The sequence below is a fragment of the Trichomycterus rosablanca genome, chromosome 1 (assembly GCF_030014385.1).
Source record: "Trichomycterus rosablanca isolate fTriRos1 chromosome 1, fTriRos1.hap1, whole genome shotgun sequence".
Taxonomy (NCBI): Eukaryota; Metazoa; Chordata; class Actinopteri; order Siluriformes; family Trichomycteridae; genus Trichomycterus; species Trichomycterus rosablanca.
The window spans coordinates 26,491,619-26,635,797 of record NC_085988.1 but is presented as its reverse complement, the minus strand read 5'-3'; the positions used below and the strand labels follow the sequence as shown (position 1 = coordinate 26,635,797).

Genomic DNA, 144,179 nt, shown 5'->3' with positions numbered 1-144,179 from the left:
TTCGCCCTCATGTTGCCTAGCAATACGGCACACCGTTAACGCTCGTGGCTTTGTCTCGCGAGAGGTAAACAAGAGTAGCGTGCGGTGTCGTGACTCATTTTGACCCGTACAAGTTCTAGCACGCAAGTCGTATTCCAAACAAAGGTCATATACCAAGTAAAATTGTTCGCGTCCAAACAGGACAATAATTCCTGAATCTGCATGTAGTTAAGAGCATTAGTTTTAATGAAATCAACACAGGACACAACGATTTTCATAATGAAATTCCATTTAACTGCTTTGCAACACAGTGCAGTGGCTGTGGTCAGTCATCTCTCTATTGATTTGCACAATCACTCCTCTCGCCGAACCCACCATGCTTGGAGCGCCACCCGTTGGATCGCTGCCGTATAATCTACGGAGACTCCAGGTGGCCAATTTTTGTTTTTTCTGTTATTTTTTTCCCGCTATAATACTGTGAGTTTAAAGATGAACAGGGGCCAGACAACATGTATTGCTACTGTGGTTAAAGGGGCCAGTCAAATGAAAGCATCGGGCCGTAGTTTGATGACCCCTGCTCATGCACTTAGGAGGAGTTTTCAAGGTTATTACTACACTGCCTGGCCAAAAAAAAGGTCACCACCTGGATTTAACTAAGCAAATAGGTAAGAGCCTCCCATTGGATAATTACTGCATGGGTGATTATGTTTCAGCTGGCAACAAGTTATTTAACCCTAACTGATGCAGTGAGTAGCTTCTCATTTGTTAAACAACCATGTCGAAAGACACATCCTGTGGTCATGGAAAATATGTTAATCTGTTTCAGAAGGGTCAAATTATTGGCATGCAGGGAAAACATCTAAGGAGATTGCTGAAATGACTAAAATCTAAAATCGGGTTAAGAACTGTCCAACACATTATTAAAAAGTGGAAGGACAGTGGGGAAACATCATCTTTGAGGAAGGAATGTGGTCGGAAAAAAATCTTGAATGATCGGTGATCACTTAAACGTTTGGTGAAATCAAATGGTAGAAAAACTACAGTAGAACTCAGGGATATGTTTAATAGTGAAAGTAAGAGCATTTCCACATGCACAATGCAAAGGGAACTTAGGGGATTGGGACTAAACAGCTGTGTAGCCTTAAGAAAACCACTTGTCAGTGAGGCTAACCAGCAAAAACGGCTTCAATTTTCTAGGGAGCATAAAGATTGGACTCTGGAGCAATGGAAGAAGGTCATGTGGTCTGATGAGTTCAGATGTACCCTGTTCCAGAATGATGGGCGCATCAGGGTAAGAAGAGAGGCGGCTGAAGTGATGCACCCATCATGCCTAGTGCCTACCGTACAAGCCTGTGGGGGCAGTGCTATGATCTGGGGTTGCTGCAGTTGGTCAGGTCTAGGCTTAGCAACGTTATGTGCCCAAAGAATGAGGTCAGCTGACTACCTGAATATACTGAACTACCAGGTTATTCCATAAATGGATTTTTTCTTCCCTGATGGCACGGGCATATTCCAAGATGACAATGCCAGGATTCATCAGGCTCAAATTGTGAAAGAGTGGTTCAGGGAGCATGAGACATCATTTTCACACATGGATTGGCCACCACAAAGAAAATAAATTTTGTGACATTGCAGAAGCTTGTGGAAACGATGCCACAGCGAACGCATGCCGTAATCAAAGCTAAAGGCGGTCCAACGAAATATTAGAGTGTGTGACCCTTTTTTTGGCCAGGCAGTGTATATTAAAGCAATAAGCCACGAGAGGCCGTGCGTTACTGTGATTTTAGCACGGGGATGACGTTTTTGGCACGACTCGAAGCGGAGTGCCTAAAACTTCTTTCCCCGTGCTAAAATCATAGCAGTAACGCACGGTCTCGAGTGGCTTATTGCTTTTATAAAACGGCGGTCAACATAAAATATAATAAATACAACAATGTTTAATTCATAAATGTATTTATTGTGTATAAACTTACAATAAAGCATTCTTCCACGATGCCAGGTAGTTCAATTAACAGTGTTGCTAGGCAACATGGGGGCGAACATAACATTCACTTTTTCTTTTCAGTGGCGTATTAATATGGAATGATGTGAGGTGGTCATAGGTGTGCGTTTATCGGGGATTTTACAGCGGCTTCAAAAGCGGCTCAGCCAATCAGATTTTAGGACCGGAACTATCCGTTTTATAATTGGCTGCATTTATCCCTATCGTAATCCTTAGCAGAACATCTAACGCATAATGCTGACCCAACCATGTTTCATGTCAAAATGGTATTGGTCCTGTGCAGTGAGGTGTTTGTTTTTCACCAGGCGCAGTGCTTGCTGTTCTGCCAGAGTCTTTTAGATTCATTTTACAAACTATTATATGCGCTGACAGGGGCCCACTCTTCCAACTCTGTCGAAATGGCCTGATTTATAAAGTTGCAGAGATGGTTGTCTGTTTAACAGGTTCTCCCATCTCTGCACAGGAATTTTGTAACTCTTTTATTGTGACTGTTCTTTCTTACCTCCATGACCAAATGGATTTCAGTTGGTTCAAGTTTCATGGATTGCAGTTGAGTTCTAGACCCACTCAAAAATAATTAAAGCAAACATAACGATCTTAATGTAATGCACTCAATTTGGCATGCACAGATCAATATCTCAATATTTTTTTTATACATTTTTTAAAGAATTTTCAAATTCCTGCACATTCAGTCAAAAGAGCATTTGTCAGGTTTAAAAGGCCTGGCATGCAGTAAACATTTCAACATTTAGTTAATTCCAAAACAACAGGGTTGAGGTCTGGGCTCTGTGCAGGCCGCTGTATACATAAAACCTTTCAAACTATTTTGTTTATATTCAAAAACATTCCTTAATTAACTTTATTCATTTGCATTTTAATATATATGCCAGGTTCCACCCAATTTACCTTCATTTCACCATTTTTCACAATTTAGGACAAAACCCAGAGTCCTTTAACAGGGAAATAAACCTTACGCTTTATGCTACAACAACTCCTTTAGGACACCAAATTTGCTTGGGAGCGTAAGCCTTTAAAAAATATAAAAATTTCTTTTGTAGTCATTAAATGGAATGTGGGATTGACATTTTGAAATATGCTCACATAAGGAATACAAGCATGTTACAAAGATCAAAGTAAACTTACATTTCTGCAGTGAAAATACAGAAATCCAAACAAGTTCTAACACCTTGTTAAAATTTGCATGCTGTAAAGACCAGCAAATCAGAGACTGCCGAGTTTTGTTTGTTTCCTTTTGAATGACAGTGTCCTTTGTCTTTGCCCTTCACAGCCTTCATGCATAAAACCCAATGTCCATTCATAGTATTAGTAAGAACTAATACTAAATTAGCACTGATTTTTTTTCTTTAGGATTTTAACATCATGTTTTACATTAATAACAGAACAGGTAGTTACTCGTTACACAAGATTCATCAGGTCAAGTTCAATATCAAACACAGTCATGGATTATATTGTATCTCCAATTCACCTCACTTGCATTTCTTTGGACTGTGGGAAGAAACCCACGTAGACAAAGGGAGAACATGCAAACACCACAAAGAAAGGACCCAAACTGCTCCACCTGGGAATTTAACCCAGGGCCTTCTTTCTGTGAGGCAACAGTGCTACCCATGTAGCCACCATTCCGCCCGTTTTTCTTTATTATCCTATCACTAATCCTACTAACAGGGTGGCTTGGTGGCTCAGTGGGTAGCACTGGTGCCTTATAGCAAGAAGGTCCTGGTTTCAATTCCCAGGTGGAGCGGTCCGGGTTCTTTCTGTATGGAGTTTGCATGTTCTCCCTGTGTCTGCATGGGTTTCTTCCCACAGTCCAAAGACATGCAAGTGAGGTGAATTGGAGATACAAAATAATCCATGACTGTGTAACCATGCTGGTTCTGATAGTAAGGTGTCAGACTCCATGCCTCGATGGGTCAGGGCTGTTTTGGCAGTAAAAGGGGGACACACAAAATTAGGAAGGTGGTCATAATGTTATGTCTGATTGGTGTGTGTGTATATATATATATATATATATATATACAGTGGGGCCAAAAAGTATTTAGTCAGCCACTGATTGTGCAAGTTCTCCTACTTAGAAAGATGAGAGAGGTCTGTAATTTTCATCATAGGTACACTTCAACTATGAGAGACAAAATGAGAAAAAAAAAATGCAGGAAATCACATTGTAGGATTTTTAAAGAAATTTTTTGTAAATTATGGTGGAAAATAAGTATTTGGTGAATAACAAAAGTTAAACTCAATACTTTGTAACATAACCTTTGTTGGCAATGACAGAGGTCAAACGTTTCCTGTAAGTCTTCACCAGGTTTGCACACACTGTAGCTGGAATTTTGGCCCATTCCTCCATGCAGATCTCCTCTAGAGCAGTGATGTTTTGGGGCTGTCACTGGGCAACACGAACTCCACAAATTTTCTATGGGGTTGAGGTCTGAGACTGGCTAGGCCACTCCAGGACCTTGAAATGCTTTTTACGGAGCCACTCCTTCGTTGCCCGAGCGGTGTGTTTGGGATCATTGTCATGCTGGAAGACCCAGCCACGTTCCATCTTCAATGCTCTCACTGATGGAAGGAGGTTTTGGCTTAAAATCTCACGATACCTGGCCCCGTTCATTCTTCCCTTAACACGGATCAGTCGTCCTGTCCCCTTTGCAGAAAAATTCTCCCAATCTTCTTCTGGATCATCCATATGCTCTCTGGCAAACTTCAGACGGGCCTGGACATGTACTGGCTTATGCAGGGGGACACGCCTGGCACTGCAGGATTTGAGTCCCTCTTGGCGTAGTGTGTTACTGATGGTAGCCTTTGTTACTTTGGTCCCAGATGTCTGCAGGTCATTCATCAGGTCCCTCCGTGTAGTTCTGGGATTTTTGCTTACCGTTCTCATGATCATTTTGACCCCACGGGATGAGATCTTGACCCCAAGGGAGATTATCAATGGTCTTGTATGTCTTCCATTTTCTTACAATTGCTCCCACAGTTGATTTATTCACACCAACCTGCTTGCCTATTGTAGATTCACTCTTCCCAGCCTGGTGCAGGTCTACAATTTTATTCCTGGTGTCCTTCGACAGCTCTTTGGTCTTGGCCATGGTTGACTGTTTGAGGCTGTGGACAGGTGTCTTTTATACAGATAACGAGGTCAAATAGGTGCCATTAATACCGGTAACGAGTGGAGGACAGAAGAGCTTCTTAAAGAAGAAGTTACAGGTCTGTGAGAGCCAGAAATCTTGCTTGTTTGTTATTGACCAAATACTTATTTTCCACCATCATTTACAAATAAATTCTTTAAAAATCCTACAATGTGATTTCCTGGATTTTTTTTTCTCATTTTGTCTCTCATAGTTGAAGTGTACCTATGATGAAAATTACAGACCTCTCTCATCTTTCTAAGTAGGAGAACCTGCACAATCAGTGGCTGACTAAATACTTTTTGACCCCACTGTATATATATATATATATATATATATATATATATATATATATATATATACACACCATATATATATATATATATATATATATATATATATATATATACAGTGTATCACAAAAGTGAGTACACCCCTCACATTTCTGCAAATATTTCATTATATCTTTTCATGGGACAACACTATAGACATGAAACTTGGATATAACTTAGAGTAGTCAGTGTACAGCTTGTATAGCAGTGTAGATTTACTGTCTTCTGAAAATAACTCAACACACAGCCATTAATGTCTAAATAGCTGGCAACATAAGTGAGTACACTCCACAGTGAACATGTCCAAATTGTGCCCAAAGTGTCAATATTTTGTGTGACCACCATTATTATCCAGCACTGCCTTAACCCTCCTGGGCATGGAATTCACCAGAGCTGCACAGGTTGCTACTGGAATCCTCTTCCACTCCTCCATGATGACATCACGGAGCTGGTGCATGTTAGACACCTTGAACTCCTCCACCTTCCACTTGAGGATGCGCCACAGGTGCTCAATTGGGTTTAGTCCATCACCTTTACCTTCAGCTTCCTCAGCAAGGCAGTTGTCATCTTGGAGGTTGTGTTTGGGGTCGTTATCCTGTTGGAAAACTGCCATGAGGCCCACTTTTCGAAGGGAGGGGATCATGCTCTGTTTCAGAATGTCACAGTACATGTTGGAATTCATGTTTCCCTCAATGAACTGCAGCTCCCCAGTGCCAGCAGCACTCATGCAGCCCAAGACCATGATGCTACCACCACCATGCTTGACTGTAGGCAAGATACAGTTGTCTTGGTACTTCTCACCAGGGCACCGCCGCACATGCTGGACACCATCTGAGCCAAACAAGTTTATCTTGGTCTCGTCAGACCACAGGGCATTCCAGTAATCCATGTTCTTGGACTGCTTGTTTTCAGCAAACTGTTTGCGGGCTTTCTTGTGCGTCAGCTTCTTTCTGGGATGACGACCATGCAGACCGAGTTGATGCAGTGAGCGCCGTATGGTCTGAGCACTGACAGGCTGACCTCCCACGTCTTCAACCTCTACAGCAATGCCGGCAGCACTCATGTGTCTATTTTTTAAAGCCAACCTCTGGATATGACGCTGAACACGTGGACTCAACTTCTTTTTTCGACCCTGGCGAAGCCTGTTCCCGAGTGGAACCTGTCCTGGAAAACCGCTGTATGACCTTGGCCACCATGCTGTAGCTCAGTTTCAGGGTGTCAGCAATCTTCTTATAGCCCAGGCCATCTTTGTGGAGAGCAACAATTCTATTTCTCACATCCTCAGAGAGTTCTTTGCCATGAGGTGCCATGTTGAATATCCAGTGGCCAGTATGAGAGAATTGTACCCAAAACACCAAATTTAACAGCCCTGCTCCCCATTTACACCTGGGACCTTGACACATGACACCAGGGAGGGACAACGACACATTTGGGCACAATTTGGACATGTTCACTGTGGGGTGTACTCACTTATGTTGCCAGCTATTTAGACATTAATGGCTGTGTGTTGAGTTATTTTCAGAAGACAGTAAATCTACACTGCTATACAAGCTGTACACTGACTACTCTAAGTTATATCCAAGTTTCATGTCTATAGTGTTGTCCCATGAAAAGATATAATGAAATATTTGCAGAAATGTGAGGGGTGTACTCACTTTTGTGATACACTGTATATATATAAAAATATACACCATACAAATTTACTTAACTTAAGGAATTAAAAGGGGGACATGAAATGACAAGAATAAATAAATATATGCACAAATAAACAGAAGTGACACAAATATATATATATATATATATATATATATATATATATATATATATATATATATATACACATATATACTGTATATGTACATATATATATATACACACACATATGTATTGTCCGTTTGTCAAACCGCTGGCTAGTTCATCCTGTAGAGCTCTTGTCATCAATGATCTACAGCTCAGTACTGAATCCTGCCTTGGGTAGTGATATAATCAACCCCCCCCCCTTTTGTCATCCATTTTTGTGTGACCGTTCTTTGGTTTTCCCAGCCTTTCTGATTCTATTCTAATCAGCTCAGTGGTACGTATTTCTGTTTGCAGTCCTTACCATAAAGCCTTAGTTAGTTTTAAGTTTTGTCCTTTGATTCTTTGAATCTTTAAATAATGTTATGAGAGGTAAACTTCGACTCATCCCCAATCCAGCCTTTCATTAATGCTCCTTTTATATGCAATCATGATAGTATCACCTTTTACCCATTCACATATTTAATTGTGAAAAGATCTAATACAGTTGTTTTAGATTATTTCACACATTCCATTTCTACACTGCCCCTTGCTTAGATTTATTGGAATGTGTTGCAGGCTAGTACTAGTAGAACTAGTATATATTTATAAAAATGATTAAAGTTGATAATGCAAAACTTTAAACATTTCTTCATTGTGATTTTTTCAGTTCAGATATAAAAAAAAAAAACACTAAGTATTTTCCTTTTATTCCAATCATTTTCTAAAATGGGCTTGTACAATAGAAATAAGACATTTTTAAAATGCTTATAGATCCTGTGACACAAAAGTTCCCATGATCTTCTCCATCTGTTCTCTCTCATTTGACTCTGATGTATCTCTGAGTCTCAGTGTGTGTTTTTCTTTGTGTGGCAACCCAGTCCTGTGTGGCACAACACAATAGAGATAAGTAATCTCATTGCCACTACAAGAATGTCAGATTTGTCTTCTTTTCTTCCTGGAGGTCCTTGACCAGATGCCACTGTGGCGGATTACAGATGAGGTTGAAAAAGGAGCACAGTGTGAGAACTGAACAAGGTAGCTATGTATTGTACTTAGTCTAAAACCTGACAGAACATGAATGAAGAAACTTCCTTATTATAATAGTTTGTCTTACCAATAACTGTCAATTTGGTGACATCCAGTCAGTGATCAATCAGATCAGATGTAGAACTTTTAACATTTAATTGAAAATACCTTGTTTGGAATTCCCACCCATGGTGAACAGACCATGTGTGTTGTTATTATTTAGGGTGAGATGTGAAAAGTAATGCACAATACAGTTAGTTACCTTAAGGAATGATACAGTGCCTTAAAAAAGTTAGATTTTTAATGATTGTCACAACCTGGGATCTGTTCAAATTTCACTGTTTTTGATTATTAAAAACTCTTTCAAAATCCCCCGTCTCATTTAAAACTCTTTTAAACCACTTTCTCAGCTTTTACAGCTAGATTTTTTTTGTATATACCTCAAAACATTTAATGCAACAAGATAAACAATCCAGGCCCCCTCCTCTATTAGTTAGGACGCTCTACCAGATCAATTGGAGAGCAGTGTGTTTGCTTTGTGTTATTGTACGTAGTACTTAAAGACAACTGAACTTTTCAGTTCAAGTTTTCGAAAAGAAAAGGAAAAAGGATTTATTCCATTGGTCCTGACTAGAATAAGAAGCTCTGTTGCCTTCCTAGTCTATGATACAGTGGACAGTGGTAGCTCAGTGGTTAAGGTACTTGATTAGTAATCAGAAAGTTGCTGGTTCAAGCGCCACCACTGCCAAATTGCCACTGTTGGGTTCCTCAATTGCTCAAATTGTATTCAGTGATAATTGTAAGTTGCTTTGCATAAAATTGTCTGTTTCAATGACTGTTTCATTTTTGGCAGTGACTACGAATAGTATAAATTGACAAAAGTACCCCTGAGCCCATGTGGTGATATCCATAGATTCATACCATTTTTTATGCAGTACTGTCTGAGAGAAAAGGCATTTAGAAGTTTTTGTCCTTTAAATACTGAGACTTTTTGGATTCCTTGATTTCCTAAAATTGTTAATGAACTGTGGAGGGGGGTGCACATAAACATTTTGCAATTGAACATTAAAGAACATTGTCCCATACAGTTCACTACTGCGTTTGGTGAGGTAACTCATCCTTGTTTATAAAGCACTATGCCTTTCCTAGTATTAACATAATATAATACAGTATTAATACAATATAATACAGTTTCTTTACATATAATACAGTTTGATTACATCCCTCTACCTAATAATAACATATTTTACTGAGGTGTTGTATTTAAGTTATTTTATTTGAGGAAACAGTACTTTTGCTTTAGTATTCTTTAATTGCCATCCATCTTTCTATGAAGTGCCACCATCTTCTGCATGTGTGAATTAGATAGACAGAATGCTGATAAAGAAGAACAGGTGAGATAAAACTGACCCACTCTGGGTGTATTTAGTAGTCAGTGGGAAGCGGGTGCATGCTGGACAACGTTGCGAACGCTTGTTATCTGTGCTCTGATTTTCAGTTAGATAAGGTGCCGTGTACCTGGGGAAGTGTTTGCTGATATTGTTTCAGCCTATCTGTAAGCCAATAGCAGGGCCTTTTATAATGTATGTGTATTTGTTTACTGACATTCAGGCCATTCTTTTCTATAGCTCATGAAATAACAACATCTTGTTTGTCATTGTTATCATGTAGCAAATCACATGATAACTAACATGCTGTGTGTGGCCATGAGTACATACTATGCTACCACTATTAATACTAATAAATATTCTATTTAATATATACAGCTTATTTCATAAACTTAAGGTTTCTTATATAACCACCAACAGCAACAAAAACAACATGTTTCTACTAATATTACTGCTAATAATAATATTAAAGAAGCTGTAACACTGTTTTAAAAATCAACAATCATAGTTGTGCCAGCTAGCTGTCTATTAGCATCTATTTTGCTAGCTAATGCTAAGGTGTGTGAACAATAAATAAGATTACAGATGATATGAAATGTCACTATCCAATTAAATGGTACTGGTTTTCTGGTCCATAAATCCCCCACTGATGCATTTTGTGTTACATTTTTGCTGGGCTCTTTTTTTGTGTGGCAACCTTAAAGCCCATGGCAATGCAAAACATGTTTATCTATAGGCAGTGTCACCCATATTTCCCATATTAGCTTGACTTGTTTTTAATTTTATTTGAAAATTCCTATTAGCATGGAGTGGCAGCTTGCATTTTTTCTTGACCAAGGTATAAGACTGCCTCATGTGTATTGTAATGAGTAAAATCCAACTTTTTAAAACAGTTAACATGGACACTGAGAAGTCAGCAGCTGGGCTTTAGTCAATCATGATCATTAACAAGGAAATAGGAGACCATGGTACAAAAGTAATATTACAGGAGTTTCTATACTGTCTATAAACTGCTGTGTATATACACTGATCAGCCATAACATTAAAACACCTCATTGTTTCTACACACAGTCCATGTTATCAGCTCCACTTACCATATAGGAGCAATTTGTAGTTCCACAATTACTGACTGTAGTCCATCTGTTTCTCTGCATGCCTTGTTAGCCCCCTTTCATGTTCTTCAATGGCCAGGACCACCACAGAGCAGGTATTATTTGGGTAGTGGATCATTCTCAGCACAGCAGTGGCACTAACATGGTGGTGGTGTGTTAGTGTGTGTTGTGCTGGTATGAGTGGATAAGACACAGCAATGCTGATGGAGGATGGACAGTGAGTGTAGAAACAAGGAGGTGGTTTTAATGTTATGGCTGATCAGTGTATACAGTAAACATATAAAAATGCTGGCAACATTATGGTATGGGCATGTTTCTCTTCAGCAAGAACTGGGCAATTGTCTGCTACACAGCTTCCAGCATAACAAAAAGCCTAAACGTAGCAACAAGTGATACCTTGCGTACCTGTTTGGAAAAAAGAAAACTAAATCAGCTTAGGCAAATATTTATTCTTAATTAATTTGCAATTTAAAATGTGTGGTTCAAAATGTTTTACCTAGACATTAATTTATGTAGAAATTATTTTTTTCCGCAAATATGAGTTATCTATTTGATTAGAGAGAATTAATTCAAGAGAACTGGCCAATCCTATTATCTTTATTTAAGCCAATTTTGATGTGCCGCAATCTGCAGTTATTCATAATTGAACAAATGCAGCATGGAGAGTTACGTTTGTTTACAGAGACAATCATAAACTGGCAAACAGAAAGATCTTGTGTTTATCCCATCAACATTTTAATCACTTGGTGTTTAGTTAGTTTAAATTAAGTTTGTTCAAATCTCCATTTCATTTCTTCAGTAATGTACACCAATTCACTGAAAGGGGAATGTGATCCAGATTTCAATGGCTAATGGCTGGTTAGAGATTATTTTTACATTTCTTTTGTATTTAAAAATATTTGTTAATACTGTGTCTGCATTTATTGTCATAGAAAGTGTGTGTTTAGCTTTTAGGTGTGTGACTGTTATGTGTTAAGTTACATTTAGCTTACATATTTGTTGTTATGGTGAAATGTTGAGTCTAAGGCATCCACAATTGTGGATTAAAATTATATGAAATATAGTGATATTTTATGTGTAAGAGACATAATACTAACTGTAATGCCTCAAAATCAGTATCAATAAATCTGTTCTTAATGACAAGTAGAAAAAGGCTAAGTTCATTAATTATTAACACAATGTACATGTAAACCTTATAATTATTTTTAGGTTACAGTAAGCCTAACCATTTTAAGGTTTAACTATCGAAAGAGGTCAAGCATCACAAAAAAATTCAATTTGTTAAGCTTGTGTCTTCTCTCAATGGACATAAACACAAACTTTTTAATTTGTTTTAATTCTGACTTTAATTTGATAGTGGTTTGGGTATTTTAAATATAAATTTGATTTTGATTGTAGGTTATTGTTATATTAAATTTAATATTCAATATAATATTTGTAGTATTTATATATCTAGTAATATCTTTGTAATGTTATAAAAAGTGTATGCTGTTAACGTGTATGGTGGTTGACCCTTGTGACTAAGTAAGGTATTCACTTAAACCAAGCTCATATATTTGCAGTCATAATGAAAACATAAATAGATAATAGTTTTGTTACAAGTAAGAAAATGATTTACATTAGAAATGTGATTCTGTGAAATAATGCAAATTAGTCATCGTACCAACAAGCACATAATGCACACAATTGTTAAAGCTCATCAACCTGTTAGTTCTGACAAGCAGAAAACAGCTAAATTCAATACTTAATACAGCATTTACATGGTCTCACTGTAAATTATATAACATTACTGAGACAATCACTCTATAAACCAGCTGTGATTGTGCGGTAAACAGCAGATAACTCACATAAATATTATAGAAATAGTATCACACACACACAGACACACACACACACACAGACACACACACACACACACACACACACACACACACACATTCCTTTACCCTCATGCTAGATGTCATGACTGAATATAGCATTTGATGTTAGGTGCTAAATTTTTTTAATGCTACCAGTTATAGCAATTGTCAAGAAAGATCTTGTGAAGTCATGAAAGTCTGGTATGGTCATGGAGTTAAAAAATAGGCATATGATGTTTATGATAATTATGTAAGAACATGGCTGAAGTAAATTATGTTTTGTTGGAAAACCACCCAGAAAGAGGTCTTGCTTACATAGAAAACATGAGTATGAAAACTTTTCTCTTCTGTAATGTGTGTAAGTGTGTGTGTGTGTGTGTGTGTGTGTGTGTGCGTGCATCTGTGAAAGGCACCATCTGCTTGGTGTGACAGTAATGAAGTGAGGGGAATTGTGGGACAAAAAGCCAGTCTTATTGAGTGCAGCAGTAGGTGGCTCTAGCATATTTTCTCCTACCCTGCTTAGGATACTTTAATTGCTGAACACTGTAATGGCATCCTGACTCTGCAGTGTATAGGTATGGCTACACTCTATTAGAAATTAAAGATACAGTGCCTTAAAAACATATTCATCTGCCAATCTATTTTTAATGTAAATGATTGCCAAAACCTGGAATGTGTATCCATTTGACTAGGAACTTTATTAGGTTAAAAATAAACATTACAAATGTTGGTTGATGTTAAAAAAGTCGACCATTCACAAACACTTGGGTATCACTTGGCTAAGCCACAAGAGCCAGACAAAAAGGCTTTGAATGGTCAGGTAAAGTACGCTGGCCCCCGGTCTCCAAATAATGTAAAATCCGCTGTGGCATCAGAAAATCTTTTTTTATAGACTTAAAAAACCCCTGCAGTGTTTCTGTGTAGAATACTTATTATTCTACTGATTGTCTTTGGGTAGGCATCATGACAGCACTTTTTTGTTGTCACATACAGTAGTGCTCCTGGCTTAATATATCACAGCTCTTGTGTTCTAAACCAGTGTTTATGCAGAAAATATGTAAATACAAATGCAATAAAAACAAGCATCTATGATTTGTTAATTGTCTTGAATTTTTTATTTAACTAACAAAAGTACAAAGAAATGTTTTCACTGACAATTGAATGTACTAAATGTATGCAAATTTAGAGTTTAATGCATGCAACATTCAACAAAATTAGTACTGAGGCATGTTTATACTGTTATTACACTTTTTAATTGTTTAGGGACTGCGGATACTAACTGTTGCAGTAATGCAGGTGGAATTTTTGCATTTTTAAAAAGCCACTAACAACAAAGAAGCTGTCAATACTTAGAAAGAGAAACCATGGCGTTTCTCCTTTCACCTGAAGCAAATTAACGCTAACGAGGTGCACGTGATTGTCAATTAACAACAATCATCTGCTTCTCCATGCCCCCCCTACCAGCCAAAAATGGCAATGCAGAAGAACTCTTAACCTGGCTTATTTCTGACCTAATTCAGCAGCTGACATGTTATGCTTAAATTGGGTTGATCTATGAAAATCACCTTCAGTCACTGCTACTGACTAATCAAACTTAGTCAGAGTAACAGTAACAGTGTTCCAATAGCCAATCAAATCATTACCCCATTAACATTACCCAGTTTCTTATCTAAATTGGGTAAGGGACAGTGTGACTATTAATTTGTGTTTACTTTACTTAAGCTGAACTTAAGGGTTGAAGTCAAATAAAATGTTTAATTTAAAGTTTTTGTATGTTATGTTGGTTTTGGAATATATTTTTCCTCATTCCATTGTCCTAGTTTGGATATTTCTAATTCATTATGTGTTCCGCATGTAGTTCTGTAATCACTAAAAACAGATCTATCATAAATTAGAATCTACTGGAACATGGATTCACAAGTAAGTTTGGCTTTGAGGCTGGCGTGCAAGAAAATTTGCATCAGTAAAACTAAATGAAACATTTAAAAACTTAATAATTGAGGAACTGATATTATTTCTAAAGGGCCCTCATTATTTGTCAACTAAGCCTGAGGCCTGTGTAGGCAAAATGTGTTGTTGAAACGACAGATGACATAACCTAGAGTGTAGTGTAGGCAGACAAACAGCTTTCTTGTTTTCTTAAACATAATGCAGCTAGTTTGCATACTTTATCTGCTCAGTGTGATGTGCTGCTGTTACATGTAAAATAAAAAGGAAAATTCAAGTTTACTGAAGTGGTTTATGGTTATACATAAATGTTAGCAACTATAAAAAAGCAAAAAGTGCATAAAGTGTGTACATAAAGTGCTGTAAAAAAGTTATTGGCCTTTTTCTGGTTGCCTGATATTGTATCATTAAAATCAATCATCATCAATGTAAATGATTTCTAATCAGTAAACAAAACAAATTACACTAAGAAAATGTAGTGAAAGAGAACTTGGTAAAGAAAAAAATTAAAGAACATTTAATTTAATTTCATTCAGTGGACCACTTATTTAACATATCAATCTTAAAAGGTATTTCCCTCTTTATAACTGGTTTAAGCTATTTACTTACAGCAATAACTGTAAGTAAAAGGTTTGTTTTTGCATTGCTGTTAAGAAATGCTGGCCTAATTGTCTTTGCAGAACTGCTTTAAATTTAAATGTTGATAAGCTAGATCATCTAGTCCCAACCTTACAAATTCTTTTTGACTAAATGAACAGAAAGCTTACCCAGAAGAGAGGAGACTGTTATAGCTGCAAATTGGGTAGGGGGCAATTTTATATTATAGTTCATGGTTTTGGAACGTAAAATAAGCTCATGGTCCAGTATTTGTTTTCTCAAGTAGTTTATTGCAACAGTTACTTATCTAAGCTCCACTGGAATTTCTTGAAATGTAATGAAACTACTTGACTAGAACTGGCTTACTTGACTAGAACAGGTATCGGTATTTGTTTACCTGGATGATAAAATTACTGAAGGGGGTCAGATAACTATGTAAATAAATGAAATTATGTTTTCACACATAGTATTGTGCACTATGAAACAAATTAAGACAGGGCCAAAATGAGAGTAAAATGTTTATAGAAAACATTCCACAATAAGCAGGTGAATTGTTAACAGATGAGGGTTGATGCCTGCAACACACTCAAAGATGGGACTGGGGAAAATTAGGAGTAAAAATTTTATAGAACATTTTTTAAACATAACACAATAAGCAGGTAACCAGGTAACATGTGAAGGTATTGTGATTGGGTATAAAAGGAAGACACACTAAAGGCCCAGACCTTGCAAGCACAGGTGAATCTTTCCTTACCACTTTTGTGCCAAGAGATGAGTTCAAATAGATTTCCTAACACAAGCTTTCTAATTATTTAGGTCTTTCATCATCTAAATTAATATTGTGAAATAATATAGGTAATCCAGAGAAAAACGCTGTTGAATGTGCCTCACATCCAAACCCTCAGGTGATACTGCATGAGAACCTGCCATGGATTGTAATAATATAGCCACATGAGCTTTACCTCGGAAAACCGTCGTCACATAACACAGTCCACTTCTGCATCAAGAAATGTAACCTGGGCACTTTGCTGCCGCCGAGTTCTCTATATTTCAGCTCATCTTAGATGGACCTAAAGACAGTAGAAATCTGAGCTGTGGTCGAGTCTACATTTTTAGCTTGATTTTGTGGAAATGTAGAATGTAGAGTTCTCCATGGCAAAGACAAAGACCATTCAGACCATTATCAGCAAAATGTGCAAAAGCCAACATCACAGGGGTGCATCAGTGCCAACAGCATGTATGTAATTGTACCATTGACGCAGAGGTGTATGTTGGAATTTTAGAGACCTATGTTGCCATCAGGTACAAGGAGGACAAGCTTTTGTGCTTGTGCCCTGTTTAAAATGTATGCTAGATCATTAGCTTGTAGTATTAAGATTAGTATTAATTACAAAGTAAGACTGGTGCTTAGCTGGCACAGCGATCTAATGCGCTAGCCCATTATTGCTGAGTTTGAATCATAGCTATACTATTGACTGGTCAGGTACCAACACAGACCAGCTGGCTTTGTCTGCAGGGGTTGGTAACCTCAATAAATAAGTCATGAAACTGTGCATATTAAACATTTTTATATCTCTTTTACTGGTATGATTAAATAGTTTTCGTATCTTACTTTTCAACAATTTGATTTGAAAGGTACAAGCACTAGACACCTGTGTTTGGGATAATAGCCTCAATATTTCCAAAAATACTACTGTCCAACACTGTAAATTGCTGTGTTTATGTACCTGTGGTATATAGAAGTAGACATTTCCTGTGTTGGTGATTAATGGAGGTATTTTTGGAAAATTACTTCCAGCTCAGCTTGATTATGACTACTTGATAAAAACAATCTTGTTATCTATGCATGTCAAAATTTATTTAACAATTCTTTAACATGAAATAAAAGTTCTATTAACAAGTTTGTGACCAAGTAGGACAAACACAGACTGCTTATAAATAGTAGAGCTTAGGCATGCACTGTCAATGCTTAACAATCTCATGCATCTAGATCTCATGCTTTCAGCTGCCGTTGGACAGAGGGCTTTGTCTTGCTGGGTTTGTCTCTCTCCTGCCCATCACGCCTCATATACGCCGACAGGCACTGCTGCCTGTTGGAAGCCCTAAAGAATTCTAGTTTGCATATTTTCCTCCTCATGCTTCTAGAGACTCTGTGCTGCTTATTAGACCTCTTCTGTTCCAAAGAGCCCTTTCTCGCTGAGACTCGAGACGGCGTCCTTCTCTTATAAGCTCAAGGATAAGGCTACTATTATGTAAATCACCAGCCCTACTACTAATAGGGTCTTTACACCAAAGGTTTTAATTCTTTTCTTTTCTCTCCAATAAATGGGTAAAAGTTTTTTTTGTTTTTTTTTTGTGCCCAAATAGGATACATACATCAGTGATTTGCTCTGAGGGAAAAGTTTTTTTCTAGTTGGTTGAGCCTGCGTACTGTATAGAGCGTTGAATGTGAAATCTTTTTGGTTTGTTTAGGGGACATTTAGGGGGGCATTGCTTTGTTGCAACAAAGACTCAATGGCCTCTTTTATTTAATGTTGTTTTGCAACTAATCAGACAGAAAAGGGACCTAACGTGATACAAGCAGCGTCTTGAAGGTTAAGCTGTTCATACATGTTAGCCACAATAACTTGTCTCTGTATGTTTTATTTCAGTGTATTAATATATGCTTTTTCATTTTTTTCCATTCTAGTTTTATGCAAATCTCTGTCTTTGATGCTAGAAAGTTACAATGGAGAGTTAGCATATTTTCCACACATCTGTATTTACAGAACTTATCTACAGTTGAAGTCAACGGTTTATATAGTCTTGTGAAATATATATCATAGCAATGGTGGTATTTCAGTGACATCTGCAATATTTAGTGACATATGGAATATGTACTTATTTTTTTGAAAAAAGAAAAAGTTCAATAAGTTGCAGGTAGGTTTTCTAAAAATAGCTAGGGCTAAAATAATTGAGTTTAAACCTAGTGTTACATTCATTAATTAATTCATTTATTCATTCATTCATTTATTGTATGTTTTACCACCGCTTCAACCTAATCAGGATCACGGTGGGTAAAATTTACGATGCGAAGGGTAGGAAACACCCTGGACAGGTCACCAGTCATCACAAGGCAAACACACACACACACACATGCAGGGAGAACATGAAAACTCCACCTGGCCGTTGACCATCTTCAGAATCTTCTTTGTGTAAGGTGACAATGCTACTGATCGAACCACCATGCTGCCCTGTCTTACAATTACAAGACTATGTATCACACTTTAGAATTAATCTACATGCACAGTGTACTGCTACATATTGTGTCATGATTGCAGAGATGGCGTGGCAAGGCAATGGGGACGTGCCAGGCAGGTTTGCTCATGTTTTTTCTTTTTATCTGATTTATTATGGAGTGAAGTAGGATTCTCCTGACTGTGTTTAGTAGAGCCATTTCTCAATTACATACTTTATATAGTGTATAGCTGCAGGGGAGACTCCTGCCTAACAGTCACTATCTTATTACACCACTGATTAACATTTCAAATGATATGTGTGCCTTGCAGAAACTTTAGCCTCATGATTACATATACTGTTTAAGTCCAAAGTTTACATACATTTATATAAGGGACATACGCAGTATGCCATGGCTTTATATTCCTTTTCATTTTGAATAATTAAAAAACACATACTTTAAGTCCAAAAAACTTTCAAATTGAGATAAGGCATAGATCACTATCTAAGGCTTTACGTGTTTCCAGGAACACAGGAGCCTCAGTTATTGTAAAATGAAAAAAGCTTTGCCCAACTGTAAACCTGCTAAATGTTAGCAGCTCATACAAATTGTGCATCTGGCCAAATAGATAAGAAACAACCCAGCATTTATTCAAAAAGAGTTACAGAACATTTGTTTAGAAATTGGAGAACTTGATAGACAAACAATCATCTCTGCAACACTGCAACATAAATCAGGCATTTATGACTGAGTGGCAAGACAAATGCTGTAGTTGAATAAAACATTCTCTGGTCTGATAAGATGAAAACTGAACTCTTTGGGTAGAACAGTAAGCACTGTGTCTGGTAAAAAGGCACTACAAATCACCTGCCTAATACCATCCATACGATGAAACATGGTGGTGGCATCATTGCTGCCACCTGTTAGTTGCTCAAGACAAGGAGACTGGTAGCCAAATAGAGGAAGACCCTTGAAGAAAATATTGAAGTGCTCACACACTTAGATTAGGGTGACCGTTAACCCTTAACAGCCAAAACAACACTGGAGTGGCTTTGGGCAAAACTCTAAATGTTCTTGAGTGGCCCAGCTAAAGTTAAGACTTAAACTCTATCGAACATTTGTGGAGAGACCTGAAGATCACAGTTTTTTATCATAGTTGGTTGCTCTGCATCCAATCTGCTGCAAAGAATAATTAACTGTCCAAATCCAAGTGTTCTATCTATCCAAAAATTCAAAAGTCAATCTACAAACAGGCTGTGGTAGGAAGAATACAAAAATGAAAAAGGGAAAGGGGTCGTGATCAAAGCAGTTCAAGGAAACGCTCAGTACAGGCTATGGATAATGCTGATACCTCACACTGGTCTGTGGAAACAGACAGGCTTAAGTACATGAATGAAAACAAGACACAGGTGAAACGTAATTGGGAGAACTGAAAACGGGTGCAAAGATTAGATCAGGTGAAAAGAACTGTAAACAGGTGTACATACGTAAACGGGTGGAAAACACAAAAACAGGGCAGAGTCCTGAGGTATTACGAGGGATCTTCAAAAAGTTTCCACACTTTTATATATTTTCTTTGGAAGCAGTCAGGGTGGGAGGAATAATAATTGGTCGTCTATGAGAAACTGAGAGAGAGCTTATAGTCCAGATTTAGTGCCATCTGATTTCCACCTTTTTGGACCACTCACAGAAGCTTTAAGGGGAAGAAGATTTTTATGTGATGATGATGTGAAAGCAGCAGTGCATCAGTGGCTACGTGCTTAATCAAAATCATTTTTTGCTGATGGCATTAAACAAATTGGTACGGCGCTGGGAAAAGGCGGATCGGAAGGTGATTATGTAGAAAAGTGATGTAATTTGTTTTTAAAATTCTTATTAAATAGAGTTTAACAAAGTGCAGAAACTTTCTGAAGAACCCGCATTACAATGATAAGCAATTAAGTCTAGATTAATAAGTAAAATGATAATTATATGCATTCAGAATCAAATCCTCAATATTATACAATGTGCAAAAAGTCAATGAACATTTTCTGAATACACTTATTACCTTATAAGATTTAAAGATGCAGAAAGTTCAATAAGTCATTTAATTTCTAGTAGTTGTTATGTAGACTTGTTATGTAAGCCATGTATGCATTAAAATGTCCAGAACTCACTACTGACTTTGTCACAGACTGGACTGAATAATAAAGAACTCATTTTTTTCTTTTTACTATTAAATGTTTGTTTAAATTATTTTTGTATACGTTTGCTTTAATTAAACATAATTCATTCAAATTATTCTTCAGGCCACCCAAGGAGGATGGGTCCCTGTTGAGTCTGATTCTTCTAAAGGTTTCTTTCTGCATTTCCTTGCCACAGTCACCCTCGGCTTGCCCAACAGGGTTTTTTTCGGTCCTGGATGTGTAAAGCTGCTTTGACACAGTGTCTATTGAAAAAGTAACAAAACAAAAAATTGACTCAACTTAATAAAGTTGCTATATGTAATTTGATACAACATGGTTTTATATTTTATAAAATTCACATAATCCACAAAAAATTAATTATTCAAATCATTTAGTCTCAGAAAAAAAAATCCTTTAATTTCTTAAGTGTTTCTTAGATTTAGGAGTGATATGGCATTTTGTGAGTGGATCAGTGTGGCTTTTGTAACAAGAGGCTTTACATAAGCATGACTAATAAAAACTAAACTGCACCCTAAATGTAAAGCCTTTACTGCTTTTCTTTGTGGCTTACACCTTATCCATCTGTTATCCGCCCGTCCTTTCATGAAGCACCTTAGAGAGCGGCTTTACTCTTGTTCTTTATATTTTCCACAGAAAGTTCTCCTGTATGATGCATTCTGACAGCTTTGTCAAGCGGGAGACAGAGCTCCTGGCTAGCCCTGATACCTATGCTTTTTATCTGCTCTTACCCCAAATCGGTGTGACAAGAGCCAGGGGAGTGCAACTCTCCCAGTTTATCGTAGTTCTCTTGTCTGTTAGTCCTTCATCATGTCTTTCTCTCTTTGTCAGGATGTTCACTCGTGTTAAAGAGGAGGGTGCAGCAGTGTTACCCTTTGATGCTGTGTGTTTTGGTTTGTTCCGCCCCTTCAGGCCCTCACCTCCTAATGCCACCCTGTGTAGAGTTCTTTGTGTGATGCACACACACTACTACTACTACTATTATTATTAATAACATTATTATTATTTAAAACATCATACTGCATCAAGACTTAGATATACAAAATTACAGAAATTGCTATTCGACTAAAAAGTTGTTAATTATTTGTCTATCATTATCAACAATTATTTTTAATTTAAATATTACTAGCTTAAGTGGTGCAGAGGTCTTCTTGCCTTGCACCCAGTGTTTCCTAGTAAAACAAGACCATGACCAGTATAAAGTAGTTAATAAAAATGAAAAGTAAAAATATCGCTATTACTACTTTTACTACTATTAATACAACTACTATTGATCCTACATATACAATAATAATAATCATCATCATAATAACAATAATAATAATAATAATAATCAGAATAATAATAAAAATAATAAGGTGACACTGAATGTTGGTACTTCAGGATCCTTGAATTAATCCCACACTGTTTGGCATATTTTACCTGTTTTTATTTTCTGGGTGATCTAGTTTTTTTCACCTCCCCAAAACATGCCACTGGGTGGATTGGCATAAACCAATAATGCTAGATGTCATATTCTGTCATAAGTGGTCATTATTACATTGTTATTAATTGTCATGGCAGTTACATTATGTAATGTCATGGCAGCCTATTAGCATGTGATAAAACATTAATTATGCTGTCATAAATTACTGTAATGACAATTACAAATAATGTTTACATGACATATGGTTATAATACCTTATATCATAATCAACTGTCATGACCACTCATTTCAGGGGTGGCACGGTGGCTAAGTGGGTAGCACTGTCGCCTCACAGCAAGAAGGTCCTGGGTTTGATCCCCAGGTAGGGTGGTCTGGGTCCTTTTTGTGTGGAGTTTGCATGTTCTCCCCATGTTGCCTCCGGGAGCTCCGGTTTCCTCCCACAGTCCAAAGACATGCAAGTAAAGTGAATTGGAGATACAAAATTGTCCATGACTGTGTTTGACATTAACTTGTGAACTGATGAATCTTGTGTAACAAACCACTCATTTTATCATATACCAGTTTTGTTTGTCTAATGATATTCATTATATGTTATGATGGATGGTTAATATATTGTTAATATCATTTGTATCTAATTATGTATACAATTAATACATTTTAAATTTTATATTTAATTATATCTATTAAATTTATATTTCCAACATTTACTAAACATTATTCCTGATCTGTTTGCAATCCAATGTTTTGGAAGACAGTTAAAACAGTTACTACGTTATGTAGCAATTGAGAAAATCCAAGGCTATTGTGAAGTTCAAAGTTCACTTCAGAATGATTGATTTATGTTACGCTATAACACATAGGACCTTTTCTCAATAAATGTTTTTTGAAAAGAGCTTTGCCAGAACCTGCCTTTTCATGCTGACACTAGCCAAGGTCGTTGAAAAAGAAGCCATTAAATATTTTTTGCTAACAAACAAAGACAGTAAAATGTGCTTGCTGTAACTTATCTTAAGTGTTTTTTGTGGCTTTATGGATATGTACACCAGTGTGATTTGCTGTCAGTTGTTACATATGAACAAAAAGAGAAAACATAAGGCCAGAAAATGACAGGGGTATAGTATGTTGTGTTTAAACAAGTGCCTGCGTCCAGTAGTATATTTTTTCTTTACCATTTTAAAATTAAAAGCAAACTTTACAGTATTTATGAAAGACAATGTACAGCCTTAATACATAGACTCATATATTGTTGTCAGAAGTATTTTCTAAAGAAAACTTTTACTTGTATTATTGTAAGAACAAATAAATAGATAAACTGCAGCTAAAACTTTATTCTACTGTATAGTTACAACAACTACCAGTACAACTGACTCTCTTTTTTAATTTTTAATTCCTTTAAAAAGCAGTATTCATTAAAGGCTGTGTCTTTGAAGAGCAAATGACAGAAGATCTCCAGTTTGTCAACAAATGCATGACAAAATGATTAAAATCTTTAAAAACAATGTTTCTTAAAAATGATTGGAAGGTATTTGCATATTCCCCCCTACAGTGCAGAATATCAACAAACAATTTAAGGAATCTGTGGGAGGAGCCAGGGCAAGCCTAAGCTGAACACATGTGATCTCCGATCTCTCAGATGGCACTGCATCAAAAACCGTCATTTATTAATAGCTGATGTAATGACGTGGGTAAGGAATTACTTTGACAAACTTTTGTCAAGCACTATGGCCAGAAGTGGTGTCAAGTTCTCTGGGCTCGGAGGCATATGGGATGGACCATCACACAGTTGAAAAAAGTATGGTGGTCAGACAAAACATCGCTTGGTATCCTAAAATGCAGAAATTGATACCTAATTATAAGAGTTTGTCTTACACACTGTTGAAAATCTGTACTCCTTATATTCAAAGTGTGTCAGTGTGTATATCGCTGGGTATCCTAAAATGCAAAAATTGATACCTACATAACATTTACAGTTAATACTAAAGGGTTAGAATTTTTTTTTTTTTTAAACATCTAGTTTTACAACTACCTCTTTTAAAAAATGTGACTCTTAAGTTGTATTTGCACTAAGCAAAGTTGATAGGAAAATGCCTCGGTGCAGAGACAGAAAGGGTCATAAAAAGCATTCATGAGAAAAATGGCATGAAATTCTATTCATCATAAATAGTGTCAAATTCTTGGATAATTACTTTTAGAAAATAGCAATGGCAAAAAGAATTTGAGTCAGAATAAACACAAAAAGTTTAATTTGCTTTAAATATATCTTATTATTGCAATTATTGAAAAAGTGCTTGACACTGTACTTGACAGCAGCTGATACTTGAGGCCACACAGTTGTGCTCACCTATCTGAGGGCTGTTAGAAGGATGTAATATGCTCTGATTGACAGGTACCTGTAGGGCGATGGGACTCAGGTATGCTCTGTCTAGGCGGGTGTGAGTGCCTGATTGGCCTTGACAGCTAAAGACACATGACCCCAAGTATCCTCAGGAAAAATACACTCACCACATGTCAAAGGCAAAGGGGGAGAGGTTAAAAAAAGTTCTTTACATCTGAACTCTTTTGATCAGGACTTTGTATGTTTTCAGGAGCTTGACAGAACCTAGATAAAGCTGTTATTATCTTTTCAAAATGGCTTTTATGTACAGTGCTACAATGAGGTACAATGAGGTTTTTTTTCCCTTCTTGTGTCACAAAAGCAAAGCACACAAGTGTACAATCAACACATGACTAATTCACTAAGTTTATAGTGTAATGAAGGTATTTTAAAACCCCTGAGAATAATGTGTAGAAGTCATACATCAATTTAAGAGGTGCTCTAGGCCTTCACCATAAAGACAGGAATTAGTAATAATACCTCTGGATAAGTGTTGTTTTCAATAGAAATCTCCAGAATCCTCACTACTTAGGTCTTGGCATAGAAGGAAGGGTGATGACTGACATCTGTCTCATAATTCAAATACATCATTCAATTACTCATTCAAACAGATTTGCTAACAACCTAAAGTAATTCAGCGGTTAGGCAGACATGATACAACACTATATTTAATAGACATTTGTCTAAGGGTTTGTCTCACACACTGTAAAAATACCTGTACCCCTTATATTCAAATATTGTCAGTGTGGTACTTTGTATATGTAATTTATACACCAACCAGGCATAACATTATGACCATTGACAGGTGAAGTGAATAACACTGATTATCTCTTCATCACGGCACCTGTTAGTGGGTGGGATATATTAGGCAGCAAGAGAACATTTTATCCTCAAAGTTGATGTGTTAGAAGCAGGAAAAATGAGCAAGCATAAGGATTTGAGCAAGGTTGACAAGGGCCAAACTGTGATAGCTATAGACTACTGGGTCAAAGCATCTCCAAAACTGGGGTGTTTCCAGTCTGCAGTGGTCAGTATCTATCAAAAACACAATATTAGGACGATGTACAGTGTATCACAAAAGTGAGTACACCCCTCACATTTCTGCAGATATTTAAGTATATCTTTTCATGGGACAACACTGACAAAATGACACTTTGACACAATGAAAAGTAGTCTGTGTGCAGCTTATATAACAGTGTAAATTTATTCTTCCCTCAAAATAACTCAATATACAGCCATTAATGTCTAAACCACCGACAACAAAAGTGAGTACACCCCTTAGTGAAAGTTCCTGAAGTGTCAATATTTTGTGTGGCCACCATTATTTCCCAGAACTGCCTTAACTCTCCTGGGCATGGAGTTTACCAGAGCTTCACAGGTTGCCACTGAAATGCTTTTCCACTCCTCCATGACGACATCACGGAGCTGGCGGATATTCGAGACTTTGCGCTCCTCCACCTTCCGTTTGAGGATGCCCCAAAGATGTTCTATTGGGTTTAGGTCTGGAGACATGCTTGGCCAGTCCATCACCTTTACCCTCAGCCTCTTCAATAAAGCAGTGGTCGTCTTAGAGGTGTGTTTGGGGTCATTATCATGCTGGAACACTGCCCTGCGACCCAGTTTCCGGAGGGAGGGGATCATGCTCTGCTTCAGTATTTCACAGTACATATTGGAGTTCATGTGTCCCTCAATGAAATGTAACTCCCCAACACCTGCTGCACTCATGCAGCCCCAGACCATGGCATTCCCATCACCATGCTTGACTGTAGGCATGACACACTTATCTTTGTACTCCTCACCTGATTGCCGCCACACATGCTTGAGACCATCTGAACCAAACAAATTAATCTTGGTCTCATCAGACCATAGGACATGGTTCCAGTAATCCATGTCCTTTGTTGACATGTCTTCAGCAAACTGTTTGCGGGCTTTCTTGTGTAGAGACTTCAGAAGAGGCTTCCTTCTGGGGTGACAGCCATGCAGACCAATTTGATGTAGTGTGCGGCGTATGGTCTGAGCACTGACAGGCTGACCCCCCACCTTTTCAATCTCTGCAGCAATGCTGACAGCACTCCTGCGCCTATCTTTCAAAGACAGCAGTTGGATGTGACGCTGAGCACGTGCACTCAGCTTCTTTGGACGACCAACGCGAGGTCTTTTCTGAGTGGACCCTGCTCTTTTAAAACGCTGGATGATCTTGGCCACTGTGCTACAGCTCAGTTTCAGGGTGTTGGCAATCTTCTTGTAGCCTTGGCCATCTTCATGTAGCGCAACAATTCGTCTTTTAAGATCCTCAGAGAGTTCTTTGCCATGAGGTGCCATGTTGGAACTTTCAGTGACCAGTATGAGAGAGTTTGAGAGCTGTACTACTAAATTGAACACACCTGCTCCCTATGCACACCTGAGACCTAGTAACACTAACAAATCACATGACATTTTGGAGGGAAAATGACAAGCAGTGCTCAATTTGGACATTTAGGGGTGTAGTCTCTTAGGGGTGTACTCACTTTTGTTGCCGGTGGTTTAGACATTAATGGCTGTATATTGAGTTATTTTGAGGGAAGAATAAATTTACACTGTTATATAAGCTGCACACAGACTACTTTTCATTGTGTCAAAGTGTCATTTTGTCAGTGTTGTCCCATGAAAAGATATACTTAAATATCTGCAGAAATGTGAGGGGTGTACTCACTTTTGTGATACACTGTATATACTGAATTGGTGTATATACTGAACATTTTAAACAGAAAAGTGAAAGTAGCCTTCATATCCCCCTTACTTTTTTCACCTAACCAAAACAAGTTCAGAAACAGGTTCAAAAAGTGTATTTGAGGTCCGTATGTACTGAGAGGTTTTATAATGTTAAGTTACAATAATATATAGTAAGAAATGTATTTAGAGATCCTGCAAGTTATTTAGAATGCTTAAATAAGTAGACTAGTGCATTAAGACAGTTACACTGTACAATGAAATACTTTACTAGTCCTAAGTAAAAAACTATATGATATAAGTTAAAAGCTATAAGCACAATAAATTTATTTATTAGCATTTTATTGTCATGTTTTAACACACTTTGGTTACATTCATGACAGAACAGGTATCGTTACACAAGATTCATCAGTTCACAAGTTTGTCAAACACAGTAATGGGCAATTTTGTATCTCCAATTCACCTCACTTTTTTGTTTTTGGACTGTGGGATGAAACCGAGAACATGCAAACTTCCACCTGGGGATCGAACCCAGGACCTTTTATAAGCACATTAAACCAGACATGAGTAAAAAACTAAAGACATAGGTAAAAGACACAAAGAGCCAAATATAATATATAGCTTGTATTGCGTTTGTTCATTGTAAAATTGTAAAATGTGCCAATTGCAGTTTGATTTCTCAGACTTGTCAAACAAAACATCATGGCACCCAGGTGGCGCAGCTGGATGAATATTCCGCTTGCGCACCAGCGCCGAGATTCTGAACTCCTTAGTTCGAAACTCGGCGTTGCCACTGGTCGGCTGGGCGCCATCTAGTGGGCATAATTGGCAGTGCCTGCAGCAGACACGTTTCTGCTAGGGCGGGATCACTGGACTATGTGGGTGGGGTCTTCAAACGCTGTGTAAGGACCCTGATTGGCAGATAAAGACGCCTGTGCAGAGTGCATAGGTGAAAAAGGGTTCTGCTAAGGGCTGCGCACGGATAGGAGGAGGCATGAGCAGCAATATACCCACCTCGACTGCGCTAAATTGGGAGAAAATGGGAGAAAAATGCATAAAAAATATGCATATATCGTATGTGCTTTCCATTTTTTTAAAACTTCACTGTAAGCTTCACTGTATAATCATGTAACCATCCTCCTTTCATTGAATGCCAAGCAAGCAGCTTGTTTTATTACATTCCTCCTCGTGTGAATGTGAAATTTATCTGTATTTATTTGCTTGAAAAATTTATCGTATAAAACTTGCTTTAAAAAGTGTTTAGATCTGTAGGCTATAGGGGTGTAACGATGCAAAAATGTAGCGATGTGCATCGTGGACATCTGCGCGATTGCACGTGCGTTCTGTAATTTATTAGTGATGGGTCGGTCGCGAACAATCCGGCTATAAGAGTCGGCTCTTTAAAATGAATGACAGAATCCTGAGCCGATTCGTTTTTTTCCGGGTTTTTTTCCGTTTCCGTGGTGGCGTTAGCAGGAGGGGCGGGGTTACAGACGCACACACACACACACACACAGTGCGCACACGAACAGGAGGGAGAGAGAGAGAGAGCGCGAGAGAAAACTTGATGGAGTTTTACACAGCGCTCAGTGTTCGGTCTACCCACATCTTATACAGGTCCTTCTCAAAAAATTAGCATATTGTGATAAAGTTCATTATTTTCCATAATGTAATGATAAAAATTAAACTTTCATATATTTTAGATTCATTGCACACCAACTGAAATATTTCAGGTCTTTTATTGTTTTAATACTGATGATTTTGGCATACAGCTCATGAAAACCCAAAATTCCTATCTCAAAAAATTAGCATATTTCATCCGACCAATAAAAGAAAAGTGTTTTTAATACAAAAAAAGTCAACCTTCAAATAATTATGTTCAGTTATGCACTCAATACTTGGTCGGGAATCCTTTTGCAGAAATGACTGCTTCAATGCGGCGTGGCATGGAGGCAATCAGCCTGTGGCACTGCTGAGGTGTTATGGAGGCCCAGGATGCTTCGATAGCGGCCTTAAGCTCATCCAGAGTGTTGGGTCTTGTGTCTCTCAACTTTCTCTTCACAATATCCCACAGATTCTCTATGGGGTTCAGGTCAGGAGAGTTGGCAGGCCAATTGAGCACAGTAATACCATGGTCAGTAAACCATTCACCAGTGGTTTTGGCACTGTGAGCAGGTGCCAGGTCGTGCTGAAAAATGAAATCTTCATCTCCATAAAGCTTTTCAGCAGATGGAAGCATGAAGTGCTCCAAAATCTCCTGATAGCTAGCTGCATTGACCCTGCCCTTGATAAAACACAGTGGACCAACACCAGCAGCTGACATGGCACCCCAGACCATCACTGACTGTGGGTACTTGACACTGGACTTCAGGCATTTTGGCATTTCCTTCTCCCCAGTCTTCCTCCAGACTCTGGCACCTTGATTTCCGAAAACCGGACCACTGAGCAACAGTCCAGTGCTGCTTCTCTGTAGCCCAGGTCAGGCGCTTCTGCCGCTGTTTCTGGTTCAAAAGTGGCTTGACCTGGGGAATGCGGCACCTGTAGCCCATTTCCTGCACACGCCTGTGCACGGTGGCTCTGGATGTTTCTACTCCAGACTCAGTCCACTGCTTCCGCAGGTCCCCCAAGGTCTGGAATCGGCCCTTCTCCACAATCTTCCTCAGGGTCCGGTCACCTCTTCTCGTTGTGCAGCGTTTTCTGCCGCACTTTTTCCTTCCCACAGACTTCCCACTGAGGTGCCTTGATACAGCACTCTGGGAACAGCCTATTCGTTCAGAAATTTCTTTCTGTGTCTTACCCTCTTGCTTGAGGGTGTCAATGATGGCCTTCTGGACAGCAGTCAGGTCGGCAGTCTTACCCATGATTGCAGTTTTGAGTAATGAACCAGGCTGGGAGTTTTTAAAAGCCTCAGGAATCTTTTGCAGGTGTTTAGAGTTAATTCGTTGATTCAGATGATTAGGTTAATAGCTCGTTTAGAGAACCTTTTCATGATATGCTAATTTTTTGAGATAGGAATTTTGGGTTTTCATGAGCTGTATGCCAAAATCATCAGTATTAAAACAATAAAAGACCTGAAATATTTCAGTTGGTGTGCAATGAATCTAAAATATAAGAAAGTTTAATTTTTATCATTACATTATGGAAAATAATGAACTTTATCACAATATGCTAATTTTTTGAGAAGGACCTGTACATGTCACTGTGTATTGTAGCAACATCTGTCCCCTCAGAGAGAATCTTTTCTAAAAGAGGGCAGATCATAACAGAAAGGAGAAACAGGATCAACCCCTCAGAGATGAGCTCCTTGGTTTTTCTGAATGCCAATCTTCACTAAATACTTACAAATACTGTCACCTGGATGCTGCTTTTTCTTTTGCACATTTTCATTTATATTTTGTTGAGTGATACTTTGTTGATGTTGTGTTGTTCCATTGTAGATGCAAATTTACAAATAATATACAGAATCAGACCTTTTTGTCTAATTAAGGTGGGTCTTTGTTTTTGTATTTTATAATTTATTGTTGTGGCACTCTGTTCCACATTGAGTATATAAATAAAGCCATTTAAATAAACATTTAATACAATGTTTTTTTTTTACATTAGTAATTCATTTTACATGTAATTTGTTAATAAATTAGTTCAAGCAACAAAAAAATCTGTTTAAGGACTCAGCTCAGCTCAATGAGCTTGTTTGATGACTTTGATTTTCAATTTAAGATGGCAATAAGTAACTTAAATTTGGTAAACCTGTTAGGTTACAGTAAAGTACTCTGTTCTTGGTAATTACCTTTAATTGCAGGGGACTGAAGTTTTTTTTTGTTTAAAAATTGTACAAGAAATGTGAATTGTTTTGCACTGTTTACGCTTAAAAAAAATCGTGAGAAAATCGAATCGTGAGCACAGAATCGTGAATCGAATCAAATCGTGAGCAGAGTGTATCGTTACACCCCTAGTAGGCTACCATTTCTTATAGTTTAATTAAAGAAAATAATTGTATTTTTTATAAATATATATTTTATGTGTTTTTCTCCCATTTTCTCCCAATTTAGTGTAGTTAATTTGTCTTCTGCTGCTGGGGGATCCCCGATTTCTTGCAGTCGAGGTGAGTATATTGCTGCTCACGCCTCCTCCGACCCGCTTGCAGCCCTTAATGGAACCCTTTTCCACCCATGCACTCTGCACAGGCGCCAATCAGGGTCCTTACACAGCGTTTGAAGACCCCGCCAACATATTCCGATCATCCCTCACAGCAGGCACTGCCAATTATGCCCGTTAGATGGTGCCCAGCAGTGGCAACGAGTTTCGAACCGGAATATCCCGCTGCGCCACCTGGGCGCAATAATTGTATTTTTAAGAACCCATTTTCATTGTTTTATTTTCAACTGCTGATTTTTTCAAATAAAACATCCTTTTACAACGATGGTTTACAGGAGTTGCAAAGGCTAGAATAAGCTGTGAGGAGAAAGTTTACCTCTCATAAAACTTTGGGAAGTGTAAGTGACTCTTAAGTTGTTTTTGCACTGAGTGAAGTTGATAGGAAAATGCCTGGGTGCAGAGTGAGGCAGAAAGGGTCATAGAAAGCATTCATGAGAAAAATCTCATGAAAGGGTGAGGAGAGCAAGAGAGAAAGAAAAAGAGAAAGGTTTAAGGCTATGTTTATGCTTCAGTGATAACACTCATAACATTCATCCCTCTGGCCATTATCTGACAAACAGGCAGAAGGGTGTGGAATTTATTTGTGTGCGTGTAGCATGTTGGGAGGAACCACTGATTATACTGAGTACAATTTTTGACACTGTGGGGAATTTAATACATTTTGTAAATGAAACTCTTGTTTATAAGTTTCTTTCAGGGTACTCAGATTTAAAGGTTAGGATAAGGTTAGGTGACAGCATAGCATGAGCACTACATAACATACAGTATGTGACAAGTAGTCAGATCAACTGTGGATTTACTTGACTTGAAATGAATATTATGGGGTGAAATAGTTTTTGTTAAGTATAGATTTGTTTCCGGAGAGAAAAGACCTTATGTAACATTCATCCCTAAGGTGGTATCTATTAACAGTCACAGGTTAATAAAAAGTTTAATCATTTTCTTGTGTTTACTTATTTTAATATTATCTTACCACTAGTATAGACTTTATAGAAGCATTCTTGAATTGCTAAGATATGAATTGCACGCACACACACACACACACACACACACACACACACACACACACACACACACAAACACACACACACACACCGATCAGCCATAACATTAAAACCATCTCCTTGTTTCTACACACACTGTCCATGTTATCAGCTCCACATACCATATAGAAGCACTTTGTAGTTCTACAATTACTGACTGTAGTCATCTGTTTCTCTGCATGCTTTGTTAGCCTGCTTTCATGCTGTTCTTCAATGGTCAGGACCACCACAGAGCAGGTATTATTTAGTTGGTGGATGATTCTCAGCACTGCAGTGACACTGACATGGTGGTGGTGTGTTAGTGTGTGTTGTGCTGGTATGAGTGGATCAGACACAGAAGCGCTGCTGAAGTTTTTAAACACCTCACTGTCACTGCTGGACTGAGAATAGTCCACCAACCAAAAACATCCAGCCAACAGTGCCCCTTGGGCAGCATCCTGTAACCACTGATGAAGGTCTAGAAGATGACCAACTCAAACAGCAGCAATAGATGAGCGATCGTCTCTGACTTTACATCTACAAGGTGGACCAACTAGGTAGGAGTGTCTTATAGAGTGGACACGGTATTTGTTTATTGTTTGTTTATTAGGATTTTAACGACATGTTTTACAGTCTTTGGTTACATTCATGACAGAAACGGTAGTTTATCTTCACACAAGGTTAATCAGTTCACAAGGTTATATCGAACACAGTCATGGACAATTTAGTATCTCCAATTCACCTCACTTGCATGTCTTTGGACTGTGGGAGGAAACCGGAGCTCCCGGAACTCCACACAGAAAGGACCCAGACCACCCCACCTGGGGATTGAACCCAGGACCTTCTTGTTTTGAGGCGACAGTGCTACCCACTGAGCCACCGTGCCGCCCTGGACATGGTATTTAAAAACTCCAGCAGCGCTGCTGTGTCTGATCCACTCATACCAGCACAACACACACTAACACACCATCACTATGTCATTGTCACTGCAATGCTGAGAATAATCCACCACCTAATACCTGCTCTGTGGTCCTGTGGGGGTCCTGACCATTGAAGAACAAGGTGAAAGCAGGCTAAAAAGATATGTAGAGAAACAGATGGACTACAGTCAGTAATTGTAGAACCACAAAGTGCTTCTATATGGTAAGTGGAGATGATAAAGTGAACAGTGAGTGTAGAAACAAGGAGGTGGTTTTAATGTTATGGCTGATCAGTGTATGTATATATTTATAAAGCAAATATGCTCAATGTTTTATGTAACAGTTACAAAATACAGTGTTTTCTCAAAGTTCAGGAGCACATTTTGTAGGTATGACCTCAGCAGTGTCTATTCTGTTAATTATGGAGGCCAATCAGATGTTTGGTCAGTGTCTTGACATCTCAGGATTGGACTACTACAATACAAGAGCGGCCAAAAGTCTTTCCACTGACTTATACAACATCATGATGTCCACATCATATATAAAATGATAAATATTCAAATAAATAAAATAATGCTGGCCAGCAAAGCCATGAATGTGCAAGCCTCCACCAGCTGCACTGTTTAGGACTCAAGACAGATCAGCAGGCATCACAGTGATGTAGCAGGTAGTGTGCTGCACAGCAAAATTATGCATAAGTATTTCATCATTGTATTTCAGGAGTTTTGAATGTTCTGCCATTGTCCTTGTGGGTTTCCTCACACCTTCCAAAAAAACATGGAGAACGCTGTTTGACTAAGTTTCCTTTAGATGTGTATAGGTGAGTGAATGTACCAGTGTGTGATACAAGTGTGTATTTCTGCCTTGTACACAGAGCTTAAAGATTAAGATGAACCCAAGTTAATGAGTATGATTCTTGTCTTGCACTTATTGTTTCTAAGTGAGCTCCAGACCCTTGTGGGAGAAAACTGAAGCACCCGGGGGAAACATGCAAACTCCACACAGAAAGGACCCAGACCACTTGACCTGGGAAGCGATAGTGATACCCAACGAGCCAATATTCTGCCCTGTATGTCAGGAGGTTGTCAAACTAATCACATATAAGTCATATAAGTTCCAAATATTTACTGTATACTTGAACAAAAGAAGTGATAACTTTCTTACATGACTTAAAGTACAAGTTAATAATTTATTAATGTGTCTATAGAAAATAAAGAAAATGATCATTTTTCAATAAATTTGCAGTGAGGTAAAATGAAAATGACCAAAAATACAAACCCTTTTTCGGGAGGGTACATGCAGTAAAACAAGAATTTGTGATTTGGTAATTTTCTTCAATTTTAATGTAACTATCAAAAGTAAAAAGAAAAGATCTTGCATAAATTGCTGTTTACATACAACGATGAGGCATAACATTATGACCACCTTCCTAATATTGTGAGGATCCCCCTTTTGTCTCCCCATATGCAACAAACTGTGATGCACTGTGTATTTTGACACCTTTCTATCAGAACCAGCATTAACTTCTTCAGCAATTTAAGCTACAGTATCGGACAACACGGGCCAGCCTTCGCTCCCCATGTGCATCAATGAGCCTTGGTCACCCATGACCCTGTCGCCGGTTTACCACTGTTCCTTCCTTGGACCATTTTTTATAGACACTGACCAATGCAGACCAGGAACACCCCACAAGAGCTGCAGTTTTGGAGATGCTTTGACCCAGTCATCTAGCCAACACAATTTGGCCCTTGTCCAACTCACTCAAATCCTTACACTTGCCCATTTTTTCTGCTTCTAACACATCAACTTTAAGGATAAAATGTTCACTTGCTGCCTAATATATCCCAGCCACTAATAGGTGCCGTGATAAAGAGATAATCAGTGTTATTCACTTCACCCGTCAGTGGTCATAATGTTATGTCTGGTCGATGTATGACACACAATGTAAAAAAATGACACCATGGTAAGAAAAAAAAATGGCTTGTGTTTATAAGCACACATAATTTCTGCTGCATCACAAACTACGGTGGCTGAGAAGTGCAAAACAAATTTACATTTCAGAAAACAAAATTACAAAAAAACAAAAACAAATTTACAACGAAAGCAAAAACAAATTTACAAGTGCTTGGGTACCCAGTGTTTGTAAATTTGTTTTGGCATATTTAAAAGTGTTTCAGCACTTGTAAATTTGTTTTGGCATATGTAAAAGTGTTTCAGCACTTGTAAATTTGTTTTGGCATATGTAAAAGTGTTTCAGCACTTGTAAATTTGTTTTCGGCATATGTAATTTTGTTTTCTAAAATGTAAATTTGTTTTGCACTTCTGGGCCGCACATTTCTGACGGAAAAGGCAGGGACAATAAACCGGAAGTGCGTGTTGCTTACCAGCTGTCAATCAAACTGTTTCTCAGCGGTAAAGTGAACGGAGTTTGTGATGGTGACGATAAACAAGGTTTTGTCTAGTTTGTGGAAATCATTTTATCCAGTTGATCCGCTATTGTTTTTCTTGTGGAAAGTTATTAGATTGTTTGTGCAGACGGTTAGACGTGGCATGTGCATCTCTATTTACCGTCCGCTCTTCTAAACATCTAAGGAATTCCCACAAGAACAACAAAAGCGAAATAATGAAAATAATTAACACAAAATGGACAAAACATTGTTTATTAGAGACGGAACATTTGATACCGAGGCTTTAAAGCTTGTTTCACTTTTGTAACACTGGACTCAGTGTATCGGAGCTTATATTAAAGCAGCATGTGCGGGACTGATGAAGCTTTGGTGCTGTGTTTTATCTCACTCACTATATAAGAGAGGGGGGGGGCACCTTACACAGTCATGAGAACAAAGGTTTTATTTATGGTGTTTAACATTTATTATTTTTATTCTTTATAATAATAAGTCAGAACCATATTTTAGGCAAAACAATGCACTCTGCCCACTGCGCTACTCATACAGCGGTGTATTAAACAGGTTATGCTGCTATAACCAGCGCACACACACCGTTACTAAGAATAAAAGTGAACACTACTTAATATAATTCCCACAGTCTCCCATTGATAAAAATACGGAACAAAGCGTCCTGTATCAGTTCAATACAGAACGCGGCGTTTAGTCTCCAGATAAAGAAGGATTCTGTATGTTACAGGACGGTGGGTAACCCTGGTTTGATTGTCTCTTATATAGTGAGTGAGATAAAACACAGCACCAAAGCTTCATCAGTCCCGCACATTCTGCTTTAATATAAGCTCCGATACACTGAGTCCAGTGTTACAAAAGTGAAACAAGCTTTAAAGCCTCGGTATCAAATGTTCCGTCCCTAATAAACAATGTTTTGTCCATTTTGTGTTAATTATTTTCATTATTTCGCTTTTGTTGTTCTTGTGGGAATTCCTTAGATGTTTAGAAGAGCGGACGGTAAATAGAGATGCACACGCCACGTCTAACCGTCTGCACAAACAATCTAATTAATTTCCACAAGAAAAACAATAGCGGATCAACTGGATAAAATGATTTCCACAAACTAGACAAAACCTTGTTTATCGTCACCATCACAAACTCTGTTCACTTTACCGCTGACAAACAGTTTGATTGACAGCTGGTAAGCAACACGCACTTCCGGTTTATTGTCCCTACCTTTTCCGTCAGAAATGTGAGGCCGAGAAGTGCAAAACAAATTTACATTTTAGAAATCAAAACTACATATGCCGAAAACAAATTTACAAGTGCTGAAACACTTTTACATATGCCAAAACAAATTTACAAGTGCTGAAACACTTTTACATATGCCAAAACAAATTTACAAACACTGGGTACCCAAGCACTTGTAAATTTGTTTTTGCTTTTGTTGTAAATGTTGTTTTTGTTTTTTTTGTAATTTTGTTTTCTGAAATGTAAATTTGTCTTGCACTTCTCGGCCACCGTAACAAACCCTATTCTGTGTATTAAACAGTACGAAATGCCATGGTAGTGCACTCATATTAACATGCTAGTGATGTGCAGTTTGGAAGGCTGGCTTTTCACTTGCTGTCAAGTACGTACACATTGTGATGAGTTTGCTTGTCTAAATCTTGACTGCATGTCATCAGGCCATTAGGAACCAGCCCTTATCATTTATAGTCAAGTAGAGCTTTATTGTTATTTAGTAATAGACGAGTATACAATGAGGTGAAATAACATAGGCCCATGATTAAATGTACAGGGCATAAGTTATTTATATAGACATATGGGTGGTAGTTGAGTTTTCTACCATCTCTCAATAATATGAAGAAGGTGGATTAACTAATTAAAATTACCCATAGGCTTGTGGAAAAGAATAAATGTGTGAGTATTTCTTGAACTGTGATTGCTTGGTGCCATGCCCACAGTGTATTCTAGCATTAAACCAAAATAGAAAATGCCCCATCAATAAGATGTCTTTTCTATTGTCTCTTGCATACTTATAAATGCTATTCTTCAGCACAATGACCTTACTTTTAAATATTAATTTTTTTCATTATGCCTTATCTCCTCCAAAGTATGGACTTTGGCACAAATCCAGTTTAGACAGAGGGTTAATATGGACATTCCATAGCATTAACAGATTCATCAGCATTCCCCTAGATTATCCCAAGTGGACCACTGCCAATAACAAATGAACAAATTTTTTTTTTTTTACAGAAGACCATTTTTCAGTGACTCCTTGACTTTTTCAGTTTTACATCTAGGACGGTATATGGGGCATGACCAAAACCATTGAGATGCTTCCAGCATGTCAACAGAGCTCATCTTAAATGCAGAGAGCAATTTGCTTTGCACCATGCCATGGGAGGGCTGCATTGTTAGAGTCAACAAGCGGTCCTTCACCAGCATCCATGGGCACATTGTGAAAGTGCAGGGAGGTCACACAGTCATCAAGGCGTTCTGGTGATATTCTGAGGTGGAGGCACAGACAGATGGGCTTGGCAACAAAACAACAGAAAGACACCCCCCAATCTGCCCCGAGAAGAGAAGCACTCAAAAGTTTGCCTCTATTAAATGTCGATTATGTGACACGCACAGCACGGTTAGTGCACTGCCAACAATTGCTTCTGTGACAATGAAGGCCAAGCTCATGCAAAAACAGCGGTGTTACAAAGAAGAATGGAAGTACTGCTAAGTTTGCAAACCTTGCAAATCTTACAATGTCCTATATATAGCTACAATAAGTTGTCTTTTACTTATTATATGCTTACACACCATGTTATCCAGTTGGCATTTTAAGGTTTACTGGCTATCTAATCATATGATGAACCAGAATAGTGCATTCTTAATTCACTAAGACTATTGATATATTAAAACACACATTGTGTTTTAAAATTGTGCACTTCAGATTTTTTACATACATCCAAACATCTGAGAATTTCATCTGGTGTTTTAGGCATATTGGACAAATAGTTATATATTGGGGCGGCAGTTCTGGACACAGCAGATGGTGCAGAGACATCGGTGGGAACCCCTACTGCTGAGCCTTTATTGGAGCCCAGATCATTCATACTAAACTTCTGCCACTTTCTAATATATGGCAATGATGTGTCCAAATAGCAGAGAAAATACACATGTCCAAAAAAATCCCCTCAGAGCAGCATGATGATGTTGCTAATAGAGTTCGCACAAAGTTCAATTCGGGCCTTGCCTCTGACAATAATACAGTATTGACTGACAGTTAGTTCAAATGCAGTTTTGTATGACATGTATTTTAGTTGAAAACAAGAAAGCTCTGGCAATGCTCGTCATTTGGAGATGTAGGAAGATGGGTTAAAGAATCCTTATTGCTTACATCAAATGCAACAAAAGGCAATTCCAGGATTATTAAATATTGGAATGTTATGTAAAAATGCAAACTTGGTAAAACAGGGTGTGGCAGCATAGCATCTTGCTATGGTGGTGCGTTTAGTGACAGGCATAGGAAGATTAAGAAGAATTAAGAAGCCAAGTTCAGGAGTATTCTTGAGGAAAACATCCTCCAGAGCACATGCAAACTCAGACTGGGGTGTTTACTTTTCAACACAGCAATGATCCGGAACATACAACCAAAACAACTCTGAACTGGCTTTATGGCAAGTCACTGAATGTCCTTGAGTGGACCAGCCAAAGCACAGACTGAAACTACATTGAACATCTGTGGGAAGACTTGAAGATGTCAATTTACTAATGCACACCATAGAGTCTGATTGAGCTTGATAAGATCTGCACTAAAGAGTGGAATTCAGATAGAGATGCATGCAAAACGATTTACAGCTGTAAATGCTCCTAAAGTATTGAATAAACAGTCTGTATGATGTGTAAAAATTGTTTTTGATTTTTGATTGATTTTCAAAAAAAACTCTAAAAATATGTTCTTTTTATTGTTTTTTTAAAACAATATTTAAAATAACATTGTATTGTTATCTGTGATTATATAGATTGATGGGTAAAACAACAATTATACAATGATTAGACAAAACATTAAAACCACCTCCTTGTTTCTACACTCACTGTCCATTTTATCAGCTCCGTTTACCATATAGAAGCACTTTGTAGTTCTACAATTACTGACTGTAGTCCATCTGTTTCTCTACTAACTTTTTTAGCCTGCTTTTACCCTGTTCTTTAATGGTCAGGACCACTACAGAGTAGGTATTATTTAGGTGGTGGATGATTCTCAGCACTGCAGTGACAGTGACATGGTGGTGGTGTGTTAGTGTGTGATGTGCTGGTATGAGTGGATCAAACACAGCAGTGCTGATGGAGTTTTTAAATACAGTGTCCACTCACTGTCCACTCTATTAGACACTCCTACCTTGTTGGTCCACCTTGTACATGTAAAGTCAGAGACGATCGCTCATCTATTGCTGCTGTTTGAGTTGGTCATCTTCTAGACCTTTATCAGTAGTCACAGGACGCTGCCCACTGGGCGCTGTTGGCTGGATATTTTTGGTTGGACTATTCTCAGTCCAGCAGTGACAGTGAGGTGTTTAAAAACTCCATCAGCATTGCTGTGTCTTATCCACTCATACCAGCACAACACACACTAACACACCACCACCATGTCAGTGTCACTGCAGTGCTGAGAATAATCCACCATCCAAATAATACCTACTCTGTGGTGGTCCTGGGAGAGTCCTGACCATTGAAGAACAGCATGAAAGTGGGCTAACAAAGCATGCAGAGAAACAGATAGAACTACAAAGTGCTTCTATATGGTAAGTGGAGCTGATAACATGGACAGTGAGTGTAGAAACAAGGAGGTGGTTTTAATGTTATGGCTGATCAGTGTATGTATGAATGTATCATAGATCTTATTAAATGTCGTGTGAACTGCTTTATTAAATGACTCTTAGTTCAGGTTTTAGCTGTCGGAAAAAAAACATGGTTCCCAGTAAACTGTAAAAATATTTTGACATTTAGTGAAGTGCTATAGGATTATCAGCTTTTAAAATGTGCAGGGACAGAAAAGGTTATAAATTACTTGTCTATAAATAAGTGTGGAACATTATGTTCAAACCTCACAAAGAAGCAGCACTCAATCAACCAACAAGAAGGCCCTGCTTATCTTCATTTTTCTCTGTATTTTCTGCTTCATGTTAGCATTTTGACTAATTTATTGCTGGATTATTTTTTTTATAAAGAAAATGACCAAAATGTTTAGAGTTGCTCAAGAACTATTTTACTGGGTATGTATTTGTAAAAAGTTGGGACAAACTCATCAAAACAAGGCACAATTGAAGGTCATGTGTTGAGAGGAGGTTGGGTGCACATATGTGTGCATGCAAAAGAGAATGCATCCGTATGTGAGAGGGAATGAAAAGAGGAGCATGAGAAAGAAAAAAGACCATCTGTCTTATATTTTCCCTCTCTGAGTAATGAGGGGAGTGCAGGACCCAAGCACGCAGGGCGCACTTTTCTTCACTCATTGAGGGCGAGTGAGGAATAATGATAAAACTGACACCCTTCTGCTCATTGCTTTGCAAAGATGGTACTCTGGGTCTGTCCTTGCTGCATTCCAACACCCAGCCCAAATCACAAAAAAAAAAAAACAGAGATTACTAATGCATCTCGCTGTCACTAATGGCTGAAAATAGAAAATGCATGACCTATTTCTTTCTGTTTGTTCTGACCCCTCTTTAAGCCTAAAAAATGCTGGCACGACCAGTGCCCAATGCCTAACACATAAACTAAGTCTTATGGGACCAAATGTCATGTTTTAGAGGAAAATCCAACTGTGTCAGCAGAGTTAAAGGCAATACTAAGCCTTTTTCACCTCACTATGTCTTCTCCTTCTGTTCCTACAGATGGGCAACCGTGTTTGTGTGAATTAATATGTGTTTGAAGACAGAAATGTGCTGACCATCAAACATGCAAAACAAGAGCAATGGCAGGACAAAGCAAAATTTTTGGAAGTAGTACAACATTTATTACCATTTATAAAAATTTATACAATTTATAAAGTCATCAGTACCATTGTTCAGTGCAATAGTCTGTGTGTGTTTGTTTTTGTTATGCATTATTATGCATATAAGATCTGTTCTAAAAAAAATATAATAAAAAAAAATAATTCTATTATTGCCTCCAGAAAAGTTTTAATCATTTTTTATTGACTGTTTTACTACTGCTCTATCTAGTTCAGGGTTGCGGTGGGTGCAATTCACTGGGCGAATGTTAGGAAACACCCTGGACAGGTTGCCAGTACATCACAGAGCAAACACACACACATTAACACCTATTTTAGTATCTCCAATTAACCTAAGTGCATGTCTTTGAACTGTGGGAGAAAACCAGAGTACCTGGGGGAAACCCACGCAGACACAGGGAGAACATGAAAACTTTACACTGAAAGGACCCGGACCACTCCACGTGGGAATCGAACCCAGTAACTTTTTGCTGTGAGGGGATAGTGCTACCCGCCAAGCCACAAATGCCTTCCACTTTAATCATTCTTAACTGTTATTAAAAATGTTATTTTTTAAACTTAACAAGTCCTAAATGATTTGTGGTGGGATATCTTTGTATTATGTGCTCCAAAACTTCCTGATTGTGGGGACCATGGAACACTTGTTGTGTATCAAGCCTTTTAAATTGTTTTAGCAATAAATCAGTACAGTATCATCCTAAAATATGGAAACATCCTCAAAAAAGTGTGTGTACCACATGGCACTCCTGGTCCTGTTTGCTTTAATATGACCATGAAAAAAGTAATTATTGAATCTAATAATTTTCATAGACTGTCTGTCGACACTATTATATAACATTTGTACTTAACTACTAATCTTGGCAAATCCAAAACATGAATCTGTCCAGATGTAGAAAATATGGTTCAGGTTGACTTCTTTTACAAGCACTGATTCTTGATAAAAATGTTTCTAAATAGTAGCCATACTACAGAATGGTTTTCAACTTTGTGCATCTCACAACTTGTAGTATTATACATACACTGTCGTGGCTTTTGGGATGGTGTCTACTTACTTTGTGACACGAATGCACCTGCAGTTCCAGCACCCAGTATTTTGACATGAGCCTGATAAAACTCACCTGCATAGCTGTGTCACTGTTATTTAGTCTCACAGTGGTTGAGGGCAGCACGGTGGCTCGGTGGGTGGTCCTGGGTTCGATTCCCAGGTGGAGCGGTCTTTGTGGAGTTTGCATGTTCTCCCCGTGTCTTGAACTGATGAATCTTGTGTAACGAGTAACTACCTGTCCTGTCATAAATGTAACCAAAGTGTGTAAACATGACGATAAAAAAGGTGATGTTAAAACATCACATATCTTGTCTTTATACTGTATTCAACTGAATTGAGTAATAAAGATATAAAAGGTTTGCATATTACCACTGTCATAACTTCTTTGGAATTGTGTTCATAGATAAACAAATAAGTAACTGAGGCCAGTATTTCCTTGCATTAGATAAAACAAGTAGGTACTTTATTTTCCTCCCTTTTTCCAAATTCATGCAAATGGTGGATTAGCTACTCCTAGTGTCTATGGGTTTGAGTGACTGAGTAAAGGGCAATACACTGTAACTGTGTGTGGAACATGGGTGCCCTGTTTAGGGGCATATTCCTGTCTTTTACCCAATGTTTCTGAATGTCATTAAACCCACTGAGATTCTAACCACAGGGAAATGGTTAGAAGATAAGAAATACTAATTATAGACTAAGAAATAACATCTATTTATGCTAAAAGTCTCATGACCACCAAAATTAGAGTTTATGCATACTGTATTGATGTTTTGCATATTTTTTCTGCTCTTGTCTGCCTGATTCAGAATGATGATAATTTGTTTGAACGTAAACGGTAAACTGTGCTATGTGTGCAGGACAAGGACCAGGAGTGAGAAACACTGGATACGATGATATTTACATATGCTTGGCCTCTTAGGCATCCCAGGGGACTTAAATCTATTGTTTGTACCAACTGATCCTCTACTAGCCATATTGTGACCCTGTGGGATGTCAAACACACAAAGCCAGCCTGCTACATTATCTCACACTCCAAATGAAGAAGTTCCTTCACCAACAGCAGTCAGAGCCCGGTGGTGTTACAGGTTGCTCTCTCTGTGTTGTGTGTATGCATAATTTCTTACTCATTAATGTGGTAATGCAATTAAACAGGACCCCCAACTTTTACACATTTAGGTAATGATGTACTAATTACAATAAATGAGGTTACCATGGATTAAGTTAGTGAAACATTAATATTAAACTAAGCTATAGTGTCGCCCGTTACTGTCTGTGTTGTGTGAATTCTGATATGAGAATTTCCTCCTATCTCGTTACACTAAACTGACCCTGCATTTTAGTGAGTACATGTGTGATGCCCTAGGATGGATTAGCATACTTTCATGGTGTATTTATGCCTTACAACCAGGAGTTCTAAAACAGGCTCTGTACCATGATCATTGTGAAACAGTTACTAGATCAGCTCATCCACTTAATTAAATAAAAGTAATTGTTTTTTATTTGTCAAGTGGGTGTTTCAGTTAGGTTTTGTAAGGTCATTTAATTAACAGTTAAAAGTATATTGTGTAAAAGCTAACTAAACTACAAAACATTAGAATGAATTGTTTAGTTCTTAATTGAAAATTGGGTTCAATTTACTATCCCCACACACATGCACATGATTACTGCCAGACCTGTTGAATCTAAACATCAGTTAAATAGAACCTGTCTGGAAAGGCGATGCAGGTTAGAAGTTCTCAAAAAGTAGCATGTGATGTCATGTTCTAAATAGATTCAAATACAGAAGGGAAACAAAGTCAATAAATCTACCAGTATGGAAAGGGTTACAAAGCCATTGGTAAGACTGTGGTGATAGCTGTTATCCATAATTTTACCAATATACCACAATTTACTATTATCCACCAAACCTTTACCAATAATGCATAGATGACTAATTAAGAAGGTCACAAAAGAACCCAGACAAACATCTAAAGAACTGCAGGCCTCGCTTGCCTCAGTAATAGTCAATGTACATGATTCCACAATGAGAAAAACACTGGACAAAAATGACATCCATGGGAGAGTAGCAAGAAGCAAACCATTGCTGACCAAAAAGAACAAAAAAGGCTCATCTTGCATGGGTCTCGTTACATCTGGCTAACACAGCATTCCACCATAAGAACACCATAACAACAGTCAAACACGGTGGTGGTACTGATATTGTGGGACTGCTTTGCTTCTGCATGATCTGGACGACTCAGGATTAATGGAACCATGAGTTCTCTCTTTTTAGAAAATTGACCTGAAGCTCAAACCCAGTTGGGTTTTGCAGCAGGACAATGATCTGAAGCACACAAGCAAGTCCAGCTCTGAATGGCTTAAAAAAAACAAGGTTTTGAAGTGGCCTGACTCGAATCGCATTGAGATGCTTCGACAAGACCTTAAATGCTCAGTTCATGCTTAAAATCTCTAAATTGTACCCAAATTAAAACAATTCTGCAAAGAAAAGTGATGTTTGATTGTAGTTGTTATTGTAGCCCTTCTTCTGCTCCATACCAGTGGGGCCAGTGATAGCTCAGTGGTTAAGGTACTGGACTAGTAAACAGAAGGTTGCCGGTTCAAGCCCCGCCACCACCAAGTTGCCACTGTTGGGTCCCTGAGCAAGGCCCTTAACCCTCAATTGCTCATTGTGTTCCGCTCACTGTGTAAGTCGCTTTGGATTGTAAATGTAAAATGTAAATGTAAATGTAAATACCAGACCCCACAGCCTTCATGTGCTCAGGTACAGATGAGTCTTGGCCACCCAACAACCTGTCGGCAGTTGACTCAGTTCGTATTCATATCTGCTGTATTCAGCACATGTACTAGGAGTAGCTGCAATCAGTGCAACATTCCCTGTATGTAACATTTTGTTTTCATGTTTTGGCTCATCACTTTATAGGGGGTGTCTATATGACAGGGGCAATATAAACACACTCAATGAGTCTGAAAAAAAAATACAGCTTTTTTTACATGCAGTATGCACTGGCTTTAATCGCATTATTTATTTTTTCTAAACTCTTTATCCTGGTCAAGGTTGTGGTGGGTTCAGCACCACTTGCAAAACATATGCTGCAAGGCAGAAATATATGGCCTTTATACACCCTACACCCACTTCAATAACTCACACCTAGGGGTCATTTAACACACCCAATTTACCTTATATTTTATTAGGTCATATTACCAGAAGCTTCAGTGAAGTTAAAACATGATTCTGTAACTGATCCAGGACATTAAAGCTGACCTCCAAGCTGTAAACATTTGCATCCTTTTTAATAAACTGATTTAATGTACTTGGTTCCTTAGTAGTTTAGAAAATTATTGCAGAACTAAAAAAATAAATACACCTAATGATGCACTGATGAATCTAAAACTGTTTTGCTACTGTGTTCTAAAGAAAGAATATTGTTTTATGAGAAAGAGGAATTTCCCTGAAGCAAAACAAAGTCATGGCCTCATAGAAACCCTGAGTGATAAATGTCCATAATCAATCTCTTTTAAAAACATACACTGCTGTAAAGAGGTGCATTTTTTTAGGATTCCAGTCTAATTAGATATTTCCAAAACAAAAAAATACCAAAGAATATATTTAAAAAGACAAATACTAGTAAAAGGCTAATACGAATTAAGAAAAGAACATAAGTAGAGTAGGAGTTTCTGCCTTGAACCCAGTGTTACCTGGTGGAATTTGAACCTGCCACAACCTTGATCAGGATAAAGCAGCTGATCAAAATGAAGATTAAATGAAATATACCCTTGGGGTAAAATGACATTACAGTAACATTATTAATAGCCATTTTAATAAATGTATATTTTATGTTGGCTGCCTGAATTTGATCCTCACCTCTGCTCACTATCTGTTAGAAGTTTGGCATGTTTTTCCTATATTTGCATATTCTGCATTTGTGGGAGCAATTAATATGAATAAATGAATGAATTAAAATGAACAAATCTATGTTAATGTAATCCCATTTAGTTACTTGTAGATTAAAATTACTTTTATTTAGACACTGTACTTTTTCTTGCATCTACATGTTACTGAGACAACAGAAAAAAACTAGATCAACTAGCCTGGAATTGTGGTGTAAGTTCCTGGTGTATCTAAAGCTCTGATTTGTTTCATTTTTGACTTTATCTTATGTGTTCTACTTTTTACAGCAGGTTGACAGCTTAGAACACTGCCCCAACACCATTTTATAGCTCTTTTGTACTCAAATTAAATAAAGCTAAAGATATAAATGTGGTAAAGAAACCCTGGACAATTTATACAACCCAAAATCAGAAAAAGTTGGGACAGTATGGAAAATGCAAATAAAATAAAAATGCAGTGTTCCTTACATTTACCTTGACTTTTATTTATTACAGTTTGAACTCAAGATATTTCATGTTTTGTCTGCTTAACTTCTTTTATTTGTTAATATACCTCCAGTTCTGCATTTTAGGCCTGCAACACATTCCAAATAAAGTTGGGACAGGGGCAATTTAGGGCATTAATGCAGAAAAGTATATAGAGATCTTAGAGCAACATATGCTGCCCTCAAGACGTCATCTTTTTCAGGGACGTCCATGCATTTTTCAACTAGACAATGCAAAACCACATGCTGCACACATTACAAAGGCATGGCTGCGAATAAGAGTACAGATTCTGGACTGGCCTGCCTGCAGTCCTGACCTGTCCCCAATAGAGAATGTGTGGAGAATTTTGAAACGAAAATTGCAACAACGACCCTGTACTGTTGCACATATTAAGACGTGTTTGCAGGAAGTATGGGACAAACTAAATGCTGAAACACTAAATCACTTGGTATCCTTGGTGTCAAAACATCTTTTAAGTGTTAAAAAGAATGGCAACATTACAAAGTGGTAAATGCTTTACTGTTCCAACTTTTTTTGGAATGTGTTGCAGGCCTGAAATGCAGGAATGTATGTTTCATGTCTGCAATGAAATAAAAGTCAAAGTAAATGTAAGAAACTCTGTGTTGTTTTTTTTATTACTTGCATTTTCCATGCTGTCCCAACTTTTTTTGATTTAGGGTTGTACAAAATCAATTTCTAAATTAAAGAGTATGAAACATTTTATTAAGTTACTGAGAAAAAAAAGAATTACGTCAGGCTAGCATAATTTGGTATTTTGCACATTTTTTTTACCAACTGTTTAAAGTGTTTCAGTCTAATAACCTTATGTTAAAATATTGTATATAATAATTTAGGAGGTGCAATGGTCTATTACGCAAGTCTAACTGTGCCCAGTGTTTCCAGGTGGAACCCGACCAGACACAACCCTGACCAGGTTGATGAAAATTAAATCATATGAAATTAAATTTGCTTCTGAACTTTATACTTTACCATATTACTATACTTTACTATATTACTCCAATTCCCACAAAAACAAAAAAAATGTATATAACCTTACATTTTATCTAGCCAGCTATCTTCCTTTTCATGCTACCTTGAATTCACCTTATAAAGGAATGTTCAAAACTACAGAGCATTACAGAAAACAGACTTTGATTAATCTGTTTGCCCTGATATATCCCCACACTGAGCAGCTCATGATTTATGTGGATATTACTCTCCAAAGGAATACATCCACCACATACACTGTAGCTGGCAAACTCCCAGAATATAAACCCTTGCTGAAGGGGTTCAGGTGGAATATAATTTGTGTGTGCTAATAATACTAAACATTACAACTTTGAATTTTTTTTTTTTCTTGTTGGCACAAGTTCAATTCAGTTAATAATTGTCAAATCCAATAAGCCATGGCTATTGTAGGTTGATGCCATAAAATTGACTTTTCCCCCATTACATCTTCGTCAGTGTTTTACTTTTGGAGTGCTTGGATAAATATTGTATTTGATATTCTAAGCTTTTAATTCAGTGTAAATTTTAGTGTTGTGTCATGATCATGTCAGATTTATGTGACAGCAGTGGAGCTTTAATCTTCTTTTAAGCTACTTGCTGAACCATTTTTACATATCTTAAATTTAAGCAACTGTATAACGGTTTTTGGTAGCTAAAAGTTTAAAAGGAAAACGCTGAGGATCCTAAATTATGATTTTTCACAATGAAAATATTAAAGAAAAAATACTTGTCTTCTGACTTGTATTGACTGCTCAATGCGTTTATAGTGCTATAGCATTTTTAAATGTAATCCTGCATGTCCTTTTTTATGTAAAATATATTTTTCCTAGTATTAATATATAGTACAAATATCTATCATGTACTGATATTTTATGGCTAGAATATGTATAATGTAGTTTAAGAAAGCTGACTAGGAAGGGAAGATGTCATTATCTATATATGACATAATGACATAATTCATATATAATGTTGTATATTCAGTTTGTAGTTTTTTATATTTAATTAATCTTGGAATTTTAACTACATAAAATCTAGCAGATTAGTATTATTTTATATCATACCACAGATAAAAGTACAATGGTGCATTTTATGGTTGATACTATTCCACAAAGTTAGTGAACTACTCCTTTATCTCCCTAGTACATTTGCATGGGATAAGCTGGGTAGGATAATACCATGCTTTACAAAGGACTCAGCAAAAAAGAAACTAAATCTCGAACAGAGCAAAACTTGTCAGACAAAGTGCTGCATTATGAGCTGAATCTCTTAAACACATATGCATAATGACATTGTTTTGAGGTAGAAACCCCAGAATGCTGAATCCCCTTTTCTTTCTCTATATTGATGAATTCCCTTATCTCACCCCACCAGTCACACCAAAGAGAAAAGACATGGCTGTGCTTTTGTGAGCCCTATAGAGACCCTGTTTTGTTTCACCAAGTTTTCTGTGCCTCACTTGACACGCCACCATTTTTTAACCCACCCGCCTCTTCCACCCGTTATACTCTGTTTCTGCTATTATTCTTTAACCAGATTCCCTGTTTGTTTGTTTTTGAAAGGGGTGGGAGCAAAATGAGGTGGGGTGAGGTCTAAAAGGTGGCTCTGGAACAAAGTTTGTTGTGTTGTGTTCAGGGCAGTCGTTCCATATTATTCAAATGGATACTGGCCCAAGCCTGGTATTGAGAAGACAAGGAAAATTGAACAATCTAGGTACCATATGGAAGCAACACACAATTAAATCACTATTTCACTTACCTAACTCATCTTTGTTCGCTATGCTATAAAGCAAGCTGCATCTTTTAAAAGTGGTACTGTGCAGAATGACTGAATTCCATCACTTTATCTAAACAACAAATAAAATAATTAGATTAGGTCTAGCTCATCTATCACTCAATCTTCTATGAGTTTGGTTCAGAGACCTCACAGGTTGTTGCACATTGTTCCTAATTTAATTCAGTCTAGTAAGCGGAGTCATTGACTTTTGTCCAGCTTGATTCTGATTTGTTTACCTACAAAGTTCTATTGAGTTGGTCAGTTTAAACCAATACCAATAGAGATCTTTGGGGATCTTTTTTGCCTATAAAAGTATCCTTACTGTGCATAGGGGCAAAACAAGCTTGGTCTTCCCTTTGGCAGTTGATTGGAATTTTTTATATAATAAGTGCAGTCTTTGCAAACATCATGTTACTCAACTGTCTGGCAACATACTGAATGAAGTTTTGTTTGTTTGTTTATTAGGATTTTAACGTCATGTTTTTGGTTACATTAATGACAGGAGACAGTAGTTACTCATTACACAAGGTTCATCAGTTCACAAGGTTATATCGAACACAGTCATGGACAATTTTGTATCTCCAATTCACCTCACTTGCATGTCTTTGGACTGTGGGAGGAAACCGGAGCACCCGAAGTAAACCCACGCAGACATGGGGAGAACATGCAAACTCCACACAGAAAGGACCCGGACCCCCCCACCTGGGGATCAAAAAGTATTCCAATTTCAGATTTTTCTCTAAATTAGAATGTTATGTGGCACAACCAAAAATTAAAATGACTTTTGCTATGATTTCATGGAAAAGAGGGTTTAAGACCCTTGAACACTTGCACCATAAAAATACTTTTTTCTCTGTTTTATATACAGTATATGGAATGTGTTACAGTCTATTAAAGAAATTACTTATACATACATAATATTTTTGCAGATGCCACATGAGTCTCTTTTGTATCCCCTGGCATTAGGCAAACTCAGACAAGGCTATATTCAGACAAGGAAGAAAATGCCTGTGTATAAAGGAAACACCCATTAAGTAAACCCCTGGGTCGCCAATTAGTTGTAAGAAGAAATAAAAGCATTTGTCATCAACCAATTAAAGAAGGGTGGACCCTTTTGTCTACTTTATTTAATTTCACTTTCTCTATTTTCCACTCACTGTCCATCAATCTACTTAAAACATTATCTGAATACTAAATCAGGGCAACACAAATAGACTTGCCAAGTTTATTATCTATAAACAAATTCATATGTTCTCTATTTTTGTCAAAGTTACTCGGTGCTACTGAAAATGTGTGGATAGTTCAAAGTGGGATGGAATCTGCAAATACGGCATCTACTATATATTACAAGCCCAGTGGTGCTGACACAACAATCGATGCTACACTGTGCCACCTTGCAAAGGGACGACCTTTCTTATTCCATTAGGAATCATTCAAAAGAGGTCAGGTCTTCAGTGTGTCACATATACGGTAGAGTTCCTTAGGCTGAGCATGGCTATAATTAAGAAACCTGTGAGAGATTGCACTCCACCTGAGATGCCTCTGGTTGGAGCAGGAAAAACTCATTCTTTGTGTATGACCTGACACTGAATGTAGAGTAGAGTGAAAATCAGTGGAATCTAACACGTCTGTAATGAATAGTATTTAGTATACACATTGAGTTTTTTAAAATTATATAATTAAATTAAAGTAGAAATTATTAAAGTAAAATGTAAATAGTATTAGCAGGACAGCTTAAATGTGCAACATTTTACACCATCCCATCAGAGACAACACTCAGTGATGTGGCATAAAACAATTACTTAAGTATAAGTAATCATCAAAATGTACCCCTGTGTACAAAGCAAAGTCTATGAAGACATGGATTGATGTGTCTGGTGTAAAGTACCGTAGTTGGCCTAAACACAGCCCTGACCTCAACCCCACTAAACACCTCAGAACATTTAAAAATTATTTCTGATCCAGGATTCCAGTTAAATGTCAGTGCTTGACCTAACAAATGCTTTTTGACTGAATGGGCACAAACTGCTACAGCCACACCCCAACTAGCTCATGGACAGGTGTCCACTTACTTTGGAAATATGGTTTATATTGGCAGTCAACCTCCAAAGTAAGTCTACCCTTTACACCAGTAATTCTTACATGGTAGTTTGTGTTAGAAACACATTTTGATTCAGTCCATTACAGTCGGGTAGAGAGGTGTGGCTTAGTTTTGGATTTTAATGTCACACGGGCTGTAGGATAGAGTGTTTTAAAGCTTTTTCTAGGCATACAAGCACCTGCTACAACACACCATGTTAATGTCACTGCAGTGTATGGCCCACCTTATAAACAATATTTGGTCAGTAGGGGTTCTATGGGAATCCTTTCCAATTGATAAATGGTGTAAAGAAGGCTGACAAAATACAGAGAGCAACAGATTGTCTACAGTTAGTAATTGTGTACCCCAACGTTCATCTTGTGACAAGGAGGCACACTCCACAACACGTTTAAATAAACACTACTGCAAGGTATTCATGTATAAGATGATAAAATACAAAAAACCCACTGGATGTGAAGAAAACAACAACATAGGATAATAGAAACACAATAGAAGCTAATGCTAAGGAGTGTATGCTAAACATTGACTAAATACTTAAAAAGGAACTTAAACAAACAAGGAAATGAACCCTAGGCTAAACGCTATGCTAATAGAAATGCTAACACTCTAGGCTTAAGCTAAACTAAATCACACGCTAACTGCTAACAAAAGAAGAAATACAAACTACACAAACAAAAATTAAAGGATGAAGGAAATACCATGTCTATGAAGAGCAGGCTGTTATAAAGAAAGGAAATCAGTTCTGGGATGAGCTTCAGGTGGGGATGATCAGGTGATCTGGGATGGTCAGGTGACATGCTGTGCAGGGTCTGGTGGGGCTTGTAATGTTACAACACTGTATGGTAGACGTACCTAAAATGTTTGTGTGTGTGTGTGTGTATTTAAGCATAAATATAGGATTGACGTACACTATATGGACAAAAGTATTGGGACAACCCTCTTAATTACTGAGTTCAGATATTTCAAACACACCCATCACTATGAGATGTATAAAATCAATTATAAAATATAAATTACATGCTTCTGAATGTGTGCCAACAGTTTGGAAAAAGCCATTTTCCTTTCATTCCGGCATGTTCCGTGTGCACATTTGACTGAATTTGCATAAATTCCCACAGGCACGCTCAAAGTTCTAAATCTTGTGGAAAGCCTTTCAAAAGAGTAAAGGCTGTCATTGCCTTTAAAAAGAGGGTGGTGGTAACACCATATTAATGTCCATGGTTTTGGGGTAAGGTGTCCAAGAAGCTCATTGTATGGTGTCTAGATACGTTTGGCCATATGTTAGGATTCACTTCAATTTAAGAAGGAAACATTTCAAAGTTTCAGTTTATCCCAAAGGTTTGGATAGGGTCGAAGTCAGGACTCAGGTTCTTTCCCACCAAACCATTACAAACCATTGTTTGTACTGGGGAACACTGTAATGCATAAAAATGTAAGGCCTTCTTAAAACAGCTGTCTCAAAGATAAACACATACATTTCTCTAGACTGTCATTGTAATGCTGAAGCATTATAATTTCTATGGGGCTAAGAAGCCAGCCAAACCATAAATTGCTAATTGTTGTGTTTCTGTGGTATCCTGACATATGACCAAGTTCAAAATCCTTACTTCATACTGTATATACATGGACTCATTGTTACAGCTATGCTCTAAGCAGGCCCTAGACCCGAGTCTGACTGAATTTCGGTGGAGAGCTGGTAGCCCAGGCAGCATGTGCAGTCATTTTTAATGATGGGGGTCTCTTCAGTTTGAGATGGAATTGTGCTGGACTAATTTGTGTGTGGAAGGACGTACGTGCTCAGAGTGGGGCCGCATGCGCGAGGGGGCTTTGTGTCTGAGGCCACGGCTGAGGTCGACCTCGAGGGGCTCTGCTTCGGGCCTCCAACAAAAGGCATGGCAGGATAATCCACCCGAGGACAAAGTGTGTGATTAGCATGAGAAAGCGGCCTGGTTCTGGCACGACGGCCGGGGAGGAGAGGGAGTGAAGTGCTGGGCTACCCAGCCCGCAGACTCTTTGAGCAGAGACTTTAGATGCACAGATCAATGCACCAGTGTGTGAACAAAAGAGCCTGATATGTTGCTGTTGGTATAAGACAGTGCGCGGGTTCACAGTGGTTTTAGCATAAAGATTTTCTATGACGACAAGTGTGAACTGCAAGAAGCTAGATCTAAAGTTCTGAGCATTTGTGAGCGACAGAGAAAGCATTGAGCATTGGAAGCAATGTGATCTGTGGTAAATTGCAAATCCTGTTGTGATGACTAAACTGCCTATTGAGAAGGAGCAGTCTAAGCTCCCAGCATGTAAATTTTTCTCCTTTTCACAAAATCTCAGTGTCCTGCAAATGAAGAGGATGAGCCTGGCTCTTTTTGTAAACCCCCTGTGCAGTTCACTGGTCCTCAGGTTTGGAGAAACCAAATAAGCATTTGTTTTGTCTGGAAAGGAGAATCCTTCTGGCAAGGATTCCTCTTTTTCAGTGTCTGGATTTTGGACGGTTTAATTCGAGAAATGGCACGAGATGCTTCAGCAGATGCTTAAGGAGAAGATCTGCACTTTAGCTGTCTCACTCGTACACACCGTCATCCCTGTCTATACACCCCCAACCAAGTCTACACTGCGTTCGTAGTGTGTTAATAACATGAAGATAATTACTGCTTTGTTTTAACTTGGTCAGCTTAAAGGTCAGGAGTTCAGCATGCTGCCATGCTGACCAAAACATTTACACACACTTTTGTAGCTGATGCTGCTCTTTTGTTCTTGTGTGTGTGCTTATTGCCTTGCCATATTTTACAAGCTTATTGTTTCCTAGCCAAGGGGCTGAAGGGGCAGGCAAATTTCCCTCTGTCCTGTCTAGATCTTAGTGGGGTGTAAGTCAGGTCAAAGCTGTAGGGAAGACATCTCTATTAGTGGGTATAATGCACTACCTTTGTCATTAATGAATACCTGCATACGAACTCGTAGCAACCTTTGACAGCTACAGGAAAAACACCAAACTGCTGATGAGAGTATTGACAGTTTACCAGGACTTATAATCTTAACCACTATGAGTTACATATCCATTTATAAAGAATAAAGTAATTTTGGGGTGTAATCATCTTTTGAACTTTGTGTTTGAATGGAGTATAAATATTTTATATTTATATTTTATTTTACATTCATAGTGAGTCCAGAACCACCTAGAAACACAGAAATGCAAGTCAAAAACACACCATGGACAAGGTTGTACTCAAGCCAAGGGTCAATGTGTTTGGTGTAAGTCTTTGGACTGTGGGAGAACATTGGATGATCAAGAGGAAACCTATCCAAGCCGAGGAACCCATGTTCCCAGGACCCATGTTTCTTTGCAGCATCAACTATACCAGCATAAGCCTATCCGAGTATGTATATAGTATATAAATAAATAAATATCTTTACCATGGTTGGCATGAATAATATAGTTGCCACAAAGCCCCAGTGACTCCACTTAAGTTCTTGGCTTCTGTTTCTGTCTGTGTGAAATTGGCAGGTCACTGATATGTACAATAAATTTTCTCTGCCTTGTCAAAAATGCCAATATGTAAATTGGCTACTGTAAACTGCCTCTGGTAAATCTGTGTCTCTATCACCCTGACAAGGTTAAAGCAGCTGGTAAAAAATACAGCTGGAATGTATTTGGAAGGAAGGTAAAGTAGCCAGGAGCTCTACACAGATATTAAAAAGGGCAAACATTCTAAAATTCTAAGCTATTAAGCTTAGTTTAGGAAATAATAAAATGAAGCATGGGTGACATGGTGGCTTGGTGGGTAGCACTGTTGCCTCACAGCAAGAAGCTCCTGTGTGGAGTTTGCATGTTCTCCATGGGGTGTCCACGTGGTCCACCTGGTACTCCGGTTTCTTCCCACAGTCCAAAGACATCCTAATGTTATGTTAATAGGAGATACAAAATTGCCCTAGGTCTGTGTGTGTGATTGCCCTGTGATGGAGCGGCAATCTGCCCAGTGTGTTTCCTACCTTTCGCCCAGTAAGGTGTACCCACTGCAGTAGTAAAACAGACAGTGAATGAATAAAATAAAGACTATTTTGGGTTAGCTAAGTGCTGTGTGCACAAATGATCCTTCACATGAATAATTAATCAAAACAAGTCACAGCATTAATCTGTATTCAATCATTTTAATGTTTCCTATCCTGGTTGTTTTGGAATGCACCTTGATGTCTCTCCCGGGTCATGTGATGCTCCATTCAGGTTTGCCTTGCTGGAGTCTCATATTAAGTCGAGATTATTTCTGGCCAGTCTAGGTACTGGTCCAAATGTTAGTTTATTTTTAAAGCATTTGATTTAATATTGAATCATTTAAATCAGTGGATCTTATTTTAAAATGTTCCACCTACAAGACTTTTCAAAAGAACACACTTGCACACACCTCAAACCAAACTACAGTACATTAGACATGTATGTGCAGTGAGCATGCATCATTTCAGAAAAAGGTCAAAATAGAAGATATCTTAAAGGCAAGTCTCCAACTTGGGCTTGAAATCTAATGTGTGTAGATTTTCCTGTATTAAAGAATAGTATGTGCAAAGCCTAATGGATTATGTACATTATATGTCCAAAAGTATACCAAAAACAAATGGTATTAAAATAGAGGGACCTCTTTATGTCTTCATATAACTTGCTTTGTTCACAAGGCACAGTCATGCTGCAATAGCAAAGGGCCTTTCCTAAACTGTTGCTGCAAGTTGGAAGGATATACATTATTTTATATAATTCATTTATTACACCTGTTAGCAACGGTACAGCCTCCACTAAATCATATTTTTATTTTCTCTCTGTCACAAGAACTCTTACAAACTTAGTATTTCTATGTTTGACAGGCAAAATAAATTTGCTTCCTACTATAACCAAACGAAACAAAGAAACAAAGTCCTACGACAAATATAGCCACCCTGGTTTCTCTCACCTTGAAGATGTGGCTCCATATTTATCTTCGCCACCTCAGGGAGCTGAGAAGGCGAGAGAATGTTTTTGTTAAGCAGAGAACAACATCCCTCTTGGCTACCTAAATAAATATTTGAATAACAAAGTGTGTAAATCAGCAGCAGTTAACAAGGTTCCTGTTTGTGAATCCAGTATAAGAGTAATGCAGAAATGCATAAATAATGTTGTTAATACCATAACAACACACTAGACTGTCCATAGTGTGATGCCCTTTGCAGAATTAAAAATGGCTGAGGTAAATGGCACATAGTGTGTATTAGGAGGTTCAAAAAGTTACTGTATTTAATTTGTGCACATCCCATTCATTTTGTGACCTTATTAACAATAATTGCATGCACATTTTGGGGCGGCACGGTGTCCCAGTGGGTAGCGCTGTCACCTTTCAGCAAGAAGGGCCTGGGTTTGAGTCCCCGTCTGGGCAGCAAGGATCCTTTCTGTGTGGAATTTGCATGTTCTCCCTGTGTCTGCATGGGTTTCCTTCCACACGTCCAAAGACATGCAAAAATTGCATGTGTGTGTATCTGTCCAATAATTGACTGATGACCTGTCCAGGGTTTTTCGTGCCTTTCGCCCAATGAATAGAACCCGCCACGACCCTGACCAAGATAAAGTGGGGGTAGGGTGTCCATACGTCTGGTTTTAGGGTGGACTGTTTTTTTTCATCTACATAAACACTCACACATTTGTCCTCCTTTAAAAGCTAACCGGATGCTTGGATGATCATAATTCATTTGCCTGATGAACATGTAAAACAATTACTTGTATTTCATTGGTTTAAAGTCACCTCTTTATTGCACAATGTCCAACCCTGAGATACTAGGGTATTCTTCAACCCTAAAGTTGTAATGACTGTTCACACAGTCAACATGCCAAAATAAAAAACTATGTACAGCTTTGAGTAATTGGCCACCCTTTCATTTCAAAGAGTAGGAAAGAGGAATTTCATGCTTTTTGTACATTTATTTATATGACAATTTTCTAGTTCATTTGGTAGCATCACAATTACATCAGTTAAGGTTTTAATTTGTGTGCTGTAGACACTATCCTGACTACCCACTGTCATGCCCTCCTTTTTGGGGTATGATGTCCTCCTTTTTGGGTTATGGCCGCCCTAGATGGTGGTAAAACGAATGAATGAATAACTGCACATTTTGCACAATGACCTGGTCATCCAAGGGTCCTTCAGATCGAAACCAGCTATCAAATTAGCCAACAAGGTTGCAGGATATGTATTATGCTAATAAATGTAGCTAATTAGTAAGTTCTACGGTCAGCCACTGAGTATTTACCCTGCACTGTCATCTTGTGGAAGAAAACTTGTACTGACTGTATTTTATCAACGATGTACTGTAGTACAGTTAGAATGAGAGGATGTTTAGTGGGGTGTTTCAACTAGGTTGACAAAGGTTAAATTAGCTTAATATGCCATTCCTTTGTATAACATTAAAATAATTTTATAGAAAATTTTTATTGCCCTCATATATGGCTAATCTCAACTTAAGTTTTATGCTGCAAAGCAACATAGTTCTGGGGACTTGGGTTCGATCCTAACCTCCAGGCAGTGTCTGTGAGGAGCTTGCCATGCTCTTCCAGCATCTGCTTAAAATCCCTTTTCTCACACCTCCAAAAAGCAGATGGACTACTGTGTAAATTACCCCTTGAATGAATTTATAATCCACAGTAATCCTGACTTGTACGTAACCAAGTGTTTACTACAGATTACTTTGGTCCTCATAAATGACCAGTTATCTCCTACACTTTTTATATCCTGTATTTGTTTGTTTATTAGGGTTTTAACGTGGGGGAAGAAACCGGTGCTTCTGAAGGAAACCCACATAGATGCAGGACGAACATGCAAAACCCACACAGAAGGGACCTGGACTGCTCCATCTGGGAATCAAACCTATGACCTTCTTGCTGTGAGGTGACAGCGCTACCCGTGAGCCAATGTGCTGCCTCATGTGCTGTATCTAGCAAGTGAGTAGCAAGTAAAAAAAACACAGCTAACCAAAAGAAACACCAGTTCTCCATCATTTGCAAGAACACACCTGCATGAACTTTTAGATAATTTCCTGCACACTTTTTTAGTAACAACAATGGCCTTAGAATTGTAAATACAGCTTTTCATAGTTAAAACAATATCAGTCAAATAGTGGTAGTATGGGGGTGCTTTTCCACAGACCAGAACTAAATGCTGACATTGAGAAAATAATGAGTAAATAATTTTTCTAATGAGAATGTAAAGACATTTGTTCTCCAGCCTAGTCTAATGTGCAACCTGGGTTATGCAGCAGGGTAAAAATAAAAATTCAAAAGCTGCTAATTGGCTGAAAAACAAAGTTTTGTAGTAGCCCAAATGTGTATGTTTATCAAATTTCCTGTGCAAATTAATAGTTAAAAACAATTATAGCCTGAAGTAGGTAATATTCTGAGAAAATATTGATATTACAAATATGCCATGAAAACTTTCCTTATTTTTTCTAAGTATTGTTTCATTATTAATATTCATTATGAGTACATTTTACAGTGATGATATTACACAACCTTTTCTGGTATAAGAAACAGCCAAATGTAACAGTTTACCTTAAAAGATTACACATATTTGTAGCATTTTGTGGTAAAGGCTTGGGTTTCACTAACAAATCCAAAACATGGTTTTACATTCATTCATGATCTTTAGCATCTGCTTTATTATGGGTTTGGGAGCCTATTTATTTATTTATTTATTAGGATTTTAACGTCATGTCTTACATAAATGCTGGTTACATTCATGACAGGGCATGTAGTTACTGATTATCAGTTAAAATTTTTAATGTCAAACACAGTCATGGACAATTTTGTATCTCCAATTCACCTCAATTGCACGTCTTTGAACTGTGGGAGAAAACCAGAGCTCCTGGAGGAAACCCACACAGACCGGGAGCCTATATAAATAATGTATTACTAATAAATTCCAGGAACTTGCCAGGTTTCAAAAATTGCACTGCTCAAACAAGTGTATTGTTTTTCAGCATTAAAACATATGTTAAATAAATGATTTATTTTCCAACAATAAAAAAATCAGTATTACATTTGTGTAGTTGTTAAAAATTGATTTGTCCTTTATGTGTGTGTGGTCGAGCTTCAGTCTTTTGTTCTTTTTATTCAGCAGCTGTCTTCCTCTAAAATATCTGGATGTTCATCCCAGAAAGAATCTCCAATAATATCACAGTTATGAGCCGTAACTTTTCTTCTGCTTCGTGTATATGTGACCTCTGTCTTCCCTTCTTTGGGCAGGTTGACACTTTTTGTAGATGTTTCATCAACCTGTAGGACGATAATGTAAAATAACAATTCTGAAAAAATTTTAAAGTAGCTAAAGAGAAAAGTATAGATTTCTATAGCATACTTACCTTTTCCCAAATCAGAGTAGTGCCTTTTTTGTATAATGCAGATTCATTGTTGTAATTGACATTAAATTCTGTAAACAACATTTCATTCTTATCTGTTGACAAAGTTCCCTGAAACAAGAATAAGACAGCATATTGGCAATAAATGTTGCTAATAAACGTAGCATTTTAAAATTAATTAGTTTGTATTGGCAACACTCACTGCCAGATTTTAAATGACTGGCAGCACAAAGCTGTTACTTACAGTAGATTCAGAACATATTCAGACCACTTGATTTTTTTTTCTAAATTTTTTCTGTTCTCTCCTACGAGTTTAATTTTTGCCTCACTGACTAAAGACTTTCTTGAGCAGGCACCCAATCTGATTGTGCCAAGCTACTTACAATTTAAAATTATTTACACCACTGTGGTCCTGGGAACATGCAAAGCCTTATATATTGTTGCAAGATTATTTTCTTGCCCTGATCTATGGCTACATTTTGAAACCCAGGTGTCTGCCATTTTAAACTATGTCCAATCAATTGAGACTGCCACAGGTGGACTCCACCTGAGTTCTAGTCTTCTGAAGGGTGAAGCAAACAGTATGTACCTAAACAGAATTTGTAGAACCACAGGAAAGTGTCTGAACACCTTTGGGAATATCTCAGTTTTTGATGTCGTATTACAAGTTACAAAACACTAAAACTTTTTTTTTTTTTCGAAAAAAGGATTTTGGGTGATAGATTGATGGGCAAAACTGGCAGTTATACCAAGAAGTCAAGTCAAAAAATCTGAATACCTTCTGTAAATGTTTATATATATCCACATGCCTAATTATAGTTTATTATCAACCAGAGTAGGTAACAACACTCCTACATCCAGTAATTTGATACTAAATCCAAGTCTGGCAATTGCAACAAGTGCTATCTACCTGAGTGCGTACTGAGAGAATTTAATACTTTTTTCCCCTCTTTTTATCCCCAGTTTTCATCCCCCAGTCTAGTCGAGTCCAATTACCCTGAATGCATCCTCTATAGGGCTGGGTATCGCCACCAATTTCCTGGATCGATTCGATTCCGATTCACCAGGTCCCGATTCGATTCGATCTTCGATCTTCGATTCGATTTTCGATCCAATTTCGATTCAACACATTTAGGCATATTTGAGTTACATTAACAGGTTTTGTTTACATATGTACAGATGTTCAGAGAACGAATGTGATAATTGTACAAAGAACACTCATTATTAAAAATATTTGTGTATTTTGTTTACATAAATAATTAATCCAAAACAGAAAACAGTAACATTCAACAGCCAGGTGTATGTTTACATTACATTTACAATGTTGTAGCATGTCAGACAAATGAAATAATAATAAAAAATGAATGTTACTGTTTTCTTCCATTTGTCTGACATGCTACAACATTGTAAATGTAATGTAAACATACACCTGGCTGTTGAACAGCTTATGCCAAGTTTACACTACACGACACTCTGATTAACACGTGGTCACTGTAATGTTCACACTACACGACTGATCGGCGATGGGGGGTTTTACACTACACCATCCATCACCAGGGGGAATCACAGGCGAGCTTCTCTGGTCTCCAAAACTACGTTTTGTCACGAAAACACACGTGAGAAGTGATGAAAGGTTTAATGATACCATGTCCAAACATGCACATCAACAAGTAGCGAGCAATCAAAGTTTGTGCGCTGATGAAATAAATGAATCTGAGTGGATTTGGCAACACGAGCAGCATGGATCGTTCTGTAGTGAGTTGGAGGTTAATAAATATTTTGTTTTGTAGAGAACGATCTCGCGTGTGCTGATGTATTCTGATAGAAACTATATTGCGCTCCACCACCTGTTTCCAACCTCTCCCCTGTGTTTCCCCTCGCTGTTTCTCACATTGATTGAGAGCCGAGTTTTGAAAAAGTTGTGTAGTGGTCATAACTTGAGCTTCTGCCATGCTAAACTGATGTGCAGGTCAGATCTCGTTGCATGAAAAAACAGTGGCTGGTCACGCGAAATTAAAGGGGGTAACAATAGTAATAGATTTCCGTGTGCACCGTAAAAAGGGGCGTATTTAAAAAATCGATCTCGCATTTATATGAATCGATATCGGATCGTTCAAATAAAGATCGATTAAAATCGAAAAATCGATTTTATAAACCCACCCCTAGTCCTCTATACTGATTCGACCCTTCACCGCTGACTGAGGAGGCCTCCCAACTGACATGTGCCCCCTCCGGTACGCGCAGTCAGTACAGATAGTGCATTTTTCACCTGCACGAGTCGAGTTCATACATTTGACGGGCACTGTGTATGGAGGGCCACACCCCCATCAGCATTATTCCTCAGCCCTGTGCAGGCGCCATAAGTCAGCCAGCAGGGGCCGCAGTCGCACCAGTTATGAGGACCTATGAGCCGACTTTCTTACCCCTAACCCTATGAACAACAGCCAATCGTTGTTCATGCAGCCGCCCAGCCTAGTCGGAAAGGCAGAGCTGAGATTCGATATGATGTATTCGAAACCCCAACTCTGGTGAGCTAGCGTACTTTACCGCTGCGCCATTATTTTTAATACTTAAAAATAAGTCAGGGCTGTTCTGATTATTTGGGCAGTTTAGTTTGAGCATGTAATGACATTATAGAGAATCGTGTCATTTTAAATTTGTAGGAACAGGTGGGGGAAGGTTATTTCTTTTTTTATCATGACAATGACCTCATGCTGAGAATAAGAAATGGTTATCCAAGTCTGGTGTGAAAGATCTTAACTGGCCTGCCCAGAGTCCTAAATTCAACCACAACCAATGCCTTTTGAAAATAAAATAAAACTGCATCCAGGATCTATCACCCAAAATTAGTTCCTGACTTTAGTAATGCTATGACTAAGGGGAAGTAAATCCTTGTAGTTATGTGTACGATCTTGTGGAACCCCTTCTTGGAAGAGTGGAGGCTGCAGCAATGGTGGAAACAACTCTATATTAAAGTAATTCTGGAATAAAACATTAAAAAGGTACTTATGGATGTGATGTTTGGCAGTTCATATACTTTGTGTAATGAAGTTTCATGCTCAGGACCACATTGTTATACATTCTCTTGTTATGTGATATACTTATATGATCTCTAAAATACTGATATGACTAGTTTGGTTACAAAAGTAAATGTTACTGAAAATTGGTGGATGTGAATCTTACATTTAGTTTTTCCTCTGCCTGACTGCTAGAGAGTCCACCCTCCTGCACAAGCGTCCAAAAAGCAGTGTTGTACAAGTTGTTGATGTGACCTGTAGATTAACAAAAATGACAATGACTAAAAATGACGACACACAAATGTAATATTAAATACGTAGGAAAAGGCAGGTCAAAAATATGTGGACACCCCTTTAAATTATTGGTTTCTGTTGCTATCAGATTTATAACATTAATTTGTTTTAAATAAATAATATGCTTCCAAGGAGTAGAGGGCCTCTCTTGCTCCAGTGTGAGGTCCATAAAAGCACAAACCTGCACCAAACCCTGATCTTAACTCCTAATGAGCACTCAAGCTGACTTGTACTTACTTACTAACGCTCTTTTTCATTTCTTAAAAAAAATGGTTCTAACAGGGTTTCAGCAGATTTGCATTCTTGAACTGTTGTCTACTTAAACTAGAGTAATGAAATGTTTGCTATGGAAGCACTTCTGTAAGTCGCTCTGGATAAGAGCGTCTGCTAAATGCCGAAAATGTAAATGTAATGAACAACTTTGTGATGAGTTGTAACATTGATTACAAGCAAGGCCATCTTGTTCAACATCAAGGTCCGACTTCACAGATGAACAGGGGTTAATGTCTAACAAGTGTATGGTCAGGTGTCCACATACTTTTAGAGATATCGTGTATCTTAAAAAAGTTGCCTCTGGTTTGCTAAATTACTGGTATTCATTATTGTGAAAACATTGTTGGTGCTTATCCAAGACATACTGTTTTATCTTAATAATGTTTTAAAATCACTCAAACCAAATGCAAATATGGTTTACAATGAACCAAAACTCACAGTCAGCCTGTCTCCAGCTCAAGTAGTCTCGCAGATTGCAATTAGTTGGATATAAGACAACTCTGCCATCAAAGCTTGGAGGGTAGAGCAATGGCTGCTCTTTAAAGTACTCGTTCCAATAAAACACATAGCTGGAGGAGAACTGGGATGCCACATGGGTCATCATTTTACTAGAGGGACAAGAAGAAAAGTCTTAGCTTGTGTCCTATATGTTTTAAAACAACTAAAATGGTAAAAACAATTACTTTAAATATAAATGGCTTTAAAAATGTTTTTTTAACTGGATAAGTTAAGTAGATGAATTAGTAGCCAGATATCAATGGTGGCACAGCTGGATCACACTAATCTATGCAATTGCTGACTGAATTAACTGAATACACCCTACCTGGAGGGCCAATTAATTGCTGGGTAGCATACACTTAACTCTTCACCCCAATGACAAGAGTAGTCAATCCACAAGAAGGGCAATCGAGGGGGTGCAGTAGTAAAACATACTAGCACACCAGAGCTGGTCACTTGAACTTGAGAGTTGGAATCTCAGCTCTGCTACCGGCAGGTCAGGCACCTATACACATGATGATTTGCTCGTCTGCAGTGAAATCAAATAATTCACCCTCCGGTGGGATTGCCGGAGGAGATTCCTCATAAATGTTGGGGTAAGGGGGTGTGTTAGTTACATCTCACCTCAGTCTGATCAGCAGCTGTATAGTAATATATATTATAAAAGAGTAGTCAATCCACCATCACAAAATACACTGTCACAAATATTTTGAGATGCAGAAGGAAAACTTAAGTACACAGGGTAAAGGAAGGACATGCCAAATTATATACAGAGGTGCGGATTCCTCATTTTATATTACTGTTCAGCCCCACAATACTAGCTATGCAACCAAAATCCTAACTGCAATAAAAAAAAATGTACTTTACCTTGCTCTTCTTTTAAACCAGGTGGTTGACCTTTTGAATACAAAGCTGAACTCGTCGCTCTGTCCGTAAGTTATAAAAATGTCGTCTAGTTCCTCCATGACAGAGCGGGCACTGCGGGTCATCAAGCCTAAAGCCCTGTCATCATTGGGCTTTATAAAGTTGTGCTGCTGAGAAAACCTAAAAAATAAGGCATAAAAATAACTTCAATTCAATGCATTCAGTTTATTATGACTAAGTTTTAGAAGATGGCAAATATGTACTTTTGTTAGATAATTCCTTTGTTACTGTAACTTATAATGCAAGTCTGTGGTATAAATTGTCAACATAAGCCATCACACCTGAAACAATTTGCAAGTCATGACAGATACATCACATCTTCCACATTAATGCTTTCTCTGGTACTGAATTTACATTTATTGTTCACAGTACAACTATTAGTCTGTGTAAGATGTGATTAATGAGCCCTTTTAAGTCGGGTATGAAAAGACAGTACTTCTAAGCATCAAATAAGTAACTGCTTCCATAGCAAAGTTAAACTGTATGGTAGTTGGTCCATCTGTATAGAGCAAGGTTTTCCAAACCATGGGTCACGGGCAAAAAAATTGGTCACAGAAAAGAAAAAAAAAGATTAAATAAAGGAATTTTAACAGGCACATAAACACAAAATGAACTTGTGCAAGAACGCCCACTTGTGGAGGCTTTACATTGCAGATTGTAAACCAGGACCAGGTTGCCAGAATTTTCTTTATCTTTGTCTTTCTTTGTTAACATGTATGTATAGATTTTTTATATCTCTATATTCATACAGCTGCTGTAACGTTGCAAATTCCCCCTGTGGGGAAAATTTATCTTATTTAGAACACAGCCCTGGTCAAAGCCAACCTGTCCGTGCGCATGCGCAGTGCCTTGCACCGGGCACGTAGTAGCTGTAAATGACCACAAAAATATGACACAACTATAGTAATAAAGAAAAGGTACTTACTTATGAAAATTGCGTCCATCCAGTCGAACAACGATGTAGCAGTTTTTTAAACACGTGTCATCCGTTTCAAAAGTGCGCACATACTCAAACTTGCTCTTAGCCATCACACAGCCTGTACTGAACAACCTTCGAGTTTTCTCGTTCTTTAATAAATGTCCAATCCACACAGAGACTTGTCCCAGCATAGGATCAACACTCAGATTCGATGCTCTGAATAGTGTAAAAGATCTCCCGAAAATCACAAAAAACCGTTCTCACTATGGACAAAATGGATATGGATGAATATGGTCAGTCATAAATATTTCGCTACAGCGTTTATACGGTGAGAATAAAAGCACAAATGCATCAGATGTACTGTACTGATTCCAAACACAATGAACAGATATTTAAGACTATATTTAAGACAATTTCTAAAGTTCAACTTACACCCATGTGTGTCATTTTTGTATTGGTCCTTTACACCCTGTCGTCGTACTAAAGCAAGGATCTAAAACACTAGTTCCGCAGTGTGGTTTTATTAACTTACTACGCTACCACAACATGTAAATTTAAAACCTAAAACAGTCTGGAATGTAACATACCTAAACGCTTAAATGTTTTGAAAATCATATAGTTTTACATCATTTAAAATGTGTTAACAGTTTTACATCGTTATAAATAGCGAGATGTTTGAATATTTGTTGCGTGCCAATAAAAGAACGGTCACGGTGATCTGTACATAATTACTCCTTCACACTTTTTTGCAACTGCACATCAGTGTGACAACAATTGTGTTAAACCACCAGTTTATATTCTCAATAATGTTTTAACTGCATTTAAAGCCTTGATTTGTTCAAGTTTCAGTTAAAGAAAAATTTATTGATTTGCATCGTCTTACAGTGTGAACAGCAGTCCACACAACACTGTTTACCAATATTCAATAAAAATCGTTCCTTATTTGGAAACTAAACGTGGTGTTCCGTATTGAACTGAGAGATGCTGCAGATTAGACTGAGACAGGCCGATATGAAACAGAAGGAAACTGTGGGGATTAGAAAGGGTTTATTATTTTAAGTAGTGTTCACTTTTAGTCTTAGTAACGCCGTGTGTGCGCAGGCATATCATGATTACAACCTGTTATTATAAACTGTTATTAGTGCCCCCCCCCTTCCAGATTTTCTCACTGCCCACCTAAGCAACACAGCCAGAACACCTAGACTGCATATCAATGTCACTGGATTATGTAAAAATGTTGTTTGCACTATTGAGAAAAAATGTTACATGATGTTCTTTATGTTCTTCTTCTTTTCCTCGGCCTTTGTCCTGCTCGGTTGCGGGGTCAGCTCTCTGCGGATCACGATCCGCACCGATCTGGCACAATTTTTACACCGGATGCCCTTCCTGACACAACCCTCCCTATTTTATCCGGGCTTGGGACCGGCACTACAATGCACTGGTTTGTGCATCTAGCGGCTAGGTATCTATAGGACAATTCAGTGTTTCCAATTAGCCTGGTGGCATGTTTTTGGACTGTGGGAGGAAACCGGAGCACCCGGAGGAAACCCACGCGGACACGGGGAGAACATGCAAACTCCGCACAGAAAGGACCCGGACCGCCCCACCCGGGGATCGAACCCAGGACCTTCTTGCTGTGAGGCGACAGTGCTACCCACTAAGCCACCGTGCCGCCCTACATGATGTTCTTTATGTTGTTTTGCCTAAAATATGGTTCTGGTTTATTATTATAAAAAATGAAAATAATAAATGTTAAACAGCCTAAATAAAACATTTTGATAATGTTCCTATGACGGTGTAAGACCCGTTATATTTTGTATAAGTGCAACCCTAACCACCTACTCCCCGCTCCCGCTCAGGTAAACACCCGACATCCCACCCTATGCCTTCCACCAACCCGCCAGCCCAGGGTGTTCCTTATTTCCAGTTCTGAAAGTTGGCAACCCTATATGCTGGTTAGACAGTAATTGAAGCAGCATGGTCTTGTCTAGCTGGCTAACTCTAACCAAACTGGATATGCTGGTGGACTAGCATGATAAAGCTAATTCTGTTGGTTGACCAGCGTGTGCAACAAGTGATATTCTAGCTGGTCAAACACCTGTTTTTAGCAAGGTGTAAAATCTTAATCTCCAAATTACAAAGTTGGGATATTTTGTACAATGGAATAAAAAAGAGATTATGTGATTTCCAAATATTTATTTAACTGACAGAAGTAGAAAAATCCAATGTTTTTACTGATAAAAACCTAATTTGTAAATATTTACTCACTCACTTTCTTAACCGCTTATCCAATCAGGGTCGTGTTGGGGGGTGCTATCCCAGCTTTTTAATGGGCGCAAGGCACACAGTAACACCCTGGACACCAGTCCATCGCAGGGCAGACACACATACACACACAAGATGCACCATGCATTTTCAATATTTTTGTTTGTGTTTACAAAGCCACACTGTTATAATATGTGCAGAATAAAATTTTGTCACCTTGATGGTAGTATATGTCTCCATGAAATCCTCCATGTAAATAGTACTGTCACACATCACACCATACCATGACAGGTGTTGGCTTTTGCACTTTTCACTGATGTCTGGATGTTTCTTTTCTTCCTTGGCATGGAAAACTTGACATTAGTTTTTTCTGAAAACAAGCTGAAATGTGGACATGTGTATGACATCTGGACATAATGTAGACTTACCCACAAAAAAGATAAATGACAGACATCTCACTAATACAGCTGTCCATATCATCTTGCCAAAATGTTTTAATAGCAGATGTTAACCTAGGTCCTAAAGATCTAAGTTTGATAGGCTAGATATACCAGGTAACTTAACAGGATGGTATATAATATACTTAAAATAACAGTCAGTATATGATGCTAATGCTTTGAAGCTGACCACATGCAGCAGATTGTATAGCAGTGGAGAGGGGTGCTAATATTTTGACACTGGGCCACCCCACCGTACTTAACACCTCTTGTCACAGACTGTAGCAGTAGCTCCTCTTTATTGTTCCCCTCTTTATTTTTGGATGAACATTCTGTCTGGCCAAAAAATAGTTGACCATGATCCAAACTGCAGTTGTTTAAATAACATCTCTAAAAACAGTCGAGGGTTATGCAACATATGTACAGCATACCTGGCCGACACTACAATGCTAATATCTGGCTGTACCATTTAAACCACATTATACTGTAGATGAATTATTAAAGCTGTGCTCTAAACTATTACATATCAGTTCTACTGACTAGGCAGAACTGCTTTATGTAATTCTCATGTAATAAAACTAGAAAGCCATAGATGAGAATGACTATTTCTGCTTACAGCAGTTCATTTGAGCACAAAGTTTGTTACTAACAGACACCGGCTCTGTCAAGTGAATATGGCTCTGGTTTTATACCACTAAATGTAACATCTAACATTAAACCCCTAACATTTTGGCCGTGTGTTGCCCACTCCTACAAATAATTAATGATCATTCCACACAATGTTGTGCTTTTGTTGTAAAAGGGTTGTACACAGTCGAGTCACATTATTATGACCAACAGCTAATATCCAGAGTAACCGCCGTGTGCAGCATGGACAGCAGCTAGACGGACTGGGAGTGACTCAATATGGCCCTGGTAGGTTGTCACAGGTATCTGGAACCATGCTGACTGCAGCGCATCTCACAGCTGCTGGAGGGTGTGTGATGGAGGATCCATAAAGCGAACATGACGATCAAGGTGGTCCCATGGATGCTCTGTTGGGTTCAAGTCTGGGGAATTAGGGGGTCAGTTCTTGGAAGACTTTGTCATGCTCTTCCAACCAATGTTGGACATTTCTAGCTGTGTAATCTTGCCCAGTGAAAACAATTGTACCCATGGTACTTTCACTCATGACAGCAACAAGGGATATACAGGGGTTGGACAAAATAACTGAAACACCTGGTTTTAGACCACAATAATTTATTAGTATGGTGTAGGGCCTCCTTTTGCGGCCAATACAGCGTCAATTCGTCTTGGAAATGACATATACAAGTCCTGCACAGTGGTCAGAGGGATTTTAAGCTATTCTTCTTGCAGGATAGTGGCCAGGTCACTACGTGATGCTGGTGGAGGAAAACGTTTCCTGACTCGCTTCTCCAAAACACCCCAAAGTGGCTCAATAATATTTAGATCTGTTGACTGTGCAGGCCATGGGAGATGTTCAACTTCACTTTCATGTTCATCAAACCAATCTTTCACCAGTCTTGCTGTGTGTATTGGTGCATTGTCATCCTGATACACGGCACCGCCATTGGATGCACATGGTCCTCCAGAATGGTTCGGTAGTCCTTGGCAGTGACGCGCCCATCTAGCACAAGTATTGGGCCAAGGGAATGCCATGATATGGCAGCCCAAACCATCACTGATCCACCCCCATGCTTCACTCTGGGCATGAAACAGTCTGGGTGGTACGCTTCTTTGGGGCTTCTCCACACCGTAACTCTCCCGGATGTGGGGAAAACAGTAAAGGTGGACTCATCAGAGAACAATACATGTTTCACATTGTCCACAGCCCAAGATTTGCGCTCCTTGCACCATTGAAACCGACGTTTGGCATTGGCACGAGTGACCAAAGGTTTGGCTATAGCAGCCCGGCCGTGTATATTGACCCTGTGGAGCTCCCGATGGACAGTTCTGGTGGAAACAGGAGAGTTGAGGTGCACATTTAATTCTGCCGTGATTTGGGCAGCCGTGGTTTTATGTTTTTTGGATACAATCCGGGTTAGCACCCGAACATCCCTTTCAGACAGCTTCCTCTTGCGTCCACAGTTAATCCTGTTGGATGTGGTTTGTCCTTCTTGGTGGTATGCTGACATTACCCTGGATACCGTGGCTCTTGATACATCTCAAAGACTTGCTGTCTTGGTCACAGATGCACCAGCAAGACGTGCACCAACAATTTGTCCTCTTTTGAACTCTGGTATGTCACCCATAATGTTGTGTGCATTGCAATATTTTGAGCAAAACTGTGCTCTTACCCTGCTAATTGAACCTTCACACTCTGCTCTTACTGGTGCAATGTGCAATTAATGAAGATTGGCCACCAGACTGGTCCAATTTAGCCATGAAACCTCCCACACTAAAATGACAGGTGTTTCAGTTATTTTGTCCAACCCCTGTATGTGCAGACAGCCTATTGCACACCTTATATACCCACCAAGCCAGCTCACGAAGCGTGACTTCCTTCATGAGCTACGTGCTGCCGCTTTCGAAAGTAGGAAGTGGTCATAATAATGTGACTCAACTGTGTATGTAGTCAATGTTAATGCCAATGGCTTAAGAATAGGTTGTCCAAGCTCATATCAGATGTTCATTATCGAAATAGCTATATGTCATTTTACATATGTGCTTCATTAACACACACATAACACCACTACAGTAATGGTAAATACTTTACAATCTCACATGGTCAACTTGGTTAAGGGGCAATTTGGAGTAACGAGGTCACCGTTTGCATGTTTTGGGAGGTGAAAGAAAACTGAAATACCTAAAAGAAAGCCACGTGGACACATTATAAACATGCCAAACTTTTCGGATAGTGACTGAAGTTGAGGATCCAACCCAAGTCCCCAAGACGCATTTGCTGTGCCTTTTGTGACATTGTATTTCATTCATTTGCTGTTACTTCACTAGTACAACTGTTATCATGTTGCCACACGGTTGAACTCGACTTTCGGCTTCCGTATTACAGACGTAGTTGGGCTGCGTCTCAAACCATAGTTTATTGTTTTTAAAAATACGCAAAAAACTGTAATTTAGACTGTATATTTTGCAGGCAGACAGATATTAAATGTCAAGTTCTCTTTTAGTTTTACCTTATAGTACAAATGGTAAAGTTAGGTTACGAGTAAGCGCTAGTTTAGGAAGTAGAAAGTGTGCATACTACTTAGTAGGGTAGTTAGGATGCGCTTTGGGATGCAGCCGTGCTCATAGGCACGTCGCGTATCAGCTACAGCAGTAAGGAGCAGGGCACAGGGATCAGGTAGGATTCCAATACAGTCGAGCAGTCATGTTTCAAATCCGAAATGCCCTCCGAAGAGCAGCCATTCAAGTAGATAAAATCGGCTGGAAAACCGGATGTGAGGTTAGTAGTAATAAATTAAAGTAATAAATAAATAACTGGGTTACTGCAGTTATTTTCTTTATAATAGCTAGAGCTGTTCCTGGCTCAAACCCATACACAAACAGCAGCCTGTCCGGGGGACATAGGGGGTGAAAACGCCCCCCCATTATTGTTCTTCACATGCAAACACTTCAGCTTTTTTGTTTGTTTTGTATGGTTTGCTTAAAGTACTGTTACTGTATTCAAAAGTAACCTTTTGACCTTAACCACTGAGCTATCACTGCCCTAGTTAACTTATTGACGCGCATGGCTTTCCATACTTTTTTTCAGAATGATAGACATTTTATGTGTTTTATCTGAACACATTTCTCCATTCACTTTACCGTGGTCAGGGTGGCGGTGGGTGCAGCACCAATTTAAAACACTGGACGCAAGGCAGTAATATACCCAGGACAGGGCATCAATATAGCAAAGCAACTTAAACATTTGCCCCTTGGTGTAACCAAGGGGCAATTTAAAGCTGCCAAGCCACACTGTACATCTCAGGGTTATGATCAAATCCCAAACCCATGAAGCTGACTGGCCTCCACAATTAGCTGCACCACTCAGACCAAAATGCAATTAATTTTGGCCTCTTAGACACAGAAAAATGTCAGGTCTATCCGAACACAGGGACGGTGGCTCAGTGGGTAGCACTGTCGCCTCACAGCAAGAAGGTCCTGGGTTTGATCCCCAGGTGAGGTGGTCTGGGTCCTTTCTATGTGGAGTTTGCATGTTCTTCACGGTCTGCGTGGGTTTCCACCGGGAGCTCCGGTTTCCTTCCACAGTCCAAAGACATGGTACAAAATTGTCCAGGACTTTTAAAACAAACTTGTGAACTGATGAATCTTGTGTAACGAGTAACTACCGTTTCTGTCATAAAAGTAACCAAAGTGTGTAAGACATGATGTTAAAATCCTAATAAATAAATAAATATCCAAACACAGATGCAAATAGTATTAAAAATAAGTTCCGTCAAACAAAATAAAACTGTTAATATGTACAGGATTGAAAATATGTTAGATTAAAGAGCTGAGCAAAAGCATTTGGACCACCCACATACAGGTATATTCTATTAAAACAGCTTTGACCTCTGACATGGACTCCTCCTCAGGACATCTAAAAGAGTCTTGTTGTATCTGGTATCAAGACATTACCAGCAGGACCCTTGTCTTCTGTAAGTTTTGAGGGGGATTGTGGTCTAGGCAGTTGTAGCCAAGCGGCTAAAGTACTGGACTAGTAAGCAGAAGGTTGCTGTTTCAAACCACAACACTGCCACTGTTGGACTCTTGAGCAAGGCCCTTAACCCTCAATTGCTTAGACTGTATACTGTCACACTACTGTAAGTTGCTTCGGATAAAAGCGTCTGCTAAATGCTAAAAATGTAAATGTCTATACCCCATAGCTGTAGTTGTTCTATAAATCAATGAGTCTTGGCCTTGATGTGTCCCTTCTCAGACCACTGTCAGTGGATATTTATCACAGCTGCCTGTGGGACCCCCTTTTCTGCTTCAGGAACACTTTGACTCAGTTGTCTGGCCAACTGTTTGGCCCTTGTCAAAGTCACTCAGGTCTTTATGTCTGATCAAAAAACTAGCATGAGACCAACAATTATTCGGAAACAGGCATTGCCATGTACAAGTTTAGGTGGTGGTTTTAATGTTTGGCTTATCAGTTTTGATAAAACATTTTAGTATAGTATTACATTATTAGAGTTCTGTGTTCTTTTATAATTAATCTATGTGCCACAATTAACCATGTGCCACCTAACTTTAATGTTATGGATACACCACCAAACCTTTGTTGTATATACCAAAATAAATAAATATTTGTTAATTGTACTTTTTATTACTTATATATGCACATTGTTTAATTTAGTTAAAATTGTACTGTGAGATTAATAACACTGGCCATTAGGTCACATAACCAGATGTGCTACATACTCAAACTGTGCAGTTGTTTTTTAAGCTTAACCTCTGCACTTTATTGAGCCTTGGTTTCTGAGTGTTGTTTTCCTGTTTTACCTAACTACATCAGTTTGAACTTTGTACTACAAAAAGGTTCAGTGGGAGGCACAAATCTGTGGTTTGTAATTAACGTACAATTTTCAGGTGGTGTTTTAATTCTTTGTGTCTCTTGTTTAATTCTATGTGTGTATTTATTCAATAGTTGAACTGATAAAGATGTTCATACTAATTTATGACTGGATACATTTATCACGCTGTGCATTACCAGTGATGACCATTCGATGTCAGTAATATCCCATCTTTTTTATTTCTAGCAACCAAGAGCCTTAATTTCAAGCGGACCACAGCAGCAGCACGGAACCTTCTATGAATTTCGCACCTACTACATCAAACCGCACCTAAATGCAACTTTCTTCAAGTTAACCAACGAGAAGATCAATCTCCGCACTGCCCACTCTGAACTGTTGGGCTACTGGAGTGTGGAGTATGGAGGCCTTAATCAGGCCTTTCATATCTGGAAGTATGGTGAGAGTAATGGCAACATTGAACATGGGGCTAGTGGGGATTCTAGGAAACACAAATTGTTCATGAGAATAAAGAATATTTAGGGTAAATGTCAAGTACATTACCATTTAGAGCACCAAAAATGCATATTGAATCTCCTGCCATTTTTCATTTATGTTTGGCATAGACAGAGGCTAACGGATTATCACAGCTACTGTCTTATACACCAAGTAACTAAAATATGCACACAACTGATCAAGAGCTTATACATTTCAAATTCATAGGCATTAATATGTGAAATAATTTTCTCAGTTGCTTTTTTGATAATTGTGGTAAAGAGCACTATCAAACCCGTTTGTTTAAAATATCCCACATGAGTACAACTGGCTTTAGTGACAACAATGGGCAAAACTTATAATTATCATTATTTTCATTATTATAAAACAATGACCAGTGACCATTTGTGACCTGTTTCGGAAGCAGATACGTCCAAAATAAATCATTCCCGATAGTATTTAAATTTTTCACTCAGTTGGCACAGCAGTCTATTACACTAGCCTACCACTGCTGAGATTTAGTTTTTTCTTATTTTTATCACTGACCAGGAAAAGCATTTTTCATTAAAATGAAACAAATGACCAATGATTGCAGTGAACTTTTTTCTAAGGGGACAAGTAGACCCAAACCATGTCCCTCACAAAATTATATTGCTATTAGCATTGCACCTTAGCATTTACAAACTCTATTTTTGGAAAAGCTGGGACCTTTTATAAAATGCAGTAAAAACAAAATATCTGTGATAATCTGTGAATTGTTTTAATCCTTTTGAACCCTTATTTAACTGACAACACTACACAGAAATGACATTATGTATTGGCTATTTAACTTGATTGTATTTTGTATACATAAACAAGTTTATAATCTGATTCCTGCAACACAAGTTGGAACAGGGGCTTATAAGGGTTAGAATTTCATCAAGTTACATCATTTTAAAACATTCCACAATAAACAGGTGATTTGGTAACAGGTAAATGTATCATGATAAAAGGAAACCAAAGACTTTATTGTGGCTCACCACTTTGTGTCAATCTTATAAATCACTTCAAAAAGAACTTCTAATTCCAGACTTCATATAATTGTTCACTATCTGTAATACATAATATTGGGAAAAATTCAAGGAATCTGGAGAAATCTCAGTCTATGTTGGGCAAGGCTAGAAACCACTGTTGAATATGTGTGACCTTTAGGCCCTCAGACGGCATTGCCTGAGAATCGAATGAAAGTAAACATCCAATACTGTTATCAGCAGAAGGTGCAAAAGTCAGCATCTGTCATGATATGATTGTGCATCAGTGCCCCCACCATGTATTGCATATGAGTGAAGGTACCACTGACCCAGGGCCATATATTGGGAATCTTGACAGACATATGCTGCCATTTAGGTGACGTCTTCCAAGTAGGTCCATGGTTATTCAAGCAAAACAATGCATGGCCTTAGTCTGAAGTGATACAACAATGTGGCTTCGTAGACACAGAATGCATGTGCTCGACTGGCATGTCTAGATCTGTCTTATTTTGAAAATGTCTTATTATGACGAGGAGAATAAGACAACAGTGACCACAGACTGTTAAGCAGTTGAAGCTATTGTTAAAGAATAATGGGCAAATATTCCATTTGCAAAACTGCAACATTCTTTGCACTTTTGTCAACTTAATAAAGATGTTTTTATTGCATTTTACAATTGTAGGTTGCTTTGGATAAAAGCATCCACTAAATGCCATAAATATATTTTTTTAAACCACCACAGAACATGCCCTGAAGCACAAAGCACAAACGTTAACATATTTATGCAGTAGGAATGAATAGGATGTATTTTATTGAATGGATGTTTTTGTCAGTTATACTTATAAATCTACACTTAATCAATACTTTGCAGATGTCCTTTTTGTAGCAGAAACATCTGCAAGGATTTTTGGCTATGTCTCTACAAGCTTTGCACACTTGATTTGGGCAGCAGTCATAATTGTAAACGTTGTACAATTACAATTGTAATTGATTTATGTTGTAAATGATGGGGTTGGTGTGCATTGCCTAGCAATGACACTCCATAGTCACAGTGTTTTCAAGCCCATTGTCCAACCTGATCATAAGTTTTATTCATAACCTGTGGTTGTTACTCTATGAGTAGTATCTCATTTTATTTCATATATTCCATAGACAGCTATGCCCAGAGGGCAGCAGTACGGGCAGCTCTGGCACAGGACCCTAACTGGATTGAGCAGTACATCTCCAAAGCCATGCCCATGCTAAACTCTCAGGATAATGAAGTTACATATCTGGTGCCCTGGAGCAAGATCCAGAAACCACCCAAGGAAGGAGGTAAGATTCAACACGGCCAGGCCTTTTATGCTAAATCTTTGTCATGGGGTGAATCACAAGGCATCTATTACTTGGTAGAACAGTGTTGTCAAAGATTATTGGGTCCCTTTTTGATTTCCTTTTTGTATTTGTGTATAATTTAATACAAGACAAAGATAATTTAAGTAAACAACGTTTTTAAATTAAAATGTCATTTTAGTAATCAGTAGGTTGCTGGTTCAAGCTCCACTACTGACAAAAAGTCCTGATGGCCATCAGTCTTTGTTTTGAAACTCAAGGGCTATTGGGGTAGTCAACAAGACAACAATACAAAGCACAAGTGAAAGTCTATACGTTAACAGTTTGTATTGTATCCAAATATCACTTGTCTTCCATGCACTCATCTTCTGTAAACAAATCCTTCTCCCTTAATTCTCTTGGCACCTCACACTTCTCTGGGCAGTGACAAGTTGACACTTTTTTTCTAAGTGGAATCCTGATCATGGGGGATAGGGACATGGAGGGAGGAGAGGGGGTGGACTCACCTACCAATCAGATGGGTATATTAATGGATCAAGGGGGATGGTCAACAACAAATTGCCATGGTAACTTGACAGCCACAGTGGCACCAAAACAGTCAATAAATTACCATGGGGAAGGGCTATGATACTCCTTAAGTGGTACAGTCCTAAAGTAGCCTGTAAGCATTTGCATTTTAATAATGATATACATACTATATTTTGTTGTTGTCTTGCTTACAATAAAATATGCTGCATTACTAATCTATACCACTACTACTGATAATAATAATAACAATAATAAAAATTCAGTATGAAGATTTGAATCATTAACCTGGGTGATTCAGGAACCGCCCAGCTCTAGCGTGTATAAGCATTAGTTGATATAGACATTCTGAACAAGTGCTGGGCGACATCAGGAACACAGGGACCTACAGTTTAATCCTAGCCTCCAGTCACTGTCTGTGAAAAGTTTGTCCAAATTGGTTTCCTCTGGGTACCTCAATTCTCTTTTAGCTTCTGAAAAAGGTGGACTGGTATTTCAACTGCCCTTTTTTAATTGCACTACTTTTGATTGTCCACTTTTAATTGGCTACTTTTAAATGCCGTGTTAAAACATTTTAATAATATGTTTGTATGAGAGAAAGGGTAAAAGAAAACAAGACACAGAGAATGTTTTTGTGCCTGATCAGTAATAGATGAGATTAATGTAAGCCAAGTAAACAACGTTTGTCCATGTAGGAAAGTTTGTGTGTATTGTGACTCATTACTGGATTTAGGTCAGCAGTGTTTTGAGTGCAGAGTAAGAATTCACATGCAATATAATTAAGAAAAAAATAGATAAGGTTGCAAAGTTTGTTTGACCAATAACCGACCTTTATTAGTCAACGCTTAACTGATATCCATCAAGATCATAGCGTTCCATTACAATATAAACCACATCATGTAGTTTCATATCAGCAAGTCTTTATACCTTATCATTAAGGTAGATTATAAGTAAACAGTATTCAGTTCACAAGCTAAACTAATCATGCTAATCATATTTTGTAAAGATGCAGCCAGTATATTAAAGCTTTTCCTGACAACATTAGAAAAGTGTATTTACACTTTTACCTTTACATTGGGACATGATGCAGAATCATTACAAATCATGCAAAATAAAAATATTTTCTGTAAAAACATTACAATACACACAAATCAACATGTGCAGAGTTTAACATGCAGTCTGACTCCACACTGACGCCAATCAGCCTCTATTTGTAATTTTAATCCATAATAGTTCATGATTTAAATTATACAAGTGTATAAAAGGGTGTTTTTGCTTGAAACGAAATGGCAGCGAACAAGATCTATATCTATGTTCTCACGTTAAATCAAGCATCAGCTGGTCAAAATGTTTTTAAATCATTTCCAACTCGTCGTTTTGAATCTCAGCTCTGCCATCCGGCAGGCTGGGTGCTTGAATATGAATAACGATTGGCTGTTGTTCATACAGGGTAGGAGCCAGACAGGACCTTATAACTGATGCAGTTATGACCTCTGCTGGCTGATTGATGGCGCCTGCACAGTGTGACAGTCTCATTCTCCTTAATCAGGCTGGAGATCAACATTAGTAGAGAGAATTAGTAGATTAGATAGATAGATAGATAGATAGATAGATAGATAGATAGATAGATAGATAGATAGATAGATAGAGTGTATCACAAAAGTGAGTACACCCCTCACATTTCTGCAAATATTTTATTATATCTTTTCATGGGACAACACTATAGAAATAAAACTTGGATATAAGTTAGAGTAGTCAGTGTACAACTTGTATAGCAGTGTAGATTTACTGTCTTCTGAAAATAACTCAACACACAGCCATTAATGTCTAAATGGCTGGCAACATAAGTGAGTACACCCCACAGTGAACATGTCCAAATTGTGCCCAAAGTGTCAATATTTTGTGTGACCACCATTATTATCCAGCACTGCCTTAACCCTCCTGGGCATGGAATTCACCAGAGCTGCACAGGTTGCTACTGGAATCCTCTTCCACTCCTCCATGATGACATCACGGAGCTGGTGGATGTTAGACACCTTGAACTCCTCCACCTTCCACTTGAGGATGCGCCACAGGTGCTCAATTGGGTTTAGTCCATCACCTTTACCTTCAGCTTCCTCAGCAAGGCAGTTGTCATCTTGGAGGTTGTGTTTGGGGTCGTTATCCTGTTGGAAAACTGCCATGAGGCCCAGTTTTCGAAGGGAGGGGATCATGCTCTGTTTCAGAATGTCACAGTACATGTTGGAATTCATGTTTCCCTCAATGAACTGCAGCTCCCCAGTGCCAGCAACACTCATGCAGCCCAAGACCATGATGCTACCACCACCATGCTTGACTGTAGGCAAGATACAGTTGTCTTGGTACTTCTCACCAGGGCGCCGCCACACATGCTGGACACCATCTGAGCCAAACAAGTTTATCTTGGTCTCGTCAGACCACAGGGCATTCCAGTAATCCATGTTCTTGGACTGCTTGTCTTCAGCAAACTGTTTGCGGGCTTTCTTGTGCGTCAGCTTCCTTCTGGGATGACGACCATGCAGACCGAGTTGATGCAGTGTGCGGCGTATGGTCTGAGCACTGACAGGCTGACCTCCCACGTTGTCAACCTCTGCAGCAATGCTGGCAGCACTCATGTGTCTATTTTTTAAAGCCAACCTCTGGATATGACGCCGAACACGTGGACTCAACTTCTTTGGTCGACCCTGGCGAAGCCTGTTCCGAGTGGAACCTGTCCTGGAAAACCGCTGTATGACCTTGGCCACCATGCTGTAGCTCAGTTTCAGGGTGTTAGCAATCTTCTTATAGCCCAGGCCATCTTTGTGGAGAGCAACAATTCTATTTCTCACATCCTCAGAGAGTTCTTTGCCATGAGGTGCCATGTTGAATATTCAGTGGCCAGTATGAGAGAATTGTACCCAAAACACCAAATTTAACAGCCCTGCTCCCCATTCACACCTGGGACCTTGACACATGACACCAGGGAGGGACAACGACACATTTGGGCACAATTTGGACATGTTCACTGTGGGGTGTACTCACTTATGTTGCCAGCTATTTAGACATTAATGGCTGTGTGTTGAGTTATTTTCAGAAGACAGTAAATCTACACTGCTATACAAGCTGTACACTGACTACTCTAAGTTATATCCAAGTTTCATGTCTATAGTGTTGTCCCATGAAAAGATATAATGAAATATTTGCAGAAATGTGAGGGGTGTACTCACTTTTGTGATGCACTGTAGATAGATAGATAGATAGATAGATAGATAGATAGATAGATAGATAGATAGATAGATAGATAGATAGATAGATAGATTGATTGATTGATTGATTGATTGATTGATTGATAACTTTATTGATCCCATAGGGAAAGTCAGTTATTACAGCAGCTCCAGGTACATTAAAGCAAAAAGTATTAAAGTACAAAGAATTAAAGTACACAAGTAATGTTGTACACAGTATGTAATTGAATAAATAGAATAAAATAAAGTAAAAAAACTTAGTGTCATATAAAAAACTTAACAGATATGTAGTATGGTCTTTATGAACAGAGTGCTAGAACATGCTCCATGAGTCTGTCCAGATAGTACTTTAGTGTTCAATGATGTCCCGAACCAGTGAAGAATTATACAGCGTGATCGCTGCTGGTATAAACGATCTTCTGTACCGTTCCTTGTTACAGCGGAGCTGGATGAGTCTGTTGCTGAAAGTGCTCCGCTGTCCGACTAACAGCTCATGAAGGGGGTGTGATGGGTTGTCCAATATGGTTTTGAGTTTATTCAGTGACCTCCTTCCAACCACCAACTCGAAACTGTTCAGTGAGCAGCCCAACACTGAGCCAGCCTTCCTGATCAGTTTATTGAGTTTCTTTACATCCCCTGCTCTGAGGCTGCTTCCCCAACACACTGCTGCAAAGAACACAGCCCCTGCAACAACAGTCTGGTAAAACATAGCCAACATTTTGTTGCACACATTAAAAGACCTGAGCTTCCTCAGAAAGTAGAGTCTGCTCATCCTCTTCCTAGAAAAGATTCAAAAGATAGATTCAAAAGATAAATGCAATTGGGTAATTGGATACGCTAAAAGTCTGAGAAAAGGGGGAGAAAAATGCATAAACAAACAAAAAAAAATTTAAATACCATTTTTAACCAACTGCATTTATCGTACAGTGACTTGTCGGTTATTGGTTAACCATTAATAACTGGAAAATATTGAAAAATATAAAAATGACAGTAATTATAATTTAAATGCATCATACTCTGATTCCTACTCCTCAGGTGTTTATGAGCTGGTGTCATTCCAGATGAAACCAGGAGGTCCAGCTGTGTGGGGTGAAGCTTTTCAGGCAGCAGTTACCACTCATGCTGCTCCAGGATATGCTCACCCAGTGGGAGTATTCCACTCTGAGTTTGGACAGCTCAATAGAGGTGAGTGTTTCAGAGCATTATTCCAATTAATCCACAGATTCTTTACACATGCAGCTCATGAAGGTACAGATCTATATTGTAGATCTATAATTTCTGTAGATTATTGTATATTGTATATGTGACTTGTGACACTGGTTTTGGCTACTGTTGTAACACTAGATGATAAAAAAGCAAAAGATAAAACAGTTGAGACCCAAGTTTGAGTCTCAGCAGTGTCACTGGCCTGGCTGGATGCTTAGGCACACTATTTTCGATGTCTAAGGCAGGAAAGTCTAAATGGCAAGTCAGAATAGTGGCCCCTTGGCAGGGGTGGGGCTTAAACCAGCAACTTTCTGATTGCTAGTCTAGTACCTTTACCGTTGAGCTACCACTTGCAAACTCACATGGGGACAGTTAACCTTTCAACAGTTAAAATGACAGTGAAGTCTTAAAATAAGTCCTAAATTGTCTTGAGTGGCCCTGCCAAAGGCCAGACTTAAACCACATCAAAGATCTGTAGTCTGACTAGCTTAAAAATGATCTGCCTTGAAGAATGGAATAAACTGCCCAAATCCAGGAGTGCAAAGCTTCTAGAGACATGTTCAAAAATACGTACCGCTGTTCCTGCTGCAAAACGTACATCTACAAAGTATAGAAGAGTAGAGTTATGGGTAAAATTAACAAATATCTGTTCAAATATATCCTATTCATTTATGTTGTATAAACATGTTGACATTTATGCTGTTGTTTGTGCTTCAGTGCACGTTCTGTGGTGGTATGAAAGTGCAGATCATCGGGCAGCCATAAGACACCAAGCCCATAGTGACCCCAGAGTAGTGTCCGCAGGTAACACCCTTTTGTTTACAATGTCCTTTCTTATTACTTGTGACAATGGTAAATGTATTATTTATTTACTGTCTGTATGTACCACATTTTCTACGTAACCTCACTACAGGTAGAAAGCACCCTCTAGTGGTGTGTGCACCTACCCTCAGAAAAAAAAACAGTGGGCCTCAATGGGCCAGTGACAAGAACATTTTCTCTTCTGTTTTTTAATATCACAACACATTTCACTTTTAGAGGCTTTTTTATTCAGAACCCACACCAAATCCCACTTTGACACTATTAATATTGTATTATTGGGAAATGGGTCAGAAATATGTGTATGTTGCAATCCAGTGCTTCTGACAAAATTAAGAAACTTTTAATAAAATGTGTTGCATTGGGCTGATTTTTGTTCACAACAAACAATATCGGGTGGTGCAGCGGCCTATTATGCTAGCCCAGCACTGCTGAGATCCATTTTAAAATCTTAGTGGTAGGAGCCCAGGTGGCACAGGGGGATATCTCACTAGCACACCAGCGTTGGCATTCTAAACTCTCCGAGTTTGAATCTTTGGTTGGCTGGGCACCTCCTAGCAGGCCCATAGCAAAATTTGCCACTAGTCTGCTGGGTGGAAAAGACCGGACTTAAAAAAGGGGGTGGGCTGTAGACGCTGTGTTAGGACCCTGGTTAGTAGCCTGGGGTGCCTGTACAGAACGTGCAGGAACGTGGAGATCAGTGCGTGAATCTTGAGTGTGAGACCGACTGTTTTTCTTTCTGCAGTGCGACACAGTGTTTCCTGCCTGGAATCCCAGAAAAGCAAGCTCATGTTTCCTTGTTCCTACTCACCCCTCAAGTGAACATTCTGCTGAAATGGTTAACCAGGCTGGGAATGTGGAGAACTGGCAACATAGGATCCTCTCATACCTTCTTTTCTAAGCAGGCTGTATGGATGGATGAAAATGGATGAAAGGACATATGGATGGAACGTATGGAAGTTGAGTTTAGAGCAGCATATGCAAGATGTGTGTTGAACTAGGAGATTGGCTAGTTTGTTTATGTTCCTGTTACATTACTATGGAAATGGAAATGTACAAGATAACGATTGGTAGTGTAGCATTGTTATAAACATAGTTCTAGTCCTAGTCATTTCCTGCATGTAATGTTTCTACAGTATAATGAACCAACCAGGTCGATTTCAAAAAAATAAAGTAATTATTTAGAAAGTAAATTGTAAATTGCCATTAGACCACAAAAAAGACACATACACACACTTATCTGCACAGGAAAATCCACCTTTTGTAAACATGAAAATGTGAAACACGTCTAAACCTAAATGCATTCACAACCTTTCCTCTTGGTGTTCACTCATTAATTCTGCAAATTTTCTCTATTCAGAAAAGACACTGCTGTGATGACATTGCACTTCTGCAAGACAAGTTCCTCTAAATAGATTGTATATTAACCTAACATGGTTTGTTTGTTTATTAGGATTTTTCCCCTTTTTTTTCTCCCACTTTAGCTCATCCAATTTCTGCCCATCAATCATCCTCTCACTAATGCTGTTCCCTGCTCCTGATTGGGCAGGACGAGGCTCCCTCCGACACATGCACAGCAATCGAACGTCTTATAACCTACACTTGATGAGTGCAGTGCAGTACAGCGCTGTGTTTGGAGAGCCACACCCTCTACCGCACTCCTTTCCCATCTCCGTGCAGGCGACACCAACCAGCCAGCAGAGGTCGTAATCGCACTAGTCTGAGAGAGAGTCCCCATCCGTCTTAATCCCGCCCCTTATCTGAACAACAGGCCAATCGTTGTTCATGTGGCCACTCAGCCTCAGACGGCAAGGCACAGCCGAGATTCGAAACAATGTATTTGAGATCTCAGCTCTGGTGGTTTATTAAAGCAATAAGCCACGAGAGGCCGTACGTTACTGTGATTTTAGCACGGGGATGACGTTTTTGGCACGACGCGAAGCAGAGTGCCTAAAACTCCTTTCCCCGTGCTAAAATCGTAACAGTAATGCACGGTCTCGAGTGGCTTATTGCTTTTATAAAACGGCGGTCAACATAAAATATAATAAATACAACAATGTTTAATCATAAATGTATTTATTGTGTATAAACTTACAATAAAGCATTCTTCCGCGACGCAAGGTAATCCGATTAACAGTGTTGCTAGGCAACGTGAGGGCGAAAATAACATTAACTTTCTCTATTCAGTGGCGTATTAATATGGAATGATGTGAGGTGGTCCTGTGTGTGCGTTTATCGGGGATTTTACAACGGCTTCGAACGCGGCTCAGCCAATCAGATTTTAGGACCGGAACTATCCGTTTTATAATAAGATTTTAATGTCATGTTTTACACTTTTGGTTACATTCATGACAGGAAACGGTAGTTACTCATTACACAAGGTTCATCAGTTCACAAGGTTATATCAAACACAGTCATGGACAGTTAAGTATCTCCAATTGATCATAGTATCACTTCACTTGCATGTCTTTGGACTGTGGGAGAAAACCGGAGCACCCGTAGTAAACCCACGCAGACACGGGGAGAACATGCAAACTCCACACAGAAAGGACCCAGACCGCCCCGCCTGGGGATCGAACCCAGGACCTTCTTGCTGTGAGGCGACAGTGCTACCCACTTAGCCACCGTGCCACCCCACCTAACATGGTAATATGGTTTAACTGCATCAGGTGTGTTGAAAGCAGGGTGATATTAAAGAAATCTTAGTGTTTAGCTATCCCTACTTCCAACATGCCTGATCAAGCTTAATAATTAGTTTGTGTATTGTGTGTCATGTGTGCTGACAAATTCTGGACATAAATGGGCCTCCAGGGCTGACATTGAGAAATCCTTCTCTACATGAAACCAAGTTCTGTATGTAACTGCACAGGTGTTATTTATTAGCTGAATTGAACATATTAAAACATGAATTGAGACAAGTGCAATTTTTGGCACATTTAATTTACATTTTGTTTTATTCTCCCCTATGTTAAATTTAGTAAATAATTGGAATTTGTGCACTACAATTAGCTAAAATGCCACATTTGTGTATAATACATAATAATAATGTTTTCAGTACACTGTCGCCTCACAGCAAGAAGGTCCTGGGTTCCATTCCTGGGTGGAGCGGTCAAGGTCTTTTCTGTGTGAAGTTTGCATGTTCTCCCTGTGTCGGTGTGATTTTCCTCCAGGAGCTTCGGTTTCATCCCACAGTCCAAAGACATGGAAGTGAGGTGAATTGGAGAAACAAAATTGTCCATGACTGTTTGATATTAAACTTGTGAACTGATGGATCTTGTGTAATCAGTATTTACCTGTCTCATCATGAATGTAACCAAAGTGTGTAAAACATGACGTTAAAATCCTAATAGGGTGGCACGGTGGCTGAGTGGGTAGCACTGTCGCCTCACAGCAAGAAGGTCCTGGGTATCCCCAGGTGGGGCGGTCTGGGTCCTTTCTGTGTGGAGTCCATGACTGTTCAATATTACCTTGTGTGAACTGATGAACCTTGTGTAACAAGTAACTACCGTTCCTGTCATGAATGTAACTAATGTGTAAAACATGATGTTAAAATACTAATAAACAAACAAACAAAATCCTAATAAATAAATAATTTTCAGTAACCACTTTATCCTGGTAGGGGAGTGGTTAGTCTGGTGTCATGTAGAAACAGTACCGAGTATAACTACAACATAGACCTGGCACCAGTTCTTTGGAAGGCAAAACACTCTCTAAAATGGTACACATGGTTTCTGGAAGATGCTGGACCTACCATGACTCTGACCAGCATAAATCAGTTAGTGAAATAAACAAATAAAATCAGGAAGTATCCTTTCTCCCACAGTCCAAACACATGCAAGTGAGGTGAATTGGAGATACAAAATTGTCCATGACTGTGTTTAATATTGAACTTGTGAACTGATGAATCTTAATGGGTAATTACCGTTTGTCATCAATGTAACCAAAGTATGTAAAACATGACGTTAAAATCCTAATAAATAAATAAATAAAAATCAGGAAATAGGTAATCAGACAAAAACAACCAGGACATCAAAAAGGTGACAATAATAAAACTAGATCTTTGTTTTATAGATTGGTCATTTTATTGTGTTAAGTATTGTACAGGGTAACAGACGTTCCACAGCCATTCAATACATCTGAAATGTAAACAGGTATTAAATAAAAAGACTGCCTTGCTGTGATGATTTTCACATCATTACAAAAAAAAAAAACAGGAGGTAAATAAAACACAAAAATGTGGAATGTTTTTTTCCCTGTGGAAGGTCCAGTGCAAAGGGATTGTTGCATTTAAATTAAAACACAGCCAGTAAAGTGCTAGGACTTAAAGGACAAACATCGTGGCTGTCCTGCATCTGTTACTCTCTTTTTTTTTTCTTTTTTATACCCCTTTTTCTCCCCTTTTTAGCGCATCCAATTGTTCAATTAGCATCGTGCTTCCTCTCTGTCTATGCCGAACCCTGCCCTGACGGAGGTGATTGAAGCTAACCCGTATCCCCTCCGAAACACGAGCAGCAGCCAGATGCATCTTTGCCACCCACACATTGACGAGTTTGGCGCCACCTAGCGTTGCATGCGGAGAGACACACCCTAAGGGCACCCTCTCCCATCTCTGTGTAAGCGCCTCCAATCAGCCGGCAGAGAACGCAATCGCATTCTGACAGAGAGAGACCCACATCCGGTTCTTTGTCCCACCCCCCATATGAGCAACCGGCCAATCGTTGCTCATATAGCCACTCAGCTTCGAACCGGTAAAGCAAGGCTGGATTCGATACGATACTCTCATTTTCAATACTGACAGATTACTGTAAAATCTACAAAAAGTACAGGAATTCTTAACGTTTGTATTCACTGGGCTGCAACAGTTATCAAAAGCAGGTTCGCACATAAACATTAACAAGATGTTAAAGGGAGGAATGTTCAGAGTGTGGTTCTGTGTGTCAGAGGCGGTAAGTAGAGAAGGTTTTGTGTTTCGATGACTGAGCACAGCACACTGGATTTAAAAGACTTTCATAAAGGGGTGGGCAATATAGGCAAACTGATCCATCATGCTATGTCATTTACTATCAAAGTAACTGTATATAATCACTGTATGGTACATATTTTTAGAAAGTTTGTAGAAAAAGTTTTTCTTGGTATTAGAACCATATTCACATGCTAGATTTCAGTATAAAAGTCTCTGCCGAGCTTAACTATCCCTTTTAAATGGAAAATAAATAATTATATTAGTTCTGTGCTGTAGCTTTGAGATAATCAGTATTGTTTTTGTACAGCTTCTTTAAGCTATCTGTACTGTGGCATAGACAGTAGATCCAAATTTCAAATGGTGGATGACATTTTATTCCCCAACATAAATCAATAAGAACATTTGGATGCATGTTTCTTTTTTTTGTACTATAAGATTATTGTGGCTTTATTTTTTGTTAGTTAGCTTATTTTAATTAAGCACTGAAATGTCCTTCACTCTGCTTAACTGCAGGCTCTTGTATTGCTGAGGTATACAATATCTGACTGTAAAACAAGCCCATAGAAACTCAAAAAGAGCACAAAAGTCTCACTCTCCTCCATACAGTACTTTTCTAACTTTACATTAAACACTTGGCGCTTCTCGAATCACAGCGTTAAAAGTCAGTGTTAGGCACAATTTGGAACAATATTTTAAGAAACTAAAATAAAAAATAAAAATTGTTCATAAATAAAGGCACATATAACAAAATCAAATAATTTTTACACTGTTCACTGTTGGCAACAAAGAAATGATTGTGATTCTTCATCATGCCATTTCTAGTACAAATAAAAACACCCTGATTTTTTACAACCCCAAATCAGAAAAAGTTAAATAAAAATTTAAATAATGCAACATTTTTTACATTGAGGTTATTGTTTTCATTGCAGGCAGTAAAAAGATATTTAATTTTTTGTCTCAACCTCCTCCTCATCTGGGCCAACTTTTAAAAGACTTTTGAGGATACTGCTTTTTTAAAATCACAATAACAATCACCTGTTGACATAACCTGTTTGAAATCACATCACTTTAGTTTTTTAACCTCATGACTAGCTCTAAACTGCCACCGTTCCAATTTTGTTTTTGGTTGCAGGCATGCAGAAGTAGATGGATATTACACCATTGAAATGAAGACCAAAAATAAAAATAAAATATATTGTGTTCATACTGTCTGCAATGAAATAAAAGTCTAAGTAAATGTAATAAACACTGTGTATTAGCATTTTTCATACTGTCCCAACTTTTTCTAATTTTAGGGTTGTATTTACTATAATTTACAGTTTCCAATCCACAATTAAACACTGTGCTTAAAAGATTTCTCAACGCACAAATAGAATGTAAAACAGCATAAATACAGGATTCTTGGTCCTGTTCGTACATGAATGAAAGGTTTCGATATTCAAGTTTCACTTTCACACACTTATCTGGAATTAGCACTACGCTCTTGGCTCCACCACGCCACAGCACATCCAGAGCAAACTCGTTATCTGTTTGCATTGACTTGCATTTAGTGTCTAGGCTACTGTGTCTGCACCAGCGTACTGCAGCAGACCTCTCAAGGCTCACTGAGTACAAAAAAAATCAGACTGGAGCACAGACACAAGAATGGCAAGGTGAAATAAGTGGATTTCACTGGCACAAGTTAATTCCTAATGGAAATCAGTCTTTGGCTCACACAAAGCTCTCCTTGGGCTTCTCTTTTTTCTTTGAAGTGGCTGACATGCCCAGCAGAGGAATGTCCACCACAGCCTCTTTGCGTCGTATCGAGTGGTCTGAGTGATCGTCACTTTGGTCCTTTGCAAAATTAACAAACACCTGCAAAAGTAAATTGAACATCATGAGCACAATCATAAGGAGAAAGGTGTCACACAATAACGATTGCTATTTTTTCAGCTCATTTTATTAATTCATCTTTAGTAAGCACTTTATCCCTCTCAGGTTCACATTGGATCCATAGCTACCCAGACACTTTCATTTTTATAAATTTTTTAATGCATTTTTTTCTCCTAGTCATATCCCATTACCCGATCACATTTCACTTCCTCTACTGCTACTGACCTCAACTCCTAATCGAGGAGGGCCATTACTATTACACTGCTCCTCACATGGCTCCTGCCACGTAGGCAGTTGCCGACCGCTTTTTTTTAAATGCACAAGGCGAGTTCATATAGAGATCCGTATCGCGCACATGGAGTCACACACTAATCTCCATTATCCCCCATCTCTGTGCAGTTATGAGGAATCCCCTGTTGAAAGTTGTGACTTTACAATTAAACCTAAGTTGTGAGTAAATGTAAGTAAAATCATTTTGAGAGGATAATTTTTATTGTTTTCATTTTAAATACTGTAATACTGCAGTTTAATAATGCTATACTGTAGTTCATAATCCTATTAGGAAAACAGTAATATGGGTCCCATCTATTATGAATCTTATTATTTATAGATAAGAGTTTCCAGCCATAGTGAAACAGTCTTAGGTTAGAAGAGACACTTAGTAAAGTAGCTACTTCTGTGGGTCTCAAATGTTTTGCCAGCTGTACAGCAACAGGCCGCAAAGCTTAAGCTGAAAGAACAGAAGTGCATGGTGGCAAGTGATTTTCATACGAATTTTCAGGTTGGCAGCACTTAATATGCAATAGCATAATATCAGTAAGCTTAACCTAAACCTTCTACTTCTTGTGCTAATAGTCTTTCAGTGATTAATTTTACTCAAAATCTAACATATTGTTAAGATGCCTATATAATGCTATTGTGCTACTAAGTTAAAGAAGTGTCACCAAGGACTTCTGCATTATTCAGGATCTTAAGGCATGTTTGCCTTTAAAATGACCTTTGCAATACATTAGGTTTAGGCCAATTGTCCTTACCTGGTCCAGTGTTGTTTGGGAAACTGAGTAATCTTCTATCCTGAGAAAATCTTTGTTCTTGGCAAGTATGCTGAAGATGTGAGCGAGGGAGCAAAGGGATGAGGGCAGCTGATACTGTAGCATGTTTCTGTGCTTCTCCTTCAATGTGCTGCCAAGCAGCTCACTCTCAATAAACTTCATCACAGGCTGCAGGTCTGGTTCAGGTCCTGCTACCCTCAGGATGATGGTGTACCCATCACCAAATCTGCACAAGGATAAACAAGAGATCTGAATTAGATCAAAGTAAAAACTGTTGATGACCTTAAACTATTGTTGTTTTATTATTTTCACTAAATTAACGTGAAATTCTGGGAATTTAAGAGATAATTTACTGCTTTATTAAAGATTGCTACAAGTTATAACAGTGCACATTCTTTCTGTTTTTGCATTAATAAACTCATTTTGAAACCAAATGTTTTTTCTATCATCCACTTGTCTACAAATAGACAAAAATGACCAAGAACATATTAAGAATTATGTAACCTGATGTGAACCTTTGAAATAAATAACCTTGCTGGTGACTTATATGATGTAAAGTAAAGTCTGCAAGCTAATAGTACCTGTTTTTCAGATGCTGAACGCTTCCCAGACAGCGGAATCGGCCATTTACCATGATAGCCATTCTGGTGCACAAAGCCTCACATTCCTCCATGCTGTAAAAAAAATGACAAGAAATTAGTACATACATTAATTTCTATCAAATGCTTAAGGTCATGATGGGTCCAGAACTGAGTGTAGGCCAAAAATACACTGGAAAGGGTGTTTATCCATTACAGGGCTACTGACAATTACGCTTATTCATTCACAACTAGGAGCCATTTAGAGTAGCCAGTTCACCTGGTGCAATTTTTGAAAGGTGGAAACCCACACTGACAGGAGAAAACATCAAACTCTTCACAGACACTGATCAGAGTTGAGGGTCGTACTTAGGTGTTGTCCCTACTATACAATAAATGAGCAATGTAAAGGTGCTTCAGTGAGAAACAGAGTCAGTCTGTCCTCTAGCGGTAGGCCGGAGGGAGGTTGCTGGTACAATGCACGCCTCATGCACATGAATCAGTCCATAAAGTAAAACCATAAAACAGTTTTATAATTACTGAGAAATCAAAATTAAAGTGCATGGTGCACTAAATAAGCAGCAACCATTACCAGCTATTGGCCAACAGCCAAACTGATCCACATCTAACCTGCAAATGCTGTTTTTGGAATATGTCTATTAAATTTAACCCCTTTAGATCTAAACTCCCCAATCTTATTTAAAAGTCAACCACCAGCACACATACTTCCTTTTGCTCAACCAGTTAATTATAAAATGTTGTATCATGTGAAGCTTTTGCCTGGCTGGTATAGACACCTCTGTAAAAGATTATGAAAAATAAATTAATAAATTTGCATTTATATGATAATGATTTATTCAGAAGGTCGGTTTGAAATTGATAGAAGAAGGGTGGAAGCTACTGCAGACTTGAAACATTTCTATTGACTAAATAGTCCTGGTGGTTGACCAAGCCCCATGTACCATGATAAACCTTAGCCTGAACGGGTGCATTAGGTCATACCTGTGTGAGGTGAGCACAACAGAGCGTCCTGCCTTGATAAGACTGTGAATGCAGTTCCACAGAGCTCGACGGGCCTTGGGGTCCATACCAGTAGTGGGCTCGTCCTGGAAAGAAACAGCACAGCAACATTCAGGTTAAACATATACAGTGTATCACAAAAGTGAGTACACCCCTCACATTTCTGCAGATATTTAAGTATATCTTTTCATGGGACAACACTGACAAAATGACACTTTGACACAATGAAAAGTAGTCTGTGTGCAGCTTATATAACAGTGTAAATTTATTCTTCCCTCAAAATAACTCAATATACAGCCATTAATGTCTAAACCACCGGCAACAAAAGTGAGTACACCCCTTAGTGAAAGTTCCTGAAGTGTCAATATTTTGTGTGGCCACCATTATTTCCCAGAACTGCCTTAACTCTCCTGGGCATGGAGTTTACCAGAGCTTCACAGGTTGCCACTGGAATGCTTTTCCACTCCTCCATGACGACATCACGGAGCTGGCGGATATTCAAGACTTTGCGCTCCTCCACCTTCCGCTTGAGGATGCCCCAAAGATGTTCTATTGGTTTTAGGTCTGGAGACATGCTTGGCCAGTCCATCACCTTTACCCTCAGCCTCTTCAATAAAGCAGTGGTCGTCTTAGAGGTGTGTTTGGGGTCATTATCATGCTGGAACACTGCCCTGCGACCCAGTTTCCGGAGGGAGGGGATCATGCTCTGCTTCAGTATTTCACAGTACATATTGGAGTTCATGTGTCCCTCAATGAAATGTAACTCCCCAACACCTGCTGCACCCATGCAGCCCCAGACCATGGCATTCCCACCACCATGCTTGACTGTAGGCATGACACACTTATCTTTGTACTCCTCACCTGATTGCCGCCACACATGCTTGAGACCATCTGAACTAAACAAATTAATCTTGGTCTCATCAGACCATAGGACATGGTTCCAGTAATCCATGTCCTTTGTTGACATGTCTTCAGCAAACTGTTTGCGGGCTTTCTTGTGTAGAGACTTCAGAAGAGGCTTCCTTCTGGGGTGACAGCCATGCAGACCAATTTGATGTAGTGTGCGGCGTATGGTCTGAGCACTGACAGGCTGACCCCCCACCTTTTCAATCTCTGCAGCAATGCTGACAGCACTCCTGCACCTATCTTTCAAAGACAGCAGTTGGATGTGACGCTGAGCACGTGCACTCAGCTTCTTTGGACGACCAACGCAAGGTCTGTTCTGAGTGGACCCTGCTCTTTTAAAACGCTGGATGATCTTGGCCACTGTGCTGCAGCTCAGTTTCAGGGTGTTGGCAATCTACTTGTAGCCTTTGCCATCTTCATGTAGCGCAACAATTCGTCTTTTAAGATCCTCAGAGAGTTCTTTGCCATGAGGTGCCATGTTGGAACTTTCAGTGACCAGTATGAGAGAGTGTGAGAGCTGTACTACTAAATTGAACACACCTGCTCCCTATGCACACCTGAGACCTAGTAACACTAACAAATCACATGACATTTTGGAGGGAAAATGACAAGCAGTGCTCAATTTGGACATTTAGGGGTGTAGTCTCTTAGGGGTGTACTCACTTTTGTTGCCGGTGGTTTAGACATTAATGGCTGTATATTGAGTTATTTCGAGGGAAGAATAAATTTACACGGTTATATAAGCTGCACACAGACTACTTTTCATTGTGTCAAAGTGTCATTTTGTCAGTGTTGTCCCATGAAAAGATATACTTAAATATCTGCAGAAATGTGAGGGGTGTACTCACTTTTGTGATACACTGTACTTGGCAAAACACCTATGTTTCAATGTACACTTTAAAACCTTTGATTATTCTGTCAGTCAACGAGCCAGCATAACTGACAGTGAGCAGAGATGCCTACTTTTCCAAATTAGTTAGATGTTGGTGATCCACATTATTACAAAGACCAAAGTTTGTTCTTCAGATCAGATATCGTATTTACAACTGGCACAATGTGTGAGGAACACTGCCAAGTATTATACAATATGTTTTTAAGTAATTTGCTAACCGCACTATTAAGAAAGATTATACAGACTGTAACACCACACAAGTTATGATAAAAACAATAAATGCATACATTTTAATCACAAAGGGAGACAAATCCAGTACTTGCTTTGTAACCTATTGATACAGTATCAAACACAACATAAAATCTCACATTTTTAAATCTTGAATCTTAAGACGTTTAGACATACCAGGAAGATTACTGGTGGGCCTCCGATGAGTGCCATGGCTGTAGAGAGTTTGCGCATGTTGCCCCCACTGTAGCTTCCGGCTGCTTTTTCAGCGTACTTTATAAGACCCAGCTTACGGATACCCCATTCAGCCACCTTAAAAAATCAAACCAACACACAAAAGAACTTAGTTCCAGCGCATTACAACTTTAAGTGGCCTGATAAAGCATAATATTCTTAACATGTATGTCGTTACTATTGTTTTACTATTTTAGAAGGGTACTCACCTCACACACTTCTGCTTCAGGAACACCACGAAGGATAGCATAAAACTCCAGATGCTCTCTGCCTGTAAGCAGATCATTGATGGCATCGAACTGAGGGCAGTAGCCCATGTTCTGATGTACTTCATCTATTTCTCTAAGTATACTGCAAAAATCAGAACCAGAATTAATTCAGGATTATGTAATATTTCAATTCCTTTGACAATAAATGAACCAGTGCATTAAATGTGTTAATTTAATTTAATACATTGTGCTTACCTCTTCCTAGCCAGGAAGGCTTCTCCACTGGTCACTGCAGAATCACCAGTTAGCATCTTAAATGTACTTGTCTTTCCAGCTCCATTTACTCCAAGTAGACCAAAACACTGAGAACAACAGATTAAAAGGTGGAATTAAGACTCTGCCAATTATCGACCACTTGTGATTTGTTTAGAAATGTGAAAATGCAAGCTGCGTGTAGTAGTGTGTGACTTACCTCTCCTGGAGGGATGCCCACACACAGCCTATCCACAGCAGGCTTCTGTTTCCTCTTATAAACCTGTAGCACAGCAACCCAACTGACTGATTAAACCCTGATTCGATTACATTCTCATGTTGCTTTATTACTACAGTAAATGTTATTATAATTTCAAACCTTGGTAAGCTCACGGAGCTCAAGAATGTCTCCTTGTCCTGCTCCAGAGATGATTCTCTGCCTCTCCCTGGCCACATCCTCATCCTCTTCTCCAATGGGACTCAGCTTAGGGCGAAAAGACCTGCAACGTCAACAGGATTGGTTACAGGCCTCAAACAATGATGAAGTTGTTCAGTATTTTGTGTATTAAGATATTTACCTTGGTTTAAAGAAGAAACGGTATTGGATGAGGACGGTGATAATGAAGAAGACCGCTCCTTCCACAGCCATGGCAAAGAGGTTCTTACCCACCATGTCCCACTCAAGAGGAGATCGGAAACGGTTCTCACCTGTATGCATAAAATGGAACAAACTTTAAATTGCGTAGTGGCAGAACACACTTGATATGGCATGTCAGGAATCTATACAGCATAATATTTGTGACATAGGCAAACTGTAGAATACAAAAGAGCACATAGATCCAAAATAGAAACGTGCAATTTAGCCAAAATGCTTTGACAGTGTATACATATTTGTATTTTACAGCAGAAGTATACACTTACTGGCCGCTTTATTAGGTTTACTGACCTGGTTTGTACATTTACTGGTTATTTATGAGCTACACCTAGCATATAAATGCACCTTGTTGGTGTACAACTAAAATTACTGACTTCAGTCCATCTCGCTTTGTACACTTTGCACCATCCACCAAAAGAAGGGGACTCACATATGACCTCAACTAAGCAGATTTAATGTTTGTGATTACCCATTCCCAACCCATTCCCAGCAATGTAATGTCAATAATGGGAGGGTAATATTCCTTGAACCAGAAATACAAATCCAGCAGTTTCCTATGATACGAAACTGAAAAAGTCTAGAGGAGGACTACCACACACTGTACTTGAAAAGGGAAATTAGCAACAGTCTCTAAGTACAACATATGCTAACAGGGCATGCACACCTAATAAGGAGTCTAATAAGTGTAACAGTATTAAAAAACAAAGATGTACAAAGCAGCTCTGAACTTTGTTTTGATTTAGTATTTGGCAAAGAAGCTTATATTTATTGTAACAGTTAATGCTGTATGTTATACTCTTCTGCTTTGTTGGACATTTAAAACAAACCATATTCACAGAACTGAGGTAATCATCCTGGCCAATGCAAGAGCTGTGTGTATAGAGTGTATGGAGTGTATAGAGTGTTCTCCTCCATTAGGAAAATGCACTCTGTGTCTGGCCCATTTGATTTGAGACATGCAGCACTGTTGTGTGACAGTTTTCAGCATTGTGTGAATGATCTCACCATAGAAACAGTTAGCAATACCTTGAACAGTAGACACATTTCTATATACACAGTACTGTATATAGAAACGGTCATACTTCCAAATCCTACATCAAGGATGTGCAACACACAAGCAATTCTTACCAAATCTCTCCAGCGCATCAGCCATGGCCTGGTTCTTCACCATGTCGATCAGGCCTCGCCCAAGACAGAAGTGAGGGAAGATCAAAAGTACGTTCTTTAGGATGTCGTTGATTCCACCAATTTCCTGAAAAAAGCAAGAGAGATGAGAGCATGTCCATTATTTTCAGGCTTTGATTAGCAGTCTATTGACATCTTATTTTAATACATGACTTACAACAAAGTGTGACTATAAATAATTGCACAAATGTTGACATTACACCAGAATAGAAAAAAAACTGTACTTACATTATTGCCAAACAACTCCAGTACAAATGTAGACACACTGCCATTGATTCCAATCAGGATGTTGACACTGGTTAGTACCACATAAGCTGTGCTGGGGATTTTAAACAGGAATGAAGCTGGGTACATCAGAGGAGTGATAGACCACCTGAAAAAAGAAAAGCATTTTGTGTTATACCTTGTGAGAGAATAATGTTAATTTACACTAGAAGTATTAATAATAATCAGTTACTACTTAGAACATGTAGATATGTTTAGGGCATGATTGCCAGTAGTCAGATTCCAAAATTCTAAGAATACTGCTACAATGGAATGTTACTGGAAAGTGGTGTACATGACAAGAAGTTTGTCAATTACATTGTACGACCTACAAAACCCAGTTCTATCTGGTTTGGACCAGTTCCTATGTTCTAGCTAAGAAATCTCTGTTAACGGTGGAATCTTCCACTGTCCTACAAGGTCACTGATGGGAGTATAAAGAGTGATTATTTTCTTTTATCGCATTTGCAGAGCTTCCATGTGAGACTCTGTCAGTGTGATCCAAGTCAGTGCAGACAAGAATAAAACCCTTTTCTACTCATAATCCAGATATTTCATTACAGGGTTTGGAAATGCAAAGATTTATAAATAACATATAATTAAAAATTTGAGTTTCTACTCACCCATAGAGAAGCAGCAACAAAGCCAGCACAGGCAGGTTGGTGGAGGAAACATAGGCTTTTTGTTGGAAGCACACAAAGATGATTATGACCAGTGTTGCTGGTACAATGTAATTGCACTGCAACATAGATGAAGGGAATAGTTAAGTAATAGATCAACAAGCATCGTGTAAATATTTAAAACAATAAATATGAAAAATGCCAACACACCATATCCCAGATAAAATTTGCCATCCAGTAGAGGTATGGCTGAACTCCACTGATAAATTGCATATGTTTGGCCTTGCTAACACGCTCTTGGATAAGGAAGACTACAAAGCTAGCAGGAACGAAAGACATGGCAAAAATAACGCAGATGGACACCAGTACATCCACCGAGGTTGTTACCCTGAAAGAACAGGTTTGCAGGATGTGAGGAAATTATACATTTTACATTACTTTACTTAATAGCGAAAGGTAATCTGTTTGTATTTTATGACTTACAGTGCCACTTGGGAAAGTTGTTCTTTGGTAAGGTTCAGAGGATGATTGTGGGCTGTGATGCCATACTTGCTTGGGTCCTTGCCGGGAGGCAGATTGGCACGCAGGATACCATTGTTCATCACATTAAGAAAGGCTCCAATACTGTGCCAACCCTTGTTATTGAACCAAATCTGAAAGAGAAGGTCAAAATGAATCATTATTAGATCACAAAATATTTAATGGTCACAAAAAAATCGGAAAAACACTAACATCATATTTTTTATTAATGACTTTACAAGGGTATACACAGTTAATCAATGATAAACTGTTCAACTGTTTATTATTGTAACTTTATAATATTAGGTTTCCCTTTACAAATCATCCTAATGTAGCTGTTGCCAGGTCCCCCATATCGCACATGAATACCTATGAATCTGGAAGGGTGATTTACATTTACATTTTTGGCATTTAGCAGACACTTTTATTCAAAGCAACTCACAGTTAATATACAATCCAAGCAATTGAGGGTTAAGGGTCTTGCTCAAGGGCCCAACAGTGGCAACCTGGTGATAGTTTGAACTGGCAACCTTCTGATTACTAGTACAGTACTTTAAATACCTGCCCTTAATATGGCTAACCCATGCTTCCTCGGAGTCTTGTGAAGCCAATCCATAAAGCCTCATTTTGCAATGCAGGTCATGAAATGTTATTAGGCAGATTGATGGACCTGGATGAGGGTGCTAACTGCCACTTTAGCACGCATGTGCAAAAAGACACTCACAATTGGCCACTCTTGCTTTGATTAATAGGAAAGTGGAATGCCAACCCTCACTCCAAAAAGAAAGGGCCAATCATCCTCTCTGGGAATCATGGTATACATGGTATAGTATCACTGTAATGGGGTATGCACATTGTTTATATGTTCATGTGTTTTCTAATTACCTGGTTACTTTAAAAATCTAATGACTTCTAAACCTGTGCAATGATCCTATTATTACATTGCAAATGTACTTGTTATCAAAAGGTCTTTATAATTGAAGCAACCCACCTTAACATTATTTTTGGTGTCCAAGTTGTTGATGAATGCAGATAGACTTTTTAAGAAGCGGTCAGCTGCTGTCCCTGTGTTCTGAAGAACCAAAAAAAAAAAAACATGCTAATTAGCCTTTATGCTAATTGTTGAATCTAGCTAAGACTAAAACAGTAATAATTTTGTCATAATGAGACTTTGATTTAAATGTTAGGTTTACTCAAAGTGTGTGTGTGTGAGTGAAATGGCTAAACTAAGTGTGACAGTTTCAGAGAGAAGAAGAGTTTTAAAAAACAAGAACAAAACTAGTCAAAGCAGTTCTACGGTTAGCCTTGAATCAGAAAAACAAGAGTGTTTGTGCAGAACTGCATGTTCAGCTCTTAAGCTGTGCAAAGTGGGAAAATTCTAGAGCAGAAGCAAAGCCTGATTCCATAAGTATATAGACATAAGTAGAACTAACATCTAACAATAAAACTGTAATATTACCTTTCTGAGGTGGAATATCTCTCGCACACGAGAAATGGCATCATCAATCTCCTGAGCAGGAGGCAGCACCTGAGTACTTCTGGCACCCAGTGAGAAACCGCCATATCTAAACTCGTTTACCCACACCTTGTTCTTTAAACTAGAAAACAAAGCAAGTGTTATTACATTAGCATCAGTATGCCTTATGTCAGTATGCCCTTTATTTAGGTACTTAGGCAGCCAGATAATACCTTTTGCCAATAATTTGAGCATAGGTCTTGACGAGGTAGTCAGAGATGTTTCTTCCGGTCAGATTTTGTAGGGTGTCTTTCTCACTTATCATTATCTGAGGAGGTGGCAGGCCTCCAGCACTAGCAGGGCATTCTGGAAGCATCTTCTTCTTGCCATCACAGCTGCACTCACATGGTGGGGAAGGGTTGTCCATTGTCCAGTTAGCATTCTTGAACACCTCCCATACATTTTCTGGTACTTCCGGTGTTGACCAGTCCTCATCACCCATAGTGCATAGCACATCCCTGCAAACATGAGAGGACAAAACAAGGTTTGTATTGGTCATCTTTTAAAATTGTATTTACATTTTTTTTCTTTCCAAACCAAAGTTTGCATTATCCGAATTATTAACATTTATTCCTATTTACATTTATTGTGTAAATAAATTGTTAATAACTTGTTGGACTTGGACTATTGCATAATAACATTAAAATGTTAAGGGAGCTCAAGTAGTGCAGCTGTCTTTTACGCTAGTCCACCACCACTGAGATCCAGGTTTGAACCTCAGTGGTTCTATCAACAGGCCAGGCATCAACACCAACATAATTGGCTATGTCTGAGGGGGGAGTAGTGGCTGGAACCCTGCAATAAATCAATGCCCTGTCCAGGGTATTCCTGATTTAAACCTGTTAAAACGGTGCCTGCCATGACCCTGACCAGGATAAAGTGGTTAATAAAAAAGAAATTAAGTGAAAATATATAAATGTTTAAACAGGCCAGAGTGTTTGCTTTGCTAAACAATTTGTATGCCATTCTCTTCATTTTCATTGTTTTTATTCTTACATAATACATAGCACATTTACAAATACATTAAATAACGAAGTTTAAATTCAAACTAAACATTATTTGAAAAAAATGGAATATTCTTTGGACTCAGCTGGCTTAACTGTTGTATCTCTGTATCTGTTGTTGTCAAAATAACCCTATACTCCTGTAAATTTTACATAAAAACAAGGATGTACTCACAGTAATGGCTCTCCTTCCATGCATCGTGTTCCAAACCCAGGGCCTTCTGTAAGTGCAGACAGTAATCTTTGAGTGCTGGCATCCTCAGGTGCATCATTACTGTCAAGAAAAGTATACATAGTGCTTATTAATCACATGACACAGAATGCAGTTTTTCATATTACATAATCATATATATATATATATATATATATATATATATATATACTGTATGTATATATATATATATATATATATATATATATATATATATATATATATATATTCAATTTATCAATATAATGAAGACAGTCAGGATATACCTTAGTAAGAAAAAGATCAGTTGTTGGCTGTATTAAAACAGAACAAATGAAAACTGGCTTTGAAAAATAGGTACCTGAAAAAGGTGACCTGTTCTTCATACATCCAGGGCTGCAGAGCAAGACTGGGATATTTTCCAAATGGAGGAACAATAAGACTGAACACCAGAGCAATGCACACAAATACAGCAGGCAGAACAATCTGGAACAGAGGAGAAATAATTAACTATACAAACACCTTTTACTGTCAATAACTTTGTATTCCAGAGTGGATTACTTCATACCTGGGCAAAGAATCCCTTCCTGGAACGGCGAGCATACAGAAATCTTTTCCAAAGCAAAGCTACAAACTGCTGTCTCTTTAAGTTCCAGCCCTGGACCTGGTATGAGCCTTTACCATCTGTAGTATTCAAATAATCTGTCTCCTTAGAGTCTATGAAACGAGAGGAAACAAGATTTTCTGTTAAACCACTAGACTAAAAAAATGCACATTATTTTTTAAGATTAACCAGTTCACTATTTCTTTATTGACAGACTGAGTGACATTTTACTTTGAAAATTACAGAGTATTCCTTGTTGTTATATAATAAACAATAAGTAGGATTTACCTGGATCAAGTTCAGAATAATTGCCGTTAACGTGGTCGTCTTCAGTTAGGGGTTTAAGGCAGCTCTGGTGGTCGGCTCCAAAAGCATGCCGCATGCGTCTGCGAACTGGGAGTGTGCCATCTGAACAGACATCATAAAGTGACAAAAATAAATAACAGTGCAATGTGTTCTTAAGAAAAAATAGATCTGTTAGGTTAAAATACTTAAAGGTTAAAATAGCAAAAATCTAAAATGGGGCACTTGGGTGGCGCAGTGGTAAATTACGCTAGCCCACTAGATCCAGGGTTCAAATTGTCAGTGGTGATATCGGTCAACTGGAAGTCTACATGCAGACATAATTGGCTAAGGGTGTGGTGGATTGGTGTCCTGTCCAGGGTGTATTACTGAATTGCGCCCAGTAATTTCAAGGAAACCAGACTTACTGTGGCCATGACCAAGATAAAGCGATGGTAAACAATGAAAATGAAATATAAATTTCATTAGAATAATATTTAATTAAATGGATAATTGCAATTTCAAAAATTAAACACAAAAACTCTGGGTGCAAGGTGAGAATTCATTTTGGACAAACCCAGGTCCCAAGGTCCCTCAAGCACCTACACTACCTGCTGCACCACTATGCCGTCTGACAAAGTTAACTGACTGAGTTAAAAAGAAACCTAATATAAAATAATAATATTGTTTCTCAAATTACAAAATAATTACACAGAAAGCCATGAATATAATATAAAGTGAAAATTATAAGCCCAGAGTTTAGGAATTAGAATTGATTTTGATCATACACAAACATTAAACTTAACAGTGGCCACTAATCATGTATTTATAATTCAGTTCCATTGAGAAACAATGGTAATGTCATAGTGTATCCCAATTCTGCACCACCATATCTGGGACACTGTATAACCTTCTGCCATCTGGGATAAGATACAGGAGCATACGTGCCAGGACCAGTCGGTTAAAAAACAGTTTTTTTCCCACCTCAATAACTTTATTGAACACCACTATTCGCCGTTAACACACATTCTGGACATTCTGAACTGAACACTGGACCTATTATTTATTATTTATCATTGCACTGTTTGGATTACACACTGGACTGTTGTGTTGTTATTTATCATTGCACATTTCTCATTGCACAAGTTGCACCTGCACTTTAACATCACCCCGGACTGCACGCTGGACTGTCGTAATTATTTATCATTGCACCTGCACTTTACACAACTGTCATACATATATATGTATAGTTATAGTTATTTTTTTCACCATCCTTATATAGTTAAAGTTACAGCTGTATAGTTATTATTTACACATCCTTTATCCCAGTACTGTTATTACTAATATATACCTAACTAATCTTATTATTATTACTGTTATTATTATAATACATATTCATTTTTACTAATATGCTTATTGTTATTATTGCTATTATGTATATAGTAATATGTACATAGATATAATTTCATATATGTAACTAGCTATAGTTATAACTCTATATTCATATTAATCATAGGTATATGTTACTAATATTCTCTGTCTTTTTGCACAATGCAACTATTTGCACTTCTGGTAGATGCTAACTACATTTCGTTGCCTGTACCTGTACTAAGCAATGACAATAAAGTTGAATCTATCTATCTATCTATCATATACAGCTGTGATATCCTTAATTTAAAACTAAAAGTCTATTACCTGACATAATTTCCGTGTCGACACCGCTATCCTCTGCCACTTTAAGGAAAATCTAAAAAGAATAAATAAAAAGTTAAATTTGTCATTGTCAACTACAGTAAAATTTTTTCACAGGAAAATGAGAACCACTTTACCTCTTCAAGTGTCGTGTCTGAAACACCATAACTAGAGATTCCCAAATCAGCAAGATGATCATCCAGATCACCAAAGAGTTCAACAAAGGCACCATCTTTAGCAGATTCATAAGGCAGGATGTAGGTGATCTCATGGCCCAGATCTTCCACCATGCGTGCATTAGGGACGTGCTTAATGACTAGACCTGAGATGAGTGAGACGTCTGCAGGAAACACAGGTGAGTCAGCCCATGATGTGCCTGCAATTTACAAAAGGGTTAGAAATTAGATGATTCAATTTAGAATTTGGATATAATGTTATTCTTATTATCTATTTTAAAAGTCTTTTTTTCATTGATTTTTGGATTCCCGGGTTTAAATAGAGGTTAAGAGCTTACCAACAGCTGTGGCAGCATCACTCTCATGGTCGCTACCCAGACCAGCATCTGAACTGCTATCTGAAGCTGCTTCATCCTGCAACAGGTAATCCACTCATATTGTAAGTTTTCTGATGAATTATTTCATTTATAATTAGAGACAGAAGAAACATCATCTTACCTTCTTGATGTATGAAACAGTAGTGGTGGAATTTCTGCTTGAGCTAATAGAAGCTTCCGGTTCTTTCTTAACCAAAGTGAGGTAGTATCCAGATCCAAGATGAGTCTTAAGGAAGAGCGAGGAGCCCACACAGCACAGCTTTCCATGAGAGATAATAGCTATACGGTCGCCTAAGATGTCAGCTTCATCCATGTGATGAGTGGAAAGGATGATGGTCCGGCCTATGGAATGCATTGTACTAACATCAGCTAATTTACCAATTACTTATCTTAATGTACCACCAAACATGTAATTGTAGACTATAAAATTATATATACTGAACAATAAATAGGGACAAAAAATAGAAACGCTCACATGTCCCTCTACTTTCCTGACACCACAACCATTATTCTATGCCATTATTTATAAAATACTTACACTAAGCTGATACAAAAAGACAAGAGGCAACATTGAGAGAATTACAATCTTATTACATAGAAAATTAGAACTATTTTAAAACCGAAATGCAGATGTTTGCTCAGTAAAATCTGGAAGTTATTGACACATAAATTCAGATAATGACACTTACACCATGTGAATTGACAAGTGGTGTGCTATGTAGCCATATGAACATGTTAAGAAGTTTCACTAGTAATTACAATAATAATTACTATAATAATTTTTAATTTAAATCATGCATTTGTGTCATAACCACACACATTAATCTCAATCTTTAATGCTTTTAATATCAGTGTTATAAACGTCATGAGAAAATCTATTTCTAATTAAAAATGTCAACGTATTAAATTTAAATAATATTACATATAGTATTATCAATATGTAAAAAAACTAAAAACAATACCTGCACGGTACTTTAGCAGGAGGTCCCAGATTCCCCGGCGAGCATAGGGGTCAACACCAGCTGTTGGTTCATCCAGAATGACTACCTTTGATCCACCAACAAATGCGAGGGCCACTGAAAGCTTTCTCTGCATTCCACCTTTAAGAAAATAAACAGGGTAAACAATCAACATCTAGATTGTACTGAAACCTGGCAATAATGGTTTTATGTGGGTTCATATCACTCACCAGACAGCTCACTGGTCCTGGACTGGCGTTTGTGTGGGAGACCGGTGTCATACAAGATCTGATCAATCTCACGCTTTACCTCCTCTTCAGACAGACCTTTGAGTCGTGCATAGAACCAGATGTGCTCCTCCACTGTCAGCCTAAACACATATTTTACTTTGATTACTCAGAGTGTGCGACGGGTAACTTGTCTAATAGACCAAATAAAAAATCTAAACTTGAAAATAGTGTCAGTGAGGAGCATTAGGTTTTATAGTAGATTCAATGACAAGGAACAGGGGAGGTCTTTAAAGACCTAAATTATCTAGGAATCAATACATGAAAGCACATATAATACAATCTTTCACACTTTAAATGCTTTCAGCCATGCTAAAATATAATAAAAGCTAAAGAAGGACCTGGAATATGATAAGCACTTACATGCTGAAGAGGACATTATGTTGAGGGCACACACCCAGGCTTTGTCGGATTGCACTGAGCTCTGAGCGAATGTCTTTACCCATGATGTATGCCGTGCCAGAGGTTGGTGGAAATAGACCAGTAAGGATGGACCTGAAATGTTAAATTTATATGTATTATGTTTTATCCCATGCATCAATTCATAGCCTGTTCTGTAACACTTAAGAAAATGCAATGTTTAACACTGATGTATTTGCTGCTTACATGGTGGTGGTTTTCCCAGCTCCATTGTGACCCAGGAAGGATGTGATCTGGCCCTCGTAGAAGCCCAATGTCAGTCCGTCCACAGCAAGCTTTTTGCCATGGCGGTAAACCTTTATCAGGTTCTCGATATACACTCCTAGCTCAAGGTGAGTTGGCTCTTCCTCAATGCACACTGCTTGAAAGAAAAATAAGAGTACTGTTAAGAAAAATGTATTAAACAGTACAGTACTAATAATGACTAATAATGTGCATGTGTAATACTCTTACCTCCTGCATTTGCCCTTTTTCCATTTACTGTAGGTGCCTGCCTTTGTTCTCCTTCTCCAAACCAATAGGACTTGGTGACTGGGAAGTACCATGGTCTGGGAATGCCATACTGCCCAGGGAACACCGCCTCAATATACCACGTCATGACACCATAAAGAAAGGCATCAAAGTACATCATGATCATGCAGGTGGTGAGGCTATAATCATCACCCTCCATTGGGCTAGAGATGAGGTTGCTCCATTGGATTCCCACTCCCTGCTCCTCAAAAAGGGCGAAGTATTCACAGCCAAAACCAAACGCCACAGGGGACAGCAGACTCTGACGAAGAAAAAAAACCTAGTTGTTAGTTCTGCAGTTATGACTCATATAACACACCACCCTTAGACAGCAATTAGACTTGTAGTGTTAGGCTCCATTTTTGTATGATGTGTAAATAATATGTTGTGCCAACTGTGTTTTTAGCAGCTAGACTAGTGTAAAGAGAATTCCCTCTATATATATGAAATGTTTAGTATTTCAAACTTTTTTCTACTCAGATGCTTAATGGCAGGTGAAGTAATGTCAGACAGTAAAGATTCCTGTTGCTGCAGCACTACATGTAAAACAATGCCAATGTCATTATAGTAAATATATTGCATGAAGTTCTTAAAGCTGGATGCTTGGCATGGGCTGGTATAAACAACTGCAGTAACAGTATGCCATGATCTGAGCAAAAATAGAAACAGTAGAGCATTTTTTAAACTTAACTAAGAGAAGAAAGAAAGAAAACTAAGTGGAAGAACTAAAGGTAAAGTCACAATTAATACACAAAATAAAAATTTTTAATGTAATCGTTATGAATGAAAAAATAGATAAATAAAAAATGAACTGATTGTACATTCTTGAATTGTTAACTACATTAGCTTATTGCTGAAGTACAAAACTAAACCAGCAAACGCCAGACAGCAACTAATACATGTATACTCATGTAAACAATGGCTCTTCATTTAAGGTAATTGGAAATATCTTACTTTTTCCAAACCATTCCTTTAATACAAAGGACCATTCAAAAAGCTAATATAAAAATGTTATTATAATTACTATTTATTTTTATTTGTTAGAATGAAGGTGTGTTAAACAGAGAAGCAGTGATCAGACAGTACATAAAACTAATACACATAATACAGTAAAAACAGGTGTGAATAAACACAGCAGGTCAGAGAAGTTTTCTTATGTAAGGTAAGATAAATAATCAAGGTCACTTCTACAAAAAAGATAAGCAGGTCGTATACACCTGGCTACACTTTAGCACAGGGCACTGCTGAAATGTGTGATGGTGGTGGTTGTAAACTTACAGCTATGACTTTAGCTGAAAGACCTATGTATTCCTCCCAGGCCACACACAGCACGTAGGGTAAGTACAGTGTAAAATAGATGATTCCTCCACAGGCAGCGGCCAGGTTGGCCCGAGCAAACACTGTGCTGATAAGGAAACACTGCATGATGGTGACCACAGCAAAAGAGCCCAAGAAGAGGAAGACCACACCAGGGTCACTGTAAGGAAGAAGATTTCCCATCTGCAGACAGAAGAAGGAGTCAATATTATGTTTGTAATCATCGTCTAGTTTTGCTCAATTTTATCACAGAATGTTGAAATTATTAATTAAGCTGTTCATTAAATAGGTACATTATTCACCATTTATAATTACACTTCAATGCAGATATACTCTACTTAGTTCAGAAGACTAAGACATAGCTCCAAAACAGTAATGTGGTGTTTTATAGATCTTTATGTGGTATTAGGGCAGTTGTAGTCTAGCGGTTAAGATACTGGAAGCAGAAGGTTGCTGGTTCAAACCCCACCACTGCCAGGTTGCCAGGTCAATTTATGATATAAAGGATCAGTTTTGTTTGAAATCAAACATTGATTTAATGACTTTCTCTAGAAGTGAAAGTGATTAGATGCCTAAAAAGTACTTTGCTCATAAATCAACCAAGTACTTGTAATAAAGATTGTGATTTCATGTTATCAGTCAGTAGTCCAAGTTATCATGTTTATCATTTTAGCTTTTATTATGCTGCAAATAACCCTGGGTCAATATTACAATTATTAAATCAGTGTTGTATTCATTAACATTTGATATTCTATCTTTTTAATATGGTAATAATCAACTAAAAGAGAAAAATGTATGTTTATTTCTCATTTAGTAATGGAAAAAAAAATCATTTAAATTAAATTTATTCCAGGTGTTGGCAGTTTTTGTTTTGTTAAGTCTGCAAAGGTACTCTCTGCACTCTAATATTTACTTCAGATTATGATTTGTAAGTTTAAAAGCTCTGATATTCTATATATTTTGTTAAACGTAGTCTTTCAACTTAGGCCCACCTGTCGTATAAATGGCAGGTGGCATAAGTTACAGTATCATGCTTAGTCATGCCAGTCACTGTCCTTACATTAAGTCACATTAAATGTGCCAGTCACATTAAGTGTTAATTTGCTGCAGCTGAGAGAGATCTTATTACTGGCTTCTTTGACCAGCTTTTCACTGGCCCACGGCTTCCTGCAACATATGCTAAGCCAACCTAAGCTGATCCTCTTTAAGAGATACTGGTGGTTAAAAAGCATAGAAATTCATATAGTAACATTACCTTGAGTAAAAGCACCAGTAGTCCAGCACTCATGAGTAGAGGGATAAGACTGCTGATGAACCAGCTGAACCACAAAATACCATTGTCCAGTCCCATAATCCTCATGGTTTCCTTAAGTCTAGCCTCCTTCTCATAGACCACACTCTTTATAATGATGGCTACAGAGTACATCCAGGCCAGGGTCATGAACAGAGGCATGGAACGGCTCATTATACGCAAGAAACTGTAATGAGAAAAAAGTAACATTGTAGTGTAAATATGATTTTCACTGGAACAATATTAGATTACAATATCCATGCCAAAGATAATCAATGGTTAAGAAAACATACATGTCATCAACATAACAAGGGTATGGCATCTGCTGGATGTAGACTCCAGTCTTCTCCTTGGTCCCTGTTACTGCTCTGATAATGCTCTGCTCTATAACATCTTGCAGGTATGAGAAACCACCCCAAATGTACCGCATATCCTCAAATGGGTCAGCTCGGGGACCAGGGTCCCAGTATCTACAGAAAAAAATGACAATGATACATCAGAAACAGAATAGGTTTACAGCTTTTTACAGTTTTGTACCAATAAATGATGGTTTCTTTAAAAAGGGCTTATATCAACTTACGCATCTTTGATCTTGTTTGTGCGCTCTACGTTATCGATGTCCATACGGATCTTATAGTTGACATGGGGAGGGAGCTCAGAGCTGTTCAGGTCGATGTCAGGAAACACAATTCCAGCCCAAAACTTCCTGTTATCCAGCAAACTGAGAGACTCGTTCACTAACTTTTCCTCTGTGCTCACAGGCTCCAATTTATCTAGGTTTACACACTGTAGAGACAGATAATAAATCAGGATTTTTGTAAGCTTCCCATATAAGGAAATACGCTACATAGCCTTAAGTATACAGTACACCTATATATACACTACTATACATATACCACTTTTAACTAGTGGCTAAGTGATTTTCAACATGGAAATGTTAAAAAATGCCACATTTTTAACCAAGCACTTTTATTAAAATGTGTTTAGAATAATTTCACCAGCTTGCAGCATGTCTATAAGTGGAAGTTTTAAAAAATATTATTAAGGTATTATTATTTTTATAATGTTTAACACTAATCATTAATTATTTTTAAAAGACAAATCCTTAGCATATATAAGACAGATTTATACTCTTGGCTCTTGGCTAATTTATTTATGAATTCATGAAACAATTTATTTACAGGAACCTTTTCTAAATTGTGTAATATTTCTGTTATATGTAAAATATTTCCAGTTGCTGCAATACCTTCACTTCTTCATTTTATCATTGTTTATCAAGTTTATCCTGTCTGCACTACAGTTAGCAGAAGTGCATACTTAGAAAAACACTCATTTATTACAAAAAAAAACAGCTATGACTGTAGACCAAGCATGAAAAACAAGACAAAGAGAAAGAGGATCTGACCTCCATGAAGCGAGAGATGCTTTGAATGGCCTGATCCGTCTCATTAAAGACGTTTCTCCATGTGAATGCTGTTCCAGGTGGACGTGTGTCCTCCGACTGCTTGGACAAAAAACTGCTCAGATCCTGTACACTCCACTGAGTGCCACTCAGCTGGGCCCTGAAGTAAGAGGCTGTGATATTGTTCTGTAGCAAAGTCTGTACAAGATACAGGAAAATCATTACAGGTTGTAGCATGTTAAACAGACAGTATTTTCTAGAGACAAGCTGATGATAATCTACAGGAAGGTAGTAGAGAGTAAAATGTTCAACACACCCGTAACAGGTCTACTTCCTCACTGTTCTCCATGAATTGCCAAACTTTGGGTCTGGTCTCCTCCCACATTCCGCCCAGGTCTCTGAGGATACCCAACTCCTGAAATGTCCTGTTGACCTAAAAATAAAAATAAGTTTTATATGTTATCATCATAAAAATGAAAAACAGAATAATATAATAATAAGTATTATTTATTAGTTTATTTATTAGTTCATGACCATCTTTTTGTGCCATTAGTTTTTAATAACTGTATCACTCATCCAGTGATGCTGCTGTTTACCTCTTGGATGATCTTTTGTGTAGCGGGAGTGTGAGGGGTGTACAGGATTTTTCCCATGAGCAGAGGCTTCAAAGCTCTCCAGATCATGCGAGAGATAGGACTCGTCTCCATGTTCTTCATGAGACTGTTACAATATGGAGCTGAAAGCACATAAAGAAACATTGATTATCAATGTAAGGTCAGATTAAATACATCCAGGGTTCAAATCTCAGAGGGGCTATTGGTCGGCTTGCGTACTTTACCGCCACTCTAGCAGCCTTATATACATCAACCATAACATTAAAACCACCTCCTTGTTTCTACACACATTGTCCATTTTATCAGCTCCACTTACCATATAGGAGCACTTTGTAGTTCTACAATTACTGACAGTAGTCCATCTGTTTCTCTGCATGCTTTGTTAGCCCCCTTTCATGCTGTTCTTCAATGGTCAGGACTCTTCCAGGACCACTATAGAGCAGGTATTATTTGGGTGGTGGATCATTCTCAGCACGGCAGTGACACTGACATGGTGGTGGTGTGTTAGTGTGTGTTGTGCTGGTATGAGTGGATAAGACACAGCAATGCTGATGGAGTTTTTAAACACCTCACTGTCACTGCTGGACTGAGAATAGTCCACCAACCAAAAATATCCAGCCAACAGCGCCCTGTGGGCAGCGTCCTGTGACCACTGATGAAGGTCTAGAAGATGACCAACTGATAGATGAGCGATCGTCTCTGACATCTACAAGGTGGACCAGCTAGGTAGAAATGTCTAACAGAGTGGACAGTGAGTGGACACGGTATTTAAAAACTCCAGCAGCGCTGCTGTGTTTGATCCACTCATACCAGCACAACACACACTAACACACCACCATGTCATCATCACTGCAGTGCTGAGAATCATTCACCACCTAAATAATACCTACTCTGTGGTGGTCCTGTGGTGAACCTGACCATTAAAGAACAGCATGAAAGGGGGCTAACAAAGCATGTAGAGAAAAAGATGGATTACAGTCAGTAATTGTAGAACTACAAAGTGCTCCTATATGGTAAGTGGAGCTGATAAAATGGACAGTGAGTGCAGAAACAAGGAGGTGGTTTTAATGTTATGGCTGATCGGTGTATATGTGTATATACTGTATGTATGTCTATATGAGCTGCTTATTATAAAAGTGAATCCAATAAGGTTGCCAAACATTATTATAGTTCAAAATATGATTACTTTATTCTTTTACTGTCCACAAACTGGGTCATTTTGTTTTGGCAACCCTCATTGAACTGTGGCTAATGTTATCTTTAAAACATTATTAAATACTTATTTAGTCACTAAGCAAGTTAGCAAATTCTTCTCAAATGTGCACATCTCTAAGCAAAGTGGAGAAAACAACAATGGAGGTTGGCACGCTAACCAAACTAAACTAATTTAAGCTATGAATTCAATTAACTTGTAATAGTAAAACATGCAGAGTAATAATGCATTTGTATTAATAAATGAATAGACAGTGTATTGTGCTTACTGGTCGTGTTGTCATAGAGAGAAGCAGATTCGTCATCACTGCTGTTGTTGTTGCCAAAAAGTGCTTTGAAATTGCTGTCCTCATACCAGTTAAGGGACTTGATTTTGAGGCCACCACCTTCAGGGTGTCCACATACAATTCGGGACACGGCCTGGTACATCTGACTGGGCGAACTAGTTGCATTCTGGGTCAGAAAGAGGATCTCATTTCGCAGGTCACTCCAGCTCCGCATGCTGGCCAGCTGTGGAAAGATTACAGATGGTTTGATTTCTGTGATACCGGTGCTAACCACACCAAGACAAGACATAACTGATCGAATGCAAGATGGATTACTGTGCTGTTCTGTGTTGTCTAGAGATTCTACTGAGGTTGGGGAACCTTCTGAGGAACGCTACCAGTTTCATGCACCTTTAAGGGAGTGACACCCACAAAGCCTGACAATGTGAACTGACTACAGTCTTGTAACCTCACAACCTTGGCAAGATTGTCCAACCATGAACAGGAACCACACATTCTTAAAACAAAATATTGCAAGTCTCTGATCACAATAACAGGAAAATCAGCCACTTTTAACCTAGTTCCATCACTTGTCCTGTGTTTTCCTGACAAAGTACTGAGTCAACAATAAGTCATGAGCAAAACAGGAGAGGAGTGAAAAGTTACTTTCGGTCAATTCCTTTCACACTTTAAGCAGAATGTTAAGCAATATTGTTTAGCCCGGCTCAGACAGCCACATCAGCAAGCCAACCTGTCACATGTTTCTTAATTTTGTGTAAGAGTTCACAACAGAGCAGGACACACAAGAAGGGAGTAATTTAGGAAACAGTTGTTAAGGTCTTCCAGGACAGGACAGATATGCTGAACACAGAAATCTAAAGAAAATAACTTCTGTCAGCGTAGTACATTACCAAAAATAAGATCAAGCTTTTAGGGTCAGACTAACTTTTCCAGAGATGTTTTTAAAAAAAGCTCTTATCCAACAGCACAAAGAAAGAAAAAGGTTACTACAGTTCATAAGTGTGTATTATGGATTAATTTTGACACATCACAGCAAAGCTAAATCTAGATGAAAATACAGGTAAGCTTTTGTTCAACACACAGATCCTGACTGAAAGTATAACCTCTGTAAATGCTAACATTGGCATCATTGGTTTACAAATGCACAGCTTTCTCTCTTGCCCCTGCTCTCTTACTTTTTTGTCTCATCTCTTATTCAGCTGTGTCTTTTATCCTCATGTAAATGTCCCCTGAGGTCCACAACTTGAATTACAACCACATTCACACACAAACTGACATTTTCACTGCTGCCCTCAGTGACCTAATTAGTTCTGACCTAACTATTGAGTGGCTCAAGCTTTTTTTAGAGATCCAAAATCATTGTAATACAATCTATAATCAGTAACTATTTCAATTAATACACCCAGGATATTTGTTTTTTAGTGATAAAAAAGATATTGGATAGTAGTTATGCTTGCACAAAGACAAATATATTTATTAAAATATAAAATAAATAAACAAAAACTATAAATTAGCATGTACATCAATACATGGATTGGATATGTATTTAGTGTGTGCAAGTAAAAATGTGCTTTAAATAAATGAGTTTTGTGTGTGCTGTTTGTTTTATACTACATCACAAAAAGCAGATGACTTAATAAATAAAATTAATGATTAAAAGATTTATACTTCATTTTCATTTCATTAATTTTTTTAAACTGCTTTATCCTGGTCAGGGTTGCAGCAGAACCAGTAAATTGGTACGCACATAAATGCTAATCACTGTATTGTTATGATGGGACAGTGGGTATCACATAGCAAGACAGGTGCTGGAGACCTGATCTTTAATCACCATGAAAGGTTTTACTTGTCTGCCCAGACTACTCTGGATTCTTCTTAATTCCCAGAAGTGGCATTCACATCTCTGTTGATATATAATGTGTCCTGCTTATCTCATTACAATATTGGCAGTCATGGTGTAACTTGCACATCAGATTACTACCTTCCCATTACTCTTAAAATTTATTTCACATTTTTAATTTCTGTAAGCATATTCATTAGCGCAAATAATTGAAAATGATTATTTGGCTCATTCAGAAGATTCTGCTAGTAAATCAGTTAACATTTTTTCTCCAGGTTTTATAAAGTCTGCACACTTTCATGAGCAAAAAAGTATGGCAGCTCTCATTTGAATTAGACTACTTCGTCAGGTTATGGAAACTAACCTTTTGTTAAACCAAACAGATTATTTAGATCAAATCTGTCTTAGGTATACACCTTGAACTGTGACACCCCCAAAAAGCTTTTATAGGTACTTCATGACATTGTATACATTTGTATGCTCCATTGTTGTAGCATTAAAACAACCTTCAGTTTCCATAATTAATTCCATTTTATCCATTCATGTGTTATTAAACCTTTAGAGTGTTATTACCTCAACAGCCAGTGCACCCAGGCTTTCAAGTAGACTGTCTGTGGCTTTGGCAACATGGTGGGCATCACTTGTTTCAGATTTTATGTCCGGCTGCAAGGAAAATGCAGAGACATTAGTGAGGGGAAACACAAATGTAACTCGTTTTGTTTCTGTTATTTAACACACTTCCGTTAAAAAGATTCCCTTTATACACCTCCAGAATGGCTTTTGAATCTATACTTGTATGGTGTATAGTAAGTAAGTATAGTAAGTGTGTACACTATATTGTCAAATATAAGTGGACACCCCCATGTAATTACTATGTTTTGGTGTCTCCCACCCATAGCTAACAGATAAATGAATTATGTAAAATATATAGCATGCCTTTGGGGAAAAAGTCTCTTTCTCGTCCCAGCAAGACTGTGTCCCATCCACATACAGTTGGGCATATAGTGTATTTTTAAGACAGTATTCAGACATCAAACCTAGAAATGGGTATTTGGTTGCAAAGGCATTGCTAATCATTACAGTTTTGAGTAGTTCATAGTAAGGAATTATGAGCATTTTACAGCATTGTGATTCATTTACGATCCATTCCTCTTTAATTTAATCACCCACTGATGTACTTAAATTGAGGAGTCAGGAGATGTAGCTAGGCCATGTGAGTACCACACATGAAACTGTTGTTTCTTTAAAGTGAACGTCTTTTATAATAAAACAGGTAGAAATAGTAATAGTAAAGTAACTACTTATTTTTAATAGTACAGTGGAGTAGACCAGTGCACCACCCAAGCAACCCAATTTTAATTCTCAACTACAAATTGGCTTGTGTTGGTAAAATACCTAGTATAACATGATGTATATTAATGGCCTTTGTAAAATAAACCGTATACAGTGTGTAATATTTGAATAATCTAACATATGGTGTACCAAAGTTCATCCCAGTGATGAAGCACATTCTGATTTTACTAATCATCATGTAGGAGAAAATGTTTTAATGTCCCCACAATAAACATCAGACAAAGAAAAATAAAGCTGCCGTGACACGCTATAATCTCCAAATGCTTCTCCAGGCTACATGTTTAGGTAGGTATGTAGGAGAGTCAAGCCCAAACATGTTTTCTGCCCGTTCCATCAAACTTTTATTCCTCTTTCACCTAGTCCTTGTTTGCTTCTGTGCAAAGTGCACACCAATGATTGAGTCACATGGCATGGTGTCTCATAGAAGGAAAACAACAGGGGTTAGAAAAGTTTAGGGAAGGATATAAAGTCCCCTGATAAGAGCAGATGACAACCTCTTCACCCTGATATAACTGTTAAGAAACAAGATGGAGAATCTGCTTGCTGTGAAATGCTTTCCTGCACTTTTAGGACTTTTGAACAATTATTTAAGTCACACCAAATAAAAAATAAAAAAAAAGCAGCTTTTTCATCATAATTTGAGTAATATATTGGGACATTATGACCTTTTTAACATTTTCCCAAATAATTAATAACATATACAGTAAAATAAGACTTCAGCTATCCTCTCTCCTATGTCCACTCCTAAAAACAAATATTGCTTCGCAGGATTCTAGTTTCTCATCCCCATGTTTATATGGTGTCCCATAATAGCAGATGGGATATTGTCTACTGCTATAACCTACTACTTAAACTATAGTGAGAGCCAAAAGTCTGAAACCACTAGTGAACAAGCTTCTATTTATCATTTATTATTTCTAACAAATTTAATTTTGCCTTTTTGTTAGAAATCATACAGTCAACATAACAATGTCAGTTAGATGAATTTGTAAGTGCCATTAATTTTATTGTCTTACCCTTAGAGGCTTAAAGAAGTCCAAGTTGGCAATAAAGTGTTTCTCAGCCTGGTTTAACCAACTGTGAGGGGAGCTGCAGATGATGTCATGGGTGAGGTCTGCTACTTTCTTGTTGGGAAATTTGACAAAGTCCCCCAAGGTGGAGGTGTTGCACATGTTTCTCAGGTGTACCCCGTAGCCTCGTGATAGCACCTAACATACAAAGACAAGAGCAGGACAAAACAATACAAGAGAAAGGGCTGGGATTAGATCTACTATGTGATGATCCATAAGTAATAGAATAAATATGAATACTCCTGTAACTATCTGGCTGTTCTTTATTGAGAACTAGATGTGTTAAAGAGTCTATATTGCAGGTACATCACACAGGTTAATTAGCTAAGAATGGAAAAAAAAATTGCCAGACCATCAATAGATGAATACATTAATGCTATATGCACTAAAAATGGACATTCAGTCTATGGGACTATGGGACATACTCTCTGGGGGTACAAGGGAACTGCTGGGAGAAATAAATACATTGAAAGTATATTGCTTAAGTTAAGTTATCCAATATAAGAAAAGCAAAGTACCTTTCAGTCTTTGTTGTTGTGTTTGTTCTGTTTTTCAAATTTGTACTGTTAAATTTTTATAGTGTGTTGTATAATGTCATTGTTGCTTTAATATCATTCTGGATCAATAAACTATGTATCTGTTTAACTATCTATCTGTCTGTCTATCTATCTATCTATCTATCTATCTATATGTAACACATTTTATTATACTATCTATCTATCTATCTATCTATCTATCTATCTATCTATCTATCTATCTATCTATCTATCTATCTAGCTATCTATCTATCTATTTAACACATTTTTATTTTACTATGTATGTATCTATCTATCTAAACACAATTTTTAATTATACCTTCACAGCTTTAAATACTTAAAATATATACAATTAACTATTCTGTTAAAGTGGTTTTCAGTAGCATTTAGGGTGTGATTTTCAGAGGAAGCTGTTAGTTTGGAGGGTGCATCACAAAGGTATGAGATGGATAAAGTATTTTTGGCAAAATTTTAAATAGCAGTGATGTCAGAATTAGAGAATTGATAATATTAATAATATTTGTAATGTAATAAAGTAAATTAAAGTGCCTGAGCTCATTTTTACTGCTTACCTTTCCCAGATTCACCTCTGCCTTTAGAATATCCTGTACGATGTTCTCTGAGAGGGAGGCGTTTTGTGCGAGGAATGCAGACAGGGTCTCATTGTCATTTAGGAAGTCTTTAAGCTTGAAACCTGAGAAGATGGAATTTAATACACGGTTTAGCAAATTCTTTCTAATCGTTCTAAAAAAGTTCCTGCATTATGACCAGATGTGTGTTTTTTTAACTGACCCACCTAGTCATTTTTAGATTAATTCAAGACAATCCTATTCCCTTTTCCATAATTTCAGCCTATTCATTACATTCCTACCATGTCACCAAGCCTTTATTCTACCTGTACTCACTTGCTGAATGCGTGTGTACCAATTAAGATGTAGGAATTTTGTGTGGGCTACTGCTTTCTGGATTATATTTCATTTATCTTCTAAGGTTCGAGTGCAAGCCTGAGCAGGCAATGCCTGCAGTGTACCTAAGACATGGGCTGTGCCACAGGAATACAGTGGCTTTCAAGCATGCGAGTACCAGCATTTAAGAAAGGTTTGCCTTTGATTTCTGCCTTATTCCAAAGATTAAATGTTTATCATTAAAACAATGATTTGCATTTATATTTTAATAAATTCACATTAATATTTCATAGCACAATGTGTATAAATAACCTCAAAGCCATTAACAATCAAAGTCTCTTGTGAAAGTGTGGACATTCACCTAGTCCCTAAAAACTTTGCTGAATAGTAGTGCTGCTTTAACTGCCCCCTTTTTCTGCTGTCTGGCCCCTCAGGGGAACAAAGGCTGAAAGTGTATCCACTCTCCATTCTGATTAGAGGAGACAAAAGCTCCAGAAGGCAACAGATTCCTGAACTGGGACGTTTTTCCTTGCTAAAACCATTCTTAAGGAAATAAAATGAATAGGGTATAAGACTAAACAGAGTTGGGATAGACAGCAAATAAAGAAATGATCTCACAGGAGAAGAACACTGCATATACACTCACTGAGCACTAATTAACACAGTACACTTATTTATTCATTTATAAGCCCCCCCGCCCCAATTAATCAAAAGGGACCCCCCCCCCCCCACACACACACACACACCGAACAGATTGATGCTTTGGAGTGGTGGACCATTCTCAGCATTGCATTGACAATAATAAAGCAATGACATGGTAAAGTGTGTTGTACTGGTATGTGTGTATCAGGCACAGTAGTGATGGTGGGATTTTTAAATACTATTTACACTTATCAGCCTTTTTATTAGGAACCCTGTTAGAACTCATTGTTCTTTATTGTTATTCCCTTTTGTTTTTCTTATCAGTGAACACTCTTATCATAGAACACTGCTGGCTTTGTATTTTTGGTTGACATTATGGTGCTTAAACACACCAAAACACTGCGGCACCTGGCACACTCAAACAAGTACAACACACAATATCCTGCTATTACTATGTTGGTGTCATTGCAGCTTGGCCAACACTGGTTATGGGCATAACACTTTAAATGCAACACATTGGTTATGTTAAAATTTAGCAGATTTATGAGTGTTAACAGTTCCAGACATAATGTATAGTATTTAATCAAAATCTGGACACTTGCAGCTGCATTGATCACTAAGTTAACAAATAACACATAATTCACATGGTACCAGGTCCCTTGTGAAAGCTAAAGCACTTTCAGTTGGACATCAATAGTCAATGATTTAAATACAAATCTGCTGACATAAACACATCTGTGTACACCAAATCTCATTTTAATATAAAGTGTGAATTCTGAGGGAATTTCACAGTCCTCCTCTGATGCTGAAGTTAATGAGTTTAAACGGAACTTGCTAAGCAGCTAAAGCCAATAATCACAAACCCAGTGACCTGGATTGCTTTCAAGTTCTCCGCCAGCTGTTTACACATAAGGAGAAAATAATATAGACAAACCTAAAGTCAACCCAGCTTGAGGAAGCATCGAGGGGCTCCACAATACCTGGAAAGCCAGTTCAAAGCGTTTGTGTTCTAATATGGGTGGGGATGTATGTTTTAAAGCTGTGTTTTTCTTTATTGGCCCTGCTTTGACCCTTGTTTGCTTGCAGTAATCACAAACCCAGCACTGGAGGAGACCGATTCTGACTCTGCAGTTGTAAATGTGCCAACTTTTGTCAAGCAGAACGTGTCACGAACCAGGAGTGAAGCGTAAAATCATAAAGCTGAGATAAGATAATAATCACAATGATGAGATCACATACTGTAGCTGCACAGATATTGAGTTAGCTTTATCAGTGTATTAAAGTCGTAATGCAGAGCTTGCATTCTAGTACACGAGTCTGAGCACTGCGCAGTACTTTGGACAAATCCATTCATACAGGAAAATACTGTACAGGATCTAGAGCTGAGAAATATAACCAGGACATCTCTGCTGTTTAGTTACAAGCCACTAAAAGTCTTCAAAATTTGTAATTATATCTCTTTGTACTATATGTGTACTACATGTACAGTGGAATCCAAATAACTACACAGTTGACTTTATTATTAAGAAAATTCATTATTCAGACATAGATAAATATGTTTTAAAACTTATTTTACCCACATTTTAGTCAAGTAAAAAGGGAGACAGAATGCCATCAGCTCTTCAGCCATTAGTGCCAATTATGCTGTACATGGGTCCTGGCCATGGATGGCTATGGCATTATAAGACTTAGCTTAGCATAGGCATTTTTTTTTAACAATTAGCACTCACAAAACATTTTCTGCACAATAACTCCTTATCTTAGCTGATTTCAAGAAAGATTCATTCCTTTAGTAACTGGGTACGATTATTTACTAATGCTATCAAAGCTACCCGTGAGAAAATGCATGCTGGTGAGAAGACGTTCTAAAGTAACATGATGGACATAGTGTGGTGCTGATGCCGAACCTGAAAGCATTTACATCTTTTAACCATTCCAACAAGAAATATGCTATAACCGACCCAGTTTCTTTACATATTTTTAATGTTTGTTCAGAAAAATCTGTGTTGAAAACAAAGACTGAATCCAGCCTTAGACAGGAATATTTGCATTTAAGAGCAACTAGAGTTGGACAGCATTTAACAGCATTTTTTGATAAATTCCCACCTACTGTAGATTCATACACATTAATCTCGTCCATACGTGTTCATGTGAAGAAAATTTAGGCCTCATTATGCTTAGCAGCTTTAGTCCAAGCCTATAGTGACATCTATCACTTCAAAGACAAATCACTGTTACACTGGGTTTGATGCCCTTAGTATTTGTCGGATAGTTGTAACAGTCACTGCTACTGTCAATATACTGTAGGAATAGTATTTGGCTAAAAATATCAGTCCCTAATACGAACAATATACACTGATCAGCCATAACATTAAAACCACCTCCTTCTTTCTACACTCACTGTCCATTTTATCAGCTCCACTTTCCATATAGAAGTACTTTGAAGTTCTACAATTACTGACTGTAGTCCATCTGTTTCTCTGCGTGCTTTGTTAGCCCCCTTTCATGCTGTTCTTCAATGGACAGGATTCTCCCAGGACCACTACAGAGTAGGTATTATTTGGGTGGTGGATCATTCTCAGCACTGCAGTGACACCCACATGGTGGTGGTGTGTTAGTGTGTGTTGTGCTGGTATGAGTGGATAAGACACAGCAATGCTGATGGAGTTTTTAAACACCTCACTGTCACTGTCCAGCCAACAGCTCCCTGTGGGCAGCGTCCTGTGAACACTGATGAAGGTCTAGAAGATGACCAATGTAGACCACGGTATTTAAAAACTCCAGCAGCACTGCTGTGTCTGATCCACTGCATTGCTGATGTCACTGCAGTGCTGAGAATGATCCACCACCTAAATAATACCTGCTCTGTGGTGGTCATATGGGGGTCCTGACCATTGAAGAACAGAGTAAAAGCAGGTTAAAAAGTATGTAGAGAAATAGATAGACTACGATCGGTAATTGTAAAACTACAAGGTGCTTCTATATGGTAAGTGGAGCTGATAAAATGGACAGTGAGTGTAGAAACAAGGAGGTGGTTTTAATGTTATGGCTGATCAGTGTACTTACTAATGTGAAACAAAATTGCGAACACTTGCCATCTGAGAAAAGTGGGAATGTCAAGAATAAGCACCAGTAAAGGGAAGGCTGATGTCGTGTGAGGCCTGAATGGAAGCAATGTGTGCTCATGTGTGTATATCTTCCGCTTGTCCTCACCCACACAAACCCTGTCACTAGCTTGCCCCAACTCGCCCAAAAGTTTCGAAGTTTCATTCACCCACCCACATCATGTTTGAATGGAAAATTTGCCTGTATATTAAATTGCCTGTTACAGCCCATTCAAAATACTCATGGCTTTATATATTTGATGGCTACATTTATAAAGCGTTAGCACAAAATATCTTGTCCATACAAAACAAACTGTAACAATCCCTATGGTTACAATAAACACACATTGAAACTTTTTTCCCTTCTGATTTAAAGATACACCTATTTAAGCTTACCTGGAGTGTTGTTCTGCATGGCTTTCACTGCACTGATTAACTCTTTAAACCCATCCAAACTCTTGTCATTCTGACTGTACAACAGGATTTTCTTGGCATCAGAAAAAAGTCTTGAGATTCTGAAAATATAGAAGTAAAACATTAGGCTGTGCCATGCTTTTCCAGGATTCAGCAGTTAGAAAATGATTTAGGTTACAGCCTTATTAGAATTGCATCTGGATGGCTGCCATGCTCAGAGATGTGAGTTAACACTTACATAGAATCGTTGAAGTTACCGACTATCCCAGGGGATTCTCCAGGGGTGGGGTGGCGGAAGCATGGGTTGTTGGCATTGCACAGAATGCCCTGAATCCATGGCAGGGTGCCTGCTGAGGGCATAGCTTTGTTGGGAAAGTGACCTGAAATGGATAGGGAGAGAAGAAACTATGTAATTAATTGCCTCACTAAAGACAATAAAGTTCTCACACAGACAGGAAGAATAGAAACAGTTGTTAAATAGAGGCAGTTATGTTAATGAATATAGCACTGCCAATCCTCAGTTTTATTCAAATCTTCAAACCCAGAATTTATTTTTGTGTCAATGTTGTGTTATAAATGCAGGAATATTACATTATATATACAGTGGGGGAAATAAGTATTTGATCCCCTGCTGATTTTGTAAGTTTACCCCCTTACAAAGACTTGAACAGTCTATAATGTTTATTTTAGAACAGAGAGAGACAGAATATCAACAAAAAATCCAGAAAAAAAACATTAAATAAAAGTTATAAATTAATTTGTATTTAATTAAGGGAAATAAGTATTTGATCCCCCATCAACCAGCAAGAATTCTGACCCCCACAGACCGGTTATGTGCCCATGAGGCACACAAATGAGTCCTGTCCCTGTATAAAAGACTCCTGTCACAGAATCAGTTTCTTCTGTTCAAATCTCTCGACCACCATGGGCAAGACCAAAGAGCTATCAAAGGAGAAAGGTGAGGTCAGTCCAGAATTACACGGGAGGAGCTTGTCAATGATCTCAAGGGAGCTGGGAGCAGAGAAATGCTGGATATGACCCCAAGAACACCATCCCCACCGGGCATTTCTTTGCCTCCAAACACGGCGAGTGGAGTTGATGCCAAAGAGCTCAATTTTGGTCTCATCTGACCATATCACATTCTCCCAAGCTTTCTCTGAATCATTCAGGTGTTCATTGGCAAGCTTCAGACGGGCCTGTACATGAGCCTTCTTGAGCAAAGGGACTTTGCGGGCACTGCAGGATCTCAATCCATTACGGCGAAGTGTGTTACTAATGGTTTTCTTGGTGACTGTGCTCCCAGCTCCCTTGAGATCATTGACAAGCTCCTCCCGTGTAATTCTGGGCTGACCTCACCTTTCTCAGAATCATTCTTACCCCACCAGGTGAGATCTTGCATGGAGCTCCAGAGTGAGGGTGATTGACTGTGATCTTGTATTTCTTCCATTTTCGAATTATCGCACCAACAGTGGTCTCTTTCTCACCAAGCTTCTTGCTGATGGTCTTGTAGCCCATTCCAGCCTTGTGCAGGTCTACAATCTTGTCCCTGACGTCCTTTGATAGCTCTTTGGTCTTGCCCATGGTGGTCGAGAGATTTGAATGGAAGAAACTGATTCTGTGACAGGAGTCTTTTATACAGGGACAGGATTCATTTGTGTGCCTCATGGGCACATAACCGGTCTGTGGGGGACAGAATTCTTGCTGGTTGGTAGGGGATCAAATACTTATTTCCCTTCAATACAAATGTACAGAAAATAGTACACAGAAAGTGGAATTCATATCATTTTAATGGGAAATGATTTTTCCCACTAGTCCCAGACTCATAGCATACATTTCAAACATGGGCTCGAATATCACCATTGGACCCTGTGGTTGCCATGTTTTCTTGCAGGGACTGGTGGAAGCTAGCTTGAATGGAACTGTCTTGGTCCTCTACGCCCTTAGTGGGCCTAAAATATTCTAAAAATAATATTATTACAGTGAGCAGTTCTAGCTTTATTTTGTCTACTTCTAATATGACAATCAACATCCAATCTAAACAAATAAACCCTTAATCTCTGCCTGTTCAATTTGTACTGAAATGTGAAGGGTTAAAGTACAGAAGCCCCTTTATGTGCCAAGCAGAATTTTGCCACTTTTATTGTTGCTGGAAAAAATGTTGGTGATTGGTGGTCCAGCTTAAAACATAAACTACAGTAAAATTGACCACTCACATTCTCCCTCTGCATTGCTGGGCTTAGTTATCACTAACTTTATGGCCATGTTACAGCTGATATGATTTCTGGCCGCTGCTGACACCACTTGTGTAATTTAAAGGTTTAAGTGGGAAAATGTCAGTTAAGGTCATTTATCTGATGCTAATGTGGCTGTGTCATGTGAAGGCTTATACATTTATTTTGGTTTTGTTTGGTCCTGTTCTCTCCATATTTCATTTTCTCAGAGCTTAAGTGATGATGTGATTATTTTGTAAGCTCATTTGTTTAGGTGATAGCCCTCTCTGCGTTGTTTGCTTACTGCATTTCTAAGGCTGAACTATAGTCTTAATTTAAGTTTCTTGACATGTGCAGTCATGTTGCTCTACTCAAAGGACTTAATCATTAGGAGACTGATTATCTAAGCACAATGTGGGACCTTTGCTCTAAGACAGCTGCCCTTACTGAGGACTTGTGTTACATGTCAAATACGTGCTATCAAGTCAACCTTAAGACTGAGCACTGAGCACAGCACAGATAAGATAACACCAGAAGCTACAGTAAATAAATGCACTCAATGCATGTAACTCCTACAGCTTAAATGTCAGTTTGTTGTTTACAGTTAAAATTAATAAAAAAAATTATAACCTATAGGAAAGGAGAAGTATCTACTTGTTTCTGTAAGCAGTTGCAACATGCCTGAACATCCTTCCTCCATGAATCACAGTTAAACTATTACACTCTTCTCACCCAGGTTTGGACCTCATACAGAACCGAAACACTTTACAGCAAGAACTTCCTCATTCAACAACACATCCTACATGCTGACCAGGACAAAACATTAAGGAGCTGTCTTTTTTCTGGGATATGATGTCATTGTAATGATTTACTAGCTATTAGGTGCTAACTATGTAAAGCCTCTTACATTCATTTGTCTTCTTTTAAATTTTAGTAAATATATAGCATATCCTTTAAACACTGGGGCAAAAACAAGAATACAATTGACATGGGGCAGTCCAAAATTAAAATTCATAATTCATTTATTGACAGTTTATCTATTCATTCATTTATTAACCTGTTAGTCAGTCAGAATCTTTAGTAACCACTTTATTCAATTCAGGATCATGGGCAATTTGGGTGCCTACCCTGGAAACAGCAGCAACAAGTCAAAAATACAAATTCAATCATTTAAATATTCATCTTAGATAATAATTAATTGACTTAATTCAACTTTATTTTGATCAGGATGCTAAATCAAAAGCTTAATGTAGAAACACTGGGCGCAGGCTACAAATCAGAAAAAACACAGTTTCCTACATTTACTTTGACTTTTTATTTCATTGCAGACAGTATGAACCCAATATATTTCATGTTTTGTCTGGTCAACTTCATTTCATTTGTTAATATACAACCATTCCTTCATTTCAGGTCTGCAACACAGCTTCAGGTACCCATGTTTGGTTCATCATTTGGGTTTGTGTGTTGGGTGTTTTATCTTTTACCATATGTCAGTAGATGGATTCATTACCTTCAACTACCCTGGGTGTAAGTATGTGTTAATAAAAAAAAGTTTATTGGCTAGTGCTAGGTCCTGGATGGATGAAAATTGCAAAAGGAGTTTCCAGGACAGATTTATGAGCTACCACAGTGATTATTTGAGTATTAAGGTGAAGAATGCAATTTTAGAAGTTGTTCTGAGCTATAATTAGTGAAATATTTGATATATATCATTAACTAAGTAAATGATACAGAATGATACAGCCTTTTATGTAAGTCTTATATCTGACAAGTTTAAAACATTATATATACATACACTTCAGCAAGACTAATAAGGTTCCATAAAAGTGCACTGCAACAAAAAAATCCTTTGCTAATGTTACAACTAGGACAGTCGTAGCTCCACAGCACAGGGCAAGTACTTGGTTCTGGCCGGGCTGCCACTTTTGGGCTTGAAGCGAGATCATTCAGACTCGCATACTGTTCCAACTGCAAGTTGCCTTTAGCTAAGTGCCATAAATATGATTGTAACTTAGTAAACTTAGAGTCAGTCATATAAAAGCTGATGAGTCATTTCTTGACATATTACAAGAGTTTCTGGAGTGTTACGTAATTACTGGGGTGAATAGCAAATCTTTACTTTCATTTATTTATTTGAAGCCCTGGATTGATGTTATAATGTAAATTAAATGACCCTATGTAGTCACTACGCTAAAGGCTATTTATTTTGTTAACCTTTAAAGATTATTAAATGAACTATAATACTATATACTTTAAAGTGGAATGTTTTCCACAGTTTAGTGATAATATAAGCTGAGGTAGATCCTTATGGATTGACAGAAAGCCTGCCAAAGCTGAACTAAGTTCTTAAGATAAGCTAAAGTGCTTCAGGAGATCAGTAAGATTACAGGGAGCACAAAACAGTCAGGGTTTTAAAGATCATTAGCATGACTTGTAGCCAATTTAGAACTTAACAGACTGCCAGTGTAAAACCAATTAGTTAATTGATGTGACTTTTCCTCACATGGATCCAACCTGTAGTGTTCTAAAATAGCTAAACCTGTGATGACACAGACAGTAACTGGAGGGGAGGATCAAACCCATGTCCCCAGAACCCATGCTGACCAGAATCAACCTGTCTAAATATCCCATATCTGTATTTTTTAGATATAATACCAGCAAAATGAATAAGAAATAAGAAAAAAAAAATCATAAAAAGCTTAACTACTGGTTTTCCTAAATTTCCCTACATTTTTGTTAAAATCTTTTTTTACTTACATTCATGTTGCTCATATGGGGGGTAGTTTAATCTCACAGCAATCAGGATGAAGAAGATGAAGAGGGGCCACACAATCTCAATCAGTAGCTGAAACTACATAAGACAAAATACACACATCAGCTTTTTCATGTCATCTGAGACGATGCAAGTCCCCCATCCCACTTTAAGAACGAGCGTCCCTTGCTAATAAAGCTTTCAGGAAAACGTTGGCTTAGCACAGCTATCTAATCTCTCACAGACGAAACGTCTGCTGCACCACTCTGAAGCTGTTACACTGTTCTATTATTGGCTTCCTTTTATTAACACTATTCATTATTAATACATCAGTCACACATCAATAACATGTTTCCACATATAGAAAGCATGTATGTGGAGTGAGTACTGAGACCTCCAGTAATGTCAGTGCACATTCAATACTGATCAATACTGGTCATATGAGAGCTCTGACCACATCCTGATTTACCTTAAGGGTTTTTTATTCTATTTACACAATGGTTGCTGCTGACCAAATTCAGATCCTGGCAAAGTCACACTACTCGTTACTGCACTATGCCTATACAAATATGTACCAACTTAGCAATAAAAGTCAATAGTGATTTGTTTTTTTAATGTAATAACAAGGCGTACCAAGTAGGAATATAGTACATGATCATTCATCTAGAGACCATATTTGTTTAATGCTTTTCACATAGTGTGCAGGTGGATTCAGGTGCAGGTTCAATTGTTATTAAAATCCGTTAATTGTAATTTGTAATTTAGTTGTTACTTAAAAGAAAAGTAACCAAATTACAGTTATCGTTTTAATGTTCTTTGTTAACCAAACGGTGTACCACATAATGAAAATGGATGGCTGTTTTATCTGTATCAAAGAATGTAGCACACCAGTTGATACACTTTTTATTTATACATTGGTTGGGTTAACAATACACACTATTTTTATTTATTCATATATTCATTGTCTGATTACCACCATCAAGGTCCGATTAATTAGCCAAAAGGTATACCTGAAAACAATTATAATTGCAAAGTAATAAAAAGCTATAATAAGCATAAGTAAAACACCCAGATTACATCCTTAAACAAAGCCTGGGAATAAGCTACAAGCAACAAATATGAAATAAGCTGTAAAAACATAACAAAAAGTTTTATTATTTGTTTGAAGGTTGTTTTCTCTGCCATGTTTTCCCAAAAAAAAAAGAGAATAGGGACTACAAAACTGCAGTCACAAACTGTGCACATAAGTAAAGAAATACATTGTCAGTGATGGACTTCTTTCAATCTTTACTAAGCCACAAAACACATCTAACATGAAGACATCAACGTATCCTTTTTCACAGTGACACACACAGAAAAAAGGACACCAAAAGCACATCATTAAACTTACCGTTTGCCGTCTCCTGTACGTGAGGTTCTTCCACAGCAGCAGGCCTAGCTGAGTGGAGACAGGCATCTTCACTCAGGTCCTCCTCACGCTGCTCACTGCAGCTCTCAACTGCAATGACATACACAGAGAGTGGTAGGAGTCAAAAAGCCACCCAAGTGCAACCAACAGAGCAGCTCAAAAGTCCAGGCCAAAGTACAGCAGAATATCTCAATGCCTTCTGCTCACGTCTGCAGTGTTCTGTCGTATCCTGCCCAGTCCCCTTTTAGAATCACCCACCTCTTGATTCCCAGAATTCCCTTTAATAGACTTGATTGTAGGTCGGGAATCGTCCTGTAAGGAATTTCACAGTTCCCTGTCCCTGCCCAGCCACTGCAGGTAGCTGCACAACAACGGCTGCCTTTGATCAGAGATGGCTTTGAAACGTGATTTAATAGGAGCCGTCTTTTGTTCTATGCTAATGAGGCTATTCATATGAATGTTCTGATGATGTGTCTAAAGCTGTAGCCATTGTTGACCTAAAAGCTTCAAAGTGATTCAATCACATACTTAGACATGCTCACACTTTTATTAAAAAGCTTTTTATATTCTGGTTCTAAAGGAAAAGAGGTGTGTATAAAGTAACTGAATAAAAACTATATACAGTACATATTACAATCTTCATAGACTTTTGCTATTTATTTTTTGTCTTAATCAGCCTAAATCAAAACTCAAACAATATTTCTCCAGCTTTATTTACACCTTTAACATTCAATTAATGAGAAAAAAGTTAAACTTCTAATTTAAAATTAATTTTTAAAAAATGAAAAACTAGAGGAACAGAGTTATAAAAGTGATCAGTACTTTGTATTGCCAAATCTTAATTTAATTATGGCTAGCATTCTGTTTGGATATGTCTCATCCAGCTTTGCACATCTAGATTGAGGAGTCAAATTTTGTGATCACTGGCAAGGCACTGCTCTCGTCAAGTCCATCTACAGAGCTTTGACTTGGTCTCTTAATGACCTACTTTTATTTAAGCCACTGCTTTGTTTAGTGGTTTGTTTCGGGTTGTTGCTGTGCTGGAAGCTGAACCTCCTGCCCTTTGACAGCAGAGGGCCTTAAAAACTTTAATGTACTTTTGCAACATTTAGTTTCCATTAAATCCTAAACAACTGCTGAATTCCTATTCCTACATGATGTTGCCACCACTGTGCTTCACAGTAGACATGGTGTATTTTTGGGGGGGTGCTGGTTTTCTTCAAAGATACTGCTTGGAGTTCAGTCCAAAAAGGTTAATCTTGGACACATCTGACTATAAAACCTTTTAGCCACATGGTATTAGAATCTTCCGAATCTTTCTGCATGGCACTTTTAAGGAGCTGCTTTTTTCTTGCCATCCTGCCATACAGGCCAGCTTTGTGTAAAGCTAGTGAGATTGTTGTCACATGCACAGACCAACCAACCCTAGCCATACAGACCTGTAAGTGCTCTAATGTTACCATTGGCCTCTTGGTATATTCACTGATTAACGTCTTCTTGGCTCGGCCATCCAGTTTGGAAGGATGACACGATCTCTTAACTGTACTCAGTTAAGGCTACTTACTTTAAATGGTGAGGGTTATAAAGTGCAAACACAGCTAAAAAGTTTATTTTAGAGATTATTGTGACAAAAAGCAAGGATTTTGATAGGGTAAGATATGTTTCTATAGGCACTGTATGTATTACTGCATTTGAACATGAGCCATCAATAATTTAACAAATAATAATACCACATCAATATGTTATTCTAAGGAATTTACCTTATGTCAATCTATTATGTGACTAATATACACCGATCAGCCATAACATTAAAACCACCTCCTTGTTTCTACACTCAGTGTCCATTTTATCAGCTCCGCTTACCATATAGAAGCACTTTGTAGTTCTACAATTACTGACTGTAGTCCATCTGTTTCTCTACTCTCTCTATTATTTAGGTGGTGGATCATTCTCAGCACTGCAGTGACACTGACATGGTGGTGGTGTGTTAGTGTGTGTTGTGCTGGTATGAGTGGATAAGACACAGCATCACTGCTGGAGTTTTTAAATACTGTGTCCACTCACTGTCCACTCTATTAGACACTCCTACCTAGTTGGTCCACCTTGTAGATGTAAAGTCAAAGACGATTGCTACTATTGATCTATTGCTGCTGTTTGAGTTGGTCATCTTCTAGTCCTTCATCAGTGGTCCACGGGGTGCTGTTGGCTGGATGTTTTTGGTTGGTGGACTATATTCAGTCCAGCATTGACAGTGAGGTGTTTAAAAACTCATACCAGCACAACACACACTAACACACCACCACCATGTCAGTGTCACTGCAGTGTTGAGAATGATCCACCACTTAAATAATACTTGGTCTGTGGTGGTCCTGTGGGGGTCCTGACCATTTAGGAACAGGGTAATACCGACTAAAAAAAGTACGTAGAGAAACAGATGGACTACAGTCGGTAATTGTAAAACTACAAAGTGCTTCTATATGGTAAGTGGAGCTGATAAAATGGATAGTGAGTGTAGAAACAAGGAGGTGGTTTTAATGTTATGGCTGATCAGTGTATGTAGGTTAGTAATGGAAAAAGTTTTAATCACATTTGCTTTGTTTGTTTACCCAAAACTAAATTACGGCTATTAAACGTTTATTAATTCATTTCTTTTTACTAAGAGCTTTATCTTGATCAGAGTTGTGGTGGATCACCACCCATAAACACTTGGTTGCGGAAAGAATTCACCCTGAATCGGGTGCCAGAAAGAGTCCCTAGAGATTACCCAGGCAAACATGATGAGAACATACCAATGTCTTCACAAACAGTGATCAGATGTGAGGATTAAACTCAGGTCCCGAGGAGCCTGGTGATGTGCTAAACCCACTGTACGTGCCGCTCCATGCCTCGCTCTCTAATAAATGTTGGACCAACATTTAGTGTATGGAGCAGATAGCTTCAGGGTTCTTAGACCTCAGTTTGATCTTTACATCCAGCCACTGTCTGTAAGAAATTTGACATGTTCTTTCTGTGTCCATGTGGGTTTTTTTTCGGGTACTCCAGTTTCCAGAGTGAGACTGGAACAGTGAGACTGATTTTGTGGACATCACGCAGAAACATGAGTCCTGGGTTTCATCCTCTCAAGTCCTTGTTCATAAAGAGCTAGCATCCTGTGCTGTATTTTCTGTTGTCAGGCCTAGTGTTTCTGGGTGGTGCTGGACCCACTGTGTCTATGACCAGAATAAATCTACTTTTTTCCCATGGAAGTCAATTATTTTTTGTACATTTTCTTGGTTGTCTAAATCCACACAAATACCAAATGACCTTAATGAAAGCAAAAACAATCATGTTTAAATTACACTGTGCTAATGGAATTTCACTACCCTACAGTTACATTATGCATGACCTTCAAATAAATAGTTTTTAGTATTTTTAGTGCTTTTGTAATATTTGTAGTGGTAAAAATAATTGTACTTGGTACATGCTTATAAACTGGACAGAATGTCAATAATTGTAATGGACAAAACTTGAACTGTTTCCAAACAGACAAAATAGTCACATTTGCCATTTTAGTGAAACACTCTATAGGGACGTTACTTTAGCAGTTTAGTAGTTAGACAAACATTAGTAAAAGCATTAGTATACGTGAATCCAGTAATAGCTCACTGGTTAAGTTACTGCATCAAAAGATTGCTGGTTCAAGCCCCAGCACTGTCGAAATTGTATTTAATCATAATTGTAAGTTGCTTTGGATAAAAGTGTCTGCCAAATGCCATGAATGTAAATGTTAGCCAATGTAGGTGATCCAGTTTGGAAAGAATCGGTTACTGAATATGAATGCTTTAAATATAATGTCCAGCATTAATTACTGTGTGTTCAGGTGTTCCTCTGCAAACACTAGTTACAAAGCTCCACAACTTCTAACACCGTCTCTGCACTACACATAGACATTATGGATGATCAGATTAACTCATATCTGCGTTTACATGCATTTAGGAATGCCTGACATCCTAGTTCCCACACTAGTAAGAACATGCCCCGGCTAAATTATTTCTCATGTATTTAATGACGTCACCTGACCTTCTTTCTACTTCTCAAAACTTAAGCTGATCTGAGAAGAAGTTGAAGCAGTCATAGCATATACTATAATCATATTAAATACAGTAGGAAAAGCTTTGGTTCCTTTTTACAAATGTAGATTGAAACCAAGACGTTTAACTGAATGTACAATTTGTGGTGTGTGAATTAAGTGTATTAAGTACTAGTGTGAGAAAAGCCTGGATAGTAATAAAATAATATCAATGCTGGACTCACATTTACCATGTACATTGGGATAAGGTTGGACTTATAGTATTATATTGTTCAGTTGACCCTGTTTTATTCAGTTTTGGATAGGAAGGGCCATCAAAGCCACCATATACAAGACATTGTCAGTACATCAGTAAGTAACCCTTTGCAAACAAGTAGGTAAGATGGTGACGGTTGTTATTTCACCTTACTCCCATTCAGTTACCAGACCTTGCTCACTGAGTACACTGGGCATATACACTGATCAGCCATAACATTAAAACCACCTCCTTGTTTCTACACTCACTGTCTATTTTATCAGCTCCACTTACCATATAGGAGCACTTTGTAGTTGTACAATTACTGACTGTAGTCCATCTGTTTCTCTACATACTTTTTTAGCCTGCTTTCACCCTGTTCTTCAATGGTCAGGACCCCCACAGGACCACTACAGAGCAGGTATTATTTAGGTGGTGGATCATTCTCAGCACTGCAGTGACAATGACATGGTGGTGGTGTGTTAGTGTGTGTTGTGCTGGTATGAGTGGATAAGACACAGCAGAGCTGCTGGAGTTTTTAAATACAGTGTCCACTCTATTAGACACTCCTACCTAGTTGGTCCACCTTGTAGATGTAAAGTCAGAGATGCTCGCTCATCTATTGCTGCTGTTTGAGTTGGTCATCTTTTAGACCTTCATCAGTGGTCACAGGACACTGCCCACAGGACTGTTTGCTGGATGTTTTTGTTTGGTGGACTATTCTCAATCCAGCAGTGACAGTGAAGTGTTTAAAAACTTCAGCAGCGCTGCTCAAGACAACACAACACACACTAACACACCACCACCATGTCAGTGTCACTGCAGTGCTGAGAATGATCCACCACCCAAATAATACCTACTCTGTAGTGGTCCTTGGAGAGTCCTGACCATTAAAGGACAGCATGAAAGGGGGCTAGCAAAGCATGCAGAGAAACGGATGGACTACAGTCAGTAATTGTAGAACTACAAAGTGCTTCTATATGGTAAGTGGAGCTGAAAAAATGGACAGTGAATGTAGAAACAAGGAGGTGGTTTTAATGTTATGGCTGATCGGTGTATCTACGTTTAGTTTATTCAAATTAGCTAATGATGTTTAGTAACACATTTAAAGACTAAATATAGGTTGTAAATGATTATTATAAATTATATGAATAATCATCTACACATACTTGTTACTTATAAAACATGCCACACAATAGTTCATTGCAAGATGTAAGAATCTTAAACAAGTGACAGATTTCAAAACAAATCAGCAGCCACTAACAGGTTGCAAATTTATTTTAATTTAGATATTATACTACAAAAAACGTGGCTTAAGAACAATTGTAAGTAAAACTACACCATGTATTCACACATTTACAGTGTATGTGAGTAACAATTCGACCCTTACTGTGTTGTTAGTCTGAGATCAATTTTAGTTTTGGTGCGGAACTAAAATATAATGTGCACTGTAGTTCACCTGCGCTATTGTATTTTTTCTCCTCTGTACTTAGAGAACAAAAGGTTATATATAATTAATGGCTCTGGTGTTTACAGATGTTCCTTTGCTAACTGACACAGATTTTGTTTTTAGTTTTTAGTTATAAGACACTATAAAGGTTGTATGTAATACAGTTAACATCCATTCAGTTAAATGACCTTAGCATAAACTTGAAGTATGAAATAATGTATAAATAATATTATCAGATACAAAACCTGTGTTGCCTGCCAAACCATGATGTACAACATTACTTAAAAATCTATACAACCTACGCTACTGATCAAAATTGAAAGGAATATATGATGAATAACAGATCAAACAATACACGATAGTTAGACTTCATATAATACTCACGTATATAAATGGTAAACAAACCCTTAAGAAGAAATTCTAGTGCTTTCTTTAAAGGTTTTGTGCAATACTCAAAAATAAAATGTACTTCCTCTATCTTATTGCAGTGTTGTCTTTTAGACTGAATAGACACATGACTGTCTGTAATGAATGTTTCATTTAGCCTTTGGTTTCTTTGAATAGTCTGAAACATTAGATTTTTTTTATATACACTCTCAGAGCACTTTATTAGGTACAACCATCTGGTACATACCTCTATTCATTATTTTATAATTGAAACCTACAATACAAATGCACTTTGTGAGCTGTAAACACGCTGACTCTAGCTCACCTGTTTCTCTATACACTGTGTCACCATGTGTACCCCATTTATTCCCATTGACCAGATGATGTTTGGGCGATGGGCTGTTCTCAGCACTGCAACAAGTGCAGCAGTGTTGTTGGGATTTTTGAATATTAAAAAAGGAGCATACACATTTGGGCTAGAGTAGGCCAACACCCATTCAACTGAGCTGATGTTGGGCGCCAACATTGGCCTAATGTTATATTGTCCAGTGGGCCTTGTTTTATTCAGCTTTGGATGGGAAGGGCCAACAAAGCCACCCTATACAAAGACATTGTCAGTGTGTCAGTATGCTACTCTTTGCAAACAAGTAGTTGAGAGGGTACGGTTGTTACTCCCATTCAGTTACCAGACCTTGCTCACGAAGTACACTGGGCATATATTTATATTTAATTTATTAAAATGAGATCATGCTCTTTAGTAACACATTCAAAGACTAGTACTACATGTAAAGACGTCATACAAGAGTTTTTTTTAATGCCCATGTTTTGTTAATCTTCCTTTAGTCATTGGACAATTTTTGATCACAGGGCGCTGTTTGCTTTATATTTTGATCCCTTTCCAGAATTGATAGAGGTGTTTAACAGTCCCAGCAACACTGCTGCAATTGCCAAACTTTTCTAAGTACAACACACACTACCATGGCAGTAGCATGCTAGTATCACTGCAGTGCTGAGAATGGTCCATCATTCTGCAGCGCATCAGTGCTGACATTTAGAACTTGAAAGATCGAATATTAGTTCTGCTACTGTCTGAACAGACAATAATTGAACCATCTGAGGGTGTGAATATCGGAGGGGATTCTGCTGAATTTACGACCTCTGTTGGCTGAACGATGGCGACTGCAGAGAGACAGGTGATAACGGAAATCGATGCTTAACCCTCTGTGTGCAATACGGTTCTCATATAAACCCACCTCACTCAGATGAAAAGAAGCACACACATCGGAGGGGGCGTGTGATAATCACAAGATTAGCAACAGCAAAATGAAGATTAGCAACAGCAAAATGTGAACAAGTAATTAGATACAACTAGATTGGGTGGAAATCTGTACAAAATGTACAAAAAGAATGTTTTACCACCCAAATAACATTGTCAGTGGGGGTTTTGCAAAATTGAAAGGTACTTCCTCTACCCTGTTGCATTGTTTTCTCCTGTACTGAATGAACACATGACTGACTGTAATAAACAGATTCGAATGTTCACAGACTTTCTGGCATTCAGCTTTTGTTACTTTGAGAGGTCTGTAGAAAGCAACAGTAAGCAACAGATGTGCTACAGTCAGTAACTGTAAACCCAGAATGTTCATCTGTTTGATAGGTGTAGCTTATAAAAAAATCAGTTCACCTTACAAGACTAATGGCTGCCACACAGCCACAAAGTTTCAAAGCTTCAAAGTTTAACTCTCGCTTCTCTCACTGCTTGTGAAGAGTTTACCATGTTCTTGCCATTTCTGTGTGGGTTATCTCCGTAAAATCATGTAGAAGATGAACTGGCTGAATTGCCCACAGATGTAAGATGGGTAAATTATGTAAATGTGTGTCTGCCTGTGATGGGTTGCTGCCCTGTTTTGGGTGAATTCCTGCCCTACATTCAGATGGCGCTGGACCATTTTGCCCCATGGCAATTATACTGTGGTTAGGTATTATTTTGGACAATATACTATAGTTAGGTATTATTTTGAAAATCATACTTGGTAAATTTAATTTTAGATATTATACTATGGTTAGATTTTTTGTAAATATACTGTCCTTACATTTTATTTCAGACATACTCACTCACTCACTGTCTTAACTGCTTAGCCAATTAGGGTCACTGGGGGGGCTATCCCAGCTTTTCAATGGGTGCAAGGCACACAGTAACACCCTGGACGGGGCGCCAGTCCATCGCATTATACTATAGTTAGATATTACTTTGGATCACACATTAGTTGGATATTGTTTCTGACATCACACTATTGGTAAATATTATTTCAGATGTCATGCTACAGTTAGATGTTGTTTTATATATTATACTATTATTAGATTTATTTTTAGACAGTATGCTATAGTTAGATTATATTTTTATATTATATTTTATATATTCTATAGTTCTATTCCATTTTAGGTTTTATACAATAGTTAGATTTTTTCTATGGCAGTGTGGTAGCTCAGCGGTTAAGGTACTGGACTATTAACTAGAAGGTTGTTGGTTTGAGCCCCACCACTGCCAATATGCCACTGCTAGGCCCCTGAGCAGGGCCCTTAACCAAGAGTCGCTTGAACAGTATTACATCACGACTGTAGATTGCTTTGGCTAAAAGCATCTACTAAATGCCATAAATGTAAATTTCTTGTTATAAATTATTTTAGACATTATTCTTGTTTGTTTGTTAGTTAGGATTTTAACCGTAGTTACTTATTACACAAGGTTCATCAGTTCACAAGGTTATATCAAACACGGTCATAGACAATCTAGTATCTCCAATTCTCCTCACTTGCGTGTCTTTGGACTGTGGGGGGAAACCGGAGCACCCGGAGTAAACCCACGCAGACACGGGGAGAACATGCAAACTCCGCACAGAATGGACCCGGACCGCCCCACCTGGGGATCGAACCCAGGACCTTCTTGCTGTGAGGTGACAGTGCTACCCACTTAGCCGCCCAGACATTATTCTACAGTAAGACTTTATTTCAGGCATTATGCTATAGTTAGACAGTATTTTACATACTATAGTTAGATTACATTTTAGACAGTATACTTTAGTTGAATTATACACACCATGTATTTCTTATGAAATCTGTACATTATGTGGTAAACAGGTAAACACAACCTACACACCGGATGTTTTCTATACAGAGCCTTTGTGTGGTAAAGATGTACACCATCCACCTTTGTGTACTGTTCTTTCTTGTACTATAATCAAACGGTTACGAGTAATGAATGAATTCATGTGTTTACTGGTGTTTCTCTAGTACATGAAGCCTTTGTTTGCTTCCAAAAACATTGTGCTGAAAAGAAATTACAACTAAGATGATACAAAATGTAAGATTTGTTTATAAACATTAAAACAAAACACTGGTCAGATATGGTACTGGTACTTTCATATAAAACCGCCGGACTTAAGTTTTCTAAGTAGATATCGAGATGTTTTTCGTCATGATTAAACTAAAATACCGAACAGCGTTTATCACAAAGCCTCCAGTTTGGTGTCGTTACTGTACTCGCAGCCTACGGGGAAATGCGACAGAAAGAGCGTGTAACTTACCTTTTCCCAAGCACACCTGACGATTTCTTCTCTGGCATTCGCTTTAAATCCGTGTATACTCGGTTAAAGAGTGTAGTTCTTCAGTCAGTCAGTGCTGCCGGCTCCGTGCTGAGAGTTTGAACCTGAAGGAGTGCGTGAATGAGTGAGTAGGTGAGTAAGTGAGTGAGTGAGTGAGTACGTCTCATTGAGGAAGAGCATCTGTCCGCTCACTACAGCTTTATAGAGCACCAGGACGCTCAGCCCAGAGGTTACTGTCGGTCACCGGTCTGCATCTGCATGTGGGAGTGTGTTGGGGGAAGGGGTGCTTGGAGAGTATTATCTCTGTACTTGCCACTGTCCCAAAAATAGGTTACAGGGGTCGCGGTGGGTTTGGAGACTAGCCCGGAAACACGGCTTGAACGAGTGGAATACACCATGGTCAGGGCGCCAATCTACTGCAGAACATCACACGTTCTCTCAGTCATTAACACCTATTCACACCTATGGACAATAGCCAAAGTAGCCATTTGGACAAACGTAAACGAACTACTACTACTACTTTAATAACATTTACATTTTAGGCATTTAGCAGACTTACAATATTAGCCATATACAATGCAGGCAAGTGAGGGTTAAGGTCCTTGCTCAAGGGCCCAACAGTGGAAACCTGGCAGATGTGGGGCTTGAACCAGCGACCTTCCAGTTGCTAGTCCTGTACCCTACCCACTGAGCTACCACCACTACCCACTGAGCTACCAATGAATGAATGATAACAATATTAAATAATAATAATAATTAATAAACTTTATTATCATCTCCATCATTATTAAAATCAACAGTTATTAGTATTCTTGTTAGTGTTATTATTATCATTGCACAAACATTATTCAGTAAACGCTACTCAATTAATAATCTTTGTCCAGTTTTCCGGTTACGGGGTCGGCATTTCCGGCTTCTTCCTGTCAGTGGTCGCCGGCGGGATTTGGCACAGTTTTTACACCGGATGCCCTTCCTGACACAACCCTCCCTATGTATAAAAGGGCAGTGGAAGCTCAGCGGTTAAGGTACTGGACTAGTAACCAGGAGGTTGCGGGTTCAAGCCCCACCACTGCCAAGTTGCCACTGTTGGGCCCCTGAGCAAGGCCCTTAACTTTCAATTGCTCAAAATTGTGTTCAGTCATAATTGTAAGTCGCTTTGGATAAAAGCGTCTGCTAAATACTGAAAATGTGAGGAATAAAAACTCCATAAAGAAGTACTAAGCACTCATTTTTATTTTTTAATTGAAAACATTATTTGGCTGTTATTATGCTCACAGTTTGAGAAGTGGGGTTGTGATGAGTGCACAGATATTTTGAGCCCTTTAAAACTGGGTTATTGGCCAAAAACCTGCTCTAAACAGACACCAGATAGAGGGACCCCACTGCTGCGCTCCATCCACTGGTGTCCCATAGCCGATGATAATGAAACCCTTAATGTTTCTATGGGAAAAAGTTTGGGCCTAAGCTCCCTGGATCTTAATGATCTGTGGTACTCATGTCACCTGTTACAGCACTGTGCTATCCTCTTTTATTATTATTTTGTATCATATATTAAATAATTAATTTATTTATTTTCAATAAATGTTTCATCTTGATCGTCTGTTTGAATCTTACCCAGTGTTTCTCAAATTAGAAGGGACAATCACAGCCAAAGGTAGTTTATTGTAGCTAGTTCACCTGATGGTATGTTTTTAAAAGTACTTTTATTTGTAATAAGAAAGCTTTTTTTCTCTTTAGAGATGAAGACAAATGTTTATCAGCAACAATTTCAAAAGCCAGGGTCTGTTATGTTATGGGACTGTGTCAGTGCCCTTGGCAAAGGTCATTTACACTTCTGTGATGGCAGCATTAATGCAGAAAAGTACATTCAGATTTAAAAGCAACATATGCTGCCTTCAAGGTGACATCTTTTCCAAGGATATACAAGCATTTTTCAACAAGACAATGCAAAACCACATGCTGCACACAGTACAAAGGCATGGCTGCAAAAGGAGATGGCACAGGTACTGGACTGGCCTGTCTGCAGTCCTGACCTGTCCATAATAGAGAATGTGTAAATAATTTTTTAATAAAGAACACGGCAATGGCAACTCCGTACTGTTGCACACCTTAAGACGTGTTTGCAGGGGTTATGGGACAAAGTAACACCTGAAATGCTTCATAACCTGGTAAAGTGCCAAAGCTTGCAAATTTTGTGAAAAAGAACGGCAACAATACAAAGTGGTAAATGCTTTATTGTCCCAACTTTTTTTGGAATGTGTTGCAGGCCTGAAATTCAAAAATGGATGTATATTAACAAATAAAATGAAGTTGACCAGACAAAACATGAAATATTTTTGTTCATTCTGTCTGCAATGAAATAAAAGACAATGTAAGAAAATTAGAATTTTTCATACTGTCCCAAACTTTTTTTGATTTCAGCTTGTAAATAAAATGTGAATGAACTAACGAATAATAACAAATTAATCATAATTGTAATAATAAATAAACAAACTTTTGTAGGGCTACTGAAATAAAATGTTTCAGCTATATAACTTGTATTGCAGTTCTGCCAAGTCAGTTAAACACTTGGTGAGGACAAGACAAAAAAACTAACTAAGAATCTGGTCAAAAACATGACTGATTCATGATGTTTTCACTACTTTATGCTCATGGGAGATGAATTTGTGAAACCAGAATGCTGACTCAATAGCCATAGAATTATTATAGCTTCCGAATAGCCAGCGGTGGGTCAACCTAGGCTGACAAAATTTCTGGAACACAATGCAACTCAGACTACTGTTTTTAACATGCATACAGTGGGGTCAAAAAGTATTTAATCAGCCACTGATTGTGCAGGTTCTCCTACTTAGAAAGATGAGAGAGGTCTGTAATTTTTATCATAGGTACACTTCAACTATGAAAGACAAAATGAGAAAAAAAAATCCAGGAAATCACATTGTAGGATTTTTAAAGAATTTATTTGTAAATTATGGTGGAAAATAAGTATTTGGTCAATAACAAACAAGCAAGATTTCTGGCTCTCACAGACCTGTAACTTTTTCTTTAAGAAGCTTTTCTGTCCTCCACTCGTTACCTGTATTAATGGCACCTGTTTGACCTCGTTATCTGTATAAAAGACACCTGTCCACAGCCTCAAACAGTCAGACTCCAAACTCAACCATGGACAAGACCAAAGAGCTGTCGAAGGACACCAGGAAGAAAATTGTAGACCTGCACCAGGCTGAGAAGAGTGAATCTACAATAGGCAAGCAGGTTGGTGTGAATAAATCAACTGTGGGAGCAATTGTAAGAAAATGGAAGACATACAAGACCATTGATAATCTCCCTTGGGGTCAAGATCTCATCCCGTGGGGTCAAAATGATCATGAGAACGGTGAGCAAAAATCCCAGAACTACACGGAGGGACCTGATGAATGACCTGCAGAGAGCTGGGACCAAAGTAACAAAGGTTCCATCAGTAACACACTACGCCGAGAGGGACTCAAATCCTGCAGTGCCAGGCGTGTCCCCCTGCTTAAGCCAGTACATGTCCAGGCCCGTCTGAAGTTTGCCAGAGAGCATATGGATGATCCAGAAGAGGATTGGGAGAATATCATGTGGTCAGATGAAACCAAAATGGAACTTTTTGGTAAAAACTCAACTCGTCGTGTTTGGAGGAAGAAGAAAAACCCAAGAACACCATACCTACTGTAAAGCATGGGGGTGGAAACATCATGCTTTGGGGCTGTTTTTCTGCAAAGGGGACAGGACGACTGATCCGTGTTAAGGGAAGAATGAACGGGGCCATGTATCGTGAGATTTTAAGCCAAAACCTCCTTCCATCAGTAAGAGCATTGAAGATGGAACGTGGCTGGGTCTTCCAGCATGACAATGATCCCAAACACACAGCTCGGGCAACAAAGGAGTGGCTCCGTAAAAAGCATTTCAAGGTCCTGGAGTGGCCTAGCCAGTCTCCAGACCTCAACCCCATAGAAAATTTGTGGAGTCCGTGTTGCCCAGCGACAGCCCCAAAACATCACTGCTCTAGAGGAGATCTGCATGGAGGAATGGGCCAAAATACCAGCTACAGTGTGTGCAAACCTGGTGAAGACTTACAGGAAACGTTTGACCTCTGTCATTGCCAACAAAGGTTATGTTACAAAGTATTGAGTTGAACTTTTGTTATTGACCAAATACTTATTTTCCACCATAATTTACAAATAAATTCTTTAAAAATCTTACAATGTGATTTCCTGAATTTTTTTTTCTCATTTTGTCTCTCATAGTTGAAGTGTACCTATGATGAAAATTACAGACCTCTCTCATCTTTCTAAGTAGGAGAACCTGCACAATCAGTGGCTGAGAAGAGTGAATCTACAATAGGCAAGCAGGTTGGTGTGAATAAATCAACTGTGGGAGCAATTGTAAGAAAATGGAAGACATACAAGACCATTGATAATCTCCCTTGGGGTCAAGATCTCATCCCGTGGGGTCAAAATGATCATGAGAACGGTGAGCAAAAATCCCAGAACTACACGGAGGGACCTGATGAATGACCTGCAGAGAGCTGGGACCAAAGTAACAAAGGTTCCATCAGTAACACACTACGCCGAGAGGGACTCAAATCCTGCAGTGCCAGGCGTGTCCCCCTGCTTAAGCCAGTACATGTCCAGGCCCGTCTGAAGTTTGCCAGAGAGCATATGGATGATCCAGAAGAGGATTGGGAGAATATCATGTGGTCAGATGAAACCAAAATGGAACTTTTTGGTAAAAACTCAACTCGTCGTGTTTGGAGGAAGAAGAAGAACCCAAGAACACCATACCTACTGTAAAGCATGGGGGTGGAAACATCATGCTTTGGGGCTGTTTTTCTGCAAAGGGGACAGGACGACTGATCCGTGTTAAGGGAAGAATGAACGGGGCCATGTATCGTGAGATTTTAAGCCAAAACCTCCTTCCATCAGTAAGAGCATTGAAGATGGAACGTGGCTGGGTCTTCCAGCATGACAATGATCCCAAACACACAGCTCGGGCAACAAAGGAGTGGCTCCGTAAAAAGCATTTCAAGGTCCTGGAGTGGCCTAGCCAGTCTCCAGACCTCAACCCCATAGAAAATTTGTGGAGTCCGTGTTGCCCAGCGACAGCCCCAAAACATCACTGCTCTAGAGGAGATCTGCATGGAGGAATGGGCCAAAATACCAGCTACAGTGTGTGCAAACCTGGTGAAGACTTACAGGAAACGTTTGACCTCTGTCATTGCCAACAAAGGTTATGTTACAAAGTATTGAGTTGAACTTTTGTTATTGACCAAATACTTATTTTCCACCATAATTTACAAATAAATTCTTTAAAAATCTTACAATGTGATTTCCTGAATTTTTTTTTCTCATTTTGTCTCTCATAGTTGAAGTGTACCTATGATGAAAATTACAGACCTCTCTCATCTTTCTAAGTAGGAGAACCTGCACAATCAGTGGCTGACTAAATACTTTTTGGCCCCACTGTATCTAGAACTACTGGGTACATAGTTAAAATACATAGCACTATATCAGAAGAGCTAACCATGACCAAAAATAAATATTTGGAGATTCTTTTGCTGTTTCCCATACTGCTGTGCTTTTGCCAAGTCTGAGTTGGCAGGAATCAAACATACTGTTGTAATACAAGTATTATGAAAGCGG

The 144,179-nt window shown here is 38.3% G+C and overlaps 3 protein-coding genes across 5 annotated transcripts; 1 reads left to right on the top strand and 2 right to left on the bottom strand.

Annotated features, from left to right (window-relative positions):
• Positions 1-59,839: 59,839 nt before the first annotated feature.
• Positions 59,840-66,638, bottom strand: thg1l (tRNA-histidine guanylyltransferase 1-like). Of its 2 annotated transcripts, XM_063001269.1 has the most exons (7): positions 66,599-66,638; positions 66,173-66,429; positions 65,191-65,367; positions 64,264-64,433; positions 63,425-63,513; positions 60,245-60,352; positions 59,840-60,158 (listed from the first exon to the last, which is right to left on the bottom strand). In XM_063001269.1, exons 2-7 carry the CDS (start codon positions 66,355-66,357, stop codon positions 59,997-59,999), a joined length of 891 nt encoding a protein of 296 aa, XP_062857339.1. In that variant the 5' UTR covers positions 66,358-66,429; positions 66,599-66,638; the 3' UTR covers positions 59,840-59,996. The 2 variants fall into 2 exon arrangements, with proteins under 2 accessions (XP_062857339.1, XP_062857342.1); XM_063001272.1 differs by lacking the exons at positions 65,191-65,367; positions 66,173-66,429; positions 66,599-66,638 and adding an exon at positions 64,649-65,079 and having other exon boundaries at positions 59,842-60,158.
• A 5,517-nt stretch (positions 66,639-72,155) lies between these two features.
• Positions 72,156-84,143, top strand: nipsnap3a (nipsnap homolog 3A (C. elegans)). The gene is made up of 6 exons (XM_062990965.1): positions 72,156-72,271; positions 74,571-74,781; positions 76,979-77,140; positions 81,961-82,110; positions 82,849-82,935; positions 83,696-84,143. Exons 1-6 carry the CDS (start codon positions 72,197-72,199, stop codon positions 83,770-83,772), a joined length of 762 nt encoding a protein of 253 aa, XP_062847035.1. The 5' UTR covers positions 72,156-72,196; the 3' UTR covers positions 83,773-84,143.
• A 5,048-nt stretch (positions 84,144-89,191) lies between these two features.
• Positions 89,192-138,621, bottom strand: abca1b (ATP-binding cassette, sub-family A (ABC1), member 1B). Of its 2 annotated transcripts, XM_062990964.1 has the most exons (47): positions 138,499-138,621; positions 128,756-128,863; positions 127,371-127,464; positions 122,642-122,783; positions 122,386-122,504; positions 117,911-118,032; positions 116,749-116,940; positions 114,953-115,042; positions 112,522-112,762; positions 111,023-111,162; positions 110,743-110,859; positions 110,430-110,624; positions 109,605-109,810; positions 109,318-109,494; positions 108,989-109,211; positions 107,695-107,916; positions 106,360-106,678; positions 106,093-106,267; positions 105,850-105,981; positions 105,430-105,569; positions 105,203-105,340; positions 104,362-104,582; positions 104,202-104,277; positions 103,825-104,027; positions 103,691-103,742; positions 102,002-102,121; positions 101,678-101,826; positions 101,471-101,595; positions 101,095-101,193; positions 100,089-100,373; positions 99,859-99,997; positions 99,391-99,471; positions 98,364-98,533; positions 98,091-98,268; positions 97,884-97,999; positions 97,225-97,369; positions 96,940-97,063; positions 95,735-95,864; positions 95,536-95,656; positions 95,377-95,439; positions 95,160-95,266; positions 94,905-95,046; positions 94,639-94,773; positions 92,418-92,521; positions 91,419-91,511; positions 90,820-91,063; positions 89,192-89,767 (listed from the first exon to the last, which is right to left on the bottom strand). In XM_062990964.1, the coding sequence occupies exons 2-47, from the start codon at positions 128,819-128,821 to the stop codon at positions 89,624-89,626; spliced, it is 6,816 nt and encodes a 2,271-aa protein (XP_062847034.1). In that variant the 5' UTR covers positions 128,822-128,863; positions 138,499-138,621; the 3' UTR covers positions 89,192-89,623. The 2 variants fall into 2 exon arrangements, with proteins under 2 accessions (XP_062847034.1, XP_062847033.1); XM_062990963.1 differs by lacking the exons at positions 112,522-112,762; positions 114,953-115,042; positions 116,749-116,940; ... (4 more) ...; positions 128,756-128,863; positions 138,499-138,621 and having other exon boundaries at positions 103,825-104,063; positions 106,093-106,264; positions 111,023-111,146.
• Between the last annotated feature and the right edge of the window lie 5,558 nt (positions 138,622-144,179).

Excerpts from the sequence above, each read along its gene's own strand:
- nipsnap3a (XM_062990965.1), top strand. The coding sequence starts at position 72,197 with ATGTTTCAAATCCGAAATGCCCTCCGAAGAGCAGCCATTCAAGTAGAT. Across the intron at positions 74,782-76,978 it reads CTTTCATATCTGGAAGTATG|ACAGCTATGCCCAGAGGGCA; the intron begins GTGAGAGTAATG and ends TATATTCCATAG. Across the intron at positions 82,936-83,695 it reads CCCCAGAGTAGTGTCCGCAG|TGCGACACAGTGTTTCCTGC; the intron begins GTAACACCCTTT and ends TTCTTTCTGCAG.
- thg1l (XM_063001269.1), bottom strand. The coding sequence starts at position 66,357 with ATGCTGGGACAAGTCTCTGTGTGGATTGGACATTTATTAAAGAACGAG. Across the intron at positions 60,353-63,424 it reads AGGCAGAGGAAAAACTAAAT|GGAACTTTGTCAACAGATAA; the intron begins GTAAGATTCACA and ends TTCTTGTTTCAG. Across the intron at positions 60,159-60,244 it reads CTACTCTGATTTGGGAAAAG|GTTGATGAAACATCTACAAA; the intron begins GTAAGTATGCTA and ends ATCGTCCTACAG.
- abca1b (XM_062990964.1), bottom strand. The coding sequence starts at position 128,821 with ATGCCTGTCTCCACTCAGCTAGGCCTGCTGCTGTGGAAGAACCTCACG. Across the intron at positions 109,811-110,429 it reads GCATCTCTCGCTTCATGGAG|TGTGTAAACCTAGATAAATT; the intron begins GTCAGATCCTCT and ends CTGTCTCTACAG. Across the intron at positions 95,440-95,535 it reads AGCTCCGTGAGCTTACCAAG|GTTTATAAGAGGAAACAGAA; the intron begins GTTTGAAATTAT and ends GCTGTGCTACAG.